A 144,179-nucleotide genomic window follows, 5' to 3' on the forward strand; every position below is an offset into this window, starting at 1 on the left:
TCTTGCCCTCAACAAGCAGAAGGGGTCACCACGGCAACACAGGGGGCTGAGTTGTATTTCCTGAACAGAATGTAAGGTTTTAACCTGGATTAGGGAGTGGAGAGTTGGCCACCTGTCTCCAAGCTGACCACAGACCTCACCACTCCGTACTGCCCTGTGCATCACCGACCACGGCCTCTTACTTTACCCACCCGGCCACTGCAGCGTTTTGCGTTGACAACCCATCCTCAAGTTAATAGGCTGTATGAAGCATTAGTCTAAACTCACTGGCAGGAGCTAGTCCGACAGGTTTAAGAAGAGGTCATGATTACCTTTCTTAGTTCTGAGAATCCTCAAGGATGATAAAACGTGATGAAAACGTTTGAGCCTCTCCCCCAGAAAGCTGTGTGCATGGACACATACAGACACACACGAATTTTTATCCTGCAATTTCAGATGAGCACACAAGCCTCTAAATACTGTTTAAAAGACCCAGCCAGGGAATTCCAGGGACCTCCCTGGTGACCTGGTGGCTAAGACTCTGCACTCCCAATGCAAGGGGGACTGAGTCCAATCTCTGGTCAGGGAACCAGATGCCACATGACGTAACTAAAGATCCCAAGAGCCACAACTCAGACCCAGCACAGCGAAATGAATTAATAAGTATTTTAAAAACAGAAACTCCAGAAATTGCAAGTGAAGCTACCTGTAGACGGAGGAAGAAAAAAGGAATCAGGATTTCCCCTGGGAATAGAGGAGGGTGGGAAGTTGTGGCCGTGATGGATACCAGTGCCCTCCCTCAAGGCCACTCCTCCTTTTACACGTGGCCTGATGGTTCCCAGAACCCGTTCTGAAAACTCTGTGAAGAAAAGAGAATAGTTATGCAATTTGTATCCATCCTCATAGAAAGGCTATGTATCCTGGGTAAGAAAGAAAGGCTTATCCCTCAGGAAAGGCTGTGTATGCTGGATATATTTACACGGCTCTGCAGTCTCAGACGATCAGAGTTTATAAGCTACTGATGATGATGGAAAGGTTTCCAGATGGAAGAAAAGAGCAGCAGCAAATCTGAGAATAAGAATATTGCTCTCTTTTGCACACTGGCTTCTGTCCACTTTCGGCCATGCTGCCGTGATTGAGGGTTTGACCTTCTCAAGATAAGTACATTTATTTCTTCCCCTACTCCTTCTCACCATCTCCAGCCTTTGTTTCTTTCAGAAACAAAATGTAAAGAATGTTTTCAGTTTATCAACAGATTGGGCAAATGAATTTGTAGCTGTCCTATTACTGCCGAAATACTGATGAAAATCAAGTGTTAGCTACTCTCAATGGGGCAGAACTGTAAGTAAGAGGATTCTCTCCTGAAAATAACCCTTCTGAAATTTCCAACACAATTTGGGCCAAAGAGTTTAAAGAAAATATGTGTGCATGAATGCATGCTCGCTCAATCGCTTCAGTCGTGTCCAACTCTTTGCGACCTTATGGACTGTACCCGCCAGGCTCCTCTGTCCATGGGATTCTCCAAGAGAGAATACTGGAGTGGGTTGCCATTTCCTTCTCCAAAGGATCTTCCCAACCCAGGGATCGAACCCACGTCTCCTGCATTACAGGCAGATTCTTTACCCACTGAGCCACATGGGAAGCCCAAAGATGGAAGTATGTGTAATTCTATCTAAATCACAAAATTCATCCTAAGTAAAAAGGTCATTCATCTTAGAACATTGAAAGTCACACACACACACACACACACACACACACACACACACACACACACAAGTACTTAAATTAGACAGCTAAGCACACATAACTGACTCCACACTAAGTTATCTGGAACTTTAAATACCTTTACTTCATGATCACATTTTAGCTCATACCTGCTGACAGTGGATGAAACACTGAGCAAACCCAGCTCTATAGGACACAGCCATTGCCTAAAGGACTTCCAGCAAGTGAAGGAGACAGGCAAAGAAGCTAAACCCAAAGTCCACCAAGGGAGCATTCCTTGCATTTCTTGTCCGTCATTACAGGGATTTTTCTGCGGGCAGGAGAAAATTGAAATGGACCATCTGTCACTGGAGACTTCACTAAAGAAACACACTTTCAGCAAAATGGTAAGTTTTCAGAAATTATTTTGAAGCAGCTTGGCACTATGTGTTGGAACCAGAAGCATCTTAGAGAGCAAACTTTGGAGTGAAGGGCAGAAAGAGGATGTCAGCAGAGATGCAGCCCAGGAAAGACGGATGGGCTGCCTCCAAGATACAGAACTTATGGGAAAATTAATAAGGAAAGTTGGAGGAGCTAGGAAAGTTATGTTAAAAGCAGCACTTCCAGGTGAAATAATTAGGAAGGAAGGGGAGATGTATCAATGATCAAGAACATTAGGCTGCAAAGGAAATGGAGAAGAGAGTTCCTTGAGTGAGAGTTCATTTAATGAGGTGCTGGAGGACTGATATTTATCTAGGATTCTCAGGCTCTTGGTCTCCCAAAACAAAATGGTTTAGGAATTATTCATATGTTTTGCTAAATCCTGTTGCATAAGACTTAGACAACATTCCCCCAACCTTTTTAAGGAAATGGCTGTGGATGTTGAAAGAAGTGATCAATTCAGCAGAATGTGGCAATCCTAGGTGGCTCAGACGGTAAAGAACCCACCTGCAATGCAGGAGACCTGGGTCTGATCTCTGGGTCAGGAAGATTCCCTGGTGAAGGGAATGGCAACGGACTCAAGTATTTTTGCTGAAGAATCCCATGGACTTAGAAGGCTGGCGGGAAACAGTCCTTGGGGTCCCAAAGGTCCCAGTCTTTGGGTCGGACAAGGCTGAGCAACTCACACTTTCACACTTAGGAGCAAGCTCAAGCCTTTCTGTAGAGATTGGGAAGATGTTAGATGGTGTATTACCACTCTCTGGCCAGTTTCAGGAGATGTAGAGTTAAGACAGAAGCTTTAAGGAGAACATAGGATGTTCACAGTCAGGCATCAGACCCTTATCTTGATGAACAAATGTTCCATTACAGAGAATGACTGAGAAAGTCCCGTCACGTGAATGTGCCTGGGTGACATGCACAGACGAGACCTGTCCCTGTGAAGTCACTCGTCTGCTGCAGGAAACCCTACCTGTCCCTCACTCACCTGTGCCCAGTGGTACAGTCACAGACACTGGGGACAGGACCTGGGGAGGGAGAGTGACGCGGCCGCTCAGACCGTCCCCTGGAGCAGCCCTGCTGGAGGTCCCCCAACCCCTGTTCCCGCTCTCCCCTCCCACGTCGGGTCCACAGAGCCCTGCTTGTCCACAGCCCCCCGGATCCAGCCCGACAGGACCACTAGGCGCTGCCCACTGAGGGGCTTCCTGCCCCCGTGGAATTCTGTGACCGTGATGTTCAAAGATGTCTTCCCTCCTACTTGTTCTCGTGAACACTTTTTCTGTTCATAAAATACTAACAAAATCGTGTGTTGGAAAGTAACTGTGGTCATGTACAGCCCCTGCACTTTGAATGACCAAATGCTCATAGGTCACCAAGCCAGCCGTGGGAGGGTCAGAACCCAATACCTCATCTGTCTTCTCTCAAAGCACCCAGGATGGCATGGAAACCAGCCTGAGTGTCTAGGTAACAAAAAAGTGGACTCAGACCAATGGCAGAAGGACACACATCATTTATATGTTATACATTTCCTATATCCATCCATCCATCTATCCAGCTGCTTTATCTGTGTATCTGTATATCTATCCATCCATCCATCTACTTTATCTATCTACCTATTACAGCCCTTTTAAATCAATTACACACAAGAAGATAACTTGAAACTTCTAGAACACTCTTCTTTACTCCCCATGTTCAGAAGAACGGTTGAAACAACTCAGTTGCAGACAAAGAGTGGAGAGACTTCTTTCCCAAGGTTAAAAGAGAAAGTAAAAATAAAATGATAAAGTTTTGCCACTTAAACATGCTCTAAAGGTCAGTCGTATATTTTCAAATACCACCAGAAAATTTAGCATGAAGCTTTAAATTACCACTAAGCTACAGCAGAGGATTACATTCCTGAGGCTGGATGGGGCAGCACATAAACCCAAAATAGCAGTGCAACCTTTCTGTGTTTTGTTTCACATGGACTTTTGCTCAAACCTTCTTCTTCCTTCATGGAGTGGGATCTCAGCTCTCCAAAGAGTTGCCAGTGTTATTTTCAAACATCCATCGTAAATAAGAACACACTCAACAGAAGAGTTCTTCACTCTATGTAAGTTATAAAAATAAAATAAAAAAGTATTTTCTTAGTAAGTTTGCTGAGAAGTTTCATCATGCTCCTTTAATTTCTAATGGTAGTGTTTTAATAACCTTTTAAAGTCAAATGCATTATAAATTTCAGCATCTTCATCTGCCCCCCGAGTCTTTCCTCACAATTAACACTTTGAAGCCAAAGAAAAGTGTCCTCCATGAAAACCACATTTTCTGCTTTGAAAGAGCCAACAGCACAGGTGTGTGAGGACTTAAGATCTCCAGTTGGGAAAACATGTTTCCATGTCTTATCAGAGCCTGAAAGGGATTCAGAAAAAAAAAAAAAAAAAGATCCCGGGTGGAGGGAAATTAACCACATGAGGTCTCTGCCCAGGTGTCTCTGCCAGCTTCGGTGGTCAAGCCTTGATCAGGCAGCAGCTCAGCAGGGAACAGATGGCAAGTTCCAGATCTTGTAAAGTGAGGAAGTCGGTGCCAAGACTGTTTGTGGGGTGGGGCAGCAAGCAGGGTGCTCCTCCCCATCCCTGAGTGCGAGGGAAGCAGAAAGGGAGAGACCAGGACATAGGGGACAAAGCGGAGGAGACGGGGCAGGGCATGCCAGTCCATAAGGCTATCCAGGGAGGCAGCTTGGGGTACGGCGGGGGAGAAACCCCTAATCTCAATTTTCTAGTTCCCTCCATATTAGTCCCCTACTGCTGTTGTGGGCTTCCCTGCCCTGGTGGCTTAGACAGTAAAGAATCCGCCTGCAATGCAGGAAGCCTGGGTTCGATCCCTGGGTTGGGAAGATCCCCTGGAGGAGGGCATGGCAACCCACTCCAGTATTCTTGCCTGCTGAATCCCCATGGACAGAGGGGCCTGGGAGGCTACAGTCTATGGGGTCACAAAGAGTCGGACACGACTGAGCAACTAAGCGCACAGCACAGCCCTGCTGCTGTAACAAATTACAAAAGCAAAGCAAAAGCTTAGTGGCTTCAAACAACACAAACTTATAAAAGTTCTGAATGTACGAAGTTCACCCTGAGTCCCACGGGGCTACAATCAAGGCGTTGGGAGGCCTGGCCTGGCCCTGCCGCATACCCTGGGGAAGCTGCTTCTTGCTTCCATAGCTCCTGGACCGGCCCTGTCCTGCCCGACTCGAGGCCACGCCCTCCGACCTGCTCTCACCGGCAGGGCAGGTGAGCTCACCTCCTCCAGCCGTGATCGTCCGCCCTCCTTCCTACAGGACCCGTGAGACTGCACTGGAGACACCTGGATAATCCGTCCCGAAATCCTTTGCCGGATCTTTACAGAGTCCCTACTGCTGCATACAGGGAGGTGCGTGAGGGTCCCAGTATTAGGATGTGGTCACCTCGCCCCCTCCCCACCCTTCTCTGATCTCTCACCAGCGCTCCCATCTTCTGCACCCAACCGAGGCCAGAGGAAGCTCCTGATGCGGCCTGTGGGGTTCGGCACCCCAGGGCACGGACCAGGGTCGAGAGGGAACAGTAGAGGATGTTACAGCTTAAATAAGAGAAATGTATTTTCTGAAGCGTTCTGGAAGTCCAGGATCACAGTGTCCCCAAGGCTGGTTTCTGGCGAAGCCGCCTCCCTGGTCTGAGATCTGCCGCCACGTGGCCTCTCATCTGCGTGAGAAGGTAGAGAGGGGGGCTCGGTGTCGCTCCCTATTCTTATAAAGACAGCAGGCCTACGAGATCAGGGCCTCACCCTTATGACCTCAATGACCTCAGGAACCTCTTCGAAGGCCTCACTTCCATATACTACCATACTGGGGTTAGGTCTTTAATGTATGAATTTGTGGGGGTGGGGGGAAAATTCAGCCTGTAACAAATGGGAACAGTACTTTTGTGAGCACACAGAATTTGAAATTGTATGTGTTGGGACCATTTCATCCAAAAGTATGACTGCGTGCATGCTAAGTAGCTTCAGTTGCGTCTGACTCTGCAACTCTATGGACTGTAGCCCGCCAGGCTCCTCTGTCCATGGGATTTCCCAGGCAAGGATACTGGAGTAGGTTGCCGTTTCCTCCTCCAGGGGATCTTTACAACCCAGGGAACAAACCCATGTCTCCTGCATTGGCAGGTGGGTTCTTTACCACTTGTACCGCCTGGGAAGCCCCAAAGTGTGATTTCATATATACAATTGACAAAGAGAGCACCAGAGAATTAAAAAATACCCACTCATGATTATCTGAAAATTGGACTTGCACACACGAATGATCCATGTGCCCTATTTGCTACCGGTGGATTAGAAGCTGTGAATTTTTCTGAAGGGTGGCATAAAGCCATCAAAGCCTCCCATCAATCTCAAAGAAACTCTCTGATAAACCAGTGAATCTTTTTTCCAGGAAGATGCATAAAATAATGCCCTCCCTTCAACATTCGTTTTCCATCTGAAAAAAAAAATAATAATAACAAAAGAGAGACCAAAGTCTAAATACACTCATGGGATTAAAAAGACACAATCCAGTGGCAGAGGAAGCCAGCTAGGACTCTAGTCCTGTTTACTGAGCACCTACTATATCCTAGGCCCTGAGATCAGGGCTGTACAATCCAGTCCACACACCTGTGGATTTCACGTTCTAGTGAGAAAACGCGATCAACAAGTAAGCAAAGTCACTGCAGACTGTGCGAAGGGAACACACTCTATGATGGGAATGCCCTGTGTGAGGAGACTGGGCAGGCTCCAGAAGCGGCTGGTCAGTGATGGCCCTGCTGACACTTGGAGCAAGAACCAAAGATGAAAAAGAGTTGGTCCTGCTAGAAGTGAGGAAGGAAAGCCCAAACATTCAGGTGAGAGCAGAACCTGGGTGTCCAAAAAGGACACCTCAGAGGTTCCAGGCCAACCCAGGAGGAGCTTTTCTTCCCTGGTTTCTCATTGGAGTGAACGTGATGCACATCCAGGCGCCTCTCTGGAATCACACTCCCCGGGGATAACACGCAAACTCCCTTCCTAGCCCCAACCATGGTGGAGAGTGAACTGGGGCCTCACCCCCTGCCGCCCCATCCACGGAAATGTTCAGGGAGCCTGGAGTGCGACACGTACTCATCAGTTTAGTCGCTCGCAATTTCTGTGGTAAGAGGATGCTCTGTAAATCCTGGGGGCCAAATCCGACAAACTATCCGAGACTGTATCACAGAGCAACCAGACCACCACTGCCGTCCTGACCATCTGTGAAAATAAACTTTCATCCTGGGGAAATTAAGAAAAGAAACTAGGGATTTCTGGAATCTTACCTATGACCCCTGGACTGTCCGTAGTTTTAAGATATTGTAGGATTAAAGAAGTTGCAGAGGGTCAGGAAAATCCTTGTTGTTCTTTTCGATGATATAAGTAAGAAGTTTTGATTATTTTACTTTTGATTGGTTAATGGCAATTTTTAGGAATAAATTTACTTTAGATCACCAATTCTGATAGTTTTAGAAACACTATTCTAAATATAAACATGATTTTCAATTAATTAGCAAATCCCCTCTTATTTTTTTCCTGTCTCATACATACTAATTTGAGTTGCTTCAAGTTATTAAAAAAAAGTATGCATTTCATATTATGTTTTTATCACTTGTCAAAGATCAAATAGTGCTAATGAGGGGAAGGAAGGAAATCAATATGAAATACGGTGTCTGAGACATGTTTTGTCCAAAAATAAAAGGTTAGAGGCAAAAAGGCCAAGCCCCTTCAGGAGGAGACTTGATGAGTGTTGAATTCAGATAACACCTTCCAAACCAAACACTTTCACACTTGCACAAAGTTTCAAAGGAGAGACAGTAGCTACTTGTGCTAACGTAGACAGGAAAGCCCTTTTTGAAATTTCTCATGAACCAAAGAGATGGAAGCCTAAGGAGAGGAAAGCACCTATTTGCTTACAAATAAAAGTAGACAATTCAAGCTAGAGGAAGCAGAAAGGGCCCAGAGGATTCAGGGATGTCCCAGAGAAGCCAAGGGGACAGATGCAGCCAGAACCCAGGAGGAACGAGAGCCAACTGGGCTGTTCCGTGCAGCTGTGGAGGCTGTGCACAGATGCACCTGGCCACAACTCGCACCGAAGCTGGACAGTGGTCCCCAGGATCCGCACTTCAGTTCAGTTCAGCTCAGCTCAGTCGCTCAGTCATGTCCAACTCTTGGCGACCCCATGAATCGCAGCACACCAGGCCTCCCTGTCCATCACCAACTCCCAGAGTTCACTCAAACTCATGTCTGTCGAGTCAGTGATGCCATCCAGCCATCTCATCCTCTGTCGTCCCCTTCTCCTCCTGCCCCCAATCCCTCCCAGCATCAGAGTCTTTTCCAATGAGTCAACTCTTCGCATCAGGTGGCCAAAGCACTGGAGTTTCAGCTTTAGCATCATTCCTTCCAAAGAACACCCAGGGCTGATCTCCTTTAGGATGGACTGGCTGGATCTCCTTGCAGGCCAAGGGACTCTCAAGAGTCTTCTCCAACACCACAGTTCAAAAGCATCAATTCTTCGGCACTCAGCTTTCTTCACAGTCCAACTCTCACACCCATACATGACCACTGGAAAAACCATCTGCACTTTGGCTTTCTTTAATTTCAATAACCAGAGGTCATCCTTGGTGGGGGAACATTACATTAAAAATTTACAAAAATAAATAGTTCAGAAGTTTTTCAATTGTGAACCATTCTGAGTCCCATGATGAAATCTCAAGATGTCAGGTTTTTTCCACAAAAATAGGAATTGTCCCCTTGTCTAGTGAGTTCCAACTGTTAGTCATAAAATAGAAGTCATCCCCTTGTCCAGCGAGTCCCAACTGTTAGTCACTTAGCAGCCACTTGTTTTCCAGACCGACTCCCACAGTAACACAGTGCTTGTGTTCAAGTGAACTTTTTTTACTTAATAGTGACCCCAAAGCTCAGGAGAATCGATGCTGACAATTCAGATATGCCCAAGAGAAGCCGGAAAGTGCTTCCTCTAAGTGAAAAGGTGAAAGTTCTTGACTAAGATCTATGGTAAGAATGAATCTTCTAGCCACGAAACTGTGAAGAAGGAAAAAGAAATCTGTGTGAGTTTTGTTGTCACACCTCAAAATGCCAAAGTTACAGCCACAGTGTGATAGTAGTTAGATGGAAAAGGCATTAAATTTATACCATAAGATATTTTGAGAGAAAAAGAGAAAGGCCACCCTCACATAAATTTTATTATAGTATATTAATATAATTGTCCTATTTCATGATTAGCTATGGTTGTTAACCTCTTACTGTGCCCAATTTAGAAATTAAACTTGAACACAGATAGGTATGCATAGGAGAAAACATAGTGTATATATAGGATCAGTAATGTCTGCAGTTTCCGGCAGCCACTGGGGGTCCCAGAACATACCCCCTACACATAAGAGGGAATTGCTTTGGCAGGATGGTAACAGGCAGGGACACAGCAGTTGAACATAATTATCCCAGAATATGGAGCCTACAGAATGCATTTACTATTATTCATCAAGTATCAAAGGACCAGGGTTCTGCACAATAAAAGACCTTTTTCAATTCCAGTCTAACCTAAAATACACTCTTTTGAACTGGATTGAGGCATGGCCATGCCCCTGCATTGAACTGTGGGCAGGAAGTCGAAGCAGCAGAGCAAACACAACAGCCCTTGAAGAGGGAAGCAGGGCAGGACCCAGGACCAGCCCCGGACAGAATCAGGAGTCCTCCCTACAGGGCTCTGAGCGCAGAGCAGGCAGTGAACTCTTGAGCCCAGGGCCCCCAGGGACCATTCCAGCCAACAGCCTGGGTACACGTCAGGCTCCAGGCTTTGCAGGATTGAGCTGGGAACCCACACAATGAGTGAGAGTTCAGTTCAGTTCAGTCACTCAGTTGTGTCTGACTCTTTGCGACCCCATGGACTGCATGCACCAGGCTTCCCTGTCCATCACCAACTATCAGAGTTTCCTCAAACTCAAGTCCATTGAGTCCGTGCTGCTAGTCTCAAATATAAAATCTTTTGAGTAAACATCAGTGCTCCCCAAACTGCCTTCCAAGTTCATGTCTAAGAAAGGAAACAGTTATAATACAACAAAAGACTCAGAAGAACATCCAGGAGAATCAAACTGTTAAGAGAACAAATTAGTACTCAAAAAAAAAAGTAACAGTTTTACACCCCAACTCTGGTCCTGGAGGTGAATGCTAATAACGTGGAGAAATTAGGTGTGAGCATGCCATTTCATGCAGAATGTTCATCCTTTCAAAAGGGGCTTCCCTGGTGGCTGAGATGGTAAAGAATCCGCCTGCCAATGCAAGAGACCCAGGTTCGATCCCTGGCTTGGGAAGACCCCCTGGAGAAGGAATGGCAACCCACTCTATTATTCTTGCCTGGAGAATTCCACGGACAGAAGAGCCTGGTCGCAAAGAGTCAGATACAACTGAGCGACTAACACACACACACATCCTCTCAAAGGGACGTCAGTTCTCACGCAGGTTTCTTTGAATATTTGTCTGCCATGGAGTAGCCCCAAAGAGTTTAGAGATTTCAAGTAAAATTTCCATTACAAAAGTCCAGGTTTCACTGTGCTCAAATCCTGATCTTAAAGGCAGCTCATTAGATATTTCAATCACATTCAATAGTTCCCTGAATTGTCTTCTTTTCAGTACACCAATTTTTTTCTCTAATTATACTGATTTTAGCAAATTGCAATATCCATCTGAGCTGCCTTTCAAATATGAACAGCAAAAACTTTCACTGAAAGGGAAAAACAAGAGTTCTGTGCTTCAGCAATATGCATGCTTCCCCCCCACCCCACCACCACGCTGGCCCACCATCAAAAAACTTTCTGCAAGAGAAAAATGGGCATTACAAGGAAAGTAAAAACTGCCTGATGAAATGATGGGATTCTGAAAAGTAAACAGCCACTTCAATTCCAGGAAATCAAAGTTATCATCTTAAGTGTTCATTATTCTCCTTGCCTGAAAACTAGGTAAAAATCAAGGGTTGGACCTATATTTACAATTTCACATTAATGCCTCCAAGGGTGATCAGGTGACAAATCAACACCGAAGTGATATTTTACAATCAAGCCATGGAGTATTGTCATCAGCCACACAGAAGAGCAACCTGTCACTCGACTCGGAATTCCCTTCCTTTTAGAAACGGGATACACTTCTGTACAAGCGACACGGCCACCCTCAAATGGATACCTGTTTCCAGCACTTAACTCCACACCATGACTTCTTCTGTCTCCAGCCAGGACCTGGCTCTGGGACTGCAGACCCATCATTCCAAGAGTCAGCATGATATAAGCACCCTAATGTCATTCATGCATGTATGCATGCATGCATAGACTTTTGATAACAGTGAACAAAAATTGTAAAAATAAAATCTTGGCCACACCTCCCAGCAGGTGGGATCTTAGTTTCCTGACTAGGGATTGAACCTGTGCCCCCTGCATTGGAAGAAAGAGTCTTAACCCGTGGACTGTGAGGAAGCCTCTTCAATAAAAACATACTGAGCACCAAATCTTTGCCAGGCACTGTGCTAGAAAGTTGTTATGATGGAAAGAGTAAACATAACCCCAGGCTTCACAGATCTTATGGCCTCCTAAACCGGACCTTTTAAACTGATGTGGCCACAGGGGTCTGATTTTCCTCCCTGACCTGTTCCAGTCTGTGATCTCCCCACTCTCTCAGACACACAGACAGGAGGCCTGGATGGACATGGACCTCCTCTCTCCTGAGTCCCACAGTTGCCAAAGTCTGCTCCACGTGGCCGGGTCCCCAGCTGCCTTCCTGTCAGTGAAGGCAGCGTATCCCAAGCTGGTTCCCACTTCTGATCGTCCTCCGCTGCCTCACCATCAGATTAACAGCTGCAAAATGGAGACGTCATCGTGAGGTCTGAGCTGCACACTTTCCCTGGCTCCCTCATCCACTGTCACGCACACAGTTCTGCTCACCCTCCTCACTCCTCCACCCTGGGTGAACGTGGTGGACTTCTGACCCCTGGGGAAGGGGCAATAAAATTCGAACCTTCCTCCGAACGACCCTTATTTGTCCCGTTCAGAGGGCTTCCCTGGGGGCTCAGACAATAAAAAATCTGCCTGCAATATCGGAGACCTGGGCTCGGTTCTGCTCAGAACAGCCCAAGGCAGGCCTCGACTACAGCCACTTGTTACACCTGTATCTAGCGGTTCACTTGCCGCGATATTTTAAAAAGTCATCTTTTATAAGCAGACTCGCAGATATAGAGAACAAACTAGTGTTTACCAGAGGGGCGCGGGGAGGGGTGACAAAGGAGTGGAGAGTGGGGAGATAAAGATTACTGGGCGTAAGACAGGCTCAAGAACGTATAGTGCCACACGGGCAGTGCAGCCAACATTCTGTAACAATTGTAACCTTTAAATACTATTTCAAAAATATTTTTTTAAATTTTAAATGTCACCTTTGAAAAAGTTCATCTTTTTTAAAAGTGGCCAGATATGACAGCTTGGAATTTTAGGCAGTAGGTAACCCCTAGAGTGAACTCTCATGGAACACTTTTCCAGCCTCCTGCATTTTCTGGATGATGTGCTCAGCGTGTTAGGTTGCTTCAGGCGTGACCACCTCTTTACAACCCCATGGGCTGTAGCCTGCCAGGCTCCTCTGTGCATGGGATTTCCAGGCAAGAACACTGGAATGGGTTGCCATTTCCTCCTCCAATCTGGATGATGAGGCCTGCCCAATACCCACCAGACACACACACACACACACACACACTGACACACACATACACACACTCACCTACACACTCATCCGTTCCTGCTTCCCATATTTTTCCTTTGGCAAGTCTTCCCCCAATCCTGAAACAACTCCCACAGTGACGTCCTCCAGCTTCCAGCAGGGCAGCACCCACGATGGGGACAGAGCCTTCCTGGGCCCCCTCCCACTGCAGGCTCAGCATCCACGGCAGCCGGTGCCCGCTGATGCCGCTGGAGGAGCCGAAGAGCGCAGAGCTCGCCGCTAGCCCGGGAAGGTCCACCGACCCCTTCTCCCTGCCCCCCGGGCGCTCACTGACCACCAGCCAGGCTCACCCCCTTCTCAAGTGACCCCTCATACCGGACCCCCTCTTCTCACCCACCTAAGAGGGGCTCCAGCAGCTACCTCTTCTCTCAACACTGACTTTTCCGCCAGATTGTGGGAGTTACTCTACAGTCCTGCTGTGCTTTCTCCTCTCTTAGAAACTGAACACAAGGAAACCCACATTTTCCCTCTTCCGGTTATAAGCCCCCTGCTTTGTCCTTTACAGTGAAACACCTGAGGAGGGCCCAGTTCCCTGAAGTTCCTCCTGGCTTTTCTTCAAATCACTCCCATCAAGCCTCCTCTTCCATCAGCTCCCTGAAACTCTTCTCACCAGGACTCCGAACAGGCCCGCCTAGGGGCAGTGATGAAGGTCAGCTTCCTGACAACTGTCAGTGGTTTCGACTCCAAAGATCAGATCATCCTCCTGGAAACACCTTCCAGTTTTAGCTTCCAGGACACTCTGCCTGTTCAGTAAATGAGAATTCCATCAACTGGAGTTGCTCGAAACAACCAACCAACCAAATAAAAACCCACAAAAACCGGAGCCACGGCCAAGCCCCTTTCTCCTCTGCCCAGACAGTCCATCCACTAGGACACCCCATTGGCTCCACCCTCGAAACACATCCAGAACATTCCCACCCCCCAACCACCCGCTCCCTGGCACTGGCTCAGCGTCCACAGGCACAGACCCGTGTGCTGCGCCCAGTCCCTGCAGCCAGCCGTAACCCAGCGGTCTAGCCCAGAGCCAGCACACTGGGAGACGTGGCCCCTGCGAGGTGCCTCCGACCCCACCAGCACCCCGTTCTCACCTCCTCGGCTTCAGCACGGTGCCTGGGAGCAATGGTCTCTGTTCAAACCGGGAGCACATCCGGGGAGCACTTCCGGGGGCTCCATGCCCTGACCGCAGAGCAGCTGCCGTGAGGGGCCTGGTCTTCCTCGGGCAGTGACAATGGTGAGGGTCTTCATCATCAGTCACCTGCAACCAGGCAAGAATCCCACCTCCAACAGCTGCATCCAGGGCTGGTAACTAAGCACCTGTCCCCCATACCTGCCCCACTTTTCATCTGCCTCTTGATCAGCTGGAAAGCAAAACTTCATAAGAGAGAATGTGACCCTTGTTTGGGGTTTGGGGTCTTTTTTTTTTTTTTTGCAGAAAAACTGTCACACAAAAGATATGAGTGATCAGCTTGGTGCTCTATAATACCTAGAGGGGAGAGATGGGCCGGGGGTGGGAGGGAGGCTTCAGAGGGAGGGGATATATGTACACTTATGGCTGATTCATGATGGACAGCAGAAACCAGCACACCATTATAAAGAATTATCCACCAATCAAAAAAATCACTTTAAAAGATATGAGTAATAGCCAAACATAAGTTTATACTCAAGCAGGCGTGAATTAAAATGAGTCAGAGGGAACATGAGGCTGGGAAGAAATTAGCCCTTGATTTCCCCATAGACATGTCTTTACCCATCTCTCAGGATGATTATATCAGGATGGTAATATATTGATAACACAGCACCATAGGATTGATTTGATTGCCTCCTAAAGGGCTTCCCTGGTGGCTCAGATGGTAAAGCATCTGCCTGCAATGTGGGAGACCCGGGTTCAATCCCTGGGTCGGGAAGAGCCCCTGGAGAAGGAAGTGGCAACCCACTCCAGTATTCTTGCTGGAAAATTCCATGGACTGAGGAGACTGGTAGGCTACATTCCATGGGGTCACAAAGAGTCGGACACGACTGGGCGATTTCACTTTCTTTCTCTCTTTCTTTACTAAAGATCACTTTCTTAAAGAAAAGTGATTTTCTTTAAAATCTTTCTTAAAGATTTAAGATCACTGATGATTTATAACAATTCTTGGCAAACACAGGTACCTAATCAAAACTATACCTAAATGATACTAGCAAAAATAGGAAAAATCAGCTGGTTGGGACAATATTACCACACTTGGATTGCTTTCTGAGAGCTATCCCTGGTCTTAAATCAGTTAAGTATATATTTATGAATACGTCATGAGCTGGAACCGAAGCTGTGGCTTGCCTCATCAGTAACACTCTGGGAGAACTCCAGAGGCACCTGACCCCCGCCCCCCACCCAGTGAGCAAGGAAAAATCAAAGTGTGTATCCTCCTGGTCGTGGCAGGCTTATGGACTCTGTCTGAGCTCTTCATCTTCAGCAAACTCCTTTGACCTCAAGGTCCTCTGCCAATTATGAAATTGCAGTAATACGGCACATCTTCGAAAAGGACATTCCTCTCTCATGGAGGCCAATTTGTGCCAAGAAGTCATGTTGGCTGGCAAGGTGTGGGAGAATGACAATGATCCTCTTGCAAACACTACAAGAATCCACACATCTCCCTGGACGAGGGAGGAGACAGTGTCTAAAGCACTCACGTCACTACGCAACGAAGACCAGGTAGCAAAGACTTCTCACATGATTTGAAGATGAGAATTGCCTTAGGAGCAGGAAGAGACATCACCTTGTGGATAAAAATCTGTCTGTATAGCCAAAGCTATGGTTTTTCCAGTAGCCATGTAAGGATGTGAGAGTTTGGCCGTAAAGAAGGCTGAGCACGGAAGAACTCATGCTTTCACACTGTGGTGCTGGAGAAGACTCTTGAGAGTCCCTTGAACTGCAAGGAGATCCAACCAGTCAATCAACCCTGAATACTTACTGGAGGGACTGATGCTGAAGCTGAAGCTCCAATACTTTGATGCAAAGAGCCAGCTTACTGGAAAAGACCCTGATATAGGAGGAGAAGGGGGCAACAGAGGATGAGATGGTTGAATGGCATCACCAAGTCTGAGCAAACACAGGGAGACAGTGAAGGACAGGGGAGCCTGGCATCCTGCAGTCCATGGGGTCACAAAGAGTCAGACACGACTTAGCAACTGAACAAAAGCAACAACGATTAAAATCCACTGAGGTAAAACTATTCGTCACCGAAGATCACATAAAGTCAACCAGGGGGTAAAGCCAGGAAGTAAATGCCGGAAGGAGAAAAGCTTTGCCCTGTCCCTGAGTCCCTGATGCTGAGGCAACTAATTAACTGTGCTCTTTAAAGAAGCAAGAAGATAATAAAAAAGAGAGAAGTGACAAGAATCCTCAGAGTGACTCTTGTTACACTGGTGAAAGGTGCTGAGATGGTTCTCTTCTTGCCTGTCACCCCACAGGTCAAAGAGGATTCCTAATTGTGTCTGTGGTCCTCACATTAAGAGCATCATATCACTGTGACAAGAACCCAGGAGTGTCGTTCAAAGGGCACCTTGTGTCCTCCAAAACCAAGTGCATCCTTACCTTCATATCCCGTAGGCTTTCTAGAAATTAAAGGACTTATACAGAATGTCTCTTAAGATACTTGCCACATTTCACATGGAACATTAATAATGGTGATCATCATGTATTGAGTGTCTACAACCGTCTTCTCAACAATGACACAGGTTCTTTTTGATGTCCATTTGTATAAGAGACTCTGAAGGTGGTTGGCGTGACACAGTCAAAGGACCAGTATCAGAACCCATGACCTTCTGACAATGTGGTAATGCCTCTCAATCTCCCATAAAGAATTAATGGGAAAAATAAGAGAAACAAACAGATTAAATTACCAGATGAGGTGGGTTAAGGGCTTCCCAGGTGGTGCTAGTGGGTTTGATCCCTAGGTCAGGAAGATCCCCTGGAGAAGGGCATGGCAACCCACACCAGTATCCTTGCCTGGAGAATTCCCATGGACAGAGGAGCCTGGCGGGCTACAGTCCAGAGGGTCACAAAGAGTCGGACACAAGTAGAGCGACTTCACAGCACAGCACAGACGGGTTACAGTTCACAATGTTAAAGTAAATAAACTCTACCATGGGAACTTGGTGTCATTTTTGGTTGTGCTTTCCAGCCATAGGCCTACTCTTGAGATTTCCCATGACACTGCTCTGTTCTGTTTATTTCTGTTTTAATGCCTTTCAATTTGACTGCAGCCAAAGTTGTTTCCCTTGGCCAAGAATTGTCTAGCCCTTACATTGTGCGCCAGAACCCAATGATAAATGACATAGCTTTGCAGGAAATCACCTATTCCCGTCCATCAAGCTTTGGTCTGCATCACTCAGCTTCATCTAGAACGCTCTCCTGCACCCCTCAACCTGATGAAACTTCACACACGCATCATCCTGACTCTCCTCTCTGACTTCCCATTTCTTGGAGCATTTACTTTAGAAAACTTTCAGTGGTGAATTCTTCCTCTGCCCCTGGAGATGTAAGTCTTCTACGACTCAAAACTGTCTTTCTCGGGGACCTAGGAGCCATCCCTTTGAAGTATAATCCCCGGGGAATAAGATTCCTGGCTCCCAGACTCTGTGGGAAGATCAGGGACCAGATTCTACGAGCACAGTGAGTAGACATGGATGGTCTCACCACAATGACCACCCCACCCTCTCATGACCTTCAGTACTTTTCCAGTCTTTCATTCACTTAAAAACATACCAACTTCTTGTTTCAGTGGAGTTGAATTTAATCTTTCTCTCTCCCTATTGCAATTGACTTGAACGAAGTCTTCCTTTGCTGTTTAACTCTGCCAGAGCAATTTTCCTCCTGACCAGCTAAGAGAATCTAAATGCCATAGTGTCCATAAAGAACTGGAGGTGGACAAGCGATGAAGCCACAGAAACTGCTGGAGTCCAAATATCCACTGACTGCCAATATTTAAACTTGTTCAGTCTACTGTCCCATCCTGTACTAAGTCAGGTTTAGTAATAACAAACTTCTGAGAGTCTCATCATTATGAATGTCAATTCCTTTGAGAAACAGACAAGCTCATTTTAAATCTCCATCTAGTTTGTTTTCAGGTCAGCAAATAGGCCAGAGTCGCTGTGTGAATAAATCTACACCACACACTGCAAGAGAGGGAAACCATTGGTACAGTCACATCAGCAGCACAGATTAAGAAAGAAAACGAAAGTAGACAAATTATAACTACAGAACAGGACAAACAATTATAAAGTCACAAATCCCAGGGAAAATAATCATATAAAGGGATATGATGACATGTAAAAACTTGTATCTCCCCTCCCCCCCCAAATTATCCCTTTACAGACAAAAAAGAACGTGCCAAAGAAGGAGTGGATTTCTTGGTCTGCGCTAGAGGTAAATAATGATTCCTTCCCTCAAGGATCTGACAGCTCCAAAACACAGGCAGCAAAAGGTAAAAGGAAAAACAGGCGAGGAAGGAGAAATGATAGCCGCCCCCCACCCCCGCCACCCCAGGGCCCAGACAACTAGGGATGAAGCCAGAACAAGAAGGCAGGACTCCTGATTCACCCTCAACATTTCCCTCTGTGATCCATGGCCTCTTTATGCCAACAGAGCTAATTACCAAGCGTGGTAATTATACATTCTTCCTCCCTAAATTTTCAATTATATGAGATGCCTTTCCTTCAAGTCAAGTTCTTGCTGATCATAAATAAAGCTCTTGCAGATGATAAATAAAACTCTCAATAACCTAGACCTGAAGTGAGATGCAGTCGCATCCTCTTGTGACTCCGAGCGAGCCCTGGAGGGTCTGGTGGTTTCTCGCGGGTCTCCACGGCCAGGCTGCGTCTGTGAACTTCGAGGACCAGGGCTTTCCCACTGGGGAACCCTTCCCTGGGGTGCCTTCTGAATAAATCTACAACTTAGTTTTGTTTTGATTTGATTGGTTTAGTTTTGGTTGCCATCATTTAGGGAATTCCCAGTGGTAAAGAAGCCACCTGCCAATTCAGGAGGCTTAAAAGATGAGGGTTCGATCCCTGGGTTGGGAAGATAACCTGGAGAAGGAAATGGCAACCCACTCCAGTAATCTTGCCTGGAAAATTCCATGGACAGAGGAACCTGGCGGGCTACATCCATGGCTACAGTCCATTCATTTAAAAATGAATCTATTTCAGACCCTTGAGTCAAAGTCTAACCACAAACTCAATTCAAGAGGAAAAGAATAAAACTTCCCCTAAACATGAGATGGAAAACTAGAGAGACTGAAAAAAGTCCTAAGAGGGAGTAAAGATTTCAAAATAAGGAGTTTAGCTTGAAGAGGTCTACAAATCCCACCCAGCACTTTGGGAGAGAATTTCCCTGGACACCCGATCTCTTCCAGCCAGTGGCACCAGGACCCAGGCTCCTTCTGACCTGAGCTGTCCCTCAGGTAACCTTCCCTCTCAGTTCTACCTCTCACTTCCTTCCTCTCATCTTCTGTGAGTTGCTTCTCTGTCCTCTTTATCAAGTTAACTAGCTCTTCTTCAATTATTTTTCAAAATTTGAGTTAAAATCCCAGCTGTATTGTTAGGGGGTTCTGTACACATTAGTAAAATAAAATCACTTCCTGTCACAAACCAGTAGCTCACTGTGATGAGCCTTATTAAATAGTTACCATCCAAAGCTCATTTTAATGATCAGTTAACATCCCCAAGGAGACTGTGCATGTGTGTGTATGAGAGAGAGAGAGAGAAAGAGAGAGGGAGATAACGCTGGGGAGAGGAGAATTCCAGTTGAAAGGCTCATTTATTTGAATACACTTGCCCTCCACAGATCCACTCAATGAGCCTGAATACAAGAGTTTCCACAAGTCCTTCCTTTTCGCATTTATCTCCTCAGGGATTTAAGGTGAAAGGATGATAAAAGAAGTCACAGATCAGGACTGGGATGCCCATCTCCCCCAGTAAGCCACAGGATCTTGAGTGAGTCTCTCCACTCCGCTGGGCCTCAGTTTCCCACTTGCTGAAGTGCAGAGCGTGATACCTACCGATCAAGGTCTCAAGGGATGCTGGGAGCGTTAAAAAAAACTCTGCCTATAAGCATTTATCTGATGTAGGCTATTATTATTTAATTTAGATGTTTGTTACACCCATCAAGACTCATTTCAGGGTATGGTAGGCGGCTCCTCAGTGGAGCGGTATGTAGCTTTAGGAAGGATAATTGGGCAGAGTTACCCCTCGACCAGGATTAGTGAGTTTCTGTTTATGAAGAAGTTCCCAATGTTTAGATTGTTTTTTTCCTGCATACTTGCTAATTGGCCTGAAATGCTAGTAAAGAAAACGCTGCTATTGACAGTAAATAAGAATTGCCTAAATTTCATTCCTTTCGAAGTCTTGTTTATTCTAGGACAGGATTTATTTTTTTTTCCACACTGAAAATTTTGTTTTATGATGTTACATGGTAGAAGTATAAAGAAAAACAGTTCAGTGCTAAAGCTCTTTGGTTCACTAAATGGTTCACTTTTCATAAAAGGGTATGTGTGCATGTGTGTGTTTCTGTGTACATGTGTGGATGTGTGTGCATAGGTGTACGTGTATGTGTACATGTTTATATGTTTATGTGCATGTATTTGTATGTGTTTGCAAGTGTACCTCTGGGAAGTTTTCACAATATTTTGATGGCTTTAAGGTCTTTTAAATAGACATAAAGGGAAGATTTGGGATTTATTAAGAACTTTACCCACTTTACCCATATATGCTTATTTGTAGTATGTGGTCCCAACGTCAGATCTTACATGTATACTGTATTTTCTCCAGGATTTTATACTGGAGAATTGGGGGCATAACTGGTCTCTGCCATTGATGACCTTTGAAGAAAACTTTGCAGCCTCTCTAAGGCTTGGTTGCATGTCTCTGCAAATGAAAACAGCAGCACCAGACCTCAGGGGCTGGTGGTGGGATCAGAGCCCGTGCAGAATGAGTGCCTGTCTCTGGCAGGTTCCCAGTAAACCCATCCCTGGGGATGGAGCTGTATCACTGGGGTGGAGCCATAGCCCTGAGGTTGGAGCCAGGTCATTGGCAGTCGGGCCACATCCCTGGGCGTGGGGGGTGGGGAAATGCCACTGGGGGGTCACATCATTAGGAGTGGGGCCACGTGGGGGGGGCCACGTCAGTGGGGTGGGGCCATGTCAGTGGGGTGGAACCACGTCAGGGGGATGGGGCCACGTCAGTGGGGGGTGCCATGTCACCATGAGTGGGCCAAGTCCTTGGGGGTGGAGTCATGTCATTGGGCTGGAGCCACTTCCCAGGGGCGGGGCCTCATCTCTAGGGGTGGAGCCTCATCACTATGGGTGGAGCCTCATCGCTGGGATAGAGCCATGTCACTGCGGGTGAAGCCGCTTCCCGGGGGTGGGGCCTCATCTCTAGGGGTGGAGCCTCATCACTGGGGGTGGAGCCATGCCATTGGGGGTGGGGCCACATCATTGGTGGGGGGCTACCTCCCTGGGGTGGGGCCACCTCCCTGGGGTGGGGCCATGTTACTAAATGTGGGGCCCTGTCACTGGGGGTAGGGCCCCGTCACTGGGGCTGGGCCCACCTCACTGGGATGGAGCCAGCTCACTGGGGATGCATCCTCATCTCTGGAGACGCCTGCAGAGGAGAAGCGAGAAGCTGCCACTCTGCGGTGTGTGTCAGAGACCATCTCAGTGCTGCCTCATCGCTGCCTCATCTTAGTGCCAACCTGTCCTTGCTCATGGGATCATACTTCTCAGTGTGCAGACCTCGAGGGGAAGTGCAACAACAGCATGCTCTCTCACACGTACGAATGTGTGCACACATGCATATACAGGCCAGTCCTGCAGCAGCGCTTCCAACCCCAGAGCTGGGGGCATGGAAACCCTCTTACTTACCCTTATTTAGGACCAGAGAACTGGAAGCAAAAGGTTTGACATCATGAGAACATTAACTGAAAAGCAATTATCTGAATCAGTGGCTGTGGAGAAAGACACAGGGAATTAATTATAATCTCCTCAAATTAAAGTGAGAGAGAAAGAAAGAGAGCTTGCTGCAGAGGTGCTGCGGGAGCCCGGGCTCCAGGTGGGGGCCTGGTCTCTCATAAAGGCCCCCAGTCACTCCCTCGTTTTCCCCAGAATGGGGTGAAAACAGGTGGGAAGAAAATGAAGCGATACATATCATGCTTAGAACATCACACAGAGAGTCCCAGGCACCCAGGGAGTGTCATCAGGGTTATTGGAGCTCAAGGACGCAAGTGATGGAGACGGGCTTGGACGGCAGGAGACTGTGCTCCTGGGACGCACCTGGAGGGTGGATAACCAGCGCAGACTCGTTATCTGAACTAACAGCACTGCCCACCTGGCAGACAAGTGGTCTCATCCCATAACTGCCCATCAAACTGTCAAGTTATTTACCCAAGACCCCACAGACAGTATACACGAAGCAGGGTCCAATCCCAAGTCTCCACTGAAGTTCAGTAGGAAGACTTAAGACAACTAGACCATGTGAGAATTAAAGACTTGCTCCAGGGAACCAGCACCCTTGCCCCTCCCAACTGGCATGGCCTCACCCTCTCTGAGCCTCTGCAGAGCAGAAGGCGTGTTTCCAAATAGCTTGTCATGGCTTCGTGGCCCAAGGCACCAACCAGAGTCTGGTGACTCTGCCTGCACGCCTAGGTCTGGCTGTCTACCTTCGCTCCTCTCCCCCTCCGTTCTTATCTTCCTCCCTTCCTTCTGCCTCCTCTCCCTCTCTTTCCTTCTCTCTTTCCTCCTTATTTTGCTCATCTGAATTCCCTGTTTCCTCCTGTATGAAGGGGGAATGAGCCACCCCCTGGCTCTGTACACTAGTGTGGACTGAATCAACTCCTTGATAAGATTTCTTTGTTTTGGTGGTGGTGGTGCTGGGTTTTTGTGTTTTGTGTGTTTTGTTTTTCCTGTAAACCTCTCAAGAACCTCATCTTCCAACTTTGCAAGCTCCTGGTGGCAAAGGCCTTCCATGGGAAGTGCTCTAATGCCATCATCATCAGACAGGCTGGACATCCACGGGCTATCTGTTCACCGAATGCCCTACGCAGGATGGAAGTGCAAACTGCATGTCCCGGCCTGTGTCTCACCCCCAAGATAAGACAAAAGGCACGGGTATGGCCACGTTGGCTATGTTATAAACTAGTTTGAAGGTGGTTTACAAGGAAAAAGAAGACATGCCCTCAGCTAGCATCTCCTCACGTCTCCCAGGCCATTTGGCCACAAAGGAGAAAATCGAACCGTTAAAAACTGAATACAGACTCTTGCGTGCAAAGCCCTCAAACAAATTATTCACTGAAGCATTTATCACTTGGAAAAGTTTATCCCCAGGCTTGTGTCAGTATCCCTGCTGGTGAGAAGCTCTAAAGGCGAGAATGCAGAGCCGGTCAAGAGATTGGTTCTGCTCAGCACCTGAGACCTTCCTTGCACTCAAATCATCTGAGACCGTCTAGTCGGCTTTTCACATCTAAACTTCTCATCAGAAAATGCTGAAGGGATGGAGTGAGGGAGAGTTTTGGCCGTTCTGATTTTGTTTCATGGCCAGCGGGTCTGGACTCCATCACTGTGGACTATTTTTCCAGGATTTGCACAGTCATCTTAGACGACACCCTCCTGCTGGTTTTTGCTTCATATTGATCATTTGTCTTCTATTGCTTCCCAGGTGGCACTAATGGTAAAGAACCCGCCTGCCAATGCAGAGAGACATAAGAGACATAGGTTCAATTCCTGAGTCAGGAAAGTCCCCTGGAGGAGGGCATGGCAACCCACTCCAGTATTCTTGCCTGGAGAATCCAACAGACAGAGGAGCCTGGCGGGCTGCAGTCCATAGTGTCACAAAGAGTGGGGCACGACTGAAGCAACTGAGCATGCCCGCATGCCAGGGATGCCAGACAGACCTGGGGTGGGGGGTTGCCTTGAACAACAGAAATGGATGTTGATATAGTTCTAGAGACTGGACGGGCAAGATCGAGTGTGGGTGAGCTTGGTTTCTCCTGGGGCCTCACTTCTTGGCTTTAAAATAGTCACCTTCTCTGTCCTCAAGTGGCCTTTTATGTGTCTAAGTACCCCAGTCGTATCAATGACGGATGACACGTGTGACCTCACTGAACCTTCATCACCTCTTTAAAGGCCCATCTCTAAATATAGTCACACTGGGGGTTAGAGGTTTAATATAGAGGATGGGGGTTACATAACTCAATCTCTAAGTTCAGCAGCTTGTTTTATTTTCACATCATTAGGACAAAGCTTTGCAGCCCCTTTGTTCTTTTGCTCTTCCTTTCCAGGATGGAGAGCTGGAGGAGGGGTGGTGCTGACAGGCGCCCTGTGAGCCTGCAGGAGTCACCTGTGTTCAGAAAATGGTCCTGGATATCTAGTCTTGTTGCCTGGAGCAGATGCATTGTGAAGCCATTTCTGTGACTGAGTTTTTTTGCATGCTGTCATGAAAGTCACATAAAATGCGCTAAACACTACCAATTTGGAAGTTCCAAGTGAATAGCTCAAATGCTTAATGGAGGGAAATGAGATGATCATTAAAAATAAAGTCAGATTCAGGAGTACATTTAACTAAGCTCTTGTAACCAGAGGCGAGGAACCTTGGATAATTATCATATAAACTCATATGAAATACAGTTTGTCTTCAGAAGAGTTTAATATCTACAAGCAAGTGAATGTGATGAATTTATCATCTATCCTAAGCATGTTAATCAATGGAAGTGAAACTCACTCCTCCATAACTTTTAGCATCTCTGTATATTGCTTGAAAACTATTTATGCTTTCTTTTTTTTTTTTTTTTACTAATTTTATTCTTTTATTGACATGTAGTTGATTTATTTTATTTTGGGGGGGTTGGTAGATGCAAAGTACTACATGTAGTTGATTTAGAATGTTGGGCCAATCTCTGCTGTACAGCAAAGTGGTTCAGTTATACATATATATACATTCTTTTTTATGTTCTTTTCCATTGTGGTTTATCACAGGATATTGAATATAGTTCCCTGTGCTGTAAAGTAGAACTGTGTTGTTTATCCATCCTACATATAATAGCTTACATCCATTAACCCCAAACTCCCAGTCTTCCCCTCCCCCTTTCAGCCCCCCTTGGCAACCACAAGTCTGCTCTCTATGTCTGTGAGTTTGTTTCTGTTTTGTAGATAGGTTCATTTGTGCCATATTTTAGATTCCACATATAAGTGACATCATATGGTATTTGTCTTTTTCTTTCTGACATACTTCACTTAGTATGATAATTTGCAGCAAATGGCATTATTTCATTCTTTTTTATGGCTGAGTAGTATTCCACTACTGACAACAGTTAGAACTGGACATGGAACAACAGACTGGTTCCAAATAGGAAAAGGAGTACATCAAGGCTGTATATTGTCACCCTGCTTATTTAACTTCTATGCAGAGTACATCACGAGAAATGCTGGACTGGAAGAAACACAAGCTGGAATCAAGATTGCCGGGAGAAATAGCAATAACCTCAGATATGCAGATGACACCACCCTTATGGCAGAAAGTGAAGAGGAACTAAAAAGCCTCTTATGAAAGAGAAAGAGGAGAGTGAAAAAGTTGGCTTAAAGCTCAACATTCAGAAAGCGAAGATCATGGCATCTGGTCCCATCACTTCATGGGAGATAGATGGGGAAACAGTGGAAACAGTGTCAGACTTTATTTTGGGGGGCTCCAAAATCACTGCAGATGGTGACTGCAGCCATGAAATTAAAAGATGCTTACTCCTTGGAAGAAAAGTTATGACCAACCTAGATAGCATATTCAAAAGCAGAGACATTACTTTGCCAACTAAGGTCTGTCTAGTCAAGGCTATGGTTTTCCCATTGGTCATGTATGGATGTGAGAATTGGACTGTGAAGAAAGCTGAGCGCTGAAGAATTGATGCTTTTGAACTGTGGTGTTGGAGAAGACTCTTGAGAGTCCCTTGGACTGCAAGGAGATCCAACCAGTCCATTCTGAAGGAGATCAACCCTGGGATTTCTTTGGAAGGAATGATGCTAAAGCTGAAACTCCAATATGCGAAGTGTTGACTCACTGGAAAAGACCCTGATGCTGGGAGGAACTGGGGGCAGGAGGAGAAGGGGACGACAGAGGATGAGATGGCTGGATGGCATCACTGACTCGATGGACGTGAGTCTGAGTGAACTCTGGGAGTTGGTGATGGAGAGCGAGGCCTGGCATGCTGCGATTCATAAGGTTGCAAACAGTCGGACACGACTGAGTGACTGAACTGAACTGAACTGAGTATTCCACTGCATAGATGTACCATGTCTTCTTTCTGCATTAATCTGTCAATGTCCATTTAGATTGCTTCCATGCTTGGCTATTGTAAACAGTGCTGCCGTGAACATAGAAGTACATGTATTTTTTTTTTTTGAATCACAATTTTCTCTCTGTATATGCCTGGGAGTAGAATTGCTAGATCATATGGTAACTCCATTTTTACTTTTCTGAGAAACCTCCATACTCTTTTCCACTGTGGCTACACCAGTTTGCATTCCCAGCAGTAGTGTAGGAGGGTTCCCTTTTCTCCACACCCTCTCCAACATTTGTTGTTTGCAGACTTTCACATGGCCATCCTGACCCATGTGAGGTTTCTCTAATAATTAGTGATGCTGAGCATCTTTTCGTGTGTTTTTTGGCCATCCATATGTCTTCTTTGGAAAAATTTCTATTAAGGCCTTCTGTCCACTTTTTTTTTTTCTGTTAAGCTTGTATATCTTGAAGATTAAGCCTTTGTCTGCTGCATAATTTCTAAGTATTTTCACCCATTCTGTAGGTTGTCTTTTCAGGGTTTTTTTTATGGTTTCCTTTGCTGTGCAACAGATTGTAAGTTTCATTAAGTCCCATTTGTTTATTTTGTGTGTTTATTTATATTGTCTTGGGAGACTGACCTTAGAAAACATTGCTTTTCATAAAGGTTCTGGAGCTACATACTAAAACTGCTCGCAGTTTATCCTGAAAATTCAGAGATAAAGATGAGGATATAGGAAACACCTTCTCCCCTAAAAGGACGGAGACCTTCTCACTCCCAATGAAGTGCTGCAGGCTTCTCAAGGCCTTTCCTCTGAATGTTCTCTCCAACTGACTGTAGGAGGTTTTCTTTCCAAAGACTCAGGCTCTGAGCTCCTTTAGAGGGTGACTGACGCCAAATTCTTCCTGAGATTCTGCTCCACAATCACCACCTTCTCCCCAAACTCCTGCTCACTACTTGGACTTCTGACTTTGGTTCTCAATCGGACTGTTTTGTCCTGCAAACTATCAGATTCATCTCTGGGAAGGGGCAAGAGTGTAGGATGTCACAGTAGAGAGGAACCAGTGAGACCCTGAGAAGCCAAGAAACTGGCTCAAGGTCACACAGCTGGATGGCAGTGTAGTGCATTGGGCATCCAGGTTCTGGAACCCAAGGCCACGCTGCTTCCCATGCACAAGCTGTGAAGGCAGGGTCTCTGCGCTGTGTGGCATCAGCTGCCCACACACAGCCTGCACTGGGCCCTCCAATCCCCAAGACAAGTTAACCCATGATAGAAGAATAAATGCAAAAAGGCACAATGGCTGTCTGAGGAGGCCTTACAAATAGCTGAGGAAAGAAGAGAAGCAAAAGGCAAAGCAGAAAAGGAAAGACATAGGCATCCAAATGTAGAGTTCCAGGAGTTCTTACCTCTCTGCAGAGTTCTTATCTCTCTGCAAGGAGAGATAAGAAAGCCTTCCTCAGTGATCAATGCAAAGAAATAGAGGAAAATAATAGAATGGGAAAGACTAGAGATCTCTTCAAGAAAATTAGAGATACCAAGGGAATATTTCATGCAAAGATGGGCTCAATAAAGGATGGAAATGGTATGGACCTAATAGAAGCAGAAGATATTAAGAAGAGGTGGCAAGAATACACAGAAGAACTGTACAAAAAAGATCTTCATGACCCAGATAATCACAATGGTGTGATCACTCACCTGGAGCCAGACATCTTGGAGTGTGAAGTCAAGTGGGCCTTAGGAAGCATCACTATGAACATAGCTAGTGGAGGTGATGGAATTCCAGCTGAGGTATTTCAAATTCTAAAAGATGATGCTGTTAAAGTGCTGTACTCAACATGGCAGCAAATTTGGAAAACTCAGCAGTGGCCACAGGACTGGAAAATGTCAGTTTTCATTCCAGTTCCAAAGAAAGGCAATGCCAAAGAATGTTCAAATTACTGTACCATTGCACTCATCTCACACACTAGCAAAGTAATGCTCAACATTCTCCAAAGTAGGCTTAACAGTACGTGAACCAAGAACTTCCAGATGTTCAAACTGGATTTAGAAAAGGCAGAGGAACCAAAAGAGATCAAATTGCCAACATCCATGGAGCATAGAAAAAGCTAGAGAGTTACAGAAAAATATCTACTTCTGCTTCATTGACTATACTAAATCCTCTGACTGTGTGAATCACAAAAAACTGTGGAAAATTCTTAAAGAGATGGGAATACCAAGCCACCTTACCACCGGCCCCCTGAGAAATCTGTACACAGGTCAAGAAGCAACAGTTAGAACTGGACATGGAACAACAAACTGGTTCTAAATTGGTAAAGGAGTACGTCAAGGCTGTATATTGTCACCTTGCTTATTTAACTTCTTTGAAGAGTACTTCATGCCAAATGCCAGATTGGATAAAGCACAAGCTATAATTCAAGACTGCTGGGAGAAGTATCAATAACCTCAGATATAAAGATGACACCACCCTTATGGGAGAAAGAGAAGAGGAACTATAGAGCCTCTTAATGAAGGTGAAAGACGAGAGTGAAAAAGCTGGCTTAAAACTCAGCTTTGAAAAAACGAAGATCATGGCATCCAGTCTCATTATTTCATGGCAACTAGATGGAGAAACAATGGAAACAGTGACAAACTTAATCTTCTTGGGCTCCAAAGTCACTGCAGATGGTGACTGCAGCTATGAAATTAAAGGATGCTTACTCCTGGAAAGGAAAGTTATGATCAACCTAGACAGCATATTAAAAAGAGACATTACTTTACTGAGAAAGGTCCATATACTAAGCTATGGTTTTTCCAGTAGTCATGTATGGATATGAGAGCTGGAACATAAAGAAAGCTGAGTGCTGAAAAATTGGTGCTTTCAAATTGTGGTGTTGGAGAAGACTCTTGAGAGTCCCTTGGACAGCAAGGAGATCCAACCAGTCCATCCTAAAGGAGATCAGTCCTGGGTGTTCATTGGAAGGACTGATGCTGAAGCTGAAACTCCAATACTTTGGCCACCTGATCCAAAGAACTGACTTATTGGAAAAGACCTTGATGCTGGGAAAAATTGAAGGCAGGAGAAGGGGACGACAGAGGATGAGATGGTCGGGTGGCATCATGGACCTGATGGACATGAGTCTGAGCAAGCTCCGGGCATTGGTGATGGACAGGGAGGCCTGGCATGCTGCAGTCCACAGGGTCAAAAGTGTCAGACACAACTGGGCGGCTGACCTGAACTGAGGGAGTACTCTGTTCCCTTCCTGGTCCACTTCTGAAAGAACCATAACCTGTACCCTCTGTACATTGATCTGGTAAAAATTGCTTCATATCTCGCTAAAACATCCTCCACTTACTTACAAAACTACATTGCATCCAAGAGGTCGGTGACCAGAGGGAAGTTACTAAGAAGTGAGAGTTACTTTCTGGACATGCACACAGTAACGCGTCATTATCCCCCGTGTTTTTCTGCCAGTGTCATCAAGACACAAGATGGGCTGGTGACAAGTTTCAGTTCATCCTCAGCACACACCGTGTCCCATGGGGTTTGGACAGTGACACCTGGTAGCCAGGATATATCGCTGCACTGGAGAGGTGAGTCAAGTGTGTGAGGGGTGTGTATGTGAGAGAGAGAGAGAGGGAGAGAGGGTGAGTGAAGGGGCAAAGAAGGCTGGCAAAGAGAACTGTGGGAGACTCAAGCAGGTAAAAGCCCTGTAAACAATCTCCAGCCATTTACCAACTTGGTTCTTAGTGTCTATTACCTTTTATTCCCTGTGGCCCCCAAACTGGGACCTCGGTTGGTGATCAGTAAATGGGGTTGGTTAACTTGCTAGTTTCCCTTCCCATTATGCTTGCAAGGGAGCTGTTCCAAGAGAATTCGTGAAGTACCACAATTATTAGACTAAAATTTCATCAAAATATCTTCTACACACGTACAACAGGAGTTCATACCTTTTTGAGCAGGTTCATAGCAAAATTGAGAAGAAGGTATCAAGCTGTCTCATGCATCCCCTGCCCACGTCACACATAGCCTCCCCCATTGTAAACACCCTCCACCAGATGGTACATGTGTTACAACCGATAAACCTCCATTGACACATCATCACCCTGAGTCCACAGTTTATAAGGGTTCTCTCTTGGTGTCGAACATCCTCTGGGTTTGGACAAATGTTTAATGACATGTATCTATCATCATGGTATCATACAGAGTACTTCCACTACTCTAAAAATTCTCTGTGTTTTACCTAGTCATCAAAAAAAAATGCTCTTTTCTCCATGAGTAAAATGACAAAATGACCCTCTATATAATGGCTCAAGCTATTAAGGAGAGAAAATAAAACAGTTTCCCTTAATTTCAGTGACGGAATTCTTTGGTTTTTAGTCAATTACATCTTAGCCCCAAACTGCAACTTAGCCCCTCACTAGGAATCAACCAATCAAATCTCATTAATTTAAACACATGATGCGCTCAGCACTGGGCTTCATTACAAATCAGAATAAGAGGCAGCTGACATTTCCTTGGTGCCAGTTACATGAAGAGTTTTATTTCTCTTTTGCATCTCAAAGATACATTAACTCTACTTGTAGTTAGGTAGGAAGATTAGGATTAAGCCCAACACACGTGAGCCCACACTGAATACCACCAGACTGGGAAAAACCAACAGATAAATGGTAAGACACGTGAGGAGCCCAGAGAACAGAGAGGTGGTGAGGATTAGAGCAGTGAAGAGGACAAGAGACAAAGGCTGACAGCCATAGGTGAAGGCGGAGGGTGAGGAGTGTCTCCAGCAAAAGACAAAGAAGCATCTGAGGAGGAAGGAAAATGGGTGGGAATTTAGCATAAGACATAAGTGCAACTTGTGCATTAGGAAATAGTGAGAAATAAGTGCAAAAAGAGGGAGATGTCAATTTTAGAGAGCCTTAAGTAGTGATGGGGGAAACTCAACCTAGATGGAATAGGAAATAGCTACTGAAGTTTATTTTCCAGGCTCTGAAATGTGAAGAAACATTTTTGTAGCGATTTCATTTTCAAGGAAAAAGTATTAGGACCCCCTATACCTTAAGCTGTCGGTATGACTCCTCAACACCATATGTAAAGTTACAAGGATATGTTTCAGTGCATCTTACAAGGAATTATATTCATCACTGACCATTTGGAATAAATAAATCATCTGATGTCATCTCTACATCAACAGAGGAGGCAGAAGCTAAATTCCAGCTTTTCTTTCTGCCCACAAGAAAAGCTACATCCACCTGACTCTTCAACAGTGTTTAACGAACACCAACTTTTTTGTAGCATTAGAAATTTCTCCTGAATCCTCAGCGGTACAGCCAAAGCAGACATGATTCTTCCTCCATAAGAAGCTAACTGTCCAGTGGGGAAGAAGCTCAAAAACCATCCCTGGAATGGTCCATTCTGTGCCGTGATGCAGGCTGAGATGGAGACTCACAGCCTGCTGTGGGGCGTAGGGAGGGTGCAGAAATGGGGTGGTTCAGAGAAAGGTATGGTGACCTTGCAGAGGAGATTCCCACTGAGACCTGGAGGATGAGAAGGAGCCAGCCAAGGAAAGAGTAGGAGAATGAACGGTCCAGAGAGAGGTGATATTTGGCAAGACTTGCTCCTGACTTCCTAAAAGCAAGGAACAGAGAATTCTTATCTCCATCTTCCAAAACCTGACCCTGACATCCAAAGTTCTAGCAACCGACTCACTCACAGAGACAGAGCTAGTCCTCATGGCTCCCTCTACCAGCCTGTTATCCATCCAAGTGCTTGCCCCGCTGGGCATATCTATTCACCGACCTGTCTCTCTGCAAGACTGTGAGCCCCATGAGAGCATGACCTCATAATCTTTAAGTCAGAGCCTGAGCTCTGTGTGTGATGTGTTGATTTGGAATCCAAAATCCTAGTGTAGGGTAGTCATTGTCCCACTTCAGCTTCATCCCAAAGTCACAAATGCATAAGTACTGCCTATTCTGTTAAGATATAAGCCTCTGTGAAAAATAAACTCTTTTAACCTTGTTAAACTCCCTGGCTAAGGCTCTAAAAAAGATTCATATTATGCCATGTTGAGAAGGTCATTTGGAGATGCTATAGAGGCAGACCAGGTGAGGCAGTCAAATATGTACCCAAAGCATGGCAAATAGACGGGGAAACAGTGGAAACAGTGGCTGACTTTATTTTTCTGGGCTCCAAAATCACTGCAGATGGTGATTGCAGCCATGAAATTAAAAGACGCTTACTCCTTGGAAGGAAAGTTATGACCAACCTAGACAGCATATTAAAAAGCAGAGACATTACTTTGTCAACAAAGGTCCATCTAGTCAAGGCTATGGTTTTTCCAGTGGTCATGTATGGATGTGAGAGTTGGACTATAAAGAAAGCTGAGCACAGAAGAATTGATGCTTTTGAACTGTGGTGTTGGAGAAGACTCTTGAGAATCCCTTGGACTGCAAGGAAATCAAACCAGTCCACCCTAAAGGAGATCAGTCCTGGGTGTTCATTGGAAGGACTGATTTTGAAGCTGAAACTCCAATACTTTGGCCACCTGATGCAAAGAGCTGACTCATTTGAAAAGATCCTGATGTTGGGAAAGATTGAGGGCAGGAGGAGAAGGGGATGACAGAGGATGAGATGGCTGGATGGCATCACCGACTCAATGGACATGGGTTTGGGTGAACTCCGGGAGTTGGTGATGGACAGAGGCCTGGCGTGCTGTGGTTCATGGGGTCGCAAAGAGTCGGACACGACTGAGCGACTGAACTGAACCGAACTGAAAGAAATGCAGAGGGTAGAGCAAAGTCTATTGATTTGTGCTTTTCCAGTTTTGGGTTAATTTTTAGGGAGCACCATAGAGAAGCATCTCCTGAGTGTGTAGAGAAGCCCTCTGGGAGGTAGGATTAATGTGCTATGGAAACTGCAGGGTGGAGCTTGCCCTCTTCCTCACTGGGGGCCCCAGAAGAACATAGCCAAGAATTCTCCAAATTCATTCATCTGATTTCTCTGTGAATGAAGAAACCGGGACATTTTCAAAGGTACACAGCAGAAGTCATCCCTACGGCCAACACTTCTGAGAAGGAGCAGAGAAGCCATCACAGCCAAAGGAAACTACACTACCTCGGGGTCCTGAGACCAGTGGGGAAGAAGTGAAAAGCAACCAAGATTAACTCTTGACTTAAGCTGATTATTGATAGGCATCCACAACAACTTTCCAAATAGAACCACCATGAGGATTTCTTTTAAAACTTAAATTTAAGGTAGTCTTTGCTATTTAATATGCTTGGCTGGGTAAATCAAGAGATAAGTTCTTGAAAAGAAAAATAATGACTGTAGAGGTAGACTGCCCCATATAGCCCTTAGATTGGATTATAGCTGAAGGCTGCTTTCTTAGTGTAGAGCAGGTTCTGACATTCATGGGCACTCAATAAAGACAGAGCAAATGAATAAATGAGTGACTGCAGGACCAAATGACTGAGGTATTGCTGAGATTCTGGTGGAGCACAGCTTCAGTGCAAATTACTTAAGAACACATAGATCTTACCTTGACTTCAGAGCCTGAAAACTCTGCAGGTAAAGAACTAACCATTAAACCTTCATAACAAAGAGCCCAGAAAGACTGCAGGCTAGCCTAGCCAAGCCAATTATCAATTTTCCTGGGGCACTCATCCGCCCCACAGTTTATCTGCAGAAAGTCTCGCTTTCAACTTCTTACAAATCTAATTATACAGAAGAGAACAGAAAGAACTTTGCTGAAATCACCTACAAGCTTGGATTTGCAGTTCCTATTCCATATAGCCTTTGGTCCAACAAGTGATCTTTGAAACCCAGACATTTAATTACCTAATTATCTCCTCCAAACGTAGAAAAGTATATTCAGAAATCCAGTGGAAAGAGAAAAGACGAGCCAGAAGGAGAGAAGAAGAGACTGTGCAGAGCCTGCCGTTTTGCCTCAGTCTGGAGGCTGATACTGGTTCCCGGATCTTAGATACCAGGAAAAGTTTAAGGTGATGACTACATTAGATAACTCACACCTTCTTTGAGCCAGATTTTCAGAATGTAGTTTCATTATTTTTTTAAGATTGTGTGCCCTCCCGTAGTATCAATATACACTCACAGAGCAATAAAAACCCAAAGTGCATTCACAGAGTATTTTAAATCCTCTGGGCATTTTCTTATCCTAATTAGGTATGTGGTGGTTTTACAACACTGACCCATATAGTTCATTCACTTGATGACCATCTGCATATCCTCTTTCATGAACAACTATTATGTAAAAACACTAAGGGAAACAGAATGCACTCCAATGAATCTTTTTCATTTATTTATTTTTAATTGAAAGGTAATTGCTTTAGAATATTGGTTTGATTTCTGCCATACATCAACATGAATTAGCCATAGGTATACATATGTCCCCTCACTCTTGAACGTCCCTCCCACTTCCCACACTTTCCCACCCCTCTAGGTTGCTACAGAGCCCCAGTGTGTGTTCCCTGAGTCATACAGCAAATGCCACTGACCATCTGCTTTACATATGGTACTGCGTCCATGCGACTCTCTCCATTCATCTCACTCTCTTCTTCCTCCCCCATCTAATGAAACTTTAAGTATAGATTGAGAGAGATTTATATCTCTAACACAAGGGGAAATGAACTCTTCATATAACCTTAAGCAAAGCATGGACCTCCCTCTTGGAAATTAGCCTTCTTAGACCTGCAACTTTGTGAGGTATGGCCATGATGACCTAAGGGGAAAAAGAGAGCTCACCCTCTGTAAGTCCTAATACCTGAATAAGCCCTGACAATCAACAGCAGGACAGATGTCTCACACAAGTTCTCTCATGCTCCTACTCAGACACTGAGCTCCTGACAATGACCAGCTATATATGCCCCCAGTACTCCTAGAATTCCAAAGAGGCTGTGTTTCCTCTGAGCCTTACTATAAGCCAGAAATGGCTGGATGAGGTCTGAACACAATCTGGGGATCTGGGCCCTGGGAGAATGTCCAATCTCTCAGGCCATGAAAGTAAATGGGCTTGAGAGTCAGACAGACATGGTTCAGCCTTTTACATGGTGTATATGTGTGTGTGTGTGTTATTTAACCAAACCTTATGGCCCATAACCATGAGGGATTTAAATCTGAGCCCTGTCACTTTCAATATGTATATATCGTTCAATTCTAAGGAGGCCAGATAAAGAGAAATAGGGTGAGAGAACCTGGGCTAAGAGTGCAGATATGCATGAGAGCATGCCCGGCCGGGGGAGCCTGGGTCCTTAACCCCAACTCAAGGACCACAGTGCACTGGCTGTCCACTCAGTCTGCTGTGGGGAGGGCAACCCTGCAGGAGGTCTGCCAGCTAAACCTTTGTAATTGCTTGTGGTCAAGCCTAAAAAATCACACATAGGTTTTTAAATAGAAGCCAGACTCCTCAAGTCTCCAGTCTCCATTTCCTTTTCTATAAAATTTCTTTCAAGAAGTACATACTTGTATATTTAAAACGGATAATCAACAAGGACCTACCATATAGCACAGGGAACTCTGTCCAATGTTATGTGGCAGCCTGGATGGGAGGAGATTTTGGGGGAGAAAGCTGTTGCCGTTCAGCCGCTCATTCATGTCTGACTCTCTGCAACCCCATGGACTGCAGCACACCAGGCTTTCCCATCCTTCACCATCTCCCGGATTTTGCTCAAACTCATGTCCAGTGAGTCGGTGATGCCATCAACCATCTCATCCTTTGTCGCCCTTTTCTCCTCTTGCCCTCAATCTTTCCCAGCAAAACGGTCTTTTTCAATGATTTGGCTCTTCATACTAGGTGGTCAAACTATTGGAGTTTCAGCTTCAGCGTCAGTCCTTCCAATGAGTGTTCAGGGTCAATTTCCTTTAGGATGAACTGGTTGGATCTACTTGCTGTTCAAAGGGCTTTCAAGAGTCTTCTCCAACACCACAATTCAAAAGCATCAATTCTTCAGTGCTCAGCCTTTTTTATTTTCCAGCGCTCACATCCATACATGACTACTGGAAAAACCATAGTTTTAACTACACAGACATCTGTAGGCAAAGCAATGTCTCTGCTTTTTAATACACTGTCTAGGTTTGTCGTTGCTTTTCTTTCAAGAAGCAGATGTCTTAATTTCATGGCTGCAGTCACCTTCTGCTGTGATTTTGGAGCCCAAGAAAATAAACTCTGTTCACTGTTTCCATTGTTTCCCCATCTATTTGCCATGAAGTGATAGGACCAGATGCCATGATCTTCATTTTTTGAATGTTGAATTTTAAGCCAGCTTTTTCACTCTTCTCTCACTTCATCAAGAGACTCTTTAGCTCCTCTTCACTTTCAGCCATAAGGGTTGGTATCATCTGCATATCTGAGGTTATTGATATTTCTCCCGGCAATCTTGATTCCAGCTTGTGCTTCATCCAGCCCAGCATTTTGCATGATACACCCTTCATAGAAGTTAAAATAAGCAAGGTGACAACATATGGCCTTGACATACTCCTTTCCCAATTTGGAACCAGTCCATTGTTCCATGTCTTGATCTAACAACTGCTTCTTGACCTGCATACAGGTTTTGCAGGAGGCAGGTAAGGTGGTATGATATTCCCATCTATTCCAGAACATTTCACAGTTTGTTATGATCCACACAGTCAAAGGTTTCAGTGTAGTCAGTGAAGCAGAAGTAGATGTTTTTCTGGAGTTCTCTAGCTTTTCTATAATCCAATAGATGCTGGCAATTTTATCTCTGGTTCTTTTGCCTTTTCTAAATCCAGTTTGAACATCTGGGAGTTCTTGGTTCACATACTTTTGAAGCCTAGCTTGAAGGATTTTGAGCATAACTTTGCTATCATGTGAAATGAATGTAAATTGTGCAGTAGTTTGAACATTCTTTGACATTGCCCTTCTTTGGGATTGGAATGAAAACTGACCTTTTCCAGTCCTGTGGCCACTGCTGAGTTTTCCAAATTTGCTGGCATATTGAGGGCAGCACTTTAACAGCATCATGGTGGCAGTGGGGGTGGGCAGTAGGAGGGATGGATACATGTATATGTATGGCTGAATGCCTTCGCAGCTCAACTGAAACAATCACAACATTGTTAATCAGTTATCCCTCAACACAAAATAAAAATTTGTTTTCTTAAAAAAATGAAGTTAGAATCAGTTCTCCTTGCCAGCCACACAAAACTGTCACCATGTTGCTGAGAGTTCAACAGCACAGTGCTTCACACCAGAGTAACTCATCCACGAGTCAGCATCCTGGACACATCCACCGCACGTGCATGCCTGCCCTTCCCAGGCCTGAGCCGTGTGGCTGCATCACTCAAAGCCCATCCTCGGCAGGCTTCTGGCTGGTTCCCCTGGAAACACCCTGCTCTGGTCAGCAGCAGCACTTCTGCCACAGCTCGGCCCCCACCGTCAGGCCAGCCGTGGTCCAGCCTCCACTCTGAGACCCCGTCAGGACAACATCCGCCCCTACTTGTCCCTCTAGCTGCAGTCTTGCTGGTGCTCATCCTGAGGTCACCTCATGGCCCCATTTGGGTTTGTTTGTTTTTTTTTTTTTTGGCTTTTCAGTATCTGCATTAAAAATTCCCTACTTTCAACTTCATTTCAAACATAGTGGTTTCTGTCTTCCTAGTTAGATTCTGACTTTTACTATGTAAATTACTATTGATAATAAAACCCATATTTCATCCTCGTATCTGATCACTCATTAATCAGCATATTTCCTAACATAGTACCATTTGTAGTGAACCAGGAAAGGAACTAGTATTTCCTGCAAGAAGAAACGGATAGGGAATGAAATGAAGTCAACGTAAGGTTATCCAATTGCATTTGAGCATAGACATTTTCAACAAGATCTGCTAGGGCACCCTGACGAAGGTTAGCTGCCTGCTTTGCTGTGTCCCCAAGAGTCATCAGAGTCACAGGGCCTCTTTCGTAAACTGAAAAGTTTCTTTCTCAAAAGGAAAATGTTGATAATAATGATTCTGGAGTCACTGCAGATGGTATGTTGATAGTAAAATAAGAAGAGTCCAAAAAGAGCAAGGTTTGATCATAAGACTTTCAGGAAAGTAATTCCAACCCAGTTGTGTCTTGGATTGATAGCTGCTGCTGCTGCTGCTAAGTTGTTTCAGTCATGTCCGACTCTGTGCGACCCCATAGAGGGCAGCCCACCAGGCTCTGCAGTCCCTGGGACTCTCCAGGCAAGAACACTGGAGTGGGTTGCCATTTCCTTCTCCAATGCATGAAAGTGAAAAGTGAAAGTGAAGTCGCTCAGTCGTGCCCGACTCTTCGAGACCCCATGGACTGCAGCCCACCAGGCTCCTCCATCCATGGGACTTTCCAGGCAAGAGTACTGGAGTGGGGTGCCATTGCCTTCTCTGGATTGATAGCTATCAGGATTGTAAAGAGTAGTGAAATCATCTATATCTAAATAAGTGGTTAAGAAATACACAGAAGAAAAAGATGTAAAATATGAGGTCAAAACCTTTAAACACTAGTAGGGGAGTTAAGTAAAAATACTGGAATGTTAGAATGTATTTGAACTTAAGAAACCATCAGTTAAAATAATACATATATCATGGTAAACACACATCAAAAATCTATAGGAGATATATCCAAGCATAATATTATAACAACATTATTATTATTATATTACAGCAGTCATCAAATCACAAAAGAAGAAAGTAAAAGGAGAAAAAAGGAACAAAAAAGAACTACAAAAACAACCAGAAAACAAAACCAACATGGCAATGGGTACATAAATATTAAAAATATTTTAAATATAAATGGGTTAAATGTTCCAATCAAAAGACATAGAGAGGTTGAATGCATAAAAATAATAAGACAGACATGTTGCCTATAAGAAACACACTTTAGTTTTAAGACACATGTAGACTGAAAGTTAGAAGATGGAAAAACATCTTCCACGCAAACAGAAATAAAAAATAAAGCAGGGGTAGCAATACTTACATAAGATTAAATAGACTGTAAAACAAAAAAATGTAACAAGAGACAAAGAAGAACTTTACATGATGAAAAGGGATCAATCCAACAAAAGGTAAAAAATTGTCAATATATATATACACCCAACATAGGAGCAAATATTAACCTAAAGCAGTAACATAAAGCAAACATTAACAAACATAAAGAGAGAAATTCATAGTAATGCAATAATAATTGGAGACTTTAACACCATCAGTTCAGTTCAGTTCAGTTGCTCAGTCATGCCCTACTCTTTGCGACCCCATGAACCACAGCACACCAGGCCACCCTGTCCTTCACCAACTCCTGGAGTTTACTCAAATTCATGTCCATTGAGTCAGTAATGCCACCCAACCATCTCATCCTCTGTCATCCCCTTCTCCTCCTCCCTTCAATCTTTCCCAGCATCAGGGTCTTTTCAAATGAGTCAGCTCTTCACATCAGTGGCCAGAGTATTGCAGTTTCAGCTTCAAAATCAGTCCTTCCAATGAACACCCAGGATTGATCTTCTTTAGGATGGATTGGTTGGATCTCCTTGCAGTCCAAGGGACTCTCAAGAGTCTTCTCCAACATTACAGTTCAAAAGCATCAACTCTTCGGTGCTCAGCTTTCTTTACAGTCCAACTCTCACATCCATACATGACCACTGGTAAACCATAGCTTTGACCATATGGACGTTTGTTAGCAAAGTAATGTCTCTGTTTTTTAATATGCTATCTAGGTTGGTCATAACTTTCCTTCCAAGGAGTAAGTGTCTTTTAATTTCATGGCTGCAGTCACAATCTGCAGTGATTTTGGAGCCCCCCAAAATAAAGTCTGACACTGTTTCCTCTGTTTCCCCATCTATTTCCCATGAAGTGATGGGACCAGATGCCATGATCTTCGTTTTCTGAATGTTGAGCTTTAAGCCAACGTTTTCACTCTCCTCTTTCACTTTCATCAAGAGCCTTTTTAGTTCCTCTTCACTTTCTGCCATAAGGGTGGTGTCATCTGCATATCTGAGGTTATTGATATTTCTTCTGGCAATCTTGATTCCAGCTTGTGCTTCCTCCAGCCCAGCGTTTCTCATGATGTACTCTGCATATAAATTAAATAAGTAGGGTGACAATATACAGCCTTGATGTATTACCCTTCCTATTTGGAACCAGTCTGTTGTTCCATGTCCACTTCTAACTGTTGCTTCCTGACCTGCATACAGGTTTCTCAAGAGGCAGGTCAAGTGGTCTGGTATTCCCATCTCTTTCAGAATTTTCCACAGTTTATTGTGATCCACACAGTCAAAAGCTTTGGCATAGTCAATAAAGCAGAAATAGATGTTTTTCTGGAGCTCTCTTGATTTTTCAGTGATCCAACGGATGTTGGCAATTTGATCTCTGGTTCCTCTGCCTTTTCTAAAACCACCTTGAATATCTGGAAGTTCGAGGTTCATGTATTGTTGAAGCCGGGCTTGGAGAATTTTAAGCTTTACTTTACTAGCGTGTGAGATGAGTGCAGTTGTGCAGTAGTTTGAGCATTCTTTGGCATTGCCTTTCTTTGGTACTGGAATGAAAACTGACATTTTCCAGTCCAGTGGTCACTGCTGAGTTGTCCAAATTTGCTGGCATATTGAGTGCAGCACTTTCACAGCATCATCTTTCAGGATTTGAAATAGCTCAACTGGAATTCCATCACCTCCACTAGCTTTGTTCGTAGTGATGCTTTTTAAGGCCCACTTGACTTCACATTCCAGGATGTCTGGCTCTAGGTGAGTGATCACACCATCCTGATTATCTGGGTCATGAAGATCTTTTTTGTACAGTTCTTCTGTGTATTCTTGCCACCTCTTCTTAATATCCTCTGCTTCTGTTAGGTCGATACCATTTCTGTCCTTTATCGAGCCCATCTTTGCATGAAATGTTCCCTTGGTATCTCTAATTTTCTTGAAGAGATCTCTAGTCTTCCCCATTCTATTGTTTTCCTCTATTTCTTTGCATTGATCACTGAGGAAGGTTTTCTTATCTCTTCTTACTATTCTTTGGAACTCTGCATTCAAATGGGAATATCTTTCCTTTTCTCCTTTGCTTTTCACTTCCCTTCTTTTCAAAGCTATTTGTAAGGCCTCCTCAGAAAACTATTTTGCTTCCTAGACAACCATTTTGCTTTTTTGCATTTCTTTTTCTTGGGGATGGTCTTGATTCCTGTCTCCTGTACAATGTCACAAACCTCCATCCATAGTTCATCAGGCACTTTGTCTATCAGATCTAGTCCCTTAAATCTATTTCTCACTTCCACTGTATAGTCATAAGGGACTAATACTTAGCACTATACTTATATCAATAGACAGATCATCCAGACAGAAAATCAGTAAGGAAACACTGGCCTGAGTTACTTTTACACACCATATAGAAAAAGGAACACAAAAATGGATTAAATATTTAAATATATGTCCTGAGACTATAAAACTCTTAGAAGAAAACATAGGTAATGTGGTCTTTGACATTGGTATAAACATTTTTGGGGGATATTTCTCCTCAGAGAAGGGAAACAAAGGTAAAAACAAATAAATGGGCTATATCTAACTAAAAATCTTCAGCACATCAAGGACACTATTGACAAAATGAAAAGACAGCCTACTGAATGGGAGGAATAGATCATTTGCAAATGCTATATCTGATGAGGGGTTAATATTCAAAATACACAAATAATTCATACAAGTCAACATAAAAATCAACAAATAACTGGATTCAAAAAATTGGCAGAGGACATAAATAGACATTTTTTCCAAAGAAGACATACAGGTGACCCACAGACACATGAAAAGTTGCTCAACATCACTAATCGTGAGAGAAATGCAGATCAGAACCACATGAGATGCCTCTCACACCTGTCAGAATAGCTGCCACCATCAAATGGACCACAAATCACAAGCGTTGGCAAGGATGTAGAGAAAAGGGAACCCTTGCTCACTGCTGGTGGGAATGTAAATTGATACAGCCACTATGGAGAAAAGTATGGAGTTTCTTCAAAAGATTATAAATAGAACTACCATACAATCCAGCAGTTCCACTTCTGAGTATTTTTCAAAAGAAAACCAAAATGTGACTCAGCCATATAGAAAGAATGAAATCTTGCATTTGTGAAAACATTGGTGGGGATTATGCTAAGTGAAATAAGTCACACAGAGAAAGATAAATACCATATGATTTCGCTAATACATGGAATTAAAAAAAAAAAACATTAAAAAAAAAAAAACAGAAACAGACTCATAAAGAACAAACTAGTAATTGCCAGAGGGGAGGTGTTGGCAGGGGGGCTGATGAGTGAAATAGGTGAGGCAGACTAGAAGGTACAAACTTCCAGTTACAAAGCATAGAAGTCATGGGGCTGTAATCTATAACATAGGGATTATAGTCAACAACACTGCAATAACTTCGTTTGGTGACAGATGGTAACTATACTCATGATGCTGATCATTTTGTAATGTATAAAAACATCAAATCACTATGTTGTACACTCTGAAACTAATACAATGCTGAAAGTCAATTATACTTAATTTTTAAAACTAAATAAATATGAACACCTCAACTTGTGGGAGCATTCATATGTTAATTGATTACCACCTTGTAACAGATTTCTAAAGTGAGTCACTATACTATTAAGAAATGTTTGCTTGTTATATTCTAAAGGTCTATATTTTTACTCTTTTGAATGTACAGTAACTTAGTGCTACATCAAACCGTAACCTTTTCAAGTCATTTAAAGCAACAACCTGAAATTATAACTTAAACTTCATGTGGTGCTACCAATGGGAATAAGTCAACCGAGGTGACAATCAGATGAACAGATTCCTTTTACACTTGGTTAGGTTCCATATATAGACTCAGGGACAATTTCATCAAAGTTTATTCCTGTTTGGGGGTTGGTACAAATCTTCTGAAACTTTAATGTTTTATTAAAAGCAAAAGCATGATCATTTCTTTGGGCAAGCTTCCTCTCTGTTTTTATATTTGCATGACCTCATAATATCACAACTAACTTAACTAATTCATACTCAAAACTAAATTTGCAGGACCTTTGCTTCTGGTTTACGTTTCATGGGCCCTAAGGTAAGGGTGGCCTGATTTGATAGTAAATAAAGCCACTCTGCCATAAAGTTTTTCCAAAAAATTTCACTAATGCTAGATTCCTATTCAAACCCATCTCTGTTCAGATATATTTTCCTAGCATTACATATTACAAAGTCAAAAAGTCCCTTCAATCTGCATAGAACATTACCTTTGAACAATAAAAATGTCATACTTTCCTCAGCCCCATAAATATCACAAGGCATTCTATTTTAAAATTCAACCCCAAGATCTAAAGCTTAGACTAAGATATTTCAAGTTACATAGGAAAACCGTTTCTTTCTTTTTTTTTTTTTTAGAAAAACCGTTTCTATACATATTACTGGAATTATTCTGTGATCCCAAGGAGTGTTTTTCTTGATGATGTATCTACTATTCATTCATTTATTCATACATTCATTTTTCATTTAACAAACATCTTTCAATAAGCACCTATTCCAAGCTAGGTCCTAGGGAAATGAGAGTTAAGAAATCAAGATAAATAATAAATGAATTCTCAGTTGAACTGAGGTGGACGAACCTAGAGCATGTTATACAGAGTAAGTCAAAAAGAGTAAAACAAATATCATATGTTACTCCGAGAGTTGGTGATGGACAGGGAGGCCTGGCGTGCTGCAGTCCACGGGGTCACAAAGAGTTGGACACGACTGAGCGACTGAACTGAACTGAATGCATATGTATGGAATCTAGAAAAATGGTACAAATGAACCTATTTTCAGGGTGGGAACAGAGACACCCAGACATAGAGAATGGACCTGTGGGCACATCAGGGGAAGGAGCGGGGTGGGGAAAGGAGAGAGCGGCACTGAAATATATACACCGTGCTGTGCTGCGCTCAGTCACTTCAGTCGTGTCTGACTCTTTGCAACCCCATGGACTATAACCCACCAGGCTCCTCTGTCCATGGGATTCTCCAGGCAACAGCACTGGAGTGGGTCGCCATATCCTTCTCCAGGGGACCTTTCTGACCCAGGGATCAAACCCACATCTCCTGAGGCTCCTACATTACAGGCAGATTCTTTACCGTTGAGCCACGAGGGAAGCCCTGAAATATATACACCACCATGTGTAAAATAGCTGAGAGAGGGAGGCTGCCCTATAACACAGGGAGCTCAGCCTGGTGCTCTGTGATGACTCAAGAGGGAAGGGATATATGTATACTTATGGCTGATTCATGATGCTATCTGGCAGAAACCAATACAATGTTGCAAAGCAATTATCCTCCAATTAAAAATAAACTAGTTTTTTAATGGAAATAAAAGAAATGAATTCTCAGTTTAGTTGAGAAGAACATGCAGTTACATGTTACCATTAAGACATACTCAAAGTCCACAGCTAGCAAAAATTTCAGGGAAGAAACACTTAATCCTGGTATCATAACATTAAGACAGAGCTATCACATGGACAAGAGACACTGAGATGCCTGGGTGTGTGCTGTTTCTACTCACAAGAGCTCACATCGTGGTGCGAGGCGGCCTGGACCAGAAACCAGGTGACCAGTGTCTCAGCTCTCGCTCTGCCATGATCCTGGGTGTCCCTCCCTGGAACTGTGTGCTGCAACAGTCAATCAGGTGTGCTTCATGCCTAAAACTGCATGACTCACAGGCTCCCGCCAGACACACCCGGGGGATCACACACAGGAACGATGTCAGTATGAAAGGCGCCACTCACTGCCCCCCACCCTCCACTGAGCACCACGGAATCACGTGGTCTACGACCATCACTGCCCACCTCCGGGGAGCACTTTCAGCAGAGGAAGCAAGGCCACACGGTCACCACCTGAGGTCCGCCCTCCACTTGCAGGCACTTCAGGTGGGCTCCCAACAGGCTAGTCTCGTCAATCAGAACACTGGGGGTGGAGTCCATGGGGTTGTGCCAATCACACCCCACACACAGGACATGTTCACTTGTTTATGCCATCTTTTGCCTTCACTCCATACTCTCCCATTGTATAACAATTTCCAGATTTAAATTTTTATCTGCTTTTCAGACTTAAAAATACCCTCACCCACCATACATAGAGCTCCAGCCATATTACTCCTGTAGAATGGGAGAAAATATTTGCAAATTATGCAACTGACAAGAGATAAATCTCCTAAATATAAAAATAGCTCATATAGCTCGCCTGTTTCTCAGGTGGCTCAGTGGTAAAGAATCCACCCACAGTGCAGGAAACCTGGGTTCAATCCCTGGGTCAGAAAAAATCCCTTAGAGAAGGAAATAGAAACCCACTCCAGTATTCCTGCCTGGGAAATACCACGGACAGAGGAGCCTGGTGGGCTACAGTCCACAGGGTCATAAAGAATCAAACATGACTTAGTGGCTGACAAACACAACTCAGTATCAAAAAACCCAAATAATCCATACAAAAAAAGGGCAGAAAATCTAAAAAGACATTTCTCCAAAGAAGACATACAGAGCCAAAAGGTACATGAAAATAAGCTCAACATCTCTAATTATTTAGAGAAATGATAATCAAACTACAATGAGATATCATCTCTCACACCAGTCAGAATGGGCCAACATCAGAAATTCTACAAATAATAAATGCTGGAGAAGATGTGGAGAACATGAAATCCTCCTACTCTCCTTTAAGTATCAATGGTTTATCTTATGCTCCTTCTCTGTCATTCTGTAGAAACTCTGTTCATACTTCAAGGAAAAAATAATGAAGCCTCTCTCTGACCTAACCACTATCTTCATCAGATCTCATATCTACTTGCCAATGTCGCTTACATATGCAATGTTATTTTTTAACTACAACAATCCTATGGCAGATTTCACTAAGAGCAAAAAAAATATCTGAAACATTCAGGATCTCACCCAAATTCTTACCGATAGTAATCAGCAAATTCAGAAATTGAACTGCATCCATATATTCTGACATCAACAGATTTTGCACTATGATATTTTGATACTTTTTAAAAGTCTCTGAAGAAAATTACCTTATTCTTTCTTTGTATTTTAATAACATGTATTCCCTTTTTAGTCCCATTACTATAAATTGCTTGAGGCTAGAACCTAGATAGCATATTGAAAAGCAGAGACATTACTTTGCCAACAAAGGTCCATCTAGTCAAGGCTATGGTTTTTCCTGTGGTCATGTATGGATGTGAGAGTTGGACTGTGAAGAAAGCGGAGCACCGAAGAATTAATGCTTTTGAACTGTGGTGTTGGAGAAGACTCTTGAGAGTACCTTGGACTGCAAGGAGATCCAACCAGTCCATTGTGAAGGAGATCAGTCCTGGGTATTCTTTGGAAGGAATGATGCTAAAGCTGAAACTCCAGTACTTTGGCCACCTCATGCGAAGAGTTGACTCACTGGAAAAGACCCTGATGCTGGGAGGGATTGGGGGCAGGAGGAGAAGGGGACGACAGAGGATGAGAGGGCTGGATGGCATCACTGACCTGATGGACGTGAGTTTGATTGAACTCCAGGAGTTGGTGATGGACAGGGAGGCCTGGCGTGCTGGGATTCATGAGGTTGCAAAGAGTCATGAGGTTGCGAAGAGTCCAGTGAATGACTGAACTGAACTGAACTGAGAGACATGGCTGTACTCATTCCTATCCTGTACAGGGAGGGGTTCACACAGTGCTGGACATACAGTGAACGCTTCATATTTGTCAAATTGAAACTATCGGAAGTATGTTCCAACATCTAGTTCCTAAAGAGCCTGAGGTTTCCCATGCAGGAGGTTAATGGCTCTTGTGTTGTTTGCACTGAAAAGGGGACCTCAGCCTCTGAGTGTGTGCAGGCTGAGTCCAGGAGACGGGTGATCAACCCTGGTGCATGACCCACCACCAACACACCTCTCCCTCTTCCAGAGGCTATTGGTATCCTCCTGAATCTATGGTTCACACTTACTGTAAATAATCTGAATCACTATCCAGCCCAATCTAATTCAGAACTTGCAAGTGGCAACAAAGGGACAGCCCATGCAGGCATCTGACATAAAGCCAGTGTTGGAATTGAATAGGTCTGATTGGTTCTGCTCCAAATAGGAGCTACATTTCTAACTATACGCTATGGACTGAATGTTTGTGCCCTCCCCCCCAAAACTCAGCCCTAAACCCCGACACGTTGGTATTTGTAGGTGAGGCTTTGAGAGTTGAGTGTGTCATGAGTCTGAACGAGATTACTGCCCTTATGCGAAGAGTTGTGAGGGAGATAATCTCTCAGGAAGCAGGAAGGCAGCCATGCCTAAAGCAAATAAAGAGCCCTCACTGAGAATCTGACCATGCTGGCACCTGACCTTGGACTTCCAGCATCTAGATGCATGAGAAATAGATGTTACTGTGTAAGCCACTCAGTCTAAGATATTTTTTACAGCAACCCCAATCAACTAAGACAATATGAAACAATGTAGGAATGTGGGGTGCAAGACGTGAGTGACCAACTGCAGGGAAGACAGTGCACGCCAAAGCTCAAACACGACACGTGCCCACCTCTGCAGGAGTTTCACCATTTCCAGGTACGCCAGAGCCCAAGAATTCTAAGGCATAAATGGAATGTCAAAGACAAGCAAGAAAAACGGGACTCTATAATGCTTGCTCCAAAGGCAAGCATTCTGAGATGGGATCCGGTGTTAACTAGCTAAAGAGAAGGCAGTCCTGGACAAGCTCTTTCTCTTCTTCCCGTTCAAATGTCAAGGGAAAAAAAATCGAATCACTTGTTTTGATGCTCTCTCTAGCTCTTATAGTTTGTAACTCTCATCTCTGGCCAGACCATATTGAGTGCTTTTAATAAGTGAGGTGAGCCTTTCAGATCACCAAGAGGCAAAAATTGTTTGAAGTTTCTACACACCCTTTTATTCCCTATGAAATGTTACACTCAAACAATACTTAGCTATATAACCAGAAATACTTTCATCTCTGTGTCCAAAAGTGGAAAATGCAATTGCCTGTGCTCACGTTGGAGATGAATGGCTAAATGTGTCCAAGTCTCAGGGCAGCCTCTGCAATGAATATGTGGGTGCGTTTCCAGCACTGACTCTTTCTTGCGTTTCCCAGGACAAAGATGAAAGCTATTGATTACATTTACCCAAGCCTCCAGGGGCATATTTCTTTAAATTTTGCCCAAGAACAGTCCACTAGGAGAATAATCCTAGTAGACTTTAAACAAAGGAACACATCTCCCTATATAGGTTAAGAACACATATATCCAATAAGTCAACTCTCGGGCTCTGATAACTGGATGAACCTCAAACATGGAGATAAGTTATAAGAATGTGTGCAGACTACTTTGGAATTTCTTAAGAATCATGGAGTATATATTACATTTTCTATTCCTAAGAGAAGAAAACAATGTTTTAATACTGGTTCTAAGTGAATTTTAGGACCACCTAACATCTACCTAAGAGGTTTTTTTTTAAAGCATCCTCACAATAGTCTATGATTTTACTGGTATAAGAAATCACAATAAGAATGCATATGAAGTTCACTGATGAAAATCTTTTCCATTTAACATATCTACATAAAGATACTTAAAAGTTGTGATCCTGAGAAATGAAACATCTCCATCAGTTAGGCATCGATAAGAGTTTTAAAAAAACATGGCACCAAACTGCCCTCTTCTGTAGGTATCTAAAAGATGACCTTCAACTCAAGCAGAGAATTTAAGACAGCCCAAATCCTTCCTGTCTTACTCAACAAGAATCTAATGCTTGTCTGTGGTTATCGGTGAGTGGACAGCAATTAGAGGTAATATCATCTACCATTCATCTCTTAGGGAAGGATAAAAAAGAAGAACTTGAAATGCTACTTGACCAGTGCATTTTTGCATTCTGAAATGGTCATGCTACAATTTTTGGCTGAGGCTACTTCAGCTGTAAAGATTACATTTTCTCGTTTGGAAACCTCACCTATTGAACAATGCCTGAAGGGAAAAACCAGCTGTGTGGAAACTGATTGTTCTGCAGCAACATGTGTCGGGTTTAATTAACCCAGGTTTGGCCTGAGAGCACACATTCTCTTTAAAACATTGCAATATACCTACCTACAACCTAAAGAAAACCATGTTTGTTCCAGGAGGGGGAAGTTAATATGATCTTCACCAACAGTGGATCTCAAATTTTATTGACCTCAGGATCCCCCAGAGGACTGGTGAAAACACAGATCGCCGGAGCCCTCTCACAAATTCTCTGATTCAGTAGCAACAGGGGTGGAGCCTGAGAACCTGCATTTCTGACACATTCCCTGGTGATGTCCCTGGGGCCTGCCAGGGACCACACTTTGAGAAGCCCTGATGGAAAGGATTCAACTCTGACTTAGGATTTGGGAAGCCGAGGGTCTAGAGCTTAGTCATGCCTCTGACATGTAGTTCAAGTTACATAACCTTTCTCAGCTGGGTAACTTTGTCCCCCTGCAGTAGACAGGACTCTTAAGTTCTCTTCACACCAAAGATTTATGCTTCTTCAGCTGACTCACCTTCTAACAAGTGGAACTTCTTGAGTATATTGCAAATACCCCCATGTACAAGCCATCTGCTTTTCAACTCCAAATGGTGACTGTTAGTGTGATGAATAGCTAACCAACTTTTACTTCTATGCTTCCCAAAAGTATCCAAAAGTACATCTTTTCCTCCATGTGCTTGCTCTTGTATTTAAATGTTTCTATAACTTTATATGGAGAAGGAAATGGCAGCCCACTCCAGTATTCTTATCTAGAGAATCCCAGGGACAGAGGAGCCTGGTGGGCTGCTGTCTGTGGGGTCACACAGAGTCAGACACAACTGAAGCGACTTAGCAGCAGCAGCAGCAGTATAACTTTATATAGGGCTTCCCTGGTGGCTCAGTGGTAAAGAATTTGCCTGCCAAAGCAGGAGACACTGGAGATGCAAGTTTGATCCATGGGTCGGGAAGACTCCCCTGGAGAAGGAAGTGGCAACCACTCCAGTATTCTTGCCTGGGAAATCCCACGGGCAGAGGAGCCGGGGAGGCTACAGACGACGGGGTTGCAAAGAGTTGGACACGACTGAGCAACTGAGCTTGCATGCACACGTAACTGCATATGGGGAATTTTAAAAATGCTTCAGTTCTTATATCAGAAACACTTTAGAAGTTTCCCACTCTGCCCTCTACGCTCAACTCCTTAATAGTTACTAGGTTCCAAATGGATTAAAGTCCAGTATTTATTTACTCAAGTTGTTCCCTCTTGGCATCTGGAACATAACCAAGTAGTTCCAATGGCTAATTGATATCTTACCACCTAAGAATGATTTACCAAATCAAAACATATTTGTGCATCTAAATTCCTCATTGGCAGAGACCATCTTGGACCTTCTCTATCAATTGGGTTTCTACTATTATTGATTAAAAAAAAAAACACAAACCAGGGTGCCACATCCTTTGGGAGGTTAGGAAGAAGAGTGTCCTGACTCAGCATTCTAAATCAGGTCAGGGAAAGTTTCCAACCAAGCAGATGAAGAATCCACACTATGTCAAATTCAGTTTGGAGACTGTTTTGTCAGAGTTCCCTACGACCCAAACTTCAGAGCAAATAGAAAGACAAGTTCACCCGCAACGTGGTGACACAGGACAATCAGCCCAGCAGCCAAGGGGCCACACTGCTGCAATTTGCCTCTGCAAGCTGCTTCGTCGTCAGATTGAGCACAAGTGGGACAAACTGCTGACATACAACAGTCGTGCCGGGAGCTGACTGCTAGGATGAAAGAAACTGTCGTTGGACCGCTCTGAAAATCAAGAAACAAGAGATGGCTCACTTTGCAAAAGAGCTTCATGCAGCTAGACCATACATGCTTTTATTATAGTTCAGAGAACTGCTGAATTTTAGAGCTGCCAAGAACCTTAGCAATCATGACTGCCATTTCTCAGCCCTTTCCGCCCCCCCCCACCATTTCCTTTTGTACACCAATCCCTTAAAATATTTCTTTCCTTAGTCTCTGTCCTTGGCTTCTTATTCACTGGACTCTCTCTCTCTAGATAACTTTATCACTTTTTTATGAATGACACAAATGTTTATCTCCAATCCTGACCCTGTCTCTAAGCTCCAGTATGCATGTATGCTCCGTCGCTCAGTCATGTCTGACTCTTTGCGAAACCATGGACTGTAGCCCACCAGGCTCCTCTGTCCAAGGGATTCTCCAGGCAAGAGTACTGGAGCGGGCTGCCATGCCCTCCTCCAGGGGATCTTCCCAAACCAGGGATGGAACCGGTGTTTCCTGTATCTCCTGCACTGGCGGGTGGAGTTTTAACCACTGAGCCACCTGGGAAGTCCTCCAGGCTCCAGACTCTGACACTAAATGGCCCACAGACACCTCCGTGCAGATGTCTCAATAGTGAATTTAACTCAGCGTGGACAAGCATGAGCTCACCATCCTGCCCACTAAACCACTCACTTCACTGCATCCCACAGTCTGGTTAATGAGAGCTCGCACTGTGCTTGCAGTCATCTGGCATAGGCCCCCCGAGCCCACCTCTGCCCATCCTCTGTCACCCACGCCACCCCTGCAGTACCCTCTCTTGTCCACGCCTACCATCTGGATCTGGGCCACAGTCACGCTAGGATACCTTCCGTTGCCAAACTCCCTTCACACCCTGGACAGAGCTACTTTCCTCGGACACGGCTCAGCTCTGATGTCACCTCCTCTGGCTTCCTGTTGGGCCGCACCCCGCAGGCTTCCAAGTCTTATAACTGCCCAGCTGTGAGAGGGGAGAAACAGCCCCGAGACCTAACCACTCCCATATGAGTAAATCCAAGCCAGCATGAGTCTTCCTAGTGGCTCAGACAGTAAAGAATCTTCCTGCAATGCAGGAGACCCAAGTTTGATCACCGGGTCAGGAAGAAACCCTGGAGAATGGAATGGCAACCCGCTTCAGCATTCTTGCCTGGAGAATCCCATAGACAGAGGAGCTTGGGGCCTAGTGGGCAATAGTCCATGGGGTTGCAAAGGATCGGACACACGTGAGCAACTAACACACACAAGCCAGCCTGTTAAGGATGGTAAGTACACAGATTACTGTCTCTCCAACTAACAGCCATCCTACAACCAGGGATAAAACCACCATAGATACATCCTAGACTCACTAGACCTAACCCAGCCCATCTACTGACTGCACGTAGTGACCAAGCCCACCTGATCTCAGCAAAGCCTTGCCCATAGGTGCAGAGCCACCCAGCCAACCCGCAGGCTTGTGGTTAATAATAAATGCTAAACGCTTATGATTTTAAGCCACCAAGTTTTGAGATGGTTGCTTATGCATCGATAGCTAACTGATATATACCCATAAAGGGAGAAATTCTGCTTCTAGAAATTTATTGTGCAGAGAATCTTGCCCAGCTACCCATGACTATTGCAGCTTGTTTGTAACTTTGAGACAAAGGTTGTTTGGTATCATCAGAGAAGCTTATTCATTAAATTGTGGTATAGCCATGCAGTGGATGACAACAACACTGTAGAACAGAGCAAGAAAGCCCCAGATGCATTTGTATGGAAGGTATAAAAAAGATATACTTGCACATAAAAAAGCAAGTTTCCGAACAATGTTTCTAATAGGCCATCATGTGAGAAAAAAAGATAAAAGTTTCACTCTATATATACAAAAGAAGTTAAAACAGAAATTGTTGGTTGCCCCCTAGAAAATAAACTGAATAACTAGGATCAAGAGTTATATAGATGATTTTTACTAGATTCTTTCTATCTTTCGAACATTGCCCCAGTTTAACATATTACTTGTTTGAAAGGTCATTTTTCGAAGTGGCCCCAAAGACGTTGTACTTGCCCACACCTGGGCTTTTGGAAACCATAAATATCTCTACCTGGATAAGACTCAGGATTTTGTAAAGAGTGTGTGTGTGTGTGTGTGTGTGTGTGTGTTAGTGGCTCACTTGTGTCTGCCTATTTGTGACCCCATCGACTGTAGCCTGTCGACAGGACAGTGGACAGGCTCCTCTGTCCATGGGATTCTCAAGGCAAGAATACTGGATGGAGTGGGATGCCATTCCTTCACCAGGGGATCTCCCCAACCCAGGGATCAAACCTAGGTTGCCCGCACTATGGGCAGATTCTTTACCGTCTGAGCCATAACCATAGAAACAGGGACCTTTGGAGTCATCTGTCTCAACTTTGACTCAATACATGTCAAGCTAGGCGGTCATGAGGCCCTGCCTGACCTTCTGTTGTGGCAGGGAGCTCACTCCAGCACTCTACACATGGACTGATGGAGACACAGGCCTGCCTCTAAGAACAGGCACTTTGGTGAGTCCAAAGTGATTTCCTTACAGAAAGAGCATCTAGAGGTGAAGATCCTGTTACTGCCATTATTTCTTTATTGTGAATAAACAGAAATAATTTAAATCATCAACAATAAGAGGAAGGTTAAAAAAGCCAGGGCCCACCCAGAAGATGGAATGGTGTGCAGCTGTTATGAAGAATTTTTTACACCCTGGAAAACACTTGGATTATGCCATTATAAAAAACAGAAAAAAGTTAAGATGCAAGATTGTCCTAAGATACCAACTATGATAAAGAAAAAAGTCCTTAAAGAAGAAAAAGAGGAGGACCTTAAAGGAGACATGCCAACAGTTACAGTAGCTGTTTGCATTCATTTACCCTCCTGTATTTTACATTAACTCCTAAATATTTAATAAGGTTTACATATAATGTTTGAAGTCAATGTATACTAATATATAAAGGAAAATGTTAAAGATGCATTCTTTGCCAACTGATTATGAGTAGAGGATATAGAGTGAAGAATAGGAATAATATTAATCCTATAATCAAGATTTGTGAAGTGCTTTAACAAATAACCTCAATATCTCAGCAAAATGGGTTTCCCAGCTGGTGCTAGTGATAAACAATTCACCTGTCAGTGCAGGAGACTCAGTCCTGAAGACTCAATGCAGGTTCTATCCCTGGGTCAGGAAGATCCTCTGGAGCAGGAAATGGCAACCCACTCCAGTATTCTTGCATGAAAAACCCCATGGACAGAGGAGCCTGGCAGGCTACAGTCCAAGGGGTCATACAGAGTCAAACGTGGCTGAGCACACACATACACACACTCAACATAAAAAAGGCTTTCCCTTGTCCATTTAAAACCCAGCACAGTGGGTGGGGGTCTCCGTCCCATGTGGTCACTGAGGACCCAGCTTCCGGCCAGCTGCTGACTCAGCCTTCCTCCACGTCCTCAAGTGGAGATGCTAGGGTCCAGGCCTGGTCCTGACTCTCCCGGGCCGGCCCTCAGCACATGGCCTGAATCGAGGAAGGGGCAAAGCGTGCAACGGGGGGCTGGGAGAAGGCGGCTGTGGGCTCCACAGACCTCCGGCTGGCACCAACTGTTATCAGAAAGGCTCACGGAGGCGGAAGATTCTGGACCATTTCTTAAGAACTCAGAAAGATGCCAACTGGAAAAATTAGCAAAGGGGCTAGTCTAGCAGGATAACTTGTCATGACACCTACAGAGAAAGGTAACTGCGTAAATCATTTTTCAAGGGCAAAAAAAAAAGCGCCAATCTCTACATTTTGTACTTTAAATCAAAAATTAGGAAAATGTGCTTTAGAATCTAAAAACCTAACAGGGCTACGTCCCACTTTCCGCTCCACCTCTCTGTCTCTAGAGTGATCTTGAGCAAATTAGGGATCAAAACTTAGCAATCTCATGTGTAAAATGAATGTAATTGTGTCTAATTCACAATACTATTTACAGTTTGGTGTCAGTAAAATACAGAGGATGCATTCAACAAAGGAGAGCTATTATAATCATGTACTGTCACAATAAAAAATCAAGTCTGATTCACATTTTCTAAGTCATTAAGATGTATAAATATCTTAAATTCATAATTCACTCATCACCCTCTATTCCCAGCCCTTAAGAAATATAGGACAGAGAAAATGAAATAATTATTTTCCACTTCAATAATCAAAAAGGTGAATTACTGAGCATATAAAGGGAACATGTTTGACTTACCATTTAAAGAATGGCTTAATGAGACAATAATTACAAACTTACTGATTGTAGTTACATTGTGTGGTTTTATCAAAATATATTACCATTTGTGTAAGAAATTTTAGTATTTCTAAGTTTCAATCATTTATACGCATAGTATTGATGCTTTTGAACTGTGGTGTTGGAGAAGATTCTTGAGAGTCCTCTGGACTGCAAGGAGATCTAACCAGTCCATTCTAGAGGAGATCAGTCCTGGGTGTTCTTTGGAAGGAATGATGCTAAAGCTGAAACTCCAGTACTTTGGCCACCTCATGCGAAGAGTTGACTCATTGGAAAAGACTCTGATGCTGGGAGGGATTGGGGGCAGGAGGAAAAGGGGACAACAGAGGATGAGATGGCTGGATGGCATCACGGACTCGATGGACGTGAGTTTGAGTGAACTCCGGGAGATGGTGATGGACAGGGAGGCCTGGCGTGCTGCGATTCATGGGGTCACAGAGAGTCGGACACGACTGAGCGACTGGACTGAACTGAACTGATAGGGCCAACATTACAGTAAAAGAAAATTCTGCAGTTCTTAAGAGCTTTCACATTGTCAAAGGCATTGGAAACATCAGAAAAAGAGAAAAAAATAAAAATTCTTTTTTGATGAAAGATTTTTCCATTTAAACCTGCGTCACCAATTTTATCTTGTGCCTTTTTGTTAGCAAACATTCTGTTTTTGCTGATGTTTCATTTTGCCCATTCTTGGAGACTTTTGAAACCTGACATCAAAGCTCCAGCATCACTTCCTGAATAACTTCTTCATTTGTTGCGCTCTCTGCGCCTGGAGCTGTGGTACCCTCGGGCAGTAAGACGACAGCATACCTCCCCTTCCCTCAGAGACCTCAGTGGGACACAGGGACTCGTCACCTGTCAGGTAACGGGGGTGATGGGTCAGGGGAGCTTGTCAAAGGCCCCCCTGCCGACCCAATCCGAAGGACTTGGGAGAATTGTCTTTAATTGTAGGTAACACAGTATTCACAGACACACACCAATGTCACCTTTGTGCCACAGAGAGTGGAGAAACCTCAAATCAGGGGAAAACAGGAGCTGTGCTGTGCGTCGCCTTGACTTTATCTTGTGACAGCGCTCTGCTGAGCGGAAAGGCCCCCAGAACTGCCCACTTTCTGAAACACTTGAAAACTCCTTTCCAGACCCCAGGATTTAGTGTAATCCACTGCTGTGTTTATCCTCCAGGTACAAGGAAACAATCATGTTAGCAGACAAAGCCGTGCACAAGACAATCCTTTTTTCACAGGATTCAGTGGAATGCGAGCCCACGACAGGTTGAGGGCCTGCCTCCATGGCAGCAGCGGGAAGACGTGGCTCCCAAAGACCACGGGCAGCTCACCCTCGGGGAAACCACAGGAAAGAGACAGGGCAGCAGAGGCTTCTCAGAAGCAACACAAGAGTCTGGGAACAGCAGGCTTTAGACTCCCGGTGATCTTTCTCTTGTCTTTCTCATTGTGATGTTCAAACTTTCACACCTGTGGCGATGTGAAAAGTCATGCTAAGCCCTCACTCCGTGTCAGGACTTGAACATCAAGTTTTAAGACTGAGCGAGTAAAGTTAAGTCCTTAAATATCTCAAATCTACTTCCACAGCTAGAAGTTCCCAGAAAAGAGGATCCACTGCTACAGTGAGCTGTGAGGGTGTTGGAGGCCCAGGGGACGGAGACCACCAGCCAGAAAGGGGAAGAGGGTTCAGGAAGAAAAGGATTAAGAAAGACGTGGAGATTATATCCCGAGGTGAGGCACAGTGACAGGCAAACAAGGAATCGCATCTCTGCTCTGAAACGATGCCCAGCTTCACTGGACTTCTGCACCGTATGTCAGGCATTGCTCTGGGTGGTGGAGATGCATTAATTCCATTTATCCTTATCTGCTGAGTGATGTGTCTCATTGCCAGCCCAAAATGTGTCTCTGTGGCATGGAGATGGCTTTAGGTTGATTATTTCTAAAAGCAGAAGACTCAGGGCAGTGGTTTGTTCTTAGCTCCCCTTTAACCACTTAAAGGGCTTCCCAGGTGGCGCTAGTGGTAAGAACCTGCCTTCCAATGCAAGAGATGTCCATTCAGTTAGTTCATTTCAGTCACTCAGTTGTGTCCGACTCTTTGAAACACCGTGGATTGCAGCATGCCAGGCTTCCCTGTCCATTACCTACTCCCAGAGCTTGCTCAAACTCATGGCTATCGAGTCAGTGTCCATCAAGTCCAACTTTATAGTTGGACTATAAAAGAAAGCTGAGTGCTGAAGAATTGATGCTTTTGAACTGTGGTCCTAGAGAAAACTCTTGAGAGTCCCTTGGACCTCAGGGAGATCAAACCAGTCAATCAAACCAGGAGATGCTAGAGATTATGACAAACCTAGACAGCATATTAAAAAGCAGAGACATTACTTTGCCAACAAAGGTCCATATCGTCAAAGCTATGGTTTTCCTAGTAGTCGTGTATGGATGTGAGAGTTGGACCATAAAATAAGGCTGAGTGCTCAAGAATTGATGCTTCTGAACTGTGATGGGGAGAATACTCTTGAGACAGCAAGGAGATCAAATCAGTCAATCCTAAAGGAAATCAACCCCAAATATTCATTGGAAGGACTGGTGCTGTGTGGAAGCTCCAATATTTTGGCCACCTGATGTGAAGAGACGACTCATTGGAAAAGACCCTGATGCTGGAAAAGACTGAGGGCAAGAGAAGAAGGGAGGGACAGAGGATGAGATGGCATCATTGATTCAATGAAAATGAGTTTCAGCAAGCTCCAGGAGATGGTAAAGGACAGGGGAGCCTGGTATGCCACAGTCCATGAGGGTCACAAAGAGTTAGACACATCTTAGCAACTGAACAACAACCAAAAGAACCCAGAAGACTAGAGAAAAATGTTTTCTTCCCTACAAGCAGAAACCATTGTTATCTCCTCCTGGAATCTGAAGCAGAGAACAGGCCGGAGATTCAGCACTCAATCACACAGCTTCTGCAGCCCGAAGAAGGTCCAAGCATTGAGGACCAGGCCGCTTGGTCCCAGAGTCTACACCTATAATACCTGTCATCCTTCCCTTACCCTTCATCTTTCCACCTAGAGTAGTCATGCCCTGACCCGTGTTAGGTAACACTCGTAGCTGTGTGGTATTTGGCTTCTTCAGAATTGACTAAGGAAAGGTCAATCCTAGTAGGAAACTTGAAGTAACAGGTAAAACAGAGACCTATTGATGAGGTACACTGAGCACAGTTAACATTTGGCTTAATCAACTAAAATCATCTATTAGGATGAAAAATCCTACCTCTCTTTTCTAACAATGAAATAATAAGAGCAAATATCTCCTAGGTGTTTATATATTATTAGATAAGCTCTCCTCCAAACACTGTACATATATTAACTTGTAAGATGAGTTTCAAGGTTGTCAGGCATCCCAACAGGAGGGGTGTCCTCCAGTCTTGTGGGGCACAGCACTGTGTCTGCTGACCTTCCCATCAGTCAGTTGTGTCCAACTCTGTGGTACCATGGACTGTAGCCCGCCAGGCTCCTCTGTCCATGGGATTCTCCAGGCAAGAATACTGGAGCAGGTTGTCATTTCCTCCTCCAGGGGATCCTCCTGACCCAGGGATTGAATCCGCGTCTCCTGCATTGGCAGATGAATTCTATTCCACTGAGCGACCTGGGAAGACCTTCCATTTTCTAGGTGAGGAAACAAAATTAGAGAATCCAACCTTACTGGGTTCTAATCCTGGACCCACCACTTATGACCTGATACCTCACTCCCACTAGAAAATATGCATATTATATAATGAAAATTTGATACACACATAATGGAATATTACTCAGTATTAAGATATTAAAAGAGAAGGAACTGTTGCCATTTGCAACAACGCAGAGGAACCTGGAGGACATTATGCTAAGTAAAATAAGTCAGAGACAGAAAGAGAAATATTTCAAGATCTCACTTATATGTGGAATCTCAAGGAGTGAAATTCACAGAAGCACAGAGTACAGAGGTGGTTTCCCGGAGGGATAAGGGGATGGAGAGATGGTGTCAAAGGGTACAGAGTTTCAATTATACAAGAATGAGTTTGGAAGGTCTCATACACAGCAAGGTGACTATAGCTAAGTAATAGTGTGTTGTATACATGAAATTTGCTAAGAGGATAGATCTTAAAACTTCTCAACAGACACGCACACACATGCACACACAATAGTCATTTGTAGAGGTGATGGATAAGTTATTTGGCTTGACAGTGCTGCTCTTTTTATTAATGCAATGTAAACATCTATCCAAACATAAAGTTGTACATCTTCAATCTATATAATTTTTTTTTGCAAAAGATAACTAAATTTTTAACTTATTTTTAAATTTTAATTGGAGGACAACTACCTTACAGTATTGTGATGGTTTTTCCCATACATGACTTGGCCATAGGCATACATGTCCCCTGCCTCCTGAACCCACCTCCCTCCCCAAGCCAGAGCACCAGCTTTGGGTTCCCCAGTCAGAGAGCAAACTCCCACTGGCTATAAATTTTACATATGCAAATGTATGTGTTTAAATGCTATTCTCTCAAACTATCCCACCCTCTCCTTCTCCCACTGAGTCCAAAAGTCTGTTCTTTATGTCTGGGTCTCCTTTGCTGCCCTGCATGCAGGATCACTGGTACCATCTTTCTAGACTCCATATCTGCATTAATACATGATATTTGTCTTTCTTACTTGCTTCACTCTAATATCCCCATTCCACTGCTGGGTCTGCCCAGCAGGGAACTCCAAAATACCCATGCTTCCTAAGTTAAGAGCTGATACCACACACCTATGGCTTTCCTGTACTTTCCAGTACTGCCAAGCTCTTAAAAATGTGAACCATGGGAGTGTATTCTCCTCCACACGCCAGCCAGGGTGATGACAAGCCTGGAGGCTGAAACCATGCACGTCATCCTGCTGGAAGTCTGTCCAGCTCATGGTTACATTCAACTGGTTAAGTGCTCCCACTAGAGGGGACAAGCCCTCCCTGCTTCCTTCCTTGTGTCTGTTAACAGGCTCATCTCCTAATGAAAGAATTTCTTATTTAAATGTCATCTTGCCTCTGCCTGCAATATTTTATTTCCACCAGAGCGCTGGGAATTCAGAACCACAAAGCGAGAGCCGTCTCGAGGATCGTAACTTTCCAACCAGCAGTGCTCCCTCTGGGAAGAACATACCCTCCAGGACTCATCAAAGTAATCACCCTGGAGAGGGAACACGGCTTAGGAAAGTAAGGCCATTTCTCCTATTGCTTTCCTGTATCAAATAATAAATATTTAACATGGTAAAGAAGGCATACAAAATGACAAATGACAAGGGAAAAAAAAAAAGAGGAGCCAAGAAAAGAAAAACTACCTGGTCCCCAGAGAGCTGTTTCTAATCAAAACAAACAAGGAAATAATTCCACAGTCCCTTCGGTGATTTCTTTTAGCTTTAGTTGAGAATTAAATTCTCCCAGTGGGTTTGACCTGAGACCTTGTCTAACATGGAATCTTAGCTGTTGGCTTCACACAGATCACAAACTCGCTGAGGGAAGCCAAGGTTTTAGGAAAGAACGTGTGTGACCCGCAAGTGTTTACAAGCCCTGATGAGCAAGTCCAGACTTTAACTCTTCTTAACACCCCAATTTTCTCTACCATAAAAGGAATTTATATTGTGGTGAGGAGGTGTTCACCACAGAAGTTATAACCAAAATAATAACAGTTCCCAGCAGACAAAATCAGGGGAAATGATGCTAGCCCAGTGAGAAATGCAGAGGCTGACTTTTTTCAATGATTTTCCTGAATCTTCTAAAATACGTCAGTGACTGTTGTAAGGAAGTTAATGCCAGTTCTTAGCTATGTCCAGGAGAACAAGATGAATTGGGACCTTAAATTGCTACTAACATCCGCTTTCTGAACAGGTGGGTGGCCTGCTGTCTGTTAGGTAGGATTTGAATAGCCTAAGTTTTGTTTCCCCAAATGAATCTTCCAACTTTGCTGCTTGAAACCAAATTGTGACAGCCCTTTCGGTCTAAGAAGGCAATGGCCTGAAGATTGTAAGTCACTTAGAGGGGCAAGCAACCAAGGGTTTCATTTTTTGAACACTGATCTTGTCTCAGCATTATAGTGAAAGTGTTAGTCACTCAGTCACGTCTAACTCTTTGTGACCCCATGGACTATAGCCCTCCAGGCTCCTCTGTCTATGGGATTCTCCAGGTAAGAATGCTGGAGTGGGTAGCCATTCCCTTCTCCAGGGGATCTTCCCAACCCAGGGACTGAACCCAGGTCTCCGTCGTTGCAGGCGGATTCTTTACCATCTGAGCCACCAGGGAAGCTCCAGCATTATACATGGTGATTAACTGTGTCCTTTAATCTCCCCAACAGTCCAGTGAGGAATACTGAACTAACCTCATTTCCAAATGCAAAACTAGTCTCACAGAAAGGTAAGTACATTACCCAGGGCTCCATGGTTAAAGAGTGAAGCAGTGAATATTGGGATGTCTGGTCTCCACCAGAGTCAGCATTGCCTTCTACCACACTATGCAACCCAGAAGGAGCACCCTCGGAAGACGCTTCCACCAAACCTCACCACCGATCGGTTTCCATTTTGTCAGGTGGCCGAGGAGGGGTCGACCTGTTGGAACCTTATGCTTTTCAGTTAAACCTAGAACCTGAAAGGGGAGACCCAGGGTTGAAACCTAGAGGCAACCCCACTCATCTCCATCACGTGTGTTCAGTATCAGAATGACAGTGTGCCAGGCAGTACCATCTGTACCCACAGCCTCCCCGGTTGTGGCAGAAGTGATTTGAGTGCCCTCTGCTCCTGCTGCTCAGTCATCCAACGCATCCGGCTCTGTGCGACCCCACGGACTGTAGCCTGCGAGGCTCCACTGTCCACGGGACTCTCCAGGCAAAATACTGCAGTGGGTGGCCATTTCCTCCTCCTTTAATGCCCTCATGGCATCCTAGAAAAGCATACCCCTATATCGGAAAAGGAGTACAAAAATGGAAGAAAACAGGCTGCTCCCATTTACAACCAGCTTCTGGATAAATGCCCGGGATGGCTCAGGGCTGAGCAGCTGCCTGGGTTCCTTGGATGCCCTGGAAACTCTGGGCCAAGCCCCCGACCCTTTGCTAACTGAACTTTTATTTAGGCCCCTAGGATAAAGGGGCCATAGGCAGGTTTTAAGCGGGTAAGAAGATACTTTAAGTATAGGTTTTGATGGAATCTTAAGGGTCTTCATTAAACATCTGCCAAATTAATGAAAAGTTGATGTCTAGTGCCATCAGGGAAAACCAAAGGCTTCCAATTGCGAGGATGCTGCTGCTGTTGCTAAGTCGCTTCAGTCGTGTCCGACTCTGTGCAACCCATAGACAGCAGCCCACCAGGCTCCCCTGTCCCTGGGATTCTCCAGGCAAGAACACTGGAGTGGGTTGCCATTTCCTTCTCCAATGCATGAAAGTGAAAAGTGAAAGTGAAGTCACTCAGTTGTGTCCGACCCTTCACGACCCCATGGACTGCAGCCTACCAGGCTCTTCCATCCATGGGATTTTCCAAGCAAGAGTACTGGAGTGGGGTGCCATTGCCTTCTCCAAATTGTGAGGATAAATGCCTGTAAATGGGTAAGGGTTAAGGAGAAAATAAACCAATGCCTCCATGGGCATTCAAATTATTCCAAGTTTCTGGAGAAAGTGACTGCTGAGGGGCCATAAACCTCTTCACTGTGCCACTAATTGCTCCTGGGGTGAGCTTCTCACACAGGCTGGGAAAGCTTGAGGGAGTAAGATGATTCTCTCTCGAATTCTCCAAAAGCTGGGTTGTTGATGAGTTCCAAAGGGGTCTGTGTACCAGTAAACAAACCCCTTTGGGCCATCTGGTGCTAAACATCCATAATTAAAAATCTGAATTTGCAAGATTCTTCCATTCATCAGACAGCACCTATCAGAGTGAGGCTATAGAACTTTAAACTTTCAGATGACAGGTTAGTGAGGAAGCGAAATTATTTTTATTACCCACTCCGCATCAAAGTTCAGGGTCTCTTATTTAAGGCATCGATTTCCATGGAAACAGCCTGTGAGGCGGACTATGCTTATTAGAATGATTTCTTGTAACAAACCTCAGTCCTCTCAAGGCACTTGCAACCAGCAGAAGTGTTTGAAATCTTAATCTCTACAATTAGATTAACATTTGTTAAAAACACCAAGCCTCCAACAGATACATGGGGAAAATTCACGAGGGACAATGAACACATCTCGTTCATTCATTGGGTACTGACTGAGTGTCCCTCAGCTTCTAGGCACTGAACCCAACTCTGGAGGAAAAAAGAAAAATAAGATGCAGATTCTGCCCACTAGCTCCTCATATATAATATTCTAACAAACACTGACAAATAAAGTGCACCAGGACTAAAAGAACAACAGATATGCAAGGCAACAGAACATGATTCTTGATGCTGCCATCTCAGGGAAATGACAGAACCAGTGAGTCAGTGGGAATACTGCTGGCGGCATCATTTTGGAAGCGATATTAAGAATCCCATGAAATCACCATATCCTTTGATCTAGTCACTCTACTTCTGAAAATAATTCTAAATGGGCAAGTATTTTATGCACAGATATGTATCTAGTAACATTATTTTTAATCCTGGAATGTCAGGGAAAAAAATGAATACTCAGCAGTAAAGAAATGGTTAAGTCCACTTAGTTAGATTTCCAGGATAAAGCTGTGCATGGTGACTAAGACTGTCTCCTTGACCAGACTCTCGCGAGTCTCCTCTAGGCACTTTTTCTGACTCAGACTCATCCTTGAACATGTCCTCAAGAGCCCAATTTTAGCAAGAATCCTTTAGGCAGGATCCTCCACCTTCAAGAGTTGATCATTTCCTCATTCCTCTCCAGTCCCTAGGTGAGAGCTCATCACCCTGGACTGCCTTCAGCAAGACTCATGTAAGTCAGTTTAGCAAGAATAACCATGACCTTTTAGTAACTGCCTACCCACCATCCCCCCTACCCTGCTCCTTGACTGTAAATTCCCACTTTTCCTGACTGTATTCAGGGTTAAGCCCAATCTCTCTCCCCCTACGGCAAAATCACACTGCAGTAATTTCTGTATTTACTACCATAAACCCAGATAAAGTCTGCCTTACGATTTTAGCAAGCATCATGAACAATTTTTTCCTTAACAATAGCATTCATGAAGGCTATGAGAATAAATGGAAAATTCCTACTTAGGTCAAACCAAAGGAGAAGAAACTCCGTACCCAGTTTGGCAGTTACTGTAAAATTGTTTGCATTTAGATAAAGACTGCAAAGTACCATTCTAAGATATTAACAACAGTTTTGTTTTCACAGTAAAATCATGACATATTTCTACTTCCTTTTCAAATTTAATAAATCTGTTTTCACTTTTAATTAACCCACAAACAAGACTATGGAAGACATCTCCTTTTCCCCCTTTCTTTTCCTTCAGTGCCAAATGGCCAAAGGAAACATTAGATTTGTAAAACAGGAGGTCTTGCTTCTGGAAGAAGAAACTAGAGGAGGAACATAATTAAAGGCAAACAGAACAGTCATAGCTGTTTGCAGAAAGGAAAGGTAGCATGAACTTTTAAGATGAAATAGCTGAGGAGGGCCCACACTGTGATCCCTGCAGCCCTGAAGCAAGTCAGGATAGATTCAATAATAAGACATCTTTGGATCAGAGGCACATGTGAGGTTATAACAGGCGCAGTCCACTACCTAAGGTCAGTCACCAAAGCAAGAGCTAGGAGACCTGCTTTTCCGACGACCATAAGTGACCAGCCAGGTGGAGTACTTACTCTTTCAGTGCCTCATTCCTTCATTTTTGAGAAGGCTCTCCACCTTACTATATTACTTACAGATTGACTTAGCTGCCGATAGAAGTCTTCTTGGAATGTTCCATTTTTAATCCTATTTTGGCCATCCAGATTTTGAGCCCTTCTGCTAGGTTTGGGGGATGACCTGCCTAATGAATCCTGGTGAGATGAAGAAACATTTGTCTCTTTAGATGCACAAAATGACATATACCAATGGTCCTCATTTTATTGCACTTTGCTTTATAGGGCTTCACAGACACCGCAGTTTTCACAGATTGAAAGTTTGTGGCATGTCTAGTCACACTATTTTTCCAGCAGTATCTGCTCAATTTATGTCTCTGGGTCACAATTTGCTAATTCTTATATTTTGAGTTTTTTCTTTATTTCTATATTTGTCATGGTGATCTGTGATCAGCAATCTTTGATGTCACTATTATAATTGGGCATTTTTTTAGCAATAAAGTATTTTTTAATTAAACATATGTACATGGGTTTTTTTTTAGACAGAAGGCTATCACACACTTAATGTAGTGCAAATATAACTTGTATACACACTTCAAAACCAACACGTGTGTGTGACTCGCTTTATTGTGATATTTGACTTACGGCAGAGGTCTGGAGACGAACCCCAAATGTCTCTGAGGTGCCTGGGCTGGCTTTTCCTGCCCGCCTTGCTGCTAGGATGCAGGCGCTGATGTGGGCTAAGCCGTTCACATCTAGTCCAGACTCTCAATCAGGGGCAAGACAAGCAGACGTAGGTGTGGAGAGCAGGGCCTCCCTGGGTGCGCAGAGGCTGAGCACAAGCAACCCACTGCCGGCAACCTCTCACGTACTGGTGACGCTGGGGGTTAGAAAAAAACAAAGCTGGTCTAAAGCTTCCTGGGAGCAGCAGTGATCCGTCCTTCAGAGCAATTCTATGGCTTAACTTAGGGTGTGTATTCCCCTGCCTGACTCTTCTGCCCTTCATGTGACCTATCCAGTATTCCTATTAAAAGTTTCCTCTTTTTTTCTATTAAAAATGCCAGAGCTAAGTGCTCTGCGTTTGACCAAAAATGATGACTCAAGCAAACAATAAACAGAATTTTCCCTCTAAAATGCAACATTAGTAGATTAACCTCTAAAAAAAAAAAAAGAAAGAAAGAAAAACTTGCTTTCAGCATCTCATAGGTTCAAACACTCACTTCTATAAGAGATTAGCTACAAAATATTAATTCAAGAGCTACTGTCACCCTAGTTTCAGCCTAAATTTATTTCTAAGCTTCTTTACGAAACTAATTTAAATATTTTGCTACTACTACAGAATTAGTCATAAATACAACTAAGACTAGAGTTAAAATAACTTGATTTTCATTCCAATTGAGGAAATTTTGAATCCTGTAAAATTTTTAACAGCTTTGACTTTTTAAATTATAAAAGACAATTCCATTGACTAGACACTAAACGTCTGGAATATTAATATATATAGTTAAGTTCATGAGCTAATGTCCTAATTATTCCTGACATTCAACAAAATTCTAATATCAATGTTTTGGCAGGAAGGAAAGGTTCTTCAGTCTCTGAAGAACAAATGACGATTCATATAATCTCTCTCATCACCTAAGTCAGAAAATTGCCTAAACCATGTAAATTAAACAATGTTAAATTTTCCGCTCAAACATGTCTTCTGGACTCACATTTCTAGGTTTTTAATAATGAGTCAAAGGCTATCACTTGAAAAAACATAAGTAACTCTACTAGGAATATAAGATGCACATTACCATATGTTAAAGGTACTTGAAATATGAAACACTGCTTTCTTAAAAAACAGGTCAAACCACAGTCGCCTGAGAAAAGTACACAGTAATGAGGTTGAGTGGCAATGAACAGAAAGGTTTTCACGATGCAGTTTCAGAATCTAGTGAAAGCAGCTTTTTTTTCCCCCTCCTAATGTTGACTGAATCAGAGTTACAATAACCTGAACATATAAACACATACTGTGATACTGTGATTTACAATAAGAAATATTTATTTCATCTTCATTCCTGTTCCTAGCACAGGAGTGTTTGTGTTTTATATAAATTCTCAAGATCCACCCCCAAAGTTAACTAAATCAGAAATTCTGGAGGTGTGCGCCAGCAATGTGTGATTGAACAAGTCTGAATAAGGACAAACTACCAATTCATGTAACAACATGAGTGAATACCCAGAGCATAATGTTGAAAGAAAGAAGCCAGGATCATAGAATCCAAACTGTATATTCCATTTATACAATGATTTTAAAAAGAGATGAAACTTGACTAAATTTGGGTGAGGGGTAGGAAATTGAATTGAGAATAAAAATATAATGAAAAGAAAGAAGTCTTTAACATAAAAGTTGGAATAGTAATTATCTCTTGGGGAAGGAATCAATTGTTTAGATTAGGAAAGAATACATAGGCAAATTTGGAGTGTTGACATTATTCTCTCTTGACTTGAGTGGTGATTACTTAGCTGCTCACTTATAAATATATATAATAAATATTATATGGCTTTCCCAGATGGCTCAAAGGATAAAAAATCCGCCTGCAATGCAAGAGACACAGGAGACTCAGGTTTGATCCCTAGGTTGAGAAGATCCCCCTGGAGAATGAAATGGCAACCTACTCCAGTATTCTTGCCTGGGAAATCCCAAAGACAGAAGAGCCTGGCAGGCTAGAGCCCAGTGAGTCACAAAGAGTTGGTCACAACTGAGCGACTAAACACATACACACACATATACTTCTCTATCCATGTTTGCTTCACAATGAAAAGAGCTTTTGAAAAGAAAAAAATATATATCTAAGAGGAATGTTGATAAAAACTAGGATCAAATCCAGGGAAATTTGTCTGAAAAGAGATGATCCACTGGAGATAATAATATCTCAAGATAATCCAGAGATAATCCACAGCTCTGAGAAGTGGAGGGAAAGGATTAAATAAGGCATTTAAGTATAAACTGCATTTTAGAGACTGTGTCTCTGTAGTTCATGCCACATCCCCAGTGCCTCCATCACTGTTTGGCACATAGCAGGCACTCAGGAAATCTTTGTTGAATGAAGGGCATTGGTCAGGAAATGAAGCAGAAGTCCCCTCTACTAAAAAAAAAAAAAAAAAAATGGAGGGCGTTTGAAGCAGAGATAACCCAGATACTCAACAGGCCTTTGAGTGAAGCTCACACATCCCTTGTATATATGCCCTGTGATCCACCAGAATTAGCAAGGACTTTGAGGATACAAAGGATTTTATCTAAAGTGCCTCTGTGACCTCGGTCAAAAACAGATCTATCTGACTACTTCGCAGTGTTTCATTTATGAGAAAATAATAAGACTCTCAATTTGAAAGCTCTCCTACTGCGGAGGATCCAACAGGCATTTAGATGTATAGCTCATCTTCTCTGGGGATTTAGTTGAAGCTACCTCACCAGACAGGGGGACGTGTTCCTATATCAGCTGATAAATGACGCTTTGGGGCTCATGAGGGTGTTTTCATCAAGAGAGAGAGGGGTGTCGGTCGCAGATATTCCCATGACAAGCACTGCAGCGGGGCCTGCCGAGCTTCAAGCCCCACTGGGGCAGCTGGTTTAGCGTCTGCACTGGGCTCGCCTCCGTCACAAAGTCAAATGTTTATCTCCAGCATGCATGGCCCAGATTGCTAACCCACACGGAGTCCAAGCGCGAAATGTTTTGTGATTCCTTTCGCTGCATGGCCAAGAACTGAGCCGCATGAAAGAAAATGCTTCTGAGAAGAATGAAGGACTATAACGAAGGAGCAGAGAGGGAGCAGGGATGAGCCGTATGCCTCCTTTGTCCCCAACGTTCCTCTCCCCATCCCCAGTCCTCAGCGGCTGTCTCTGCCTCCCTCGGGTCACCTCTCTTCCTCTTCCAGCATTCACACATTTCTTCTAAGTTCTACAAAACTCTTAAAAAGGCCCACTGTGGGGTCCACCTTCCATGACACAGGGGCCGTATCTCTCAGCCTTGGGAGCCGGGGCCACAGGCAATACAATAAAGGAAGAAACAGAAGCGCTCATTAGCAAAACACTAAGTGATGGGAACATAAACTGGTACAGCCACTATGGAGGATAGTATGGCGGTTCCCTAAGAAACTAAACACAGAGCTACCGTATGTCCTAGCAGCCCCACTCCTGGGCATATACCCACAGAAAGCCATACTTCCAAAAGATACACGCACCCCAAGGTTTATGGCAGCACCATTTACAATAGGCAGGACGGGGAAGCAAGCTAAATGTCCATCAGAAGAGACGTGGATAAAGAAGATGGGGTACCTATACACAATGGGATGTTACTCAGCAATAAAAAAGAACAAAATAATACTGTTTTCAGCAACACTGATGGACCTAGAGATCGTCATACTGAGAGAAGTGAAGTCAGACACAGAGACAAGTGTCATATGATATCGCTTACATGTAGAGTCTAAAAAAAAGGGCTGTTGTTGGGTCGCTAAGTCACGTCTGACTCTTTGTGCCCCCACGGACTATAGCCCTCCAGGCTCCTCCATCCATGGGCTTTCCCAGGCAAGGATACTGGAGTGGGTTTGTTATGCCCATAGTCCGAGTCTCCAAAACTAAGAGAATAAGACGTCCACAGCAATGCAAAAGTATAAAGGGGTTTATTGCTAACTCGAGTTAGGGCCCAGGTGTCATCCAGCACAGTGGAATCCAACAAGAGCCCCGAGCTCTGAATCACATATACTTTTATACAGACGGTTCTTTGTTTCTGTAACAGCATAGCTGATTGGTTAAACCGTATGCGCGCGTGGGACTTTTAAACCTCGCATCTCTATCTGGATTGGCTCGGGTCTGGCGCGGGCGGGGGAGCTACGGGGATTTTTCTGATTGCTCTAGCTACACTGCCTGCGGGAGTTCCCAGTGCTTCAGCTTTTCTAGAGACTAAACCTCAGGCCTAGCCTGCCCCTTAGAGCCTGTCCTGGCTCCAGTTTGGTCCTAACAGGTTGTCACTTCCTTCTCCAGGGGATCTTCCCAACCCAGGGATCGAACACGCATCTCCTGCATTGTTAGGTGGATTCTTTGCTGCCGAGCCAGCAGGGAAGTCCCCCCAAAAGAGTACATTTGAACTTATTTACAAAACAGAAGTAGAAGCACAGATGTAGAAAACACGGAAAGGGATAAACTGGAAGATTGGGACTGACATATACCTATACTATATATACAACAGATAACCAAGAAGGACCTAGGTACAGCACAGGGAACTATACTCAGTGCTCTGAGTATAGTAATGGCCTATCTGAGAAAAGAATCTGAAAAAAATAAAAGAGGATATATGACAAAACGTACTTAGGAAGATGTCCAGTTCCAGTCTACAAGCCCATCACCAGGTACAGATCAGACACCTGATAGCTTCATCTTTTTCCCAAGGGTTCACTTTGGTCATTTTGGAGGAGCCGCCTAAATATGCTCCCATTTTAACTCTGAATCCATCCTGGAAGCCTGCACAAAACAGAACAAGCTCACAGTTGCTCTTCCGTCACTTCACTTCTCACATCGGTCCACACCCAGAACCATCCTACAGGTAACAAAGGCCTTCAAAGACGAAAGAAAACTGAAATCGACTGAGCGTTTCTATCTTGACTTGCCCAAGCAAAAAACATCTTTGACTTTTACATGCTAATAATCTTCAATGGCATTACACCCCCAACCCATGACACTTGGCGACCGTACCCCAGGCATCTGGAATCTGGAAGTCCCCCGGAGGACCTAACCATCACTCGGTGGCAGAACAGATGCAAATGGGAAGAGGACCAGCCTGACGGCAGGAGGCTGACACCAGGCAGCCCAGGCCAACTCAAATCTCTTGGAGAATTCCCCTCACTGTCAAGTGTTATCCTTAGCTTGCCCAGTTCATAGCATCTCAGCCTGTGGGCAGCCCTGCTGAAATAACAGCGTTTTTGTGTGTTTTACTGGGCTATGGAATTTCCCCATGGATCAGTTACTGGTGTTTCTTGTTTTATATTTTAACCGTCTTTCTACAAATTGGGAATCAGAATCGGGTATTCATCCTGTGGTAATTTGCTTATCGCCCGTGAATGGCACTTAAACAAAAGCAACAATGCACGTTTCATTGAAAAGCATTTGGTTTAGGCAGGTTGGCAGGCGCTTCGGAAAGCCCTCAGGCTTCATTCCCAAAACATAAATCTCAATCCTGCAGTGAGGAGCTTCAGGCAAAGGCGGAGGGAGAAGAGCTGTTTCCTTAACGTGTGTTTGGAAGCATGATTCAGGGCACCTCTCATCCCTCCTTTTCGCATTCAGTTCATGGGGGGTGGGGGATTGCTCTAAAATACAAATAAGAGTGTCAGGCAGGAGGGACTTCTGTGGGGAACATCTCGGTGAGAAACAGTGCTTTTGCAAAAACAGTCAAGTATTTGTAGTTTTTCAGAAAAGCCTCAGTGTTACGTTGTTGTTCCTTTGAAAGATTCAGGACACACAGAACCAGTAAATCTTTGTTAGAATAACAGCTTGTTCAATGAAACCGTTTGGCGTTAAATCAAGAGAGGCTCTAATGCAAGACTGGATGGTCTCAATTGGACAACAAGAAGATGAGTTATAAGCGAGGGCCTGCAACGAGTCACCAGGCAGTGTCCCTACCAGCTGGACACTGGATTTCTTTGGGAGGGCGTTCCTTGGAAGTTAAGATCCCCATAAAGCACATCAAGGTGCCCACCAGTTCCTCCACAGTCATTTTAATATTCCACTGGAGTCCTCTGGAGGCAGGCCGAAGCTCAGGAACCATCCATCTGGACCAAGAGCATCATCCATGATTTGATGGCATGTAATTCTCCAGCGTGTCTTCTCTCCCTTCCTTCTCTTCTCCCTTCTTTTCCTCCTTCGGATCAGGGTGTCCACCACAGGTAACAGAAAGTCCATCACAAACGTGGGCACGTGGCTGCTTTCTTTTCTCTCTCTATCTCCTCCAGCTCACACTTCAGGCCTCCCTCCACAAGCAGTCTTTCCCAGTTTCCCTACTCACTGTTAATGACTCCCTAAACCAGGAATCCAAAGCTGGGATACAGGCTCAGTCTGGGCTAGGGTGCTAGTTATCAGCAGGTGAGCAGGAAGCTCCCACCATACACACCTAAGATTCAAATTTCAATTCGTTCATCTCTCCAGTGACTCCTGACCCTCAGGCAGGTGGTTCCTTGACAAAGAGAATAATCTGTGCAGAAATTTCCAAGGGAAATAGCAAGAATGAGAAACCAGATGATGTCAGGTGGAAAGAGAAGAGGGGCGGACTTGGAGATTCGCAAAGGGGCAACCACCAGGAGGAGGAAGACAAGTGAGTATTCGGGGGCATGGAATGGAGGAGAGGGGAGGGCCCCCAGTTTCTGGTGTGGGCAAAGGGTATGTGGCACTATAGCTCTTTGAGGAAAGGAACACGGATGAGGAGATTTGTGGGGGAGATGATGAGTTCTACTGTATTCAAATTTCTTTGCTCCAGTGGGATTTGACTTTCAGTTCTCAGAAGAATGAGGCTATTAATCACTTTGAAAATTAAAAATAACAACAAAGAGCTGGCACCGCTGAGTATGAAGCAGCTGTCACCTCTGACAGGCTGGAGACCTTGTTCTTTAAGAAGAGGCACGTCCTCTGACTCCAGGACAAGGTCTATCCTCCTCCGAGAACAAGGGGTTATTAGCACTGGCCCCATTTTTGTTGGGAAGTGAATGAAACGATGAGCGGAAAGTGCTTGCAGAGAGATAAGCACATCATAATAGGTGGTTCATTACCAGCGGTTGTGAACCCAAATTCATGTACCATCAGGGATGACAAAATGAGCTTCTAGAAAATCACAATGGAAAGCCCACTTCTACAGGAAAAAGTACATCCACTGATCGTCAGATTGCTGAGTGTATGTTTCACTTCAGTGATTGAATTGTGTCCTGTTTGGGAAAACTCAGACCCCAATCTGAAACTGCTACTGCAGCAGTAATGGTAAAGAACCCCTGCCAACGCAAGAAATATGAGACATGGGTTCAATCCCTGGCAAGATCCCCTGGAGAAGGAAACGGAAACTCATTCCAGTATTTTTGCCTGGAGAATCCCATGGACAGAAGAGCCTGGCAGACTACAATCGATAAGGTCACAAAGACTTGGAGCAACTTGGCACACATGCAAGAGAAATTTACATTATTAATGGTTGAGCATTTGGAGCTGGTAGAATCATCACAAACTACACGTACATCTCTAGAATGTTCTCAGTGAAACCAAGCTAGCACCTCTACCTCTATGAGTTCTGTGGTTCTGAGACCATATAGACTGCGGATGATGGGAAAATAAAGCAGGAATGTGTGCAGTTGGCCTCACAGCAGCCATTCCAGAGCTCCGAGCATCCACCTCCTGTACTGTGGCTGCAAAACCATCTCTTAAGTCTTCCCCCCATTTCACACGCCACCACTCCAAGAAGACAGGTTTAAATTGCAAGAACCAGGCAGTAGTTTGAAAATTGTATGGGACAATTCATCCGAGGTGTTTATTTAAATGCAAATTCCTGAACCCCACCATCAGAAATACCTCATTAGTTTGAAAACGAGTGTGGACTCTGTGAAGGATTTGTTCTTCCGTCCACAGTTCTTGGCACATGAAAGGCATTCTCCCAGGTGCCCTGTGCCCACCTAACACCTTGTAAGCCGCATGCTGCTGCCTTCTACTCTGCAACTTTCCTAATTACAGCTCTACTTTTCCTTCTCTTTCTTTCTTTCTTTTCTTTTTTTTTTTTTGCAGTTGGCTAAAATAACAAGCTACAGAATTAGAAATAGGTGTGTTACTTCAACAAGTAATTCTTTTCCTGAAAATGAAAGTTAGTGGGTCTATTTTAAGAGTTAATTAGCTGACAGGGGAACTAAATTCACCCTACAGTGCATCTCAACTTGTATTTCAAAAAACTATTTGGTAATAAATAGCACGTAAGGTGTAGAGAACTGGGAAAACAGGAGTGAGATGGGCTGCCCTCTCCCACGGGCTATCAGCATTCACCAGAGATTTGAGCAGCTCTTTCTCATGGAGTGTAGTAATGACCATTTTTAAGATCTCCTTTTATTAAATGGGGGCTACCCAGGTGACACTAGTGTAGAGAATCCACCTACCAATGCAGGAGATGCAAGAGAAGTGAGTTGGATCCCTGGGTCAGGAAGACCCCCTGGAGGAGGGCATGGCAGCCCACTGCAGTATTCTTCCCTGGAGAATCCCATGGACAGAGGAGCCTGGCGGGCTACAGTCCACAGGGTCCAAGAGTCAGACATGACTGAGTGACTGAGCACATTTATCGAAAGACTGTGTCAAATTCTTTTTCTCCCATTGCCCTAGTGCAAGGGGATAGTCAAGTGCAAAGAAGGCCAAGTTCAAGGCCATCAAAGCTGCTGAACTCACACAGCTTTAACAAGGGAGCTTGAAGCGATCCTTTCCAGTGAGGAGTCCGGGGAGGTGATCTCTGAGCAGCAGAAGCCGGGATCCTGACTGATTCAAAGCCCTCTCTCGGGTCTGGATCTTCCTCGGTGACATTCCAGTGATCGTCTTGCTCCAAGGCCAAAGTCTTCATTATTCACCTCCACTAAGGGGAACTGAGGAACTGGAGAGCCCTCAACCCGCCACCCCGTATTTTTGGATAAAGAGAATTTCTCACGGGGTTGAGGCCGGCATCTCTACCGGGTGTCTCCAGGCAAGGGGCTGCACCAGCAATTCCTAGCCCCACGGCCAGCACCACCACGTGTACAAAGCTGCAGTAGAACAGGCTTCTGGGAGGATCCATCCACAAGGGTCGCCTTGTCCCCTGCCCCACTACAGTGGTTTAGTTCATGGGGTAAAAATATAGAAATTCACCATCATTTACATCCTGACAGCTTCCCTAACCCGGGGCATGCACTGACCTTCTGGTGACCTTTAGTGAACGTTCAATCCTGCATGCTGCTCCATTTTACTAATTTTTTTTTTAATTAGAAGAATCTCTTTGGGCACTTTATTAAATGATTTCTCATTGAAATGTCAACATCTCTAAAGTGAATCTTGCACATATCCCTGATGGAAAGGAAGGCACCAGGTGGGCAGGTGGTTGCACAACCAACTACTCGGTCCTCAGAGAGGGCTGGGCAGAGCTGACCTCGAACCAAACCCCGAGGAGCCGCCCCAGCCTGGACTTGCTCTCACCTGGTCAAACGCAGCCAGCACTCTGATTCACCAGCCAAGCACTGCGGACCTGGAGGGACCAGCCACTCCCTCTCTGGGTCCCGGATTCCCCGTGTGTGAAATCACAGGCGTGCTACTAGAAGTGAGATCCGTGGGCTTGCAGCACCGCCATCCATAGACTACATTCCATTCCTGCTCCACCCCTCAGAGCGGACGATCGTTCCTTCTGAGCTTCCGCTTTCTCATCCGTAAAAAGGGGACAACGCCATGTCTTAGCCTGGGGTGAAAACTAATGAGATGACATTGGTTAGGTGCCTGGTATAGTGAGTTAAATGCTCAGCAATAGGACCAAATCTGCAAATCTCACAGCATAGAGAGCACTTCATCAACCACGTTAGGGAGGGGACACGGGCTCACACACGTATGGAAACTTCAGCCCTTTATACCCCCAGTCAAGATTGTGGTTAGAGTAGGGGTCTCCCGAGTCCACAGAAGACCCCATTCAAGTTTTGGGAACCTCCAACATAATGAAACTGTTTCCTTTTCCAGAGACTTGTACTTTTCAAAGCCCGACGGTCTTCACCTTTCCCTGGGATGCTGTTATTCACCCAGGGGATGATCCAACGGTTGTTGTTCAGTAGCCAAGTTGTATCTGACTCTTCACAACCCCATAGACTGGAGCACGCTGGCTTCCCTGTCCCTCACCACCTCCCAAGTTCATCTCCATTGAATCGGTGATTTCTTCTAACCATCTCATCCTGTCACTCTCTTCTCCTCCTGCCCTCAATCTCTCCCACCATCAGGGTCTTTTCCAGTGAGTCAACTGTTTGCATCAGGTGGCTAAAGTATTGGAGCTCTAGCATCAGTCCTTCCATGGAGTTTTCAGGGTTGATTTCCTTTAGGATTGCCTGGTTTGATCTCCTTACTGTCCACGGGACTCAAGAGTCTTCTCCAGCGCCACAGTGGGTGTCACTGCAGAACAGCAGCACGCCACCCTCCACTCCGCCCGGTGCACGGTCCCCTTGGAGAAGCTCCCCCCGTGGTAGCCATGTCCAGCAGCAGCCCCTAGTCCCTTGGGACGCCCAGTGTCTGTCAGCGCCTCTTACAGCTCCTTGTTCCTGAAAGCCTCAGACCTTCCTCCCAGCACTGACTCTAATGAGAGCAGCTCCGAACCGCGGCCTGCCTGAGCCCCCTGGTGGCAGCTATGAGGCTGCACCGCTGTCCACGCCCTTCATGCACAGCCCCTGGGAGTGGTTTGAGCAAAGCCAGCCCAGGAACGTCAAAGGGTTGGCACTCCTCAACTAGCTTCCGAAACGCTGACCACCCAAGGCCCCCTAACATGTCTTCCCCAAGTTAGGACCAGGTGCCCACCTGCAGAAGCTGCACCCTGGGCGCGCTGCGCAGCTGGCGAGCCCCTGACTGGCTCACTTCTGCACCTGAGTATCACTGATGTCCCAGGAGGGGTACATGAAAAGGCAGGAAAAGGCTCAGGAGTCGGAAATACTCAGCTTCGGGTCCAGACTGGACTCACTAGCTGACTATTTGCAGGCCAGTTATTCAATCAGTCTGAGCTGCCATTTTCTCAGTCCTGAAACAGAGACGGTGGGACCAACCACAGGAGGCAACTCTAATTCTTAAGTGAGAATTACAGATGTATACGGATATAAAATTATACAGCTGGACACTAGAATAAAAGCCTCTCTCTCAATGAATATATTCTACATAGGTACATTTGATATCTTACACACACACACACAGAGAGACAGAGAAGGCACTAGCCCTTGGAAAGCACATAATCAATGGTAATAATGACTATAATTACCCAGAAGAGCACCCACCAACACAATTTTCCAATAGCAACCTGGGAACACACTAACTTCTTAAAACATTTTTGCAGCTTTTATTTGTATATCCATAATAACCTATTAGTGACATGAGGACTTGACAGAAAGAGGTAGTTCTGGGTTTCAGAATGTCTGGGGAAGCCAAGGTTTCCCAACTCTCCCGAGTGAACTCGGCTCCAGGGAATTCGAAGAGCCACTGGGAAGAGAAAGAAAATCACAAGGAGCCACTGCAAGGATCTGGGCGACAGGACCAAGGATCCCAAGACACTGACTTTGCTGCCGGACCCAGTTCTGCTTGGGGAGGGGGGCGCGTGGGGGCAGGGACCTCAGGGCATGGTCCTCATAAGCTGGTGGACCCCTCTTCTCTCCTCTCTGGAACCCTGGGGCACCGCCCAGGTGAAGCTCAGAGCCAAGACAGCACAGGTGGCTCCTTGCCCACCTTGGATAAGATGCCTGTGTTTATGGATGCTCTGAAAGTCAAGCATTCTGGTTTTTCTAGGCAGTTCTAGCCCAGCCAACAAGACTCAACCACAGTTTACATCTGAAGGAATTAACACGCGAAACGACCCAAACTGAAATTGTAATATTTCTAAAATCTTTAGAATACTAAAGCTATTAATTTAATCCCTTGAAAGCAATGTTGAGCCTAGTACCCAGCTAGGGGAGGGTGGGGACTAATCTAATCCTCAAGAAGACTGTAATTCAGAGAGGGAGAGAAATACATTTCCTTGCTATCTCCATCAATGTTGTCGGTGGTATTCAGTCTCTCAGTCATGCCTGACTCCTTTGCGACCCCGTGGACCATAGCCCACCAGACTCCTCTGTCCATGGGATTTTCCAGGTAAGAATCTGGTGTGTGTTGCCATTTCCTCCTCCAGAGGATCTTCCTGGACCAGGGACCAAACCCACATCTAGAGTAAAATAAATGCCTATTTAGAGAAGCAAAGTTGTACTTCTGGGAACACTGAGAAGAAAAGATCCTTTGAGTGGGGTGTCGGTGAGCCTGCTCTATGCCATGTTCTGTGCTGTATAACAGGGAAGGAAACACTCATCAGATTTGATCTTTGCCTCTGAGGAGTTTTTAATCTCTCTTGGAAGACGGATGTTTCATAAATTAGAATCCAGTATGATTATAAGAAAGGCATGTTCCAAGACTATGGGAAAGCAAATCCACAGCATCCGTGGTTGTCAGGGACAGGCCTGGAGAAAGTGGCCTCAGACGTGGAAGAAAACCTGACAGCCCAGCTGCTAATCTGCGGGCACCACCTGAAACCCCAGGGGAGTGTACAGATCCCAAGACTTTGGCTTCCAGGGAGGGCTTCCACACTTCAGGGTTTAACTTTACTGAGGCCTTTCTTTGTTTAATACCCCTGGTAACTGGCTTTGGCTCTCATAACCAATTCTATCCTCTGTTGGCAAATAAATGTGCAGACTGATGTTATTCCCTCTCATTCACTCTCCGTTATCAGAAGAAATACCCAATACCTACTTTTTTACAAATCAAGTCCACACAATAGATGCAGATGCCATTATTTCATGGACTGTTACAAGGCCCTCATCCTTGGAACGCACATCTCATGAAGATGAAAAGTGTAAATGGACAATGCCAGCACCCAATTCTCATCTTGCCAAAATGAGCAGATTGGAGTTGAATAAACTGGATTTCAATATCCTTTGTCCCATGGCTAAGTGGTGGGAGCTGCCAGAATATGACAGCTATAATGAGGAATACTCTGAGTCAGCAGATTTGAAAAAGGCAGAAACTGTTCTCTGCACTATGGCTTTCTTAGTGCTATTGAACACTGCTATTGAATCTGAAGGCAGTTTTTTTAACAGTCTGTTTATAAGTAGAATGTATCTTCCTGTATTGAAGTTACTAGGCCTGTGTAGCATATAAAACAAAGCTCTAGTCTTTCATTATCTTATTTGGACAATTTTCAATTTTGCTTCAACAAACGCTCAGAACTGCTGATCAATTCCCATACAAAATGCTTTGCTTTTAAAAGCTTATATTGATACTGCTTTTTAAAATTTGACACAGAAAGTCATGTCGGAAAACATCACACACTAACTAGCATGTAAACGTAAAGAGAATTTATTTGTTTTGAGTTTTATTCTCAACTTACTGTTGTCCCAGTTTGCAATACTAATCCTTTTTACTTCTAAATGGAGTCATTATATATATATATATATATTTAAAATCACAAAAGTATTACATGTTTCTTGTCCAATATAATTTCCTGCAAAAGGAAAAGAAAGAAATCAGACCCCATGGAGAAATGGCTGTTGTCAGAGTGGGGGCAAAGAAGGCACAAGATGAGCCTGAGACACCTTGTTGACCCAGAAGGCATATATACTGTGGAGTATCACTCAGCCATAAAAGAGAATGAGATAATGCCATCTGCAACCACATGGATGCACTAGAGATTATCACATTAAGTGAAGTCAGTCAGTCAGAGAAAGGCTAATATCATGATCTTGCTGATATGTGGAATCTAAAAAAAAGATACAAATGAGCTTATTTACCACAGAAAGAGACTTACAGATACAGAAAATAAACTTATGGTTACCAAAGGGGACAGCAAGGGGTAGGGGTAGAGACAAACTAGGAGTTTGGGATTAATATATACACACTGCTGCTGCTGCTGCTAAGTTGCTTCAGTCGTGTCCAACCCTGTGCGACCACATAGACGGCAGCCCACCAGGCTCCCCCGTCCCTGGGATTCTCCAGGCAAGAACACTGGAGTGGATCGCCATTTCCTTCTCCAATGCATGAAAGTGAAAAGGGAAAGTGAAGTCGCTCAGTCGTGTCTGAATCTTCACGACGCTATGGACTACAGCCTACCAGGCTCCTCCATCCACGGGATTTTCCAGGCAAGAGTACTGGAGTGGGGTGCCACTACAATATATCAAACAGATAACAAGGACCTATTATATAGCACAGGGAACTGTATTCAATATCTTACAATAAACCATAATGGAAAATTTTCTGAAAAAGAATATATTTATGAATAACTGAATCACTTTGCTGTACACCTGAAATTAACATAACTGTAAATTAACTATAATCGGTTTTAAAAATTGGTTAAAACATTGTTCCAGAAAAGAGAAAAAAAAAGAGGTGCTCAAAACAGTGATGAAAACACACCAAAATGATACTGAAAACATCATGAAGAGGCTCCCACTAACCAAATATGACAATCTGAGCAAGAACATAATGATACTAGTATATAAAATATGAGTTCATGAGCCTGTCCTGATATCTGCAAATAAAAAAATAATAATTGGAGAGAGGAGAACACGTCTCTTATTCCACCTGTAGATTCCAACTGAGGAAAGTGGAAGTCCCCATCCTTGTAACAATCCAGCCAGGAAATGTCAAGTGATGCTAAAACTCACGGGTGAAAGTTATAGAGAATGCAATATTTCCTGCTCTCCAATTACCTCCCCACCTAACTTCCGGGATAGAAACCTGGCAGATATCTTCTTAATCAAATGATCAGAGTTAACTTCACCGGTAAGGAGACCAACTGCAATCACCTGTCTTGTGATGAGATGCATAAGAACACTGCCACATCTGTAATCTTCCTGTTCACATTATGCGACCGGAATCTAATCATCAGATAATCACAAGCGAAGGAACATTCTATATTGTAAACCAGGGGTCCCCAACCTCCAGAATCTAATGCCTGATGACCTGAGGTGGAGCTGATATAATAGAAATAAAGTACACAATAAAGGCGTGCCTTGAATCATCCTGAAACCCTCCCCCCTGCCCTGGTCCACGGAAAAATTGTCTTCCATGAAACTGATCCCTGAGGGTAAAAAGGTTGTGCACCGCTGGTAAGTAACCTTTAATCAACAAAATTTCCAAAGCCGTGAAAGTCAAGAAAAAATAAAAGGCTTCCATGCAGAAGCATACTAAAGACAAAGGATGAGTAAATTCAATATTTGAGCCTGGATGAAACCACTGTGCTCGAGAGGATATGACAGCAACAGCTGATGAAACTTGACTGAATCTGTAGGTTATACTGTAGTACAATACCAACATTAATTCCATGATTGTGATGGTTGTATTGGATTATGCAGGAGAACAGCATGGTTTGTAGGAAACATACACTTAAGTATTATGGTTGATGGGCACCCTATCACAACTTACTCCCAAATTATTCAGAAATAAAACTCTCTGTACTAGTCCAGCATCATTTCTGTAAACAGGAGATTATTTCAAAACAAAAGCAAAAACAGACAGTTGATAGACCTCAGAACAAAACAAAAAGTAAGCTGGCAAAGTTAAGGAAGGAAATCAAAGAGAAAATAAAATTTGGTGCAAATTTAAAAAACCATACCTGACACAGACTTAAAAATTGATGCTGTTCAAAATTAATTCAATGACAATAAAGCTTAAGAAAAGTCACACTTCAAGCAGTCAAAAATCAAACGATGAAATAAATAAACACCCTCAAAATTACATGTGGACAAACAACACAGACCTAATACGTTCAAAATTGTTCCTGAAGAAGAAATTAAAACAAAGGTAACAAAGCTTCTTCCCTGGTGACTCAGCTGGTAAAGAATCCACCTGCAATGCGGGGGACCTGGGTTCAATCCCTGGAGTGGGAAGATCCCCTGGAGAAAGGAAAGGCTACCCACTCCAGTATTCTGGCCTGGAGAATTTCATGGACTATACAGTCGCAGAGTTGTACATGACTGAGAAGTTTCACTTTCTTAATGATGAGATCCCTAATTCTAACTGGGCACACAGCTACCCAGATTAAAAATTATACTCTCCAATTTCCCTTTCATCCAGCTGCAGCCACTTTGACCACAGAAGGCCAGAGTGACAGCATCCTGGAGCTCCAAAGTCTTCACGAAACCGCAGTCTCGGTCGTGTCCTGACTACTTCCAGACGACTTTTGGGAGACAGATAAACTCCTATCTTGGTTAAGTCTTTATCTTCTGATTTTAAACACCAACATCATATCTTATCCTGCTGCTGCTGCTGCTGCTAAGTCGCTTCAGTCGTGTCCGACTCTGTGCGACTCCAGAGACGGCAGCCCACCAGGCTCCCCTGTCCCTGGGATTCTCCAGGCAAGAACACTGGAGTGGGTTGCCATTTCCTTCTCCAATGCATAAAAGTGAAAAGTGAAAGTGAAGTCGCTCAGTCGTGTCCGACTCTTCGTGACCCCATGGACTGCAGCCCACCAGGCTCCTCCATCCATGGGATTTTCCAGGCAAGAGTACTGGAGTGGGTTACCATTGGCTTCTCTGATATCTTATCCTAAATGGCACCAAAACACACTAACACCTAGAAAAGATTAAATCAAAAATGAGGAAACTGTACAAGAAGTTGTTGCAAACATTAATTAAACAGAGAATAAGCCAAAATGTCTGGGGTAAATCGAGTTAAAATGCCACTGTGCTGTGTTGCACTTAGTTGCTCAGTCGTGTCCAACTGTTTGCAACCCCATGGACTGGAGCCCACCAGGCTCCTCTGTCCATGGAATTCTCCAGGCAAGAATACTGGACTGAATAGCCTATCCTTTCTCCAGGGGATCTTCCTGACCTAGGAATTGAACCAGGGCCTCCTGCATTGCAGGAAGATTCTTTAATCAGCTGAGCTACCAGGGAAGCCCCTAAAGTGCCACTGTGCTGTGCTTAGTCACTCAGTCGTGTCTGACTCTTTGCAACCCCATGGACTACAGCCCACCAGGCTCCTCTGTCCATAGGATTCTACAGGCAAGGATACTGGAGTGGGTTGCCGTTCCCTTCTCTGGGGGATCTTTCTGGAAGTTTGATCTGGATCTTCCTCCAGGTTCGATCCCTGGGTCTCCCACATTGTAGGCAGATGCTTTACCATCTAAGCCACCAGGACTCACACACAAATTAAAGATGGAAAACATAGCCAAGTGTATTTTTGCCCCTCAGTAAAAAGAGGGTTCTGTTTATAAGCTGGAAGAAGAAAAATACTAGGTAACTGGCAGTATCTGCCTTAGAAGTAGTATAACAACTCATGTAAAGACTGCATATTCACACATTAATAAAAGAAAAAAAATCTCAGAAGATTCTTTTAGCAAACTTCTCATATATATTATGTTACACAATGTTAAGAAAAAAAATGATTTTCTGGATGTTTGGGGGTTGAATTGCCCCAGAAAAATTCATATGCTGCAGTCCTGGGTCTCAGGACCTCAGAATACAACCTTGTTGAGAAATAGGGTCATCATATTGGTTAAGATGAGGTTGTACTGGAAAGTTGTTCTGGTGTAGTGTTGGTCCTCACCCAACGTGACAGGTGTCTTCATAAAAGGGAAACGTGGACACGGGCAAACACTGAGAGAGAATACCATTCAACGACAAAGGCAGGGAAGGACTGACGCTTCTAGAAGACAAGAAGTGACAAAGATTGCAGGCCAACCACTGAAAACTAAGGTGAAAGAGCATGGATAGATTCATTCTCATAGCCTCAGAAGGGGGCCAACCCACAGGATGCCTTGATCTCAGACTTCTGGCCTCCAGGACTGTGAGGCAATACATTTCTGTGATTTAGGACCACAACTTGCTGGCAGCCCAAGCAAACTAACACATGGGGGATAATGGCTTCTTCTTTTGCAACTGTCTGCATGGTTTGACTATTTTAAGACTGTTTATATCTTTCATTATTAGAAGAAACAATAAAGATTTTTTATAAATAAGATAAAGGAGGCGATTTCCAGCTTTTGTTTTGTTCTGAAAGTGTACACTTCATAAGAATAATTGACCTAAAAACTCTGAACAAAATTTAGTTGTAAAGCTGTCTGGACATGAAAACTTTTAGAGAGGGCATTTTTCTAGGACTTTTGTGGTTTTATCCTAGAGGTTGGTCTTTGTTTTCAAGTTTTAGCAAATTATGATCAATTATACTTTCCTAAGAAAAACATTTTAATCAAGAGTTGACGTTAATCAACCTGCCTGACTTCAGACTATACTACAAAGCTACAGTCATCAAGACAGTATGGTACTGGCTCAAAAAAATGGAAATATAGGCCAATGGAACAAGATAGAAAGCCCAGAGATAAACCCACACGTGTATGAGCACCTTATCTTTGACAAAGCAAGAATATACAATGGAGAAAAGATAGTGTCTTCAATAAGTGGTGCTAGGAAAACTGGACAGCTACATATAAAGGAATGAAATCAGAACGTTTCCTATGATAATACACAAAAATAAACTCAAAATGGATTAAAGACCTAAATTTAAGACCAGAAACTATAAAACTCTTAGAGGCAAAAACATATGCAGAACACTCTTCAACATAAATCACAGCAATATCCTCTATGACACACCTCCTAGAGTAATGGAAATAAAAATAAACAAACATGACCTAATCAAACTTAAAAGCTTTTTCACAATGAAGGAAACTATAAATAAAATGAAAAGACAACCCTCAGAATGGGAGAAAATAATAGCCAATGAAACAACTGACAAGGGATTAATCTCCAAAATAAACAAGTAGCTCGTTCAGCTCAATACCAGAAAAATGAACAACCCAATCAAAAAGTAAGCAGAAGACATAAAAAGACATTTCTCCAAAGAAGACATACAGATGACTAACAAACACATGAAAAGATGCTCAACATCGCTCATCATTAGAGAAATGCGAATCAAAATCTCAGAACAGCCATCATCAAAAACCTACAAACAATAAATGCTCGAGAGGGTGTGGAGAAAAGGGAACCCTCTTGCCCTGTTGGTGGGAATGCAAATAGATACAGACACTATGGAGAACAGTATGGAAATTCCTTTAAAAACTAGGAATGAAACTACCATATGACCCAACTATCCCACTTCTAAGCATATATCCTGAGAAAACCATAAATGAAAAAGACACATGCGACCCAATGTTCCTCGCAGCACTATTTACAATAGCTAGGACATGGAAGCAACCTAGATGTCCATTGACAGATGAATGGATAAGAAAGTTGTGGTACACAATGGAATACTATTTAGCCATGAAAAGGAATGCATTTGAGTCAGTTCTAATAAGATGGATGAGTCTAGAGCCTATTATACAGAGTGAATTAAGTCAGAAAGGGAAAGAAAAATATATATTAATACATACAGGGAATCTAGCAAAACAGTACTAATGAACCTATCTGCAGAGCAGCAGTGGAGCCTCAGACAGGGAGAACAGACTTGTGGAATACAGCAGGGGAAAGGAGAGGGTAGGATGGATTGAGAGCATAGCATGGGAACATACGCATTAGTTAGTTCAGTCAGAGTCATGTCTGACTCTTTGTGACCCCATGGACTGCAGCACGCCAGGCCTCCCTGTCCATCACCAACTCCCGGAGTTCACCCAAACTCATGTCCATTGAGTTGGTGATGCCATCCAACCATCTTACCCTCTGTCATCCCCTTCTCCTCTGTCTCCAATCTTTCCCAGAATCAGGGTCTTTTCAAATGAGTCAGTTCTTCACATCAGGTGGCCAAAGTATTGGAGTTTCAGCTTCAGCATCAGTCCTCCCAACGAATATTCAGGACTGTTTTCCTTTAGGATGGACTGGTTGGATCTCCTTGCAGTCCAAGGGACTCTCAAGAGTCTTCTCCAACACCACAGTCCAAAAGCATCAATTCTTCAGCACTCAGCTTTCTTTATAGTCCAACTCTCACATCCCTACATGACTACTGGACAAACCATTGCTCTGACTAGCTGTGACAGCTTTATGAAACTTAAAAGAATGTACCCATAGGGTGGGGGGTGACATTAACAAATGTGCTTTTTATTCAAATGTGCTTTTGAAACTGTCTTGTGAACAGAAACAGATTCACAGGCTTCGAGTGTGAGCTTATGGTTGCTGGAAGGGAGAAGGAAGGAAGGGATAGTTAGAGTTTGGGACGGATGTGTACATACTGTGATATTTAAAATGAATAACCAACAAGGACCTACTGTATAGCACAAGGAACTCTGCTTAATATTATGTGGCAGGCTGGATGGGAAGATAGTTTGGGGAAAAATGCATAATATTTATGTACGGCTGAATCCCTTTGCTGTCTCCCTGAAACTATCACAACATTGCTTGTCAATTGGTATACCCTATTACAAAATAAAAGTTTAAAAAAATTGTCCGGTGTCAATATTTGTAAGATCCATAACTCAGCATAGCAATATTTATTTTCTCAGCGGCCAGCGCACAAAGTTATAAAATAGCGCATGGGTAAAAGGCCCACTCAAAGTGCTGAAGCTGCTAAGTCGCTTCAGTCATGTCCGACTCTGTGCAACCCCATAGACGGAAGCCCACCAGGCTCCCCCATCCCTGGGATTCTCCAGGCAAGAACACTGGAGTGGGTTGCCATTGCCTTCTCCAATGCATGAAAGTGAAAAGTGAAAGTGAAGTCACTCAGTCATGTCCGACTCTTAGTGACCCCATGGACTATAGCCTACCAGGCTCCTCTGTCCATGGGATTCTCCAGGCAAAAGTTCTGGAGTGGGTTGCCATTGCCTTCTCCACTCAAAGTGCAGTAACAACCAATAGGCTTTAACACAACAAAGGATAAAAAGCTTATTGTGGTTTTGGATTCCAGATTGCAACTAACCTTTAAGCAACTACCAATTGCTGAGTTTTGGTGTCCATAATTATTTGAAAAGGCTATTAATATATCCTTCCATTTTCCAACCATATATCTATGTGAGATTCATTTTTTTCATATACTTCAGGCTTAACATATAAAAGATTGCATGCAGGAGCAATAGAGGAATTCATCTGGCTTCTATTATACCAGACCTTAGGGAGATTTGTGAAAATGTAAAACAATGACAGTCTTCTCACTAAAGATGTGTTGCTTTGGAAAATATATTTATGAAAATGTATTAATTATGGTAATATATAATGAGCCTATCATTTATTATTAAATACATTTAAGATAAATATTTTAAAATTTTGTTTTAAACAGAAATATCATTTCTATGGAAAATAAGATCATATGTACAAAAGGAATTCTGAGATTTAAAAGTGTGAGCAATTCTTCACACACAAAACACACACACAGAATGATAGAAATAAAATGAAAAACTTAAAGTTTTCAGGGACCCTAGTAATTTTTAAGACTGTCCAGATAAAGGATGATTCTGGGTGGGAGGAAGACATCAGTTATCTGAATATAAAAGTTACCTAGGAGGTCTTTTATAAGTTGAAGTCAAGAGAATAGAATGTCAGCAACCAGTATTATACACGGGACCCTGGACATCCAAAAAGGACATGAATCCTACTACAGATTGTTGTGGAACAGTCCTTTTTTGACTGAACACCTTATTGTTCAGTGCCATTTCTCATAAAGAAAAATTCTTTCTTCCTTTATCAGAGGCAGTAAAGAAATAGAGGGACTTCTCTAACAGTCCAGTGGTTAAAAATCCACCTTCCAATGCAGGGGACATAGGTTCAATCCCTGGTCAGGGAACTAAGATCCCACCTGCCACGGGGCAACTAAGGCCTCACACCACAACTAGAGAGAATCCCATGGGCTGCAGCTAAGATCCAATGTAGCCAAATAAATAAATTAAAAAATAAAAAGAAACAGAGAAGCATTGAGATGATAGATGTTTGACCTGGCTCCTTCTTGAGTCTGAGATTTCATACTGAAGATCAATGAAATGCTGTGCTTTCAATTTAAATTTAAATCTTAGAAAAATCATATATGACTATGTTTCATGTTTCATGGGGCTTCCCAGATGGTTCAGTGGTAAAGAATCTGCCTGTCCATTCAGGAGACGTGGGATACGTGGGTTCAGTCCCTGGGTCAAGAAAAGGATCCTCTGGAGAAGGAAATGGCAACACACTCCAGTATCCTTGCGTGGAGAATCCCGTGAACAGAGGAGCCTGGAAGATTAGAGTCCATAGGGTTGCAAAGAGCCAGACATGACTCAGCAACTAAATACAACCACAAACATGTTTTATGTCTTATGGATGTTATAGGCCCATGCAGAGATCACAACTACAAATGTCATATCTGCAAACAACAGATATTACAGATATTTCTTTCTTATGAAAGACAGTAGAAGATATGATCACTGCCCTCAAAAATTTTTACAAGAGTCTCATATATGAAATTAGGAAAACATAGTAAACAGAATCATGGGCTTTATAGCCCATGGGTGTCAAGTTTGGCCAAAAAATGAGAAAAATGACAGCAGAGACAAACTTGGACTAGTCAGCAGGACCCAACAAGCAGACTCAAGGCAGGACCAGGTTCTAGACAATGAGGGCAAAGACTTGGGATAAGAAGAAATCTTCATCAACTAGAGTAGAATGGCAAATGGCCCTAAAATACCACCCAACATTTGAAAACCCTCTGACTCAACCTCACTAAGCACAAATCTTACAGTTTGTGTTGGCTTACATTTAAATGATTGAATTGATCACATTTATTACTGTTTTAAGACTGCAATTCACCTGAAAGTATATGCAAGGATATTTGTAAACAGTTCTTTCATTTTTCTTTAAAAGAATTAAAAAAAAAAAAAACTTCCAGGAGTTATTTTTGATAGCTTTTAATTGTGGGGAATAACCAATTTAAGTGAAAGATCATAGATATATCTCTTTTTCTTTCTTCCTAGAAGAAAACCAAGATGTGTGAGTTAATATATTAGGGATAAATGGGTAATTTTAATACTGATTTTCAGTGCCTGTAATGACACTGCAGCTTTTAAAGCATTTTTATTTAGTCCATATTTCACAGCAGAGTTTCTCTCCTTGGCTGTCTAAAACACAATTCAGCTGCATCCTTGGGTTTACTTATTTATTCACCAATGCCTTCTCTAATGGAAGAAGTTTTAAATAAAAGTTCTAGAATTCAAAGAGTAATGGAACCCATGGTGGAAAAGAATCTGAAAAAAAAAAATATATATATATATACACATATGTATAACTGAATCACTTTACTGTGTGCTGGAAACTAACACAACATTGGAAATCAAATATACTTCATTTAAAAAAATAAAGACCAAAAAATAACCAAAGTGGTCAGAGAACATCTGGTTTCATCCTTGACATGCCAGCTTGCACAGGGGTGCCCAGCAAGCCAGTGGCAGAGGCAGAAAGAGGGTTCAGCTGTGCTGGAGTCTTGTCCTGCCAACTCTCTCAGAACAGTGCAAATAGATTCCATGTCTATTATTCTTTGATTTTTCTATTTAATTCTGCAGATAAATGTGTGTTTTCTACTCTCATAATGCAACACTAGTTGGTGTGCCATCTGCGATTATGTCTTTATTACCAATATTCTCTTTGTCTTGGCTTTCCCTCTTTTTTAATTGACAAACTTTACTTTTATAGGAGTTTTAGTTTCACAAAAAAAAACACTGGACATACAGAAAGTACCCATACATCCCCTGTTCCCTCCAACACAGCCTCTCCCATTATCAACCTCCCCCACCAAATGACCCACTTGTTACAACTGATGACTCTAAACTGACACATCACAATCCCCAAAGTCCATAGTTTATACTGGGGTTCACTCTTGGGTACACTTTACGGGTTTGGACAAATGGATGATGCCATGTATCCACCATCACAGCACCATCCACAGTAGTTTCACTGCCCTAAAATCCTCTGTGCTCTGTCTAGTCATTCTTCCCCCTTGATGTGCAACTGCTGATAACCACTGAACTTTATCCTGTCTCCATAGGTTTGCCTTTTACAGCACGTCATAAGAGTTGCAACCATATATAGTATGCAGTCTTTTCAAATTGGCTTCTTTCACTTAGTAATAAGCATTTAAGTTTCTTTTCATGGCTTGATAGCTCTTTTTTTTTTTAGTACTGAATAACACTGCATTGTCTGGATGGAGCACACTTTATCCGTTCAACTACTGCTCCATATCCTCACTGGCATTCAGTGTTGCCAATGTTTCAGATTTTGGTCATTCTAAAAGGTGTGTAGCAGGATCTAATTCTTTCACTTTGCATCTCTCTGATGACATATGATGTGGAACCTCTTTTTATGTGCTTATTTGCCCCTATACATCTTCTTTGGTGATGTATCTGTACAAATCATTGTCCCCCCTTTTCAAATCTGGTTATTCGTTTTATTATTGTTGAGTTTTAAGTGTTCTTTGTATATTCTAAATAATAGTCCTTTATCGAAGGTGTTTTTTGAAAACTTTTTCTCTTATTCTGTGGTTGTTGTCTCATTCTCTTGACGTTGTCTTTTGCAGAAGTTTTTAATTTTAATGAAGTCCAGTTTAGCAATTCTTTCTTTCATGGTTCCTACCTTTGATGTTGTATTTGAAAAGTCATGTTGACTCTCTTTTTAGGGACACCAATAATCCAAAAATTGGATTACCTTTCTGGTTGTCCGTATCATAATTATTCATTGTCTTAGTCTCAGCTTTATTTGCTTTTGAGGGGAAATTGCAAAGCCTCCAGAGTTCTCAGAATGATGTCCTTTTCCTGTTATTTTTTCTTCTGGGCCTTCAGTGTACATAACTCAATTGGAGACCTTGACTGATAACACACTCTCATCTTAGTCAATGTATGGTTCACTTTTGTGTATGGATGTACGTATTCATATATTATGTAATTTATTTGTTATTTTTAATATCAATCATTTCCAATTCCACTACTAAAAGTTAGGACACTGGTAGAAAGCCTTCATCTTGCTGTTTATTTCCCTTCACTATTTATTTATCCCACCACCACTGTTTATTTCCCACCACTACTCCCTGTACCTTCACCCAGCTGAAGTAATCCTAAATCCTGTGTTCATCATTCTCTTATTTCCCTGTTATACATTTTATTGCATCTATATGTACTTGTTTTTTATGAGCTTTTCACCCCCTATATTATCATTTTCAAGTAAAAAAAAGGCCACATGTGCTAATAGCTCCTGATTCTAAAGCATCATAGAACACACACATCCGTAGCAGCACTCACTGAAAAAGATAGGGTAAGTATATTTCAGTTACCGAGCTGACATGGAATTACTGAGACTCAGGCTATGTCCACGCCACACATACAGCAGTGCCTGGCTCACTGTGAGGCACGTAGGAAATGTTAACATTATAAATCCCGGAGGAGTTTGACACAGGTGCCCCAGCTTGGAAGGCTCTAACTCTACTGAAATCAACTGCAAGGTCATACAAGTCTGCAAAAATATGCAAGCATTTTTTCCCAATAACCTAGCAAATCTTAATACCTAATCTTTAGACAGAATGTTAATCATTATGCAGAGCATTAATACAGAAATGTTACAAAAAGGAGCCCTGAATCATGAATTTTTCAGGGTGGGTATTTTGGGTAACTTTGGTATTTTTGATAAAGATAAGCCTCAAGGTCACTGAGATTTATTTGATAGATCTTTATGACAGATCACTCTAAACAATTAACAACCCGGGGGAGGAAAGGGTTAGTCCATGGTTCCAGCTGTGGTTCAGAGATGACTTTCACATCATGTACCCCTCCGGGTCTGCTCAGCACCCCACGCTCTGTAGTGATGGATGAAGAGTTATGGCTTGGTGCATGGACGGTGCGGGAGAGCAGGAGCTCAGGCAGGTTCGGAGGATCCTAGCTATTTCATTTGGCTTGGTTTAGACTCACTGAATTTTGTTCATTGGATATTATTTCTGTTTTTGCAATCTTCTGCAAAGAGAACTTTCATCATGCATTTCATTCCCTGTGATTTCAGAGGATGCCTCTGTTGAAAGCATCTTTGGTGAACCAGAGCACATGGGCTGCCCTCCGCCTGAGCACAAGGACCGTCTGTGAATACAGCTCTACCAGATTCTCCCACGGATTAGCTTTACTGATCTCACATTTTATGGTATAGTAGATGTCTTGGATGGTCACTACTTAACCAAAAAGAACTAACTTCTGGAGCCTGGCCATTTTGCCTCTCCATGAAAAAGCTTGAATCTAAGACAAAGGTCTGCTGGGTACACACATCATTGCAGAAACTGGGATAAGAAGCAAGATCTGAAGTTCATCTTTACCAAAAAACACAAATGCCTTGCTGACGTGGTAGCTGCAGGCTCCACATCTGAAATATCTGAAGTAGATTAAGTGGTTACATTTAAAACAACGGCTTCAGATTTCTTTTTTTTTTTTAATTTATTTATTTATTTATTTTTAATTTTTACTTTACAATTCTGTATTGGTTTTGACTTGCAGAAGAGTTGCCCTGTTTAAGAAATTTGATGTTATTCACTGCTTTTCAGTCCTGTTCCATTTAGCTCATCCTAATACTGTCTTTCACTTTACACCCACCACACTAACAGTCACAGGAACACATTTCTTTGCTTAGTTCAGAACCTAGCAGGCTGGTCTCTAACTGGAGCTCAGTGGATACGTGCCCCCATCGTATTATCGAAAGCACACCAGAGACCCCTCATGACACCCAAAGACCCCTTATCGTCAGTCTCCATGCCCATCTGGGGATCAGAAATGGTTATCATTTCAGTAGGATCCTCTCAGAATCATGAGATGGTTTTAAGCAGCAAAGTCTGCTTTAAAACTGCACACAACCTCAGGACTGCATCACAGTCACACAACTGCCGGCTGTTTCCCCCCCGCATGCCACATACTTTTCATTCTGTCCCCTTTTCTAGACTGCCCTCCTCTGGGTTCTGATGGCAAGTCCCCTGCATCTTTCCAGGGCCAGCTCACGTGTCACTACTCTGCAAGGTTCTTCCCACAGCCCCAGCTGAAGCGGTCACCACCCTCTCTCTCACACTGACACGGAGGACTATTACTGCCTCTAGGGTATCGCACTAGGTGATAACGGGGCAGGATACAATCATGGATGTGCGTGCATCACTCACAGTACTTGGTATCTTTCTCAAGGTCCAGTATCTAGTGCCTGACTCCTCTGTTTGCATCTCAACATTCTGCACATGCCATGCCATCTCTTACAGGGAGACGTGAGCATGGGATGCCTACCCTCATTCAAACACCCTCCTCCACACCTCCACCTGGAAATATACAACTCATCCTCATCACTGCAATCAAGTGTTACCTCCCCCTAGATTCTTTGCCTTCCACCACCCACTCTGGTCTCCAGAGGCTAATTTAAGTTTGAAGTACATGAGTTCCCCTCCTGTAACCCCCATCATTGATAATGATGAGTTTTTATTTCTGTTTCTCCTACTAGGCTGAGTCCACCTAGTGAAACCTCAGTAAATATTTATCCAATGACAAAAGTAAATGAACTAATGAATTAGTGGCTTTGGCATCAGAGAGAAGACATCTCAAATTGTCGAAGAGTTTCACAATCTGTGTCAAATTCTGTTTTGTCCCCCGAGGACCAAACGATAACTACTCTTTGAGTTTTTGTGAAGAACAAACATAGAGGATGTGTGCATCCACTATCTTGGACACAGTGGTCCATTCATACTTGTGAGTTTTCTTCCTGCCTCAAAAGAGATTTGATCAAGGAGGCTGTTGGTCAGACATGACTAGAGATTAATGAGCAGCCTCCAGAAAACAAAGCCACATGTCATGAGGGAGATCCATGGGCTGAGGCCATGGGCTCTTGTGGTGGATAAAATAAGTGAAAAAAAAAAAAAGAGAAAGGGGGGTTGCAACCCATCTACATGATATCATAGCAGTTCTGTTTAAACTACTCATTCCCAGGAATAATACCTTCACGCCTTTATGCAGACCTGAATCACAGTATTGCAACTTGCTTTGTTTTATTGTTCTTAGTAAGTGATGTGTGAACGATGTAATGGATGCTTTGTTTTGCTTTGGCAAAAAAAAAGTGACTTTTTTCTTTATCTTGTTTGGCTAGAAGTGTTTGGCTCACTGTGGTGAAAACAGTCCTATGCCTAAAAAGCTTCAACTAAAAAATGTAAACCCAACAATCCAGAAGTGTATTTATCTCCAATGATTTCTCTAACAGCAAAGCAAATGCTACTTTGCTTTCAGCAATTAAGAGGAGCTTTAGAAAATGGAAATTATTTGGTAATGATCCTTTTACTTGTTTTAGGAACCAGACTCAAACAAGTAAATTACTTGGTGTGGATAAAGCATGAGACTGAGTACGAATTTTGTCCTAGAAAACAGCAAGACTAAACTAGCAAAATTCTTAAAGTAGCTATATTTGGACAACTCCAACCACTATTCAGGATTCATGTATAATGAGCAGGCATGAAGTGTCTCTGAGCCATTGAGAAGGAAAGAAGGGCTCAGATTACTTTGATGAATTAAATATCGATCACACAAGGAGGAGGCACTAAGGGGACATCAGATTACAAAACACTCTGCTTCAAGGCAACATCAAACTAGACCCATTGAAGCTATACTGGCCCCATGGAATCCCTTTTCTCATTCCAACTGCCATTGCATTCATCTACCACACCTCAAGATTGCCAGGAGAAATATCAACAACCTCGGACATGCAGATGATACCACCCTAAAGGCAGAAAGCAAAGAGGAACTAAAGAGACTCTTGATGAAGTTGAAAGAGGAGACTGAAGATGATGGCTTAAAACTCAACATTCAAAAAACTAAGATCATGGGATCCAGTCCCATCACTTCATGGCAAATAGATAGGGGAAAATGGAAACAGTAACAGACTTTATTTTCTTGGGCTCCAAAATCACGGTGGATAGTGACTGCAGCCATTAAATTAAAAGATGCTTGCTGCTTAGAAGAAAAGCTATGACCAACCTGCTGCTGCTGCTGCTGCTGCTAAGTCACTTCAGTCGTGTCTGACTCTGTGCGACCCCATATACGGCAGCCCACCAGGCTCCCCCATCCCTGGAATTCTCCAGGCAAGAGTACAGGAGTAGGGTGCCATTGCCTTCTCCGATGACAAACCTAGAGAGCATATTAAAAAGCAGAGACATCACTTTGCTAACAAAGGTCTGTACAGTCAAAGCTATGGTTTGTCCAGTAGTCATGTATGGATGTGAGAGTTGGACAATAGAAAAGGCAGAGTGTCGAAGAATAGATACTTTCTAAGTGTGGTGCTGGAAAAGTCTCTTGAGAGTGTCTTGGACAGAAAGGAGATCAAACCAGTCAGTCCTAAAGGAAATCAACCCTGAATATGCATTGGAAGGACTGATGCTGAAGCTCCAATACTTTGGCCACATGATGCAAAGAGCCAACTCATTGGAAAGACCCTGATGCTGGGAAAGATTGAAGGCAGGAGGAAAAGGGAGCAACAGAGGATGAGATGGTTGATGGCATCTCCAACTCAATGGACATGAGTTTGAGCAGACTCCAGGAGATGGTGAAGGAGGGAAGCTTGGCATACTGCAAGCCGTGCGGTAGAAGAGTCAGATATGACTTTGCAACTAAACAACAAACAACCTAACTATTAATACTTTATTTCTTTTTTTATACTGCTCCTTGTGTTAAATATAATTCAAGGTGACTACAGGCTTCCCTGGCTCAGATAGTAAAGAATCTGTGTGCAATGCCAGAGACCTGAGTTCAACTCCTCGCTTGGGAATATCTCTTGCAGAAGGAAACGGCAACCCACTTCAGTATTCTTGCCTGGAAAATCCCATGGACAGAGAAACCTGGTGGGCTACAGTGCATGGGGTCACAAAAAGAGTTAGGCACAACTTGGCCACTAATCAACAACAACAGAGCTAGAGGCAGGACAGATGAACTTAGGCTCAAGTCAAATAAGCAGGAAGTCTGAATAAGAAAAATGACATAAAGCCAGGACTGGGGTTAAGACTCAGAATATGCCTTAACGGTTTGCTGGAGGCCTGCAGAAGCTGAGTTATCAATTTTCTAGCAGTTGACATAGAGTGAGAAGCATGGTTAATTACAAGAGTTAGATAAACAGTTTAATAAATAAAAGCACAAATGGCGGGACACCCCTCCCCTGGGAGTTTACAGAATGAAGGGAGCCAGGTCTTCACCATTCCCTATGGGCTGGCCTCTGTGGAGGCCCTGGCATCACAGCAAAGGCCAGCTACTAAAGGTACATTTGCGGGAAGACCGGCCAGATGTACTCAGCAGATCCAGGTACTCTGCTGCTAGGGTCTCACTTAATCCACACTCTGGTCTTAACCGCAGAGCCCTCCTGAAACACCACTTCTCTAGCAGTCTTATTTATAAAGCAGTGGATAGCAGCAAGTGTGAGGCTGTGCTCCAACCCAATCAGCTGAACATTACTCTGAGTCTGTAGAGAGGACTCACGTCTACTTTTGAAAATTAAGTAGCCCCAGGAGGTTAAGCACCTGAATCAAAGACCAAGACAGCCTCAGATGTCAACAGTTAACCCCAAGTACTGCTGCTGCTGCTAAGTCAGTTCAGTCGTGTCCGACTCTGTGTGACCCCATAGACGGCAGCCCACCAGGTTCCCCCGTCCCTGGGATTCTCCAGGCAAGAACACTGGAGTGGGTTGCCATTTCCTTCTCCAACGCATGAAAGTGAAAACTGAAAGTGAAGTCACTCAGCCGTGTCTGACTCTCAGAGACCGCATGGACTGCAGCCTACCAGGCTCCTCTGTCCATGAGATTTTCCAGGTAATAGTACTGGAATGGGGTGCCATTGCCTTCTCCACAAGTACTGCTAGGCTTCTGCTAATATTCAGAAGAAATAATTATCCTAGTTAGTACTTTCATCCAATTTTCACACATTTCTGAGAGTTCAGTTCAGTCACTCAGTCATGTCTGACTCTTTGCAACCCCATGGACTGCAGCACAGCAGGCCTCCCTGTCCATCACCAACTCCTGGTGTTTACTCAAACTCATGTCCATCGAGTTGATGATGCCATTCAACCATCTCATCCTCTGTGGTCCCCTTCTCCTCCTGCCTTCAATTGTTCCCAGCATCAGGGTCTTTTCCAGTGAGTCAGTTCTTTGCATCAGGTGGCCAAAGTATTGGCCAGCTTCAGCATCAGTCCTTCCAATGAATATTCAGGACTGACTTCCTTTAGGATGGACTGGTTGGATCTCCTTGCAGTCCAAGGGACTCTCAAGAGTCTTCTCCAACACCACAGTTCAAAAGCATCAATTCTTCAGCACTCAGCTTTCTTTATAGTCCAACTCTCACATCCATACATGACCACTGGACAAACCATAGCTTTGACTAGACGACTTTTGTTGGCAAAGTAATGTCTCTGCTTTTTAATATGCTGTCTAGGCTTCTCATAGCTTTTCTTCCAAGGAGCAAGTGTCTTTTACTTTCATGGCTGCAATCACCATCTGCAGTGATTTTGGAGCCCCCCAAAAAATAAAGTCTCTCACTGTTTCCATTGTTTCCCCATCTATTTGCCATGAAGTGATGGGACCAGATGCCTTTATCTTAGTTTTCTGAATGTTGAGTTTTAAGCCAACTTCTTCACTTTCCTCTTTCACTTTCATCAAGAAGCTCTTTAGTTCTTTGCTTTCTGCCATAAAGGTGGTGTCATCTGCATAGCTGAGGTTATTGATATTTCTGGCAATCTTTATTCCAGCCTGTGCTTCATCCAGACCAGCATTTCTCATGATGTACTCTGCATAGAAGTTAAATAAGCAGCGTGACAATATACAGCCTTGATGTACTCCTTTCCCCATTTGGAACCAGTCTCTTGTCCCATGTCTAGTTCTAACTGTTGCTTTTTGACCTGCATACAGATTTCTCAGAATGCAGGTCAGGTGGTTGGTACTCCCGTCTCTTTAAGACTTTTCCGCAGTTTGTTGTGATCCACACAGTCAGAGGCTTTGGTATAGTCAATAAAGCAGAAGTGGGAGTTCTTCTGTAACTCTCTTGCTTTTTTGATGATCCAGTGGATGTTGACAATTTGATCTCTGGTTCCTCTGCCTTTTCTAAATCCAGCTTGAATATCTGGAAGTTCACATTGTTGTCACAGGAGAATTTCAAGCACTGCTGAAACCTCATTTGGAGAATTTTGAGCATTAATTTGCTAGTGTGTGAGATGAATACAATTGTGCAGTAGTTTGAACATTCTTTGGCATTGCCTTTCTTTGGGATTGGAATGAAAACAGACCTTTTCCAGTCCTGTGGCCACTGCTGAGGTTTCCAAATTTGCTGGCATATTGAGTGCAGCACTTTCACAGCATCATCTTTTAGGATTTGAAATAGCTCAACTGGAATTCCATCACCTCCACTAGCTTTGTTCATAGTGATGCTTTCTAAGGCCCACTTGACTTCACATTCCAGGATGTCTGGCTCTAGATGAGTGATCACACCATCGTGATTATCTGGGTCATGAAGATCTTCTTTGTACAGTTCTTCTGTGTATTCTTGCCACCTCTTCTTAATATCTTTGGCTTTTGTTAGGTCCATACCATTTCTGTCCTTTATCCAACCCATTTTTGCATGTAATTTTCCCTTGCTATCTCTAATTTTCTTAAAGGGATCTCTAGTCTTTCCCATTCTATTGTTTTCCTCTGTTTCTTTGCATTAATCACTGAGGAATGCTTTCTTATCTCTCCTTGCTATTCTTTGGAACTCTTCATTAAATGGGTATATCTTTCCTCTTCTCCTTTGCCTTTTGCCTTTCTGAGACTTGACTATTTATTATCTCATCAAACTTTACATTTTTGCAGGAATTTGCAATACCTTTGACCTGCACAAAATAAACCTGGGCTGAAATCAAGAGCAATGGTATTCAAACTTTCTTGTTCATTGACTCCTCAAAATAATTCTGAAAGCTCAGTAGCCCCTCACCTCACATACTTTACAGTTGGCCTGTAAGATTTATTGGCTGAAGTTAAGTAATTGCGAAAAAGGTAATGGCACCTCACTCCAGTACTCTTGCCTGGAAAATCTTATGGACAGAGGAGCCTGGTAGGCTGCAGTCCATGGCGTCGCTAAGAGTCGGACACGACTGAGCGACTTCAGTTTCACCTTTCACTTTCATGCATTGGAGAGGGAAATGGCAACCCACTCCAGTGTTCTTGCCTGGAGAACCCCAGGGACAGTAGAGCCTGGTGGGCTGCCATCTATGGGGTCACACAGAGTCGGACCCGACTGAAGTGACTTAGCAGTAGCAGCAAGTAATTGCAATACAGTAACACACTAATACAAATTCTGCTGCATCATTGTAAATCCTTACATTAAAAAATGAAGTGTATGGCATGTTAGCCTATCCCTCCTCCAGCGGACCTTCCCAACCCAGGAATCAAAGCAGAGTCTCCCGCATTGCAGGTGGATTCTTTACTAACTGAGCTATCAGGGAAGTCCCATTCATACACACCAGTGGAATTTAAGAAGAATATCAATTTGATATGAATAATTACTTAGTTAACAGTGGGGAATTTTACATAGCTTTTTTGCTTTGAACTTGTATTTCATTTTATATCTGCCACAGAATTGTTTCTTACTGTAGTACATTGTTATGCATAAAAGTGTTTACAGCCTCCTATACTTCTTTGATATGTGTTTGTATGTGCGTTTATGTATGCATATCTGTATCTATCTATTTATATACATCTAGAGAGAGAAATCACCTTCTTAAATGTCCTGAACCTCTTCTGTTTCCATGGCATGACCCCTGAATCCATGATTCTCTAGAATGAAGACTCCATCTTCTGAAAGGGCCTTCCTCTCTAAAGAAATGTAGCTGTGTTTGCGGCTGGGTAGCTTTCTCAGTAGGCCTCCTCCCTGTTGAACGCTGGAAGATGAGAGGCCTCTTGTCACCTTGAATTATCTCAGGCCCTTTCAGTCCAAGCTGGTGGCACTTTCACCAAATAGTGTCTTTGTGAGCTGTCCATGGAATTTTTTGAGGTTTACATCTTCTAAAATCTACATCCATAATTCTTTCTGAAGATGGCATCTTTCTACCTTACATGTATTAGGTTGCTGGGGAGAGAGTTCATGCAATTCTTAGAGGCCTTTTCATCTAGAGGAGAGGTTCTCTCTGGGCTGCCTTAAATCTTTTCCCAAGAGCATAACGAAGTTTTCTGAGTCACCCCAGATTTAATCTTGACCGGGAGGCCATTTCTGACTTTGGGAATCTTGCCAGCTTCAGCGTCTGGAAATGTGAAACAGCCTTATTTTCCCAGCAGCAAGTCTGGCCTTTCCGAAGTTCCTCTTCATCCTGCTTGGAAACCAAGCGGTCTTCCCTGAAGCCCGAGTCCCTCTTCCTGCACCTGATCCCGCCATCAGCTCCAGGAAGGCAAGTGGTACTTTGTGTATTCTGCCTGAACATACTCACTGTCACTTTTTCATGGCACACATTTCCCTTTGTGAGGAGACAGAGGAGAAAATACAGGCTTCTTCTCCTTTCTGGTTTTGCCTAAACCACGAGTTGGAGAACAAAGTTCCCAGGTCTCAAAAGCAAGGGGCAGGTCGGCCTGTGCACACATTTAGAGAAGATGTGCATCACACTTTATCTTCAAATCACACTTAGATACTGGAGCACTGATGCCGTCAGAATCATGAAGTCCAATTTGAAAAGGTAGCAGCCAGAAGGAGCTGTCACCAGTGGTGATGTTAGCCAGGGACACACACAATTTAACTGAAGCAAAGTCGTCACCATGACCAGCACTGGCCTCCGTGGGGCAGGGAGCAGCAGCAGGGAATTACTGTCACTTTATGCAAAGCTAAGAATGTAATGGCTCAGACGGTAAGGAATCTGCCTGCAATGCATGAGACCCAGGTTCTATCCTTGGGTCAGGAAGATCCCCTGGAGAAGGAAATGGCAACCGCCTCCAGTATTCCTTCCTGAAAAGCCAGGGTCTCAAAGAGTCCCCTGCAGTAGGACACCACTGAGCAACTATCACAAGACAGTGAAGCCAGGTGGTTTCTTTTCCTTTTTCTTTTTAAAGTGCTAAGCTACTTGGTTCCTCAAGCAAATCTTCTCTGCATTCTTTTATTTAATTTGATGTTTTGCAAAGGCTCATATCCCTGGGAACTCTCTCTCCTGTAGTTACTGAACTTGATACCAAATGATGGTAATTTGTCCCCAACAACCTAAACGACCTGAGTCTGCTGTGTAGTGGGGACCATGGTCACTTGTTGCTACCTGCCTTTGTCACCTAGCGGCGACACTGATACCATGTGGGGAGAGACACACTAAGCTGCTGTGTCCACGGAATGCTCAGGAGCATGTAAGTGGGACAGGAAATTCAGATTTGGAAGGCTCGTGAAAGTTCTCAGAGGACTGGGCTCTTACCCTGAGTGTTGAAGGTGTGTGTGCCAGTGTGTTCCAGATGGTGTTCAGCTTAAGCTCTTTCCTTAGTAGTGAGAATCCACACACACATGCACATAGATGTCAGACACAGGGAGGCCTGCGAGGGCACTGCCACAAAATGCAAGCACAAAAGAATATGAGCCAGGGAGGTTCACAGGCAGGAGCTGGGCAAGAGGGCTGCAGACGCCACAGATAAGAATTTCCACTGTGAAGCGGGTTTAAGCCAGGAGTACAACAATCAGATACAGACTCTGGAACAATCTAAGCAGGACTTAGTTGAGAGGAGGGTGGGAGTGGTCGGAGAGGGAGTAAAACCAGTAGACACGTCAGGTTCTTAGTCTGGGGTCCGCTGATGCCACGAGCCTCAGATGCAATCCTGGGACTCAGTGATGATGCAGGGAAAACATTCCATGTGCAAATGTGCACTTCATCTGTATCTTCTCCAGGGCTTCCCTGGTGGTTAAGATGGTAAAGAATCTGCCCGCAATGCAAGAGAAACCAGGATCAACCCCTGGGTCAGGAAGATCTCCTGGAGTAGGAAATGGAAACCCATTCCAGTATCCTTGCCTGGAGAATTCTGTGGACAGAGGAGCCTGGCAGGCTACAGTCCATGGGGTTGCAAAGAGTCGGACACAACTGAGCAGCTAAATCTTTCTCCAGTTTTTAAAGGATCCAAGATCCAACAGGCTTTACAACCCATCTTCTTACCCACCTCCTAGTTTGCACTTTTAAAGGGCCCAAGATCCACCAAGGATTTCCCTGGTGGCTCATATGGTAAAGAACCCACCTGCAATCCAGGAGACCCAGGTTCAATCCCTGGGTCAGGAAGATCCCCTAGAGAAAGGCATGGCAACTCACTTCAACATCCTTGCCTGGAGAATTCCATGGGCAGAGGAGCCTGGAGGGCTACACTCAATGGGGTCAAAAAGAGTCAGACACAACTAACACAACAAGATTCAACAGTCTTTACAACCCATCTCCTTACACAACTCCGAGCTTGTGCCCTACTTTCTCATTGCCTCCATCTCTAACTCCAGATGCTCACTATCTTGTAGAACACACCCTGAGATCTAGTCCCTGAATGCTGCTTTCCTGTGAACCAACAGGCAGCAGGGACCAGTTTTCCATTTCCACAGAGGAGGGTGTGCACCTTCTCCCAGTTGGCCAGGACACCATTTTCTTTTCGGTTTCCTAAGGAGAAGGGGCTGCCCTCCCCAAAATCCCCCTTTTAAATCCCAACCATGAGAAAAACATTGGTTCCTTTGGCAAATCCAGTGTGTGTGATGAAGATGCTTGCTGTCAGACCACCTTGCAAGGAGGCCAGGCTGGTGGCTTCCCTTCCCTGTATGTGAAGGGCATTGATGGCACCAGGCTCTTTGTAAACACTCCCTCCAACAACTTGTAACATCTCTGTCAGAAAGAGGGCTGCACTACAATCGCAACACCCAGCAGGAAGTACAAACAGAGGAGGAAGCAGGATAGATTGGTGGATATTAGGACTACAGCAAGGAGAATAAATCATTCAATACTGAAGAAACTGTGGTCAGTTCTTAATTAGTCTTAGTTAGGGTCATGTGTGTAATTGGTTGGGGAGTGTGCATAAGCTGAAACTACAATTAAAAAGAAATAAATCTACCATCCAAATGGTTGGTTTTACGGACAGCTTCAGTTCAGTTCAGTTCAGTCGCTCAGTCGTGTCTGACTCTTTGCGAACCCATGAATTGCAGCACTCCAGGCCTCCCTGTCCATCACCAACTCCCGGAGTTCACTCAGACTCACGTCCATCAAATCAGTGATGCCATCCAGCCATCTCATCCTCTGTCATACCCTTCTCCTCCTGCCCCCAATCCCTCCCAGCATCACAGTCTTTTCCAATGAGTCAACTGTTCACATGAGGTGGCCAAAGTATTGGAGTTTCAGCTTCAGCATCATTCCTTCCAAAGAAATCTCAGGGCTGATCTCCTTCAGAATGGACTGGTTGGATCTCCTTGCAGTCCAAGGGACTCTCAAGAGTCTTCTCCAACACCACAGTTCAAAAGCATCAATTCTTTGGCACTCAGCTTTCTTCACAGTCCAACTCTCACATCCATACATGACGACTGGAGAAACCATAGCCTTGACTAGATGGTACTTTTTTGGCAAAGTAATGTCTCTGCTTTTGAATATGGTATCTAGGTTGGTCATAACTTTTCTTCCAAGGAGTAAGCGTCTTTTAATTTCATGGCTGCAGTCACCATCTGCAGTGATTTTAGAAAAAGAAGAACCAGAGATCAAATTGCCAACATCTGCTGGATCATGGAAAAAGCAAGAGAGTTCCAGAAAAACATCTATTTCTGCTTTATTGACTCTGCCAAAGCCTTTGGCTGTGTGGATCACAATAAACTGTGGAAATTTCTGAAAGACATGGGCATACCAGACCACCTGACCTGCCTCTTGAGAAATCTGTATGCAGGTCACGAAGCAACAGTTAGAACTTGACATGGAACAACAGACTGGTTCCAAATAGGAAAAGGAGTCCATCAAGGCTGTATATTGTCACCTTGCTTATTTAACTTCTATGCAGAGTACATCATGAAAAACGCTAGGCTGGAAGAAGCACAAGCTGGAATCAAGATTGCCAGGAGAAATATCAATAACCTCTGATATACAGATGACACCACCCTTATGGCAGAAAGTGAAGAGGAACTAAAAAGCCTCTTGATGAACATGAAAGAGGAGAGTGAAAAAGTTGGCTTAAAGCTCAACATTCAGAAAACGAAGATCATGGCATCTGGTCCCATCACTTCATGGGAAATAGATGGAGAAACAGTGGAAACAGTGTCAGACTTTATTTTGGGGGGCTCCAAAATCACTGCAGATGGTGATTGCAGCCATGAAATTGAAAGACGCTTACTCCTTGGAAGAAAAGTTACGACCAACCTATGGACAGCTTAGGTGAAGTCGCTCAGTTGTGTCCAACTCTTTGCGACCCCGTGGACTGTAACCTACTAGGCTTCTCCGTCCATGGGATTCTCCAGGCTAGAATACTGAAGTGGATTGCCATTAACCCTAGTTAAATTAGCAAAGACCAGGAACTGTATAAGATCCGAGAACCCAAAAGTTTTCAAGAATAACAGAGTATATGGAGAGCAAGTGGGCCAGGGGCGCCGGGTCCATGGTAATGCCGGTACCTCCTCTGCAGGCATAAAGGCAGTGCTCCCACTTATCCCTGGTCTCTGTGGAGATCAAGCCCTAAGCCTTTGGAGTGGGAGCACTGACTCCAAGATCCTAAACTACCAGAGGACTAACCTTAGGCAGTATCTAACAGTGAAAACTCACACAAAGGAAACCACTTGAACACAAGACCCAGCATCAGCCAACCACCAGTAGCACCCTGTGCAGGACACCTCATCTAAACAGCAAACAAAACAAAAATACAAACCCAATCATCAGCAGACAGGATCACCACCTCACGCAGCCTTGCCCATCAGAGGAAAAACAAACAAACAAACAAACAAAAACTCAGCACAAACCTCACCCTATACGAAGCTTACACAAACCAGTGGACCAACCTCAGAAGGGCAGAAACCAAAAGGAAGAAAGAATTCAACGTTGAAGCCAGAGAAAAGGAGACCTCAAACACAGTAAGTTAAAAAAATATAATGAAAAGGCAGAGAAATACTACAAAAATGAAGGAATAAACTAGAAACACAGAAGTCCAAATAAATGAAGAGGAAATAGGCAAACTACCAGAAAAAAAGAATTCAGAATAATGATAGTAAAGATGATCAAAAACCTTGAAAACAAAATGGACAAAATGCAAGAATCAAGCCACAAAGACCTAGGAGAATTAAGGAATAAACATTCAGAGACAACACAATTACTGAAATTAAAAATACTCTAGAAAGAATAACAGCAGAATATCTGAAGCAGAAGAATGAATCAGTGAGCTGGAAGATAAAATGGTGGAAACAACTTCTAAAGAGCAAAATAAAGTAAAAAGAATGAAAAGAACTGAGGATATCTCAGAGACCTCTGGGACAATATCAAACACACCAACATTTGAATTATAGGGCTCTCAGAAGAAGAAGAGAAAAAGAAAGGGTATGAGAAAATTTTTGAAGAGATTATATTTGAAAATTTTGACAACACGGAAAAGGAAATAATAGTCAAGTACAAGAGGCACAAAGAGTCCCATACAGGATAGACCCAAGGAGAAGCATGCCAAGACATGTACTAATCAAACTAACAAAGACTAAAGACAAAGAAACAATATTAAAAGCAGCAAGGGAGAAGCAACAAGCAACACACAAGGGAAAACTTCTGAAGGAGATCAACCCTGGGATTTCTTTGGAAGGAATGATGCTGAAGCTGAAGCTCCAGTACTTTGGCCACCTCATGTGAAGAGTTGACTCACTGGAAAAGACTCTGATGCTGGGAGGGATTGGGGGCAGGAGGAGAAGGGGATGACAGAGGATGAGATGGCTGGATGGCATCACGGACTCGATGGATGTGAGTCTGAGTGAACTCCGGGAGTTGGTGATGGACAGGGAGTCCTGGCATGCTGCGATTCATGGGGTTGCAAAGAGTCGGATACAACTGAGCGACTGAACTGAACTCAGCAGAAACTCTGCAGGCCTGCAGGCCAGAAGGGAATGGCAGGATATATTTAAAGTACTAAAGGGGAAAATCTACCATCAAGATTACTGTATCTGGCAAGGATCTCATTCAAAACTGATGGAGAAATCAAAAGCTCTTCAGACAAGCAAAAGTTAAGAGAATTCAGTACCACCAAACCAGCTTTACAACAAATGTTAAAGGGACTTATATAGTCAAAAAACACAAAAGAAAAAAAAAGATCTACAAAATCAACCCCAAACAATTAAGAAAATGGTAATAGGAACATATATGTCAATAATTACTTTAAATGTAAATGGATTAAATGCTCCAATCAAAAGACACAGACTGGCTGAATGGATACAAAAACAAGATCCATATATATGCTGTCTACAAGAAACCCACTTCAGACCTAAAGACATATAGACTGAAAGTGAGAGGATGGAAAAATACATTCCATGCAAATGGGAAGCAAACGAAAGCTGGAGTAGCAATCCTCGTATCAGACAAAATAGACCTTAAAATAAAGAAGATTACAAGAGATAAGGAAGGACACTACATAATGATCAAGGGATCAATCCAAGAGGAAGACATAACAATTGTAAATATCTAGTCACCCAACATAGGAGCACCTCAATACATAAAAAAAACACTAACAGACATAAAAAGAAATTAACAGTAACACAATAACTGTAGGAGACTTTAACATCCCACTCACTCCAATGGACAGATCATCAAAACTGAAAATTAATAAGGAAATGCAAGCTTTAAATGACACATTAGATGTGATGGATCTCATTGATATTTTCAGGACATTCCACCCAAATGCAGAAAATATACCTTCTTCTCAAGTGCACATGGAACATTCTCCAGGATAGACCACATGTTGAGTCACAAATCAAACCTCAGTAAATTTAAGAAAACTGAAATCATACCAAGCATCTTCTGCGACCACAACACTATGAGACTAGATATCAATTACAAGAAAAAAACTGTAAGAAACACAAACACATAGAGATTAAACAACACATTTCTAAATAATCAACAGGTTACTGAAGAAATCAAAAGGGAAATAAAAAAAATTTCTAGAAACAAATGACAATGAAAACACAACTCAAAGCCTATGGGATGCAGCAAAAGCAGTTCTAACAGGGAAGCTTATAGCAATACAATCCTACCTCAAGAAACAGGAAAAGCATTGAATAGACAACCTAAATATAAACCTAAAACAACTGGAAAAAGAAGAACAAAAAAAACCCACAAAATTAGTAGAAGGAAAGAAATCATAAAGATCCAAGAAGAAATAAAGGAAAAATAAATGAAAATAACAATAGCAAAGATTAATAAAATTAAAAGCTAGTTCTTTGAGAAAATAAGCAAAATTGACAAACCTTTAGCCAGACTCATCAAGAAAAAAAGAGAGAAGAATCAAATCAACAAAATTAGAAATGAAAAAGGAGATGTTACAACTGACCATGCAGGAATACAAAGGATTACAAGAGACCATTATGAACAACTAAACGGCAATAAAATGGATAACCTGGAAGAAATGGACAGATTCTTAGAAAAGTTCAATCTTCCAAGACTGAACCAGGAAGAAGTAGAAATTATGAACAACCCCAATTACAAGCACTGAAATTGAAGCTGTGATCAAAAATCTCCCAATAAACAAAAGCCCAGGACCAGATGGCTTCACAGGAGAACTCTATCAAATATTTTAAAAAGATATAGTGCCTATTCTTCTAAAATGCTTTCAAAAAATTGCAGAGGAAGGAACACTTCCAAACTCATTCTACAAGGCCACCATCACCCTCATACCAAAACCAGGCAAAGACAACACACACAAAAGAAAACCATAGGCCAATATTACTGATGAACATAGCTGTAAAAATGCTCAACCAAATTTTAGCAAACAATTCAGCAACACATCAAAAATTTCATATACCAGGATCAACTTGGGTTTATTCTAGGAAAGCAAGGATTCTCCAATATACGCAAATCAATCAATATGATACACCATATTAACAAATTGAGAGATAAAAACCATACGATCATCTTAACAGATGCAGAAAAAGCCTTTGACAAAATTCAGCACCCATTTATGATCAAAATTCTTCAAAAAATGGGCATAGAAGGAACTACCTCAACATAGTAAAGGCCATACATGATAAACCTACAGTAAACTTATTCTCACTGGTGGAAAACTGAAAGCATTTTCACTAAGATCAGGAACAAGACAAGGGTGTCCACTTTCACCACTATTATTCAACATAGTTTTGGAAGTCCTAGCTACAGCAATCAGAGAAGAAAAAGAAATAAAAGGAATCCAAATCAGAAAAGAAGTAAAGCTCTCACTGTTTGCAGATAACATGATACTGTGCATAGAAAACCCTAAATATAGTATCAGAAAATTACTAGAGCTAATCAGTGAATTTAGCAAAGTTGTAGGATACAAAATCAATACACAGAAATCACTTGCATATCTATATACTAACAATGAAAAATCAGAAAGAGAAATTAAGGAATCAATCCCATTCACCATTGCAACAAAAAGAATAAAATATCTAGGAACAAACTTACCTAAGGAGACAAAAGAACTGTACACAGACAATTATGACATTAATGAAAGAAATCAAAGATGACATAAACAGATAGATATTCCAGGTAGGAAGAATCAATATTGTGAAAATGACTATATTACCAAATGCAATCTACAGATTCAATGTGATCCCTATCAAATTACTGATGGCATATTTGAAAACACAAAAGACCCTGAATAGCCAAAGCAGTCTTGAGAAAGAAGAATAGAGCTGGAGGAATCAACCATCCTGACTTCAGATTTTACTACAAAGCTATATGGACGGAGGTTTGTAATATTGTACAGGAGACAGGGATCAAGACCATCCCCATGGAAAAGACATGAAAAAAAAACAAAATGGCTGTCTGGGGAGGACTTACAAATATCTGTGAAAAGAAGAGAAGCAAAAAGCAAAGGAGAAAAGGAAAGATATACCCATTCGAATGCAGAGTTCCAAAGAATAGCAAGGAGAAATAAGAAAGCCTTCTTCAGCGATCAATGCAAAGAAATAGAGGAAAACAATAGAAAAGGAAAGACTAGAGGTCTCTTCAAGAAAATTAGAGATACCAAGGGAATATTTCATGCAAAGATGGGCTTGATAAAGAACAGAAATGGTATGGACCTAACAGAAGCAGAAGATATTAAGAAGAGGTGGCAAGAATACACAGAAGAACTGTACAAAAAGAGCTTCATGACCCAGATAATCACGATGGTGTGATCATTCACCTAGAGCCAGACATCCTGGAATGTGAAGTCAAGTGGGCCTTAGGAAGCATAACTACGAACAAAGCTAGTGGAGCTACTTCAAATCCTGGAAGATGATACTGTGAAAGTGTTGCACTCAATATGCCAGCAAATTTGGAAAACTCAGCAGTGGCCACTGGACTGGAAAAGGTCAGTTTGCATTCCAATCCCAAAGAAAGGCAATGCCAAAGAATGCTCAAACTACTGCACACTTGCACTCATCTCATGGTGGCTGAGAGGTTAAAGGGTCTGCCTGCAAGGCGGGAGACCCGGGTTCAATCCCTGAGTCGGGAAGATCCCCTGGAGAAGGAAAGGGCAACGCACTCCAGTATTCTTGCCTGGAGAATTCCATGGACAGAGGAGCCTGGTTGGTTACAGTCCATGGGGTCGCAAAGAGTCAGACATGACTGAACAGTTTCACTTTCACTTCACACGCTAGTAAAGTAATTCTCAAAATTCTCTAAGCCAAGCTTCAGCAATATGTGAACCGTGAACTTCCAGATGTTCAAACTGGATTTAGAAAAGGCAGAGGAACCAGAGATCAAATTGTTAACATCTGCTGGATCATCAAAAAAGCAAGGGAGTTCCAGAAAAACATCTATTTCTGCTTTATTGACTCTGCCAAAGCCTTTGACTGTGTGGATCATAATAAACTGTGGAAAATTCTGAAAGAGATGGGAATACTAGACCACCTGACCTGTCTCTTGAGAAACCTATATGCAGGTCAGGAAGCAACAGTTAGAACAGGACATGGAACAACAGACTGGTTCCAAACAGGAAAAGGAGTCCATCAAGGCTGTATATTGTCACCCTGCTTATTTAACTTCTATGCAGAGTACATCATGAGAAATGCTGGGCTGGAAGAAGCACATGCTGGAATCAAGATTGCTGGGAGAAATATCAATAACATCAAATATGCAGATGACACCACCCTTATGGCAGAAAGTGAAGAGGAGCTAAAAAGCCTCTTGATGAAAGTGAAAGAGGAGAGTGAAAAAGTTGGCTTAAAGCTCAACATTCAGAAAATGAAGATCATGGCATCCGGTCCCATCACTTCATGGGAAATAGATGGAGAAACAGTGGAAACAGTGTCAGACTTTATTTTGGGGGGCTCCAAAATTACTGCAGATGGTGATTGCAGCCATGAAATTAAAAGACGCTTACTCCTTGGAAGAAAAGTTAGTTACCAACCTAGATAGCATGTTGAAAAGCAGAGACATTACTTTGCCGACTAAGGTCCGTCTAGTCAAGGCTATGGTTTTTCCTGTGGCCATGTATGGATGTGAGAGTTGGACTGTGAAGAAAGCTGAGCACTGAAGAACTGAAGCTTTTGAACTGTGGTGTTGGAGAATACTCTTGAGAGTCCCTTAGACTGCAAGAAGATCCAACCAGTCCACTCTAAAGGAGATCAGTCCTGGTTGTTCTTTGGAAAGACTGATGAAGCTGAAACTCCAATACTTTGGCCACCTCATGTGAAGAGTTGACTCATTGGAAAAGACTCTGATGCTGGGAGGGATTGAGGGCAGGAGGAGAAGGGGATGACAGAGGATGAGATGGCAGGATGGCATCACGGACTCGATGGACCTGAGTTTGAGTGAACTCCGGGAGTTGGTGATGGACAGGGAGGCCTGGCATGCTGCGATTCATGGGGTCGCAAAGAGTTGGACATGACTGAGCGACTGAACTGAACTGATGGTCATCAAGACAGTATGGTACTGGCACAAAAACAGAAATATAGACCAATGGAACAAGGTAGACAGCCCAGAAATAAACCCATGCACCTATGGGTACGTTATTTTTGACAAAGGAGGCAAGAATATACAATGAGGCAAAGATAGCCTCTTGAATAAAGAGGCGCTGGAAAAACTGGAGAGCTACATGTAACATGAAAAAGCTACATGTCAACTTCCCTGGTGGCTCAGATGGCAAAGCATCTGCCCAGAAACTGGGAGACCTGGGTACGACCCCTGGGTCAGGAAGATCACCTGGAGAAGGAAATGGCAACTCACTCCAGTACTCTTGCCTGGAATATCCCATGGACGGCGGAGCCTGGTAGGCTATGGCACATGGGGTCACAAAGAGTTGGACATGATTGAGCAACTTCACTTTCACTTTCACATGTAAAAGAATAAAATTAGAACACTTCCTAACACCGTTCACAAAGATAAACTCAAAATAGATTAAAGACCTAAATATAAGACCAGAAACTATTAAACTCTTAGAGGAAAACATAGGCAGAACACTTGATGACATAAATCAGAACAAGATTTATGACCCTCCTCCTAGAGTAATGGAAATAAAAACAAAAGTAAACAGTGGGACCTGATTAAACTTAAAAGCTTTTGCACAGCAAAAGAAACTAGAAGCAAGGTTAAAAGACAACCCTCAGAATGGGAGAAAATAATAGCAAATGAAACAACTGACAAAGGATTACTTTCCAAAATATTCAAGCAGCTCATATAACTCAATACCAGAAAAACAACAACCCCATCAAAAAGTGGGGAAAAGACCTAAACAGACATTTCTCCAAAGAAGACATACAGGTGGCTAACAAACACATGAAAAGCTGCTCAACATCACTCATTGTGCAGTTCAGTTCAGTTTAGTTCAGTTGCTCAGTCATGTCCGACTCTTTGTGACCCCATGAATCGCAGCACGCCAGGCCTCCCTGTCCATCACCAACTCCCAGAGTTCACCCAAACTCATGTCCATCGAGTTGGTGATGCCATCCAGCCATCTCATCCTCTGTCATCCCCTTCTCCTCCTGCCCCCAATCCCTCCCAGCATCTGAGTCTTTTCCAATGAGTCAACTCTTCACATAAGGTGGCCAAAGTATTGGAGTTTCAGCTTCAGCATCAGTCCTTCCAAAGAACACCCAGGGCTGATCTCCTTCACAATGGACTGGTTGGATCTCCTTGCAGTCCAAGGGACTCTCAAGAGTCTTCTCCAACACCACAGTTCAAAAGCATCAATTCTTCAGTGCTCAGCTTTCTTCACAGTCCAACTCTCACATCCATACATGACCACTGGAGAAATCATAGCCTTGGCTAGACTGACCTTTCTTGGCAAAGTAATGTCCCTGCTTTTCAATATGCTTTCTAGGTTGGCCATAACTTTTCTTCCAAGGAGTAAGCGTCTTTTAATTTCATGTCTGCAGTCACCATCTGCAGTGATTTTGGAGCCCCCCAAAATAAAGTCTGACACTGTTTCCACTGTTTCCTCATCTATTTCCCATGAAGTGATGGGACCAGATGCCAAGATCTTCGTTTTCTGAATGTTAAGCTTTAAGCCAAAGTATTAGAGAAATGCAAATCAAAACTACAATGAGATATCACCTCACACCAGTCAGAATGGCCATCATCAAAAAGTCTGCAAACAACAAATGCTGGAGAGGGTGTGGAGAAAAGGGAAAGCTCTTGCACTGTTGGTGGGAATGTAAATTGAACAGCCACTATGGAAGATGGTATGGAGATTCCTTTAAAAACTAGGAATAAAACCACCATATGACTCAGCAATCACACTCCTAGGCATATACCCTGAGGAAACCAAAACTGAAAGAGGCACATGTTTCCCAGTGTTCATTGCAGCACTATTTATGATAGCTAGAACATGGAAGCAACCTAGATGTCCATCGATTGATGAATGGATAAAGAAGTTGTGGTACATATACACAATGGAATATTTATTACTCAGCCATATAAAGGAACACATTTGAGTCAGTTCTGATGCAGTGCATGAACCTAGAAACTATTATACAGAGTGGAGTGAGTCAGAAAGAGAAAGATAAATATCGTATTCCAACACATATATACAGAATCTAGAAGAATGGTACTGAAGAACTTATTTACAGGGCAGTAATGGAGAAACAGACAGAGAAAACAGACTTATGGACATGGGGAGAGGGGAGGAGAGGGTGAGATGGATGGAGAGAGTAACATGGAAACTTACATTACCATATGTAAAATAGATGGCCAATGGGTATTTGCTGTATGGCTCAGGAAACTCAAACAGGGGCTCTGTATCAACCTCGAGGGGTGGGATAGGGAGGGAGATGAGAGGGAGTTTCAAAAGGGAGGAGACATATGTATACCTATGGCTGATTCATGTTGAGGTTTGACAGAAAACAACAAAATTCTGTAAAGCAATTATCCTTCAATAAAAAAATAAATTGAAAGGGAAAAAAAAAACCCACAAAGACCTAAGGAAAGGTCCTTGTAAGGAACATGGAACCAATAAGATACTAGCAACCAGATGATTCGAGAAAGGTCAAAAGGAGAGGGGACACACAGGTCTATATGTCCTACCAACCTCCCAGAATCCTTCTGGCTGGAATCCACCCTGGGTGAGCAATGTGTGCACCACCAGAGAGGACGCTGAGTCAGAGTGATTGGCAGAGACAACCTGGAAACTAATCCCCTCCCCTTAAAGCCCAAGACTGAGAGCCATGTGGCAGAGCAGCACTGCTGCTCTCTGACAGGCTCCCCTCCACAATAAAGTCTCTAGCTTTGTCAGCCCATGTGTCTCCTCAGACACGCATCTCTGAGTGCTAGACAAATGTCCTCTCCCGGGCCCCAGAATGGATCACCCTCCCTACCACAGAAATTTAGTCCTCACTCATCAAGGTCAGTTTGTCTTCTCAAGTTCTCCACAGAAACTGAAACAACAGGGTACATAGAGAGATAGATAAGATGAGATTTATTATGGGAACTGGTTCCTGTGATTACGGTCGGCCTCTGCAAGCTGGAGACCCAGGAAAACCAGTGATGGGATTCAGTCCAAACCCACAGGCCCGAGAACCAGGAGCTCCAATGTCCAAGGACAAGAGGAGAACTGGACATCTCAGCTTAAGCAAGAGAGCAAATTTTCCCTTCTTCCGCCTTCCTGCTCTAGTCAACAGACTGGATGAGGCCCACACACAGTGGGGAGGCTGCTCTTCTTTACTCGGCCTGCTGGTTCAACACTGATCTCCTTTGGAGACGCCCTCAAAGACACACTCAGGAGGAATGCTTTATCGGCTCGCTAGACAAGCTCTTGGCCATGGCAGTGGACACGTAAAATTAACCATCACAGCATACAGTGGGCTATTATCCTGCCTTTAAAGGACGGAAACTGACACAGGCTACAACCAGGATGAACTTTGAAGACATTACGCCAAGTTAAAAATGCCAGCCACAAAAGGACAAATATTTCTGATTCTGTTTATGTGATGTTCCTAGAGTAGTCAAATTCACAGAGACAGAAAGGAGAGGGGAGGTTTCCAGAGGTTGAAGGAGGAGGATTGGGAAGTTATTATCTAATAAGTGTTACTGAGATGTGGGCTCCCCAGGTGAAACTAGTGGTAAAGAACCCGCCTGTCAACGCAGCAGACATAAGAGACGCAGGTTCGATCCCTGGGTCAGGAAGATCCCGTGGAGGAGGAAATGACAATCCACTCCAGTATTCTTGCCTGGATAATCCCACGGACAGAGGAGCCTGGTGGGCTATAGTCCACGGGGTCTCAAAGAGTCGGACATGACTGAAGCGACATAGCACTCAGGCACCACGCGTCAGGCCTCATGCTGGGGCCGTGCAGCTAGGAAGCGTAGGACACAGGCGCTGCTCTGAAGGACTACCATTCCGACCTGTAATTCTCACAAGTCGTCTGATGCCATAAGGCACAGGGATGCTTCAAAGGCACTGTCCAAGGGTTAAGGCACTCTTTCCCAAAGTCCCCACCTCCCAGGATGCTCTCATTTCTCATGGAGTGGCATCACTGGGCTCCCCTGGAATGATCCTCTGTCCTGTCCAATGTCAAATCTCTGACATCATGCTACCCTTCCCAGGGCCAGCAGACTGTGGTTCTAACAGCAGAGCACAGACACATGTCTTGCAGCTTCTAATTAAATCACCACCACCAATCTGAATCAGCCCCAGGACACAGGCATGCTGCGTTTAATTAGAGTCCTCTCTCTGCTCATTTGCTCGATTAACAGCAGAAAAGAGAAAATGCAGGTTTCCACTGCTTGGTACCAAGGGGTAGAAATGTTGAAGACGTCCAGGATTCTGAGTGTCTCACTCTTCCTAATCAGCCTCACTCTTCCCACATCACAGCAGAGGCTGGGAGCCAAGAGATGAATTAAACAATGGCCTTTCAAATCCTACATTAGGATGTACTCACACAAAGATGAATTATCATTTCTCCAATGAACAATAAAATGACCCTTGACAAATGAAACTAATGCAAAAGCAGTTATGTATGCCCTGAAGTTCGATTAAAAGGTAAATAAAAGGTGACCTGCACATCAATTTGGAACATAGGAATGACGTCATTTATAAAGACTATTGCCAGTTCCTTTAATCCCTCCTACATATCAAAGTAGTCAAAGTTCTTTGTGGCTCATGCTTGAGCCTCTCTTTTCAAGATCCCACCAGGTAACCAAAGAGGCAGCAGGCTTCAAGCACCCTGCACATTCAAGGGTTTTGTTTTCCAAAGTATTGCCAGGACACAGGTAAGCCTGGGTGTATGCCTCCTTTAGAATTTCTTATGGACTGAATATTTATGACTCCCCTCAAAGTTCCTATGTTGAAACCTAAACTTTCCATGTGATGGTGAGTGGAGACAGGGCCTTTGGGAACTAAGCACGTTCAGTTCAGTTAAGTCACTCAGTCGTGTCCGACTCTTTGAAACCCCATGGACTGCAGCACATCAGGCCTCCCTGTCCATCACCAACTCCCGAAGTTCACTCAAACTCGTGTCTATTGAATCGGTGATGCCATCCAACCATCTCATCCTCTGTCATCCCCTTCCCCTCACACCTTCAATCTTTCCCAGCATCAGGATCTTTTCAAATGAGTCAGTTCTTCGCATCAGGTGGCCAAAGTATTGGAGTTTCAGCTTCAGCATCAGTCCTTCCAATGAACACCCAGGACTAATTTCCTTTAGAATGGACTGGTTGGATCTCCTTGCAGTCCAAGGGACTCTCAAGAGTCTTCTCCAACACCACAGTTCAAAAGCATCAATTCTTCATCACTCAGCTTCCTTTATGGTCCAACTCTCACATCCATACATGATCACTGGAAAAACCATAGCTTTGACTAGACAGACCTTTGTCAGCAAAGTAATGTCTCTGCTTTTTAATATGCTGTCTAGGTTTCTCATAGCTTTTCTTCCAAGGAGCAAGTGTCTTTTACTTTCATGGCTGCAGTCACCATCTACAGTGATTTTGGAACCCAAGAATATCATGTTCAGAGGTGGTCATGAAGGCGGCACCTCACAATGGGGTTGGTGCCCTTGTGAGAGGGAGAAAGAGAACTCTCCCTCCTTCCAAACATGAGGGCACACTCCAAGGAACAGCCACATGAGCACAGTGAGAACTTGGCCGCCTATGATCCCAAAGAGGACCCTCCCCAGGACCAAATCTTGCTGGCACCCTGCTCATGGACTCCCAGACTCCAGGAATGTGAGTAAATGAGCACCTGCTCATTTTAAACAACGCTCCCCACCAGCAGGTCATGGTAATGTTTCATAGCAGCCCAAACTGACTGAGGCAGAACATCTGGGGGCTTCCCTGGTGGCTCAGTGGTAAAGAATCCGCCTGCCAATGCAGGAGACTTGGCTTTGAACCCTGGGTCAGGGAGATCCCCTGGAGAAGGAAATGGCAATCCACCCCAGTATTCTTGCCTGGGAAATACCATAGACAGAGGAGTCTGGAGGCCTATGGCCCAAGGGGTCACAAAGATTTGGACACGACTTGGTGACTAAACAACAACAAGAAGGGGATACCAGTGGTTAGGCCTTGATGCTAGGCTGCGTTTCCCTGGCCGACAGGATCACCGTGAATGTGAGTCAGCATAAGCACTGAGGACGCCTTCCTCCCTGTGTGCAGTCCAACAGGAGACGCTGATTTCCTGTGTCCAGCAGGCCAGTGGGCCTGGCAGGTCTGCTTCCGGAGGCGCTGACTTCTGGGGTCCACTCTGCACCCGTTCTAGCTTGCAGCATAGTCTCCACTGTTCATACAAGAAAAACCAGGTCACACCGAAGGGTTTAAGTCATAGGAAAGCATTTTCAGTAATGTTGGGCTTTAAAAAGTCACCGTGTCCAATACAGAAGCTTCCCACCTGTACCCAAGGCTCTGCCCCCAAGTCCTTGCCCTATGGTCTCTTTGGTCAGGCCAAGGGATGAGGTCAGACTGCATTCAGTGGCTTCCAGGTGGGGTATCCGTGAGAGCACAAGAAAGGGGAATTTGGTGTTCAGTGGAAGACTGGAGTAGGGGCTGTGCTAGGCAAGGGAGCTCTGGAATGTGGAGGAAGCTCATGCAACTGGGATTTTTCTGCTCAATCTCTGTGCTCCGAAAGCCCTAATGTGTCTCATTCAGGCAGTGTGCTACATTTCCCTGCTTCTCCAAATAAATTACCATGGTCTTATTTGCTTGTGGTTAATAAAGAGATTCCCCTCTGACCCTGTGACTCAGGCAATCACACTCCAAATGGACACAATCACCCCCTCAACAACCCCCTCAGCTGCCTGCAAATATACCTCTCTCATCTTCAGTAAGGAACTCTTGGGGCTTCTCCTGTTGCCAAGAATTTGGGGGTGTTGTAAATCAACCAGACCTGAATAAAACTTAAAATTTTAAAAAGTCTTATGAAATGTATGCATGACAATTGTGTTAGGATTTTCCTATCTTCATCTTTTTTAAATCTGCACTGTCTCTTAGAGGTTAAATTTTAAAAAAGAAATAAATGAAAAAGAAAAAGAATTTGAGGGTGTCCACCCACTCCAGTGTTCTTGCCTAGAGAATCCCAGGGACGGCGGAGCCTGGTGGGCTGCCGTCCATGGGGTCGCATAGAGTCGTACACGACTGAAGCGACTTAGCAGCAGCAGCAGCATGCTTCTGAGGTGGCTCAGTGGTAAAGAATCTGCCTGCCAATGCAGGAAACCTTAGAAAAAGTCACAGGGCAAAAGGCAGGGGTCAGTTACTAAAAAGCAGAAAGGAGTGTGAATTCTGGGCCATGAGATCCAGACCCAGTCGTCCTGGGCATATTCACGTGAGTCCAGGTGCTTAGGAAGTGAACATCCCTGCCCACTTCCCTTAGGGCTCCTGGTCTATGTTATCAATGCATAGGAGAGATACTTGGAGAAATACTGGCTTCCCTAGTAGTTCAGCTGGTAAAGAATCCACCTGCAATGCAGGAGACCCTGGTTTGATTCCTGGGTTAGGAAGATCCCCTGGAGAAGGGATAGGCTACCCACTCCAGTATTCTTGGGCTTCCCTGGTGGCTCAGACAGTAAAGAATCTGTCTGCAATGAGGGAGACCTGGATTCGAAACCTGGGTTGGGAAGATCCCCTGGAGGAAGGCATGGCAATCCACTCCAGTATTCTTGTCTGGAAAATCCCATGGACAGAGGCACCTGGAGGGCTACAGTCCACGAGCTTGCAAAGAGTTGGTCATGACTGAGTGACTAAGCACAGCACAGCACAGGAGAGATACTTGGAGAAATACTGCCTCTTCCCAGAGACACACAGCACAACAGCCCCCAAATGTATGTGCATGAATCATAGACATGTGAGAAGGGAGATGGGGGCCGATGCTGAGCTGGATTTTCTCACGTGTGATTTAGGGCAGAGAGTGGTCCTAGGCTTGTCCATCATGTCATTAGAAGGAGCGTCCACCATCCAGCTTGGCCTTCTGACCTTAAGCTGTACAAGACAGATGGTACCCACAAGACGGGCCCCTGACACCCACCCGTACCTTGATCCCAAAGCACCCTGAGCCACCTCACCTCGCCTTACCTTGTATCCTGCTTCTTAGACCTGTTTCTGTTCTCACACCTCCTGATGCTTTCACCAGCTGTGTCCACGCGTGCCTTGTGTTATGTGATCTGTGGTAAATGCCCAGTTGAAACCGGGTCACATCCCAAGGATCAAAAGCCAGACCAAACCCTAGGTTCACCTTGGCCCCAAATAGGACATGAAAATCCAGTGCCTCAATTCTTCAGTTAAAAAAAATAATGAATGACTATAATTAACTAATTAATTATAGCCAATTCAGTAGCTTAATTAAATATAATCTTTAAATTGTATATATGTGTCTATATATGCATGTGTATACATAATCTCTTTCAGAGGCTACTCTGAGATAGGTTTGCTTGAATGTCTTTTTTCTCTCCTTCCCATAATATTAAAAATGCAAGTTAACTATTCGTTCCTGGAATTCCTAGCAACCCCATGGACTATATGGTCCATGGAATTCTCCAGGTCAGAAAACTGGCATGGGTAGCTGTTCCCTTCTCCAGGGGACCTTCCCAACCCAGGAATCGAACCCAGGTCTCCCATATTGCAGGCAGATTCTTTACCAGCTGAACTACCAGGGAAGCCCAAGATTAAAAATGCAAGTGAACTATATTTTCCTGGAATTCCCAGCCTATTAAAAGTAATGAATGGTGTAATTTGACAATGCATGGATTTCCCATTCTGAGAATATTCAGTTCCTGGAAACTGTTGGCTTGAAATTCATAATCATCTGATGACCAAGGTACATAATGTATAAATGAACCAGTGCTGTGACCTAAGCCAGTCATTTCTTCTGTGTTCCTCACATATAAAATAGTAATAATAGCTCATGTGCAAATATTTAGCAAACAATCATGGAACACTTTTAAATTGTTTTAAAATCTGAAAGCATGACACCCACTTGGTAGACTCCTAGAGTACCCGTGAGAAAGGACAGAGTTATTTATTTTCCTGAAATAGGTGCAAACTTAAGAAGATGGACCCAAAATGACTATTAACAGGCACATCTGTTTTATTACAATTATACTTCTAGGTGGACGAGGAAAGCTGGCTGAATGGCCCCCAGACACAGGACGCTGGCCCTGTGGTTTGTCCCTATTAGGAGGCTGCAGAGGGAAGCAAAGTGTAGTCATGAAGACACCTCTGTCTCATAGTGAAATGTGCGAGCCTCCTTCACAGTGTGTGCCCCGGTGGAGACAGTCACAGCTGCACTCACCCCATCTTCCTTTGTTGGCCCCTGACATCAGGAAAGGAGAGCAAAGGGAATCACGTGTTGCTGCTCCCGTACTCAGTCCGTCCCTGTTGGGGCTTCTCTCCAGGGAGCACACGTGGCTGGTTTTGTTCTCAACATGCTCTGTCTTGCACACAGACTGACCTCAGAACCTGCATCCTCTGCCTCCATCAAAACCTGTAGAAGTCCCTGACTGAAGATGCTCAGGAGGACCAGGTAGGCTCCCTGGTCCCTCATGAGAGAATTCAGGTCCCTCGCTTTCCCGAGCAACCCACGTCTCAGTCCAGACAAGGAAGCAAGCTGTACCAGGTACCAACAGCCCCGACGGAATGTGGGAATCCCCTGATTACCCAGGTGGATTCAGTTGATCTGAGCACCCAGATTCTTCCCAGTAGGATGAAGGCCACTGGGAATGACATAACAGACGTCTCCTCTTTCCAGGCTCCACAAAACTGCTCCCTGAGGCCTCTTTCAACCACCTTCACCCGCACCCACTCCCTGCACATTCTGCCACAGGACCATTTGGTTTCTGAACCTCCCCCACACAATCCAGGGCCAGCCACTGACATCTTTTCCAAGAAATGTTCCTTTTACACTACATTTCTTCATTCTGAATCTTATCATAAAACTAAATACCTGGCTTCACAGTGGCACAAATTGCAGCTTTACGAGAGCAATATGCTCTAAGGAGCCATGAACCCTTTCCAAACAGAATAAATAAACAAGAATAAAGCAGAAAGGCACCGAATATCACAGAAAACCAGGGAAGAAATCACAGGGGTGGTTGATCGGCCTTAAGATACGGAGGAGTCTTGACAAGCAGGATGGAAAAGAGAAAACAGATTCTTCAAAGAAGAACCAAAGGAAGAAAATGATCTGTAAACACATCCAGAGGAATCATGTCCTGGGTGCCCCTTGGTAGAGACTGTCTCCTCCACGAAGCCCCCCTGATGGCACAGAATGACCTGCTCTGCCCCGCACCCCCTCTTTATCAGGTGTCCTCTCTTAGAGCTCGTGTCCCATCCCATTGCTTAGCCGTGTGCCTTTCTGTCCCAGCCTCTCAGATGCGAGCTGGCTACTCAAGAAGATTCAAAACAAGTCCTTGTATTTGATTTTCCACAATTTAGTCTATTTTTTCAGAGTCTTTTCTCAACAGGATAAAGAATCAACAGTGCATCCTGTTCTCGGTAAATAGATGGGTACTGGTCACTAAAAGGCCATTCTGCCCCTAGTCTCATTGAGTTAAACTCTCCCAAAAGAAAACCAACTTCTAAGCAAAATGTAGATGATATTGGCTCCAGGCAAGGATGTGCTGCTGATTAATGACACACACACAAAAAAAAACAGATCTTTTTTTTTTTTTTTAAGTCAAATACTTATAAGCTATTTCATTGTGCCAGGAATTGCCCTTCCTTAGTTTCTAAATATTGCTTGTTTAATTTCATAGCCACTGTATGAAGTGGGTGCTGTTATTACTCCATTTATAGAATCTAAGACACAGAGGGTAAGTGGCCTGAGCAAGGTCACTCACTAAGTACGTCCATGGCAGACAGTCTGGGTCCAGCCTTTAACTCCAATAATGCTGCATATGGGTTTGGAGCGTGGGTTTAAAAAGAAAGGGGGAAAAAAAAACTTCTTATATAAACTGCAGATTTATTATATCCAATTAGTTTATTGTCACTGTAAGGAAAGTGTACCAAATAATAAGAATGCAATCTAGAGATTGTCTTTGAATTGTATGTCTGAAGTTAGATGATCCAGTTTCTCAGGCAACAGATGAAAGCAACTTGAATAGCCCAATGTCATGTAACCTTTCAGAATACTGTGCTTTATGGTGTTATCACAGTTGCTTTTTTCTCCCCATAAATACAGCAGAGGCCTTCAAAACAAATTGCTCTCAAATAAGCAATACCATATTTTATGTTCTGGTCTTTCAAGAAATCTTTACCCAGTTCTGTGATGTATCTAAAGATATAGAATATTATAAAATAAAAGGTGACTTGTGGTACACTTCAATGAAGTTTAATAATTGAGAATTGTTTGCATAAACACATCAAAGCAGAGTGGAAACATAGCACAGTGTTATCAGAAAGCAGCAGCAGTCACCAGAAGAGTCAAGTTAGAATCAAACTAGGGTCAATCCCTCTCTCGCAACACCACCTTGGAAATCAGGCCCAGGCTCTGTGACCACGATAGACGCTGTTTTGAAATGATGATGGCAAATCAACTTGGAGGTCACCTAGCTGGAAACACTGGGAGTAAGGGCAGGTTTGAAGGTCATACTGCAAACCTGGGATGAACTCAATTAGATTTATTTACTTATCACTGACCCTTGCTATTTTTAAGAACTGTGGCTTGAGTGCAAGCTGCGAAACTCTCCAAATTTCAATTTCCACATCTGTGAGGTGGTGAAAGCCCCTACTTCCTAGGTCTGTAGTGAGGATCAAATTAAACAAGACAATGCATCATCATTATTTCAGGCAATGCAGGGGAGGGGGCCCAGCTCTAGACTCCAGCCTTGGAGTCACTTACTCTCCTAGAGAACTCAGGCTTAATCTCCAAGCCTCAGCCCCTTCACCTCAAGTGGACTAGCCAGAATCTACAGAGATGATCAGGAGGTGAGGTATACTTCACAGCAGACTCCACAGACAAAGCATTCAGTCTCTACGAGCAAGATTATCCTTGTCACCATTACCATAGCAATTGATTTTATAGTCACAAATTAACTAAAGTTATTTTTTATGTCTTTAACTTACGAGTACCAAATCTCATTTATTTCTTCTTCCCTAGTTAATCAGTTTCTCAGCTGCCCTCATTGTACAATTTTCTCCTTTCCGAACACTCAGACTTTAACATGATGTGTTTGAGATGACAAGATGCAGATGTGGCCATTCAGACAGAATAATGTACAGGTGTCCTCTACAGTAAAAAGGGGACCACACGCCTGGCTCAGCTAGTAGAACTCGTATCGATGCAATGTACACTGTTTCCAGCCCCAGCCTGAAGCCCCCGGGGAACCCCCCTGTGACTCAGGCCTGTGACTCAGAAGAGTGACATCACAGGATGGAAGGACACGGGGGTGGGGGGCGGGGAGGGGACGAGGAACAAACCGAGAACATAGCAATGGTATAAAGACTGACAGCTAGCAGGAGGCTGCTGCACAACTCGGGGGGCTCAGCCCGGCGCTCAGTGACGACACAGAGCGGGAGGCTCAGGTGGGAGGGAAAGATGTATGTACACACAGAGCTGATTCATGTTGCTGTGCAGCAGAAACCAGCACAACACTGTCAAGAAGGCATACTCCAATCTTAACAAAACGGAACTTGAATTCCTGAGTCACAGCCTGGAGGACAGCCTCTCAGGAGAACCACCCAGCTGGTACTGGACTTTGACGCACATTAGAAATACACTTTTATTGGACTGAAACATATAAGTTCATCTTTATTTTGATCACCTCATAGTTTATGTGACTCTAACTAATAACACTTGAAATTGAGAAGCAGGAGTCAAAGTAAGTGTGAGAAGTAAGATAAAATAAAAAGGAGAGGGGGAAATAACCAATAAATAAAGAAACCTGAGGAAAGATGGAGACAGAGAGAGGAAGACGAGAGGGAGCCCAGGGCAGGACCTGAGTGTGATGGGAAACACAAGATTCAGTTAAATTGAATTAATTTAAATCCATTAACTATTTGAATTGAATGATCTAGTATTGACTCTTTTAAATAAAATAAAAAATGAAAACATGAAAAAGAGCATGGAAGGAGCAGGCCCTTGACTGCACAGAAGACTAAGGAAAGGATGACAGTAATTTCAAACAGGAATGAAAATCAAAGCCACTCAGGGCCAGAGGAGGAGATGCGAGATAAGGGGAGGGGAGGGGAGGTGAAGTGGAGTGGGGTAAGGTGGGATGGGGGGAGGCGAGGTGAGGAGGTGAGGTCAGCTGAGGTGAAGTGAGCTGAGGGAAGGTAAGGTGGGAGAGGTGAGGTTGGGAAGGTGAAGTGAGGTGGAGGGTGAGAAGAGGTGGGGGGTGAAGTGAGGTGCGGTGAGGTGAGGTATGGCAGGGGGAGGGGAGGTGAAATGGAGTCAAGCGAGGGGAGGGGAAGTGAAGTGAGGTGAGAGGAGGTGAAGTGAGGTGGGGTGAGGTGAAGTGGGAGATGAGGTGGGGGAGGTGAGCTGAGGTGAGGAGATGAGGTGAGGGGAGATGAGGTGAGTTGAAGTGGTGAGGTAGGAGGTGGGGTGAGGTGAGGTGGGGTGAGGTGAGGTGGGGGTGAGGTGTGGGGTGAGGTGAGATGAGATAAGCTGGGCTGAGGTAAGGTGAGGACGTGAGGTGAGGTAAGGCTGGGGGAGGGTAGGTGGGAGGGGCCGGCAGGTCTCAGCCCACACAGGGCTTTGGGGCCCATTTAAGAATTTCTTGCACACTGTTCATAGGAACATAAACTGGTGCAGTCACTTGGAAAACACTATGGATATTCCTCAAAAAAGTTTATGGCCCAACAGAAACTTCCCAGCATCCACTAAATAATCCCCCCTCCACTCAGCAACCATGCCACAACATCCAAAGAAACTAAAAATCCAAACTGCTGCCTACCTGGGTTTAAAAGGTCATGGAAGTTCGGTGTGGAATCTCTTACTGGATGGCTCACAAATGCTGTGGTGGTGAAGAGACAGTTTGTCCTACCACAGCGGCAAGGTGACATCTCAACATGTAAATAAACATTGCCAGGGCACCACCCATCAAGTTCCCCCCACCCCCACCCCGAGCCTGGGCATCAGGAAGGTTCCCTAGATGCGTGCTCATCAGGTGGCAGCACTCAGTGACCAACACGGAGACGTACACCCAGGAGGGCGTGTGGTGTCTACTTGTAGGATCAAGACAAGGCTTGTTAGGAAAACGGCTCCATTTCCTCCCAAATAAACTTACCATTCACCAGGGTGTCACCTTGGACGCTACCAGCAACCCACCAGCCTTCCATTAGTTTTTCCGCAGTGTTGATCTATCTATAGCATTTAAGCTTTCAAACAAGACTTCAGTGCAATTTCTGAAGGTATCTTGAGCTAGGCTTTGGTAAATGGGAAGCTTTGAAAGGTTGCCTGGAGCTGAAACAACAGGAAAAAGCACAGCTTGCTTCCTCTTCCTTTCAGAGGACGCCTGTTTTATTATCTCAACAACGATATCCCAAAGCACTTCACGAGTCTGGGAGAGGAATTTCAAAACAGCACGCAATTCTCAGCGGAAATCTGCCCACATTGAAGCATTCCTCTCTGCTCCAAACTTGTAAACTCCACAAGAGATACGTTAAGTGAACTGACAGGAGATGTAAAAAATAAATTAAATTAGATTCTGCCTTTCTCCTTCAGGGAACAACACCTATAAATAAAGTGCTGTGAACCCAATGGTTCCCCTTTAGAACATGCAAGAAAACATTGCATTCAGCTGCCTGCTCCGTGTAATGTCACCATTTGTTCACACCACCTGTGGCGTGTCATCAGAATCATTGTGCAGCCTGAGGAATACGTTCACTGCTGAATTACTCTATGGTTGCATTAACGATACCTCCATGCTACCAATGAGACTGGTATAAAGTGCAGTCTGGCTTTATTTGTGAAAGTCTCTTTATAATATTTATATCCTAAACTATTACAAATACCAGGAGGTTATTATTTATAAATGAGTAAGAAAAGAATAAGGGGGAAATTTGTATCAAAGTGCTGATGGTCCAGAGCCCGTGGCACAGACAGCTAGGGGAGGAACTAAGGCAGGACTGACTCTTGGTCTGAACCCTGAGATGCCATCCTCTCCCTCCAAGATTTTGGGCAAGGAGATTACTTCCTATGGCTTTCCACACCTTCCTGATAAATTCCTAGTTGTTTTTTCATTATAGCCAAAATTCTATTCTTCCATATTATTTTTCACTTATTTTATTAATTTTCCCAAGTTTTATTGCCTATTATGAATTCTATTTATTGTAAAATCATGATTTTTTAAGGTACAACATGATTTAATATACATTTACATTGTAAAATGAGGACCGCAATCAAATTAATTAACATATCCATCATCTCACATGGTTACCTTTTATTTTGTGGTGAGAGCATTTAAGATCTATTCTATTAGCAAATTTCAAGTATACGATTTTGTTGTTGTTTAGTCGTTGTGTCTAACTCTCTGTGATCCCATGGACCATAGCCTGACAGGCTCCTCTGTCCATGGGACTTCCCAGGCAAGAATACTGGAGAGGGTTGCCATTTCCTTCTCCAGGGGGTCTTCCGAAGCCAGGGATCACATCTGTGTCTCCTGCACTGGTAGGTGGATTCTTTATCACTGAGCCACCAGGGAAACCCATCAAGTATATGATACAATATTATTAACGGATATGATAAGTATGCTGTATGTCAGAGCCCCAGAACTTATTTTATAACTAAAAATTTGTACCCCTTGGCTGACATCTTCCCATTTCCTGCACCTCTGGCCCCTGACAACCATCATTTTACTCTCGATGAGTCTGACGAATAGGATCCCACATACAAGTGACGTCATGCAGTGTTCATCCTTTAGTGATTGGCTGATTTCACTCAGCAGTTTCATATATGTTGTCACAAATGATAAGACTTCCTCCTTTTTTATGGCTGAGCTGAATAATACTCCATTGTATATATACACCACATTTTCTTAATCCACTCATCAATGGACACTTGGGTGGTTCCCATATCTTTGCTATTGTGAATAACGCTTCACTGAACGTGGGGTGCAGGTACCTCTTTGAGATAGTGATTTCATTTTGGGGGAATCTACACACAGAAGCGAGATTGCTGGATCATATGGTTGTTCCATTTTTTATTTTTTGAGGAAAACACTCATAGTGCTTTTCACAGTGGCTACACCAATTTACGTTCCTACTAACAGTGTGCAAGAAATTCTTAAATGGCCCCCAAGGCCCTGTGTGGTCTGAGATTTGTCTGCCCATTCCACCTCAACTGATTTCACTTCACCTCCACTCACCTCAACTAACCTCACCTCACCTCGCCTGCATGAGGTACAAGGCTCTGGCCACACGTCAGGGCCGCCATCTTGCCTGGATATTTCTATTCCCCTCACTTGACTCTCATTCTCTTCAGAGATGCCTTTCTTTACCTCTCACTTTTTTGCTTTCCATATTATTATTATACACTCTTCCTTCAGGGTACTTATCACAATGTATATACAGACTTGAGTTTTGTGGCTGTTTTTATATTTTAAATTACACACACACACTAAATCTGTCTTTGTCCAAGAGAATGAGGACAGTCTGCACTGAGACCCACGCCATACTCAGTGAGTCACACCCACAGCACCTGGGCCTCTACGGGTGCTCAATAAATACTTGTCGATTCTGAATGAAAATGTTAACCTATTCTGACAGAGGGAAGAGAGAATTTAAAAATGGGTCTTCCTTTTAAAGATCTCTTTTTAATAGTTTATAATGTTTGCCTTTTTTTTCCATTTAGATTTTAATTCTTCATGACTAGATTTCACCCAAAGATGTTTCTTTTGAAGATAGGAGAAAAAGACGAAGAAAAAAAACCAAAAGGATCCTTCTGGTAATATTTGTATTTTGTGAAATTTGAAATGGTAGAGTGTCCAAAACAACTTCTGATTTCATTTTAAGTTCAAGCACTTCAAAGAGAAGTTCATTTATAAAACATCATGTCTCTCTGGTCACTCACTGAATATTTACGAGTACCAATCACTTCAGTAGGAGGAAAGTTAATGCAAGAAAATAACTGTGACAGGGGAAAAAATTAAGAGTTTCCATAGCCTCGATTCTCCTGTTTCCCAGCTTTTCCCCTTTGTCCCACTTCAGTCACCAACACGCTACCCACAGCCAGTGGTGCCCTTCTGTCTCTGCTCCTTCAGTACCGCATCTTTTAAAATCCAGCTTGCCTGAATTATACCAGAAAGGCAAAACAGAGAAAAACCAGGAAATGTAAGGCCCACTTTGGGCTGAATCTGAGCAAGTTTTAGGGAGTTTGGGGAAAAAAGAGAGAGAAACTAAAAGTATTTAGAAGGCTATGATGAGTGGGGTTGGGTGAAGAGATAAGAAAAGATTTTGGAGTTCTTTTTTAATTTATGAATCAAACATTTTAGATCTTTTTCAAAAGACTAAGACTTCAAATTACAGCTAAGGCAATCCCCTGGTGGTCCAGTGGTTAGGACTCCAAGCTTTCACTGCTGAGGGCCCCTGGTTCAATCCCTGGTCAGGGAACTAAGATCCCACAAGGTGCTGCCCATAAAAAGAAAAGCAATAAATAAACAAATAAATAATATAAAAATTACAGTTGAACAATGTGATGGAGAACAACAACCCTCTGCAATGTTCAAAAATCTGTATATAACTCATATTAATAATGCTTGGCCTTCTGGATAAGTGGTTCTTGACTATCTGATGGTAGCACACAATCTCTGAATAGGGGATGAAGATGTATGTATCAAATATACTATGTATAAAATAAGTAAGGTCCTAGGCCATACTATGCAACATAGGGAATATAACCAATATTTTATAATAACTATGAATAGAGTATAACCTTTAAAAACTGTGAATCACTATGTTATACACCTGAAACTAATAATATTGTAAATCAACTATACCTCGATTTTAAAAAAGATTTTTAAAAATAACACCAGGAAAAAACAGCTTTATCTTTTGGACTGTGTGTATGTGTGTGTGTGTGTGTGTGTGAGCATTCTCAATCATGTCTGACTCTTTGCAACTCCATGGACTGTAGCCTGCCAAGCTCTTCTGTTCATGAGATTCTCCAGGCAAGAATAATGGAAAGGGTTGCCATTTCCTCCTCCAGGGGATCTTCCAGACCAGGGATCGAACCCATATCTCTTATGTCTCTGTACTGGCATGCAGATTCTTTACCACTGGATCACCTGGGAATCCCTCATCTGGAGAGTAAATCAACATGATTTTGTAATCTATATCTATTTTTTTCCTTCATTCCTCCTCCCTCAAGCTTTCTTTAAGTGATAAATCAGATTCCATCCAGAACCAGAAACACCAAGAATAGGAAACAGGTAGATTTATACTGAACTCATACATCTATAAGAGCTAGGCAAAGTTTGGTCATTTAAATAAAACCCAGCTTTCAGGTCACGCCCCCAGGTAGGCAATTGAGTGCAAAAGAAAATAAAGTCACTGAACCACCAGGCTGCTGAAAAGGGCTCCCAGCATTCACTGTGACTTGGACAGAAACCCCCTGAGCCTGAGGAAAAGGAGCCCCGGTTCTCCAGAAGACCCTAAGATCCCCAGAATGGTAACCCTGACACAGGCAGGCTGGTTTGCAGCCAGAGGCCCTGAGGAGTTCCTAGCAGAGCTGAAAGGCCTTCTCCAGCTACACTTACATCTCAGAGCCAGGGCGGACTGTCAGTGATTAAAAGTCTTACTTGGTAGAAGGCTTAATAAAGTGAATTGTTAATCTCAGTCGGCCCTAAGGAGCAGGCATTCCACTTCCAAAACTACTGACAAAATCCAAAAAAGCCAGAATTAAATAAATTTTCTTAAAGGTAGCTTTTCCATCCACCCATTCACTTACTCGTTCATTAATTCACAAACATCTATTTAATGCCGACTGTGTGCTAAAGCCCTGGATACACAGGAAACTAATAGACCTGGAGAAGATCCCCTTGGCTATTGAGTCAACTCTCAATTACTCTTGATAATTAGCCCAGAAGTTCTAAATTTGAAGACAGTCCTCAAACCACAGTCTACACAATCCAGCAGTCTTCCCCCAAAGGATCTTTTATTCATGTCTTTTTATTAACTGGCTAGGACGTGTTCTTCACTTCCCACCCCACCCGCATGTTCCCTGAAGCCCCAAGCAGAAATGACCCTCCCCTCATGCCAGGTGGTAACAGGAACTACCTGCGTCCTCACCTCGAATGCTGTTACTGTGTTTGTAATCTGTACCCTCTGCCACCCTAAAGACCTTCTCAGGAGCAATTCAGCCTCTTAAGGAGACGGCAGGCCCCAAATGGAGCTACTTGTGCCAAAACCACCAACTGCTGCTGCTAAGTCGCGTCAGTCGTGTCTGACTCTGTGCGACCCCATAGACGGCAGCCCACCAGGCTCCCCCGTCCCTGGGATTCTCCAGGCAAGAACACTGGAGTGGGTTGCCATTTCCTTTTCCAATGCATGAAAGTGAAAAGTGAAAGGGAAGTCGCTCAGTTGTGTCCGACCCTCAGTTGACCCCATGGGGTCACTGCAGCCTACCAGGCTCCTCCGTCCATGGGATTTTCCAGGCAAGAGTACTGGAGTGGGGTGCCATTGCCTTCTCCACCAAACCAAGGCTCAATACGTCACTTCACCGCAGTTTCATCCTCTCACAGGAGTGGAACCTTAAACCAGCCCATCTGGAATGACCTGGTCAGCACTGGTGCGGTCACCCACCAGATGGAGCCCTGCTGTCCCTACAGGAAGGGGGCCGCACCACACTGCTCTTTGCTAGTAACTTCCTTGTCCCACCTCCTTCTGCGCATCAGCGTCTTTCACTTTGTGCAGCTCCTTCCTAACTGCTAGATGAGATGTTGCCCAATCCATGAATAAAGCCAGTAAGATCTTTAAGTTTTGTTCAGCTGAATTCTGTTTTCTTCTTTTTTAACAAGTGCCACGTTTCCTTGTACGTCTACCACCTTGCTGGCATACAGTGGATATTTAATAAGTAATGGAGTTAATGATAACTCTGGGCAGCAAAATCATTTGATTTGCATATTCTCTCTGACTTTGTTGAATTGCTAAAACCAAAGGGAAGGAGCCAAAAGGAGGCAATAAAATAAAAGCTGTGTCTTGAAGGTGCCCGGGATATGAAGTGACCACGCAAAGATGAAAGGTCAAGAGCCCTTTCCCTGGAAAGTGACCCTCACCTGGATGGTGGCATCTTTCTGGTGAGAGCTTCCGAAGACCATGGCGAGGTTCACGGACAAGGGACAGTAAGGACACGGGAAGCGAGGGTTGGACCCACTGAGAGACCCTTCCCTCTGCCCCTCTCCCAGTCTCTCTCCCTCTCTCTCATGTGTACACATATACACACATGACTGTGTGTGCTCAGTAGCTTCAGTCATGTCGGACTCTTTGCAACCCCATGGGCTGTAGCCCACCAGCCTCCTCTGCCCATGGGATTCTCCAGACAAGAATACTGGCGTGGGTTTCCATGCCATCTTCCAGGGGATCTTCCCAGCCCAGGGACCAAACCTGCAGGTCTGCAGCTCATTGCAGGCAGATTCTTTACTGCTGAGCCACCAGGGAAGTCCACACGCACACTCTCACACACAGAGAACTAAACCCCTCCCTTAGGTAGCCTTGGTTCTTTTGTGACTTGGATTTATGAATTGGCTGTAATCTCTCCCCTCAACATGGAAGCAACCTAAATGTCCATCAACAGATGAATAGATTAAGATTATGTGGTATATATACATAATGGAATACTGCTCGGGCATAAAAAAGAACAAAAGGCTGCCATTTGCAGCAGCATGGATGGACCTGTAGGGTATTATGCTAAGTGAAATATGTCAGACATAGAAAAACAAATACTGTATGATTTCACTTACATGCAGAATCTAAAAACTACAATCAACCAGTGAATATAACAAAAAAGAAGCAGACTCACAGATACAAAGAAGAAACTAGTATTATATTTACCGGTGGGGTGGCAGGGGGGACAGGGGGCAATATCAGGGTAGGGGAGTTGAAGGCACAAAATATTGGGTGTAAGATGGGCTAAAAAGTGAAAAAGTTGGTTTAAAATTCAACATTCAGAAAAATAGGATCATGGTATCTGGTCCCATCACTTTATGTGAAATAGATGGGAAATCAGTGAGAGACTTCATTTTGGGGGGCTCCAAAATCACTGCAGATGGTGATTGTAGCCATGAAATTAAAAGATGCTTGCTCCTTGGAAGAAAGGTTATGACCAATCTAGACAGTGTATTAAAAAGCAAAGACATTACTTTTCTGACAAAGGTCTGTCTAGTCAAAGCTATGGTTTTCCCAGTAGTCATGTGTGGATGTGAGAGTTGGACTATAAAGAAAGCTGAGTGCTAAAGAATTGATGCTTTTGAACTGTGGTGTTGGAGAAGACTCTTGAGAGTCCCTTGGACCTCAAGGAGATCCAGTCAGTCCATCCTAAAGGAAATCAGTTCTGAATATTCATTGGAGGGACTGATACTGATGCTGAAGCTGAAACTCCAATACTTTGGCCACCTGATACAAAGAACTGACTCATTTGAAAAGACCCTGATGCTGGGAAAGACTGAAGGCAGGAGGAAAAAGGGATGACAGAGGATGAGATGGTTGGATGGCATCACTGACACAACGGACATGAGTTTGAGCAAACTCCAGGAGCTGGTGATGGATAGGGAGGCCTGGCATGCTGCAGTCCATGGGGTCACAATGAGTTGGACACAACTGACTAACTGAACTGAACTGAACCGAGGATGGGCTAGAGGATATATTACACAACACAGGGAATAGAGCCAATATTGTATAACTGTAAATGGAAGTAGCATTTAAAATTTTTATAAAATTTTTTAATGCCTTCAAAGGTATTATTTAAAGGAGAAAAAGAATAGAAGTGGGCAGGAGAGAAAGTTTTGGCAGTAGGAAATCAATGATGCCAAAAAGCTGATTCTCCAGCCTGAGTGACGAAATCCAGACATGCCCTGAATTCCACCAGGAACCATGCAAAGGCTCAGAATGGATGGCTCTGCGCTTCAGAGCAAGGTATCTGCCTTGACCGTGCAGAAGAACTCATTTAAGGTAGCTCCATATGCCTGCGGTCCCCAGAAGAAAGGATGGGCTGAATGCATTGTGTGTGTGTGTGTGTGTGAGTTTGTGTGTAACTGAGTCACTTCACGGTACAGGAGAAATTAACACAACATTGTAAGTCAACCATTCATCAACAAAAAATATTGATTAAAGTAGATATTTTATTAGTGAAGTTTTATTTTCATTGATTTGTGAAGAAGCTCAGGATTGTTTAAGTAGAGACGATAGCAGGGAAGCAAACTAAAGAAGGCCCTGTTCCATCTAAACAAAGATTGGAGAAAATAAGAAAGAAGCATTATGTCACCCCTTCTCATGTCCTTAAGCCCTCCTCAGGACTGAAGTGTCAATGGATCCAAAGAAAGAAAACACCGTGGCCCCTGGAGCACAAAGACACAGCCCAGCCCTCTCTCGCTGTCACGCAAAGTGCAGGAACTGATTACACCCTCAGCCTCTGAACCAGCAGGACAATAATAACCTGTAATATGGCTAATTTAGCGGTCACCCTGATCTGGTGCTTAAGAACATATTTATTCTATTCGCTTCACGTCTACTCAGTTATTTCACTCTCAAAACCAGCTCAAACACCATCTCACGTGGACACATACACACTGTGCCACTTACACGTGGTGCCACATGGACTTTTGTTCCTCCTGGACTCCACGTGCTTCTCCATCAAGGTGGGAGACACAGGGCAAGTGGGAGCAGAACAGACAGAGAACATTCTAAAGCATCCATGGCTTCTATTTCTGCTTGAGCTGGGAAAGTCTTTCTTACAGAAGAAATGATGCCAGGGAGGTAGTACTTGCTCAGCACAGAGTCCATAGGCTTGCCGAGAACACAAATGCAGAGGAAGAACGAATTCTCTCTCTCTACTTGAGCTGAGATGTCCATCTTCTCCTACCCTTGGACATCAGAGCTCCCGGGTCTTGGGCTTTCAAACCCAGATCAGAACATGCGCTGCCAGCCCCAGAGTCCCAGGCATTCAGACTCAGACCACGTTGCACCACTGGCTCTCCTGAGTCTCCAGCCTGCAGAGGGCGGATGGTGGGACTTCTCGGCCTCCATCACTGCATAAGCCAATTCCTACTGATACATCTCCTCTCAAATATCTGTATCTCCTACTGGTTCTCTCTCTCTGAAGAAGCCTAATACAGGGCTGTTGATCCAGAGAAGTGTTAACACAGGAGTTTTTTCTTCCAGTGGTAGGTAAGATGCTAAGCCAACAACTTAGTAAATGTAGGGTTCATGAGAGAGGCTTGTGCAGGACCCCAGAGGAGCACAGAGGATGGGCACCTAACATGGGGCATGAGGTTCAGGCAATGACCAAAGAGCCACACCAAAAAGGGTCTGGAGATGTGAGAACCGCAAGATGGCAAGGAGGCCAAGCAGGGAGCGTGTCTGTCTTCCCGGGAGCTCCCTGATGGAGCTAGGTGTGCAGAAATGCATCCCCAGTGTGTGGCCCAGCCCTGCAGGTAGAGGGTGACAACCCTGCCCTGCAGGTGGAGGGCGCTGACCCAGCCACGCAGGTGGAGGGTGATGACTCAGCCCTGCAGGTGGAGGGTGATGACCCAGCCATGCAGGTAGAGGGTGATGACCCAGCCGCGCTGGTGGAGGGTGATGACCCAGTCCTACAGGTAGAGGGTGATGACTCAGCCCTGCAGGTAGAGGGTGATGACCCAGCCACGCTGGTGGAGGGTGATGACCCAGTCCTACAGGTAAGGGTGCTGGCTGCATGTCTGTTGACTGAACTCATGGAAGCCAAAACCATGGGACCTATTCTTGACCAATAAATCTTCTAGTCAATTTTTCTTTTACAATTAAACATTGGATTTGGTAATCTAGTGTGTTTCCTAAAGAGTCTCTGTTTATTTCTCTCTTTAAAAAGATTTAAAGAGACAGTTTCCTGAGGGCAGGAGTGGGTCTTACCCATCTGTGTATTTACAGGTAGTAAATCAAAGCCTGGTCATTCAGTTCAGTTCAGTTCAGTTCAGTTCAGTCGCTCAGTCGTGCCCGACTCTTTGCGACCCCATGAATCGCAGCACGCCAGGCCTCCCTGTCCATCACCAACTCCCGGAGTTCACTCAGACTCACGTCCATCAAGTCCGTGATGCCATCCAGCCATCTCATCCTCGGTCGTCCCCTTCTCCTCCTGCCCCCAGTCCCTCCCAGCATCACAGTATTTTCCAATGAGTCAACTCTTCGCATGAGGTGGCCAAAGTACTGGAGCTTCAGCTTTAGCATCATTCCTTCCAAAGAAATCCCAGGGTTGATCTCCTTCAGAATGGACTGGTTGGATCTCCTTGCAGTCCAAGGGACCCTCAAGAGTCTTCTCCAACACCACAGTTCAAAAGCATCAATTCTTCGGTGCTCAGCCTTCTTCACAGTCCAACTCTCACATCCATACATGACCACAGGGAAAACCATAGCCTTGACTAGACGGACCTTAGTCGGCAAAGGAATGTCTCTGCTTTTGAATATGCTATCTAGCATGGTCATAACTTTTCTTCCAAGGAGTAAGTGTCTTTTAATTTCATGGCTGCAGTCACCATCTGCAGTGATTTTGGAGCCCCCCAAAATAAAGTCTGACACTGTTTCTACTGTTTCCCCATCTATTTCTCATGAAGTGATGGGACCAGATGCCATGATCTTCGTTTTCTGAATGTTGAGCTTTAAGCCAACTTTTTCACTCTCCTCTTTCACTTTCATCAAGAGGCTTTTTAGCTCCTCTTCACTTTCTGCCATAAGGGTGGTGTCATCTGCATATCTGAGGTTATTGATATTTCTCCCGGCAATCTTGATTCCAGCTCAAAGACACCGATTGTGCCGAGCAGGAGTAAAATGAACCAAGGGGGAGAAGTATAGCTAATGCTGCTTTGTGTTGATTATTTAAACAGAAGACCTATTGACTAAAAGCTAAGGATAATATATATTATGTATAATATAGAATGTGTGTGTGCACTCAATTGTTTCCAACCCCATGCAACCCCATGGACTGTAGCTCACCAGACTCCTCTGTCCATGATATTTTCCTGGCAATAACACTGGAGTGGGTTTTCATTTCCTACTCCAGGGGATCTTTACAATAGTATATAGAATCATACAAGTAATGTATGTATGCGTGTGCTAAGTCACTTCAGTCTTGTCCAACTCTTTATGACCCCATGGACTGTAGCCCACCAGGCTCCTCTATCCATGGGATTCTCCAGGCAAGAATACTGGAGTGGGTTGCCATGCCTTCCTCCAGGGGATTTTCCCAACCCAGGGATCAAACCCACGTCTCCAGCATTGCAGGTGGATTCTCTACCACTCAGCCACCAGGGAAACTCTCATGTAAGCAATAGACTATGTAATATTATTATATATAAAATACATAAGCTAACATTATGATATAATTTATATTCATTTTTATAAATTCACCAGGAGATCCCTTTACTGAAGGATTCTTCTTCACTGAAATGGGAGGGATTTACTACTAGATTTGTAAAGGGATTGGTGTGTTAAAGGCAGAAGAAGAAGAGTCTGAAGAGCTCCAGAAAGCAGCACAGAGGGAGCAGGCAGAATCTCCTGCTCTGTCCCGGCCCCCGACCAGGAAACTGAGCAAAGCCTCGTCCTCGCATCAGAAGGGAGCCAGTTCAGAGAAATGCACGTAAATATCCCTGGAAACCCTCCCAGGGTCCCTGCAGGAAGAAAGACTGGATCTCCAACTGGAGGAAAAGGCTCTCCCTTGAGATTTGAAGGCCTCACCTGCACAAGAAACTCTCTTTTACTCTGGAGGGACCACTCACTGCAAACAGAATGTGAAAAAAGCTGTGGTGGTAACCGAGATGTGAATTTTCTAAAAATGATGCTGAGCTTCTTTTCCAGGCTATTCAAGGTGTCCATGGTATTGCATATCTGACATGGCACATTGTCTGATCAAGCAAGTCTTTTGGTCTTTTTTTGGTCTCTGTTGGGAGCAAGTGCACTGTGTGTAAAGTGAATCAGGATCTTTAGGAAAAGGTGCCACACCAACAGGTCTTCCCAGGTGGCTCAGTGGTAAAGAACCCGCTTGCCAATGCAGGAGACGCGAGAGACGCAGGTTCAGTCCCTGGGTTGGGGAGATCCTCTGGAAGAGGGAATGGCATTCCACTCCAGTGTATTCTTGCCTGGAAAATCCATGGACAGAGAAGCCTGGCAGGCTACAGTCCGTGGGGTTGCAAAGAGTCAGACACAACTGAACAACTTAGAATGCATGCACACCGTGTCAATAACTGGTATTATTATCATGTTTCCATCTTGATATAGAGCTCATTTCAATCATGGTATTAGGAACAAAAGTAAGGTGCTCGGTTATTGTTTGTTTCCATTTATTTCTTCTAGAGATTCGAACTCAATTACATTCTGAGGCAAACATGAGATCACTTGAAAAGCTGGATGTATGATAATCCTATTTACCCAATTCTCTTTAAATTCCATGCACTCATAAAAAATCAGATTTCTCTTCTGTGTGTTAACATTCTAGTGCACTTTGGAAGAAGAAAGGAGAATTATTTTAAGCTGCTCCCAAAAAAGATTTTAAGAATGTGGACTCTGTATATACATACACATATGAATATATGCACATAAACACATCTAAACAAATAAAATCTAGATTATTTTGTTAATTCAACAAATGGGTATTAATTAACACATAGCAAGCATATGTGGGTTTAGTACTATCTCAGATTGTATAACTGTTACCCACCAAAGATGGATTTACCTTAAATTGACTAGCACCATCTTTTTGACTTAAATAGCTTTTATGATGAAGCAAATATTTTCCCTTCATTATAAAACTTTACTTCACAAATTACTTCTCTAATAGTCCATGCTGCTTTTTAATTTACAATCAAATGTTAGTACATTGACAAAAGAAATGCTCACATATGGAAGTTCATGAAGTCATTCTGGCTTATACATGCCTTAACTTGAATTTTATGCTAACTAGAACAGCCTGTTTGTGGCCCATCAAACACATATTGTACATCTGCTTTAATTATTAAAGAAAAGTTTCACTGATCAGAAGAAAAGAATGTCTGTGTTAAAAAATAACGTCCCTTCCTGGGATGCTGATGTTGGGACTCCTTTGACAAGACTCCCTTCCCAGGTGGCAAGGCTACACTGACTTACTAGGTACAAGCTGGTATATTTCTTTTTTTCTTTTTTTGAGACCTTGAAAGGATGTATGCCTGACTTATCTGATGTTTTTTGTTCTGACAAGACATAAAACTGTGTTGAAAACTCTGCTTCTCTGAAGCAGTTACTCAGTTATCTGGGAAGCTGGCTTCTAGACTATAGCCCTCAGTTTGACTCAGATAAAACTCTTTTCTAATCCTATTATTGAATGCTGACTGATTATTTTTGTCCACAATATACATCTCCATAAAATTAGGATCAGGTCAGAATGGGTAGTGAAAGGAGGTTATTTTTATGACAAAACCCACACTGGAGGCTTCCACATGAGGCAGAAGACATCCCAGAGCAATTCTGTGGTTCAAGGCATAAGGCAAGGGCTAAACAGTAGAATAAACCCTGGAATTGGAAGCCAGAGACATCGAGAAAACAGAGCAAGAAATGAAGCAAAGACCAAGAGAAGACAAGTTACTCGAGAAAATAAGATCATGAACAAGCACCGGCTCTGATATACTGTTCTTTATTGGTTCATTGTATGGAAGGTGATTTCAAAATATGGTAAATGGTTTGAGATTTCATCTCTAAAAAAAAATTTCAGTTGAGTTCAGTTTACATTTAATCAAATAAAACAGAAAAATGTAATAAGGCTGGAAACCAGCAATATCTGAATTGTCTACAATGAGAAAAAAAATGACTCTGGAAATACAATCTAATGACATAGGTGTCAGACCTGGCAAAACTATCATATTTTGGATTATTATGGATGAGCATTAAATAGAAGACTGACAATCAGAAGGATGATTAGTTATAACTTTGTACCTAGGATATAATGTAGGAACCAACATTCTTTTACTAAAAACAGGTGAAGCCACAATCTCATCTCTCCTTTCTGTGATAGAATAAATAGACCAAGAGAAGGTCACCAGCATAACAGAACTGGATTTCAGTAAAGTCTGACCAAGCCTCTGCATTGTATATAAGACAGAAAGTACTAGGATAACACGGGAGAGGAATTAGGAGAGTTTAAGCTGGTCAGGTAGTCGTAACTCCTTTAAAAATGTCAGCAGATGAGGTGAAAGCATGAAGGCAGTCTCTGGCAGCATTCCACCTGATGAAGTTTTCCTCCCCAGTCTTTTCCACAGCTTTCCATAAAGTCATGAAAAGTTCCTGTCTGACTGTAGAAAGTACAAACCAGGAGGCACAACCCAGGCCCTGGTTGACTTAAGTGATCACAAAGCTCCTGGCAAGTGGAAAATGCACCCCACAAAAAGTGATAGAGGGAAATGCAAACATAGCAATCAGACACTATGTTTCATCTGATTTAGGGAGATAGGATCTTGAAAAAGACAGTTCACAAGACAGCATATTATGCATTATCATAGCCAAAGTACCAGAGTCTGAACGAAAACCGTATGACAAGGTGCAACATCTATAAACTCCCTCAGCCCTCCTCAAAAAAATCCACGTCATTTCAGGTTAGATGAACAGAAATACTGGAGCCAGGACAAGGGCTACATATGGGTTCCAGGTGCTTCTGGCCAGTTGAGCCCATAAATGTATTGTTTTCAGTCCCGAGTGTCACAGGTTAAGTGGGACTTGGACAAAGTTGAGTCCAGCAAGAAACATGAGGGCACAGTCGGGAAGGAGCAGAACCATGTCCAGGACGAGTGGGGAAAGCACTGCAGACATGCTCATCAGGACACTTCCTTCCTCTGCTTGGGAGTGGAGGACCACCTGCAATCTCCAGACACAAGTTGCAGTAAGGTGGATCCGGGACTCATTCAGCTCAGTTCAGTCACTCAGTCATGTCTACTGTTTGCGACCCCGTGGACTGCAGCACGCCAGGCTTCCCTGTCCATCACCAACTCCCGAAGCTTGCTCAAGCTCATGTCCATCAAGTCGGTGATGCCATCCAACCATCTCATCTTCTGTCGTCCCCTTCGCCTCCAGCCTTCAATCTTTTCCAGCATCAGGTTCTTTTCAAATAAGTCAGTTCTTCACATCAGGTGGCCAAAGTATTGGAGTTTCAGCTTCAGCTTCAGTCCTTCCAATGAATATTCAGGACTGATTTCCTTTAGGATTGACTAGTTGGATCTCCTTGCAGTCCAAGGGACTCTCAAGGGTCTTCTGAAACACCACAGTTCAAAAACATCAATTCTTTGGCAATCAGCTTTCTTTATGGTCCAACTCTCACATCCATACATGACTACTGGAAAAACTATAGCTTTGACTAGATGGACATTTGTTGGCAAAGTAATATCTCTGTTTTTTAATATGCTGTCTAGGTTGGTCATAGTTTTTCTTCCAAGAAACAAGTGTCTTTTAATTTCATGGGACTCATTATATGGAACTAATTTCTAAGAAGCATTAAATGACCTCCCTTATGAAATAAACTTCTTGGACCTAAAAAAAGAAAAGTGGCTCTCCTGCTTTAGGTCTGACCATGCCTCCTTTGCCTCTAGAATAAGACCCAGAATCATCCCTTCTAGGTGGCATCATTGATCCTCCCCACTGTGATTTAAGTGTCTCTCTTCCCACCCAATCCCATTACTATATTATATATATATATAGAATATATATTATATTATATATATTATATATATTTTCACACCATTTGTTAACCACAGGTCTTCTTGATTGCCTGCCCAGACACACTTTCTAGGGCAGGAACAAACTTTTATTCTTCCTCGTGTCCAGAGCACCTAATACATCATGGAACTTAGCCAACACATATGAGGAAACTTCAGAGGCATGGTTTCAGCATGGGGGGAGAGTCAGCAAATGCAGACACACTAGCAACTGACTACAGGTGAGGAGGAAAAGCAAGACATGAAGCTAAAAACTTAATGTGAAGTTAAAACTGAAATCACAGAGGAGGATGCATGGGCTTGGAGACACTGGTAGTATTGCTAGGACCTCACTTGGGTCCGATAGCTCAGAGGGGACTTCACTCTTCCCGATGGCTCCACACCAGGCACGGGACACTAGGCAGTGCCGTCGGCGGCCACGTGGAGGAGGAGACAACCTTGGGGAACCCGAGATGCTGCCGAGACACGGCTAGTAAGTCATCCCAGGACAGGAATCTCACTCTTCCCATCCCCAGGACTCTGTCCCAAAGAAATGAAAACAGCCTCCAAAACATGTGCTACAAAAAGAAAGTGAAAAGGTCACCGTGAAAGGAAAATCAAAAGATGAAAAGTAAGGTGAAGGCAGGAGCGACACTGCAGCTTGCCGTCAAATGGTTCTGACCATCGGGGCGCGTTTCCGAGGCAAATGGGGCCCTTTGGGGTGCACCTGGACCACTGAGGTCAGTCCATTTCCCAGCTCACAACTTCACAACTGTGCTACCTAATCACGGTAAGAAGTTCACTTAATGTTACAGCAAGCTTGTATTTCATTGTTTTTTAACGCTTGGCTTGTGATTCAACCATCTAAAACATTCCACTATTTATTCATTACATAATCACAGATGTGTTTCACTGTATGTTAATTATAAAATCTGCTTGACAGAATTAACTATGACTTAAAAGAAGAAGTTGTGTACATATATACATATATATATATATAACACACAAACAGACATGAACACAAGCATATATATATATCTCCTCATATCACGACTGTCATACTTTCCTGGCTATCATAGCACATCTACTTTTCAATAGCCATATTTATATATTTGAAGTTATATTTAAATATACTCTAAGTTTAACATGTAACTGAACGTATTTATTTTTTTAGGTTTCTCAGTTTTTTATTTAGTCCTCTAGAGTCATTAAAAAAATTCCTAGAATCAGGACATAATGTTCTATACTGAAAAGAAGAAAAAAGAGATGATCTTAAAATAGGGACATTCTCTTAAATCCATTTCCTTTTATGAATTTACTTTCTCATCCTATCACACACCAGTGAATACTTTGTCAGGGGCCAGCATTAGCTTCTAGTCTAGACTACTGCTAGCAAACTTCTGCTTACAAAATAACAGCCTTCTAACAATGGGGAAACCAAACAGTAAGCTCCCACATAGAAAAAGTCATAACTGAATACACTTAAATGTGGTCTTTCTTGGTCCAAATTTTATGGATTATTGAAAAGAAAATTTTTTCAAGTTTCAAACCCATAAAAAAATTCATAAAGAAAACAGAGGATTAAATGTATGTATGTATAATACATGTACAGAAGTACACCACTTACTGCCTCCACCAGTCATTCATTCAGTGAACACTTTGTGCTGGCTCTGACAGTCCCTGCTCAGTGGACCCAGGACTCCACGCAGTCCAGCGGCATCCTCAAATGCCTCACTTGTGCTGGAAGAGACGCTGATTTCTTTGGACACCAACATGGAAAGAATGCAACTTGTGAGGCTTAAACAGGTCCAGTGAAGTGTGAGGAGTGCTGTCGCCAAAGGAGGCACAGCACCCAGGAGAAGACGGGGCACCTGAGCCCACCTGACAGGGCCAGAGCCTGGGAGGGCCCCAAAGCAGAGGTGACTCAGAGTTGAGTGCTGAAAGTGCCAGTAGGCAGGACAGGGGAAGCAAGATGCGGTGGCACACGGCCTGCGGGAACTATTTACATACACACTTAGAACTACCGCTCAGTCGTGGCCAACTCTTTGTGATCCCATGTGCTGGACCCGCCAGGCTCCTCTGACCATGGACGTCTCTGGGCAAGAAGAGTGGAGCTGCCATTTGCTTCCCAACCCAGGGTTTGAACCTGGGTCTCCCACACTGCAGGAGACCATCTGAGCTTCCCTGGTGGTTCAGATGGTAAAGAATATGACTGTAATGCAGGACACTTGGGCTCGATCCCTGGGTTGGGGAGGTCCCCTGGAGGAGGACACGGCAACCCACTCCAGTGTTCTTGCCTGGAGAATCCCACGGACAGGGAAGCCTGGCGGGCTACAGTCCATGGGGTCACAAAAGTTGGACACAATTTAGCCACTAAATGACAACAATAACATATGACTATCTTGTATTACAGGTAATGTAGAGATGATTTAAAGCATATGGGAGGATGTGTAGGTTATATACAAATACTACACCACTGTATATAAGGGACTTGAGTATCTGCGGATTTTTATATCCAAGAAGGGTCCTGGGACCAATCCCCCATGAATACCAAGGGGTGACTGTAACTGTGCATAAAATGGGTCTCACTCTTGCCTTTCTCAGAAAATTTTCATAGAGAAGAGTTCAAGGAAAGGAGAATACAGGAGTATTTCTACCAAAACCCTGGAAAATAAAATTCTGAGGACAGAGAGATTTCACACACTACAGACAGGTGGGTGTTGTCATCTTTTACTTAAAGGGCACGAAAACCCTTTTAAGTTCACAGCACCTAGCCTGGTTAGCACAGTCCAGCAGGCACTCCAGAACCGGACTGAGGTTCACATCTCCACAAAGGTGGAGCTGTGTGGGCAGCTGAGCCACCCCTGCAGCTGAAGCAAAATAAACATACCTCTGCCCTGGTCCCTTCTGCCCAAACTGATCCAAGACATAAAAGAAAACTTTCAAATTGTTGCAACATGAAAATTTAAAAATATATTTACAGCAAGTGAAAAGTATTTGTTATTAATCATGCTGCCTTTGTATGGATATTAAAGTGAGCCTCTGACTTTGAGATTTCTGTCGATAGCCATGTAGGCAGGTAAGTAGGTCAAGACAATCAGAGCGTGACCACCCTATAGCTACTCATCCCCCAGAAGAGAGGGACGGACTCGTGTGCTGCTTGTTTTTAAAGGTCACAAGACATCGGCGCTAGCTGTGCCAACCCATCGTGCACGTGGCCACCATTTGAACCTGATGCATTGATCCGTGAGACTTGGGGCCTGGGATCCAGCACCCCCAAGCTGCTGGCCCTGCTGCTGGCTGTGCGTGAGCAGCAAACTGTCTGGCTGTGACCCACTAAGCTTCCTTGTCTGCTTCTAATCCAGATGGAGGGGCGGCAAGCCAATCTGCTTGCTTGTTCAGTTGCCTCCTTTGGAATCTTGTTACGTCTTGCCATCCTCTGTGATAGGGATCAGCAAGCTTTTCTGCAAAGGGCCAAGTAGTAAGTGTTGTATGCTCTGTTGTAATGACTCAACTCCACTACTGAGCGTTAAGGAAGCCATTTGTTGTTGTTCAGTTGCTAAGCCATGTTGACTCCTCACAACACCATGCACTGCAGCACGCCAGACTCCTCTGCCCTT

Source organism: Oryx dammah, unplaced genomic scaffold (assembly GCF_014754425.2).
Source record: "Oryx dammah isolate SB20612 unplaced genomic scaffold, SCBI_Odam_1.1 HiC_scaffold_7, whole genome shotgun sequence".
NCBI lineage: Eukaryota > Metazoa > Chordata > Mammalia > Artiodactyla > Bovidae > Oryx > Oryx dammah.